Genomic DNA, 144179 nt, shown 5'->3' on the forward strand with positions numbered 1-144179 from the left:
TGATTAAAATTTGAAATTTCAATGCAATAGTCCTAAAATTTCAGGAAAAAGATAAGAAGTGGGTGTTTGTTTGACCACCCTAATCACAATCAAATCATAATATTTTTTTATAAAATTTTAGATATAAGTAGGAGACTCATGTCCGAATGTGACACATAATGTTTTGTATTTTTTTTATAAAATATATAATTAATTATGATTTTTTTACTACATCTTTTTAAAAATATTAAAAATGCATATGTCTAACCACCATAACTTGGTCAAAAGTTTATGAAATTCAATTTTTCTTTTTTTAATCCTATAGTATATGAAGCATAGAATGTGACACATGTTTCAGATTAAAAAAATGTGATATCGTTTGAAAGTTATAGATATTTTTCAATCAGCCTATCAATCAGAACTTTAGTCAAAATATTGCTACTTTTTGGCCCCTCACGATTCTGCACATACCCTTAACATAAATTGTAAAGAATTTAATAAAATAAGAATATATTAAAATATAATAATATAATAATATCTTAATAATAATTTAACATTAATTATAATATAATAATACAACAATTTTTTAAGTGCAATTTTGAACAAATATGATATCTTTTGGCATATTTTTTTTAAGTTTATAATTACCTTGATCGAATCTTCTCATAAAATTTTATCCATCATGCAATCAATTAACTTTGTAACTATCTCAATCAATTCATCTCATCAAATCATCAAATTCTCCACTACTGATTGATATCATATAAAATAGTACTATAATAATATTTTTTAGAAATAATATAGTTTTAAAAGTCTTTTTTTCCTTGAATAGAAATATAATAATATTTTTTTAGAAATAATATAGTTTTAAAAGTCATATGATTTCATACATTTCCTCCCCTTTTTATATTTCTTTTTACACTGAGAGGTGTAATAGGCTCACAGACAAATGTAAGATTCTTCATCAATAAAAACAAAAGTCATTCAAGTTGACGTGTATTTGACCGTCAACCAATTTGTCAATTTCTACATTTCCAAAACAAAATAAATTTAACAAAAAGAAAATTGCAAAATTACTTGCATTGTTTTAAAACTTGAATAAAAAAACATTGACAACCCAAAAAATAGAAATCATCACTTGCATTGATTTTCTCATTCTCTCATTTGTTAAAAAACAAAATGATACGATTGAAATCCCATAAAACAATAGAAACCTACCTGTTTGTAATGAAGGTAAAAAAGAAACAATCTGCAATAAAAATGGCAAGGGAAACAATCACCTACATATCTCCATTGAACACATGTAGGCACCAGCTATTCACTTTTAGCAGTGACAATTTGGTCTTTACTCCAAACAAAATCTCCATTTCATCAGCTTGGCTAATAATAGGTAAATTATCATAAGTTGTCTTTTGAAAAATATTGATTTTCAACAATCTATTTTCTTCATATTATGTAATCATGGAATTTTGCATGCATGTTTACCATTGCAGTTGCTATAACATTCTTAAATTAGTGTCCATACACACCTTAAAATCATGAGACCCAAAAAAAAGTTTGTAGTTCAATTTTGTTTTATCTCCAAAGCACATGAATCTTCATACTAGAGCATGCAAGATCTACATGAATTTGATTTCTAAATATTTTGCATGACCAGTGAAATTGTTTTTAATAAATCTAGATATAGATATAAATTTCATAAATTTATTATGAAACTCTATAAGTGCTCCAATTCTTATAAAATCTAGATATGAATATAAATTTAATAAATTTTAGAGATTATTTTATTGGCATGTTGGTGAAGTTGAATTATGTGTATAATTTACTTTTATTTTTATTTGTTTTGTTCATTCGATGCTAAATGTGTTTTGCAGCGTTGTATCATGCATTTCATCTTTAGGTTTAAAATTTGGTGTGTATATCAAACCAATAATGATAGCATAATTTTATTTTATTGTTTTAGATTTGAATTTTCCTTTTTAGTTTTGCTTTCTTTAGTCATTCACTTTTTGATTCAAGAAAGAATCAAAAGGAAAGTAAGAAAAATATTTTTAGAAACCATGTCTTTTGCATTTCATACATGCATAATAAATGTTTGGGAGGTTTTTGCATTATTCTCATGATGATTATGTGAATCTGAAATCCTTTGTGCATTGAAAAGTCATATACATTTAGGATACATGTTGATTCCTTCTGGTCTTCATATTGTTCTATACAAATAGGAACCAAGCGTGGTTCTCTTTCTCTTTGGCACAATCAAAAATTATATTGGGCGATCTTCTATAATGAAAGGGTGTTTCAAAGTTCTAATTGTAGGATGGCTTACCATGTTTGGAGTAGAATTTATTTACAAACATTTGAACCAAGCTATCCATCTTCTTAGGGAAGAAGGGTTTATGCGCCTTTATATAGTGATTTTTGATTAATATTTAATAAATTGTTAGTGATAATATATATTTGTTATCTTCTTACAATTTTTAATGTAAATCCATTTTAATTTATTCTTATGAATTTTATAATTGATTAAAAGGTCATATATTTAGAAAAAAATACAATAAAAAGGTGCCTTTAAATGTAGATTTAGAATATGAAATTATTTTAATGGAAATGAAAGATTAGAAATTTTTTTCAAATTATATAGTTACACCATAATGAATATTTATTTATTAAATATTTTAAAATGTAAATGATAGATTTAACTCAATTTTTCTCATTGAAAAATTAGAATATAGTTTCCTTTTAGAATATAAATGATTTGCATGCAAAAAACTAAAAACTAAAATAGAAAGTTCTTTTTGAATTTAGATTTTAGTCTTTTAACTTATATTAAATTATAATTAAAGTGATTGTTGATTTAAAAATGAAATACAAAAAAGTTACTTTTAAGTCAATATTTAATTGAATTTATTAGTTGCATGCAAAAAAAAAAAAGAAAAAAGAAGAAGTTTTTTTTAAATCTAGATTTAAAATATAATTTTTTAAATTAGAAGTTTTTTAAAAATTTATATTTAAAAATATTTTTTTTCCATTTAAAAATAATAATAATAGGAAGCTTCTTTTTAATTTATATTTTAGTGTTTAACTTATTTTAAAATTATAATTAGTAATTTTTTATTCATTTTTAAATCAAAACTATAACTATCATATTTTTAATTATTTAAAAATAGATAATATTATTTTATAAATTTTAAAATTAAAATTTATTTTAATTATATAATAATATTTACGTTTGGAAAATATTGTAGTGATTTCTTTGTTTTTTTATTATATGATTATTCACTCAAATACATCCTAACTTAACATAAAAATGCAAAAGTATACAAACCTATTAAATTTTAATTAGAAGATGCATTTCACTTATTAAAAATATTAAATAAGAACCTCCCTTATGTAAAATATTAAGGTTCATTTTATGTATAGATTTTAGTTCTTAGTTTATTATAATATTAAAATGGTTCAATTATTTTCAAATTAATAAAATAAAACTAAATGAACCTTAAACCACATTATCGGGGCAGTCTATTATGATTATATTAAGATCAATATCAAACATTAATGCTAAACCAAATTAAATGTCAACTATAAAACTAACAAATTTGTAAACCAAATTGAACGCTAACACTAAATCAAAACAAATTTTAAGTCTAACACTAAATCCAAGTGAAACCTAACCCTAAACCAAAGTGAATCCAAACCATAAATCGAATCAAACTCTAACTCTAAAACTCAAGCAATTATTAGAAACCTAACCTTAATTTAAAATTCAACCCTAACCTTAAATAAAATTCAACCTAACCTTATTTGTAAAAAATATTGTATCCTAATCCTATAGGAAATTCAAACCCTAACCCAAAATAAAATTCAACCTAACCTAATTGTAAACAGAATTGTACCCTTACCCTAACTCTAACCCTTATCAAATCAAATTTAACACTCTAGCACAAAACCAATTTGAATCTTAGCCCTATACCAAATTGTACCCTAATCCTAAAATTATACCAAATGAAACACTAACCCTCAACATACTTAGCCAAATTATACCCTAAACCAAATTCAAATTTAACTTTGAACCAAATTTCCCCCATATCCTAAAACCTTAACTCTAAACAAATTTAACTCTAGCCCAAACATTAAATAAAATTGAATGTTGACTATAAACGTAATCAAACCTTAAGTTAAATTGAATCATAAACCTATATCGAAGTCAACCCTAACCTTATGTTAAATTCAACCCAAATATTTAACAAAATTATAATCCTGATCCTAACACTAAACCAAATTAAACCCTACCACTAAACTAACTTGTAACCATATCTCACAAAAATCAACCCCAACCATGTCTCTAATTGAACTTTCACCATAACCCTATTTAACCACTTTTGATTGGAATGATATTACTAATAACTTTCTACAGAGGTAATTAATTTTTCTTTAAAAGAATTTTTTTTAATTGAGTACACATTAGTTAGTTATTTATTATACTATTCAATTAATGGTAATTGCTTTAAAAATAGATTATTAACTAATTTTGTTGAAATTTAAAATTATACTTTCTAATTAAATTGGGACATGCATAGAGATATTATCTTTAATTTTAGATAATTTGATAAAATATAATTTCAATTCAATTTTAAATTTTAAGTTTGATGGCTATTGTCAATAACTTTCTATAAATGAAAATTCCTTTTCTTTAAAACAAAATAAATTAATGCTAATTAAGGTTAGAGTTAAGATCCAAGGTTGGATTTTAATTAAGGTTACCTTGCTAGTATTAGGGTTAATAATATTAGGGTCATATTTAACCTATTAGAATTATAATATATAGAGAGCTTAAATTAGAATTAGGGTTCGTGTTAAGGTTAGGATAGATAAAACTAGAGTTGTCGCCTCAGTCATAATGTTATATCCCCGATCCTAGCACTACCTCAAACCCTCATTATTTTAAAGTCTTGTATGTGTTGGGTTAGGATTATAGTTCGAGTTAAATTAGGGTTAGGGTTTATGTTAGAGATATGATTTAATTAGGGTTTTGATTAAGGTTATGGTTAGTGTTGAGTTAGTGCTAGGGTTCTAGGATAAATATTGAGGTTAAGGTCATGGTTGTGGTTGGGGTTGGGGTTTAATTAGGGTTAGGATCATAGTTTATTAGGGCTAGGATTAATACTCTAGGAGAAATCTTATGTTAGGGTCAAGTTTAGGCTTGGGGTTGATGTGATGGTTCATTTAGAGTTAAGGTTAAAGTTAGGGTTCAATTAGGGTTATGGTTATCAATACATTTGTTAAAAATTTTATAATCAATGCCTTACATCATTAGGTTAGGGTTAGGTTTAGTGTTAAAGTTATAAAATAAACTTTGGTATTAAGGTTATGATTAGCATTAAGGTTGCACTAGGGTTTAGGTTCAAGTTCAATTAAGATTAAAACTAGAATAGGGATTGTCATTACAATTAGGGGTAATGTTAGGGTTAAGGTTACATTAGAATAGGGTTAAATGGGATTAGGCATCAATTAGGACTATAGAAGAAATCTTTGACTTAGGGTTAGGGTTATATTATGAATAAGTTTCAATAGCATTAGGGTTAATATTAAATTAGGGTTACGATTAAGGTTAGGATTCAATTAGGATTAAGGTTAATGTTAGATTAGGATTCAATAGGGGAAAAATATTTTATTTATGATAAGGTTTGAATTAGGGTTATGGTTGGGGTTTAATTTGGGTTATAGCTAAAATTAGGGTTAAATTAGGGTTAGTATTAATTTCAAGCTAGGGTTTAAACAATGTTCTTATTAGGGTTAGATTTAATGTTGGGCTAAGGTTAAAGTAAGAGTTAGAATAAGAATTAGAGATAGGATTTGGATTATGGTTAAATTATGATGAGATTTCAATGGGTTAGGGCTAAGATTAAGGTTAGTGTTCAACTTGAATTGTGGATTAATAAGTGTTAAAGTTATGATTCATTTAAATTAGGATTAACATTCAATTAATATTATCAATAGAATTTATTTATGGTTAGGGTTTAATTAGTGTTAGAGTTAGGGCTATGATTCAATGAAGTTAGGATTTAGTTAGGGTTATGGTAAAATTATGGTTACGATTCAAAAAGAGTTTATGTTATAGTTCAATTACGGTTAAGGTTAGAATTAGAATTAAAAATAAGAGCTTCAATTATGGTTAGGATTCAATTAGGGTTTTAAGAGAAATCTTCAAGTTAGAGTTTTAGGATTAAGGTTTAATTATGATTATGGTTTGAATATTATTAGGGTTAATATTAGGGTAGTAAGGCGAGAGTTAGGGTTAATGTTAGATTAGGGTTTAGTAAGAGTTAGGGCTAGGGCTCAATTAGGGTAGGGTAAAATTACAGTTATATGAAAAATATGTGAGTTAGGGTTAATATATGGTTAGGGTTTAAATAGAGTTAGTGTCTAGATTCAATTGCTAGGGTTAGATTTAATATTAGATAAGGGTTAAGGTTAGGGTTAGACTTAGAATTGGATATATGATTAGGGTTAGGTTTCAATATATATCACATATATTAAAATTAATGTTTATATATAAGTAGATCATAATAAATCAAATGTTAAATATTTATATTTTGAATTTTCCTTCAAGTAGACTAAGTGATTTATTAAACCATTTAATGTCAATTTTAATACAATCAACTCTTTACTATTATTTATGAATGCTAAATATTTTTAATTTTGATCTCTCTTGATGTACTTTACTTGGATTTTTTAAAATACATATATTCTAGTTAAATAGTAGACATACAATAAGAAAAAAACATAAATTTACATAAAATAATAATTAATATTTTTTAAAATTTATATAATAGAAATTACAATTTAAAACAACTAATTAAAAAATCATAAAACCATAAAAATATTATAATAGCTAGTTTAGCCTCGGTCTTGCCCATTTAAGGATTCATGCAATCTAATTAAAAAAATAAAAATCGAATTAACTCCTTTTCTCCTATTTCTTTGATTAAATGAAATAATAAAAGGAAACAAATTAGATTGCGCAATTAAAATAAAAAAAATCCTGACCGTTCAAACTTTAACACCAGCGAAAGTAATTAGTAAAAATAAAATTCAACTTTATTATTTTCCTGGATTACTTATTGTTTTTTTACCTATTTGTTCGTAACCACCGTAGATTTATGCATTTTTCTACATCCCCATATTCTGAATGATTAAATATGAAAGGAAAAAAAAAGTTTCAAGTGTTTATCTTTATCAGAGCTTAAATGCATGGTTGTAAGAAATAAACAGTTTTAATTTACAGCTGAGATTGGCTACTCGTGAGAGTTTTGAGGCATTGGACTTGGCAGTCAAGCTGAAAGAAGAAATCTGAATTCGCTCATCGATTAAAATGGAACAATATGTCAAGCCCCTTAAGAAAGGGCCTGGTGGAAGGCGCTTTGTGGTACGTGTTCTTCAATTCTGTAATTTTCTTGGAGGCAAACGAACAGTAATTTATATGTATATTGCTTTTAATTTGATCGGTAAAGGGTTCCAAGAAACATTGATCGGAGAGTGTAAAGTGTGGGAGACTAGTCCAGAATAAAAAGGGCACTAGCCTGTAATGAGTTTTTTTGGTTGGGGTATGATAGATTTCCTTTTAAGTTATCATACGAAATTGTAAACAAAAAAAATTGTAGTCAGATTTCCTTTTCGAATAAAGAAGGAAGCCCGTACCAAAGGATAGAAACTCTGCAACAAACAAGATAGAAAAGCAGTGCAAAACAGGGGATCCATCAGAGATATTAATTGCGGAAATGCTGCCATACAAAGACTTCTATGCTGCAGAGGAAAATATGACAAAAAGAACCAACATGGTATGGAAACTTGCCGAGCGATGCTTCCAAATCCAAGAAACCCTTACTCATGAAAATCCAGGAGGTAAAACTTATTTTCTAGTACTCTAAAAATAACATTATATATTCCGGCAAGTTTTGAATTGTTTTTCTTTTTCAGGCATGAGATATGATGTTTCCAATTTTCCATGCGTTAATATTTTATGCTACTATGCTAGGGAAATTCCTTCCATTATGAGGTAAGATATCAAAGATGCTGTTCCTTCGAAATTTTACCAAGTCAAGAAGCTATCTCTAAGGGTTTGTTTAACGCTTAAGTTTTGGTGATAATGACATCAGATCCTACATTGACAGCTTCTTGTCTTACATATTCGTTAGTTTTTTGAATGTAAGTTTTCTTACAGGTGCTTTTTCGCAGGGGCTATGGAGACTTGTTCTAAATTATGGAAAAGAGTTAGGTTATCCTGTGACAAAGCAAGAAATTTTGGATGAGGTAAGAATAACATCCCTAAACTTAACCAATGACTTTTGTGAAGCTGTTAAATGTTTTTATTTTTCATTATCTCATACACATTATTGTTATTCAAATGTTGATTTCAGCTTGTGTTTCAGATCGTTTCTGCATTGGTTTCTCTTGAATGGCCTAGGAGTATCTTTACTTGTTTTATTTTTGAAAAAACAAAAAGTAGAATCTATTCATTCATAAAGAAATCACCAACATTAACAATAACAGTCTTGATGCTTTCCAACAGGCAGCAGAGCATGGATTTGGGTTCTTAGCAAAAATCAAGCAGCTAGAACAGGATTCTACTTTTCTTAGAACCTATATCAAAACATAATTGATAGTAGCTAGTTAATCTGCTAAATAAACTGGCTAATAGGAGGCTAATAGGAGTATTCAGGTCAAAGAACTGCTAGGCAAATTGTGCATAGAGTTCACTGTAAAACATGTGTCGTTTGGGGCATATCCCCTTGGAAAAGGAAATCACATTGCCTAATGAGACTACTCAGGTCAAAGAAACAGCCTAGTAGGACTATTCAGGTCAAAGAAACTGCTAGTCAGACTGTCTATAAAATTCATAATAAATATGTGTCATTGTGGGGCATACCCTCTTGCAAAAAGAAATTGCATCTAAAACATAAAACATAAATTTACTTGGAAGCAAAATTCAGTGGTTAAAGGACGATGCCTTAACTATTCTGTATACTTATCTCCAATATTTCTAACCAACATCCTTAACTAGCCATTGGCTTTAGTTAGGAACCTTGTCCTTGGTGTATGGATTGGTAACCGGCCATTATGAAGATTGTGAATGTTTTCCACCACATTTGGACCCTGGATGCAATGGTGCAGCTGTTCCACATAATTTGCGACATTCAATTTGAAATTGTCCAAATTAGAAGCAGGCTTGAGAGGTTGAGAGTTAAGATACAAAGCCCCTTTCTTGCCAGTGCCCTTAATAGACATAGCCTTAATTGGCTATGTATTATTGAAAGACCGGTTCCCTAAAATTGTCAATTTCTATCCTTATAATAATTTTTTTTTGGTGCAGCCTTGGAACAGTTAGTGTCCACCTCTGTAGGTACAATAGATAGAGGATCAACAAAAACAAAATGGGGTTTAAACCATAGAAGCAAATGTCTTTCTCAGCAATAAATCAGTGAACAAAATGATCAGTTATATTCATTTCACAGGATATTATCAGAAAATAAGGGGAATTTATCAGGAACCCAGAAACACAGAAAAGAAGAAGAGAAAAAACTGATGTTTTTGTACTTTTAAAGCCATCCTAATTGCGTAGAGAATGAAAGAGTGAAAGTAAACAAGATTCTACACCATGAATATTGAAATATGGATTTTCCTCACTAATTTCGAGATTGCTGATTATAATGCACACTGCAGAGTATAATACTACATTTTTTGACTTTAAAGTTCGAACCTTAGAATCAATTACACACTACAAACTACAAATGTCAAATGGCAGAGTAGCACAAAGTACACAGAGCCAATGAAGCTAGCTGGCTATGAAGAATGATCAACTATGGGTCTGCACTTCCTGATGTTTTGCAGTTCCTTGAACAATATCAAATACAGCAATCCCGACTTCTTGTTTTGAGATATCCTGCATGAGATTCTCGATCTTTGTGGTTCCAACAAGCGAGAGTATTGGTCCAAAGAGAAGATCCTGTTTTTCAGCCCTCTCTTCATTTTCCTTGGTCAACATGTTTTCCTAGAAAGAGACCAAAGAGGCCTTGAGAATTTTAGGATCCTCGGTGATGTTGCCTACAACTGTTTCAATCTTTGAGATGTAGTTTCTCTGTCTTCTCATTTTATAGGCAACGTGGAAGAATCTCGTATTTCTCTTGCCTGCCTCAAGTGATTTGATCTTGGATTTCTGTTTCAGAAGATCTCCCCACATTTATAAATTTCATCCAATTGGGTGTCTACATTGGATCAAGACTACATTGTTAAGGACAGTTGGAATTTCTTCCATTCTGCTCTCCAACCTAGCCATTTTTTGGAACAGATTTTGGGAGTCATTGTGTTAGTTTTCATGATCAGATTATCCACAATAAACAGAAAACTAAAGTTGCACAGTAAAGCATACAAATAGAGAATCACACAACGCAAAACTACCCTGGGAAAACCTCCCTCTAGGAGGGAAAACCCAGCAACAACAGATCCTCAGATCTGATTATGTTATATTGAATTGTAAGTACAATAACAACCCAGCTAGGGCACAATTGGAGCAGACTTATCTGAGACTTAAGTTCTGATCTGAACTTGATGAATTTCCAGAATGATAAAGAGCAGACCCCTAGTTCATGTTCACAGTCTGCAGGAGCAGATTTAGGCAAATATCTTCTACACAAACATGTTAGCCCAGCATGAGGAGAGATTCACTAGGCTTGAGAGTGATTTGCTTGCCTAGAAACCCAATATGTCACATGAAATCAGGTTCGCCATGCATGAAAATGACTTTGCAGTCCTCTAGGAAGAATTCGCTGTCTTCTAGGGTGAATTCGTTGACTACTGAAGTGCAGATCAGAATTCGCATATAGCAGAAGATGATTGCATGAATGCCAAATATATCTTTAAGCCTTGTAAGTGGCTGGTATATATATGGGGTTCATCCTTTTACTTATCTCTAAGTCGGCCTATTAATCCTTGGGTGCTAAAACCATTTTACATATTACAATGATGTGGATAGGTCCACACGTTTGGAGTGTAGACTTAACTTCGCACATTTCAATATAGGGTCGGCCCTATAATGGAAGCATGAGTTTCTTTTATGTTTGGCGTGTAGGATATAGAGGGGCCAGCCCTATTTGTTTTACACATAAATACAATACAATAGATAGGGCCCTGCCCTATAAGGATTCGGATGATGCCTTAAGGCAATCCAAATCCTATTTATTTTCTTAACCTAGTTACAAAATCAACACATTGTAGTGCCATTCTTAAGTCTTAGTTTAAAAGCTTTTAGCTTTCTGCCAAAGAGATACATGTTAGTACCTAAGTAAGCATGTTGATCTTTCCAAAAAGTAGAGATGCCCTGTTCAAAACCAGTGTTCTCCAATCATCTTTCAAATCTGAAGGGAACTCTTCTGGAGAAATTATCAGCCATATGGGCCACTGATTAGATCCAACTTTAGTGAGGACCTCAGATTTGAAGACTATCTTATCGTCTTTCTATGAAGCAAAGGATGAGAATCTATCAATCCCTCTAGGATTTGATCTCCTCTTTCTTGCGTTGGTCCAGGTGAACCAACCCTTCCAAGCACTGATATCCCAAGGATCAGAATCCTTGAGAAGATATGAAACCGACATTGTCACTCGGGTTTTGGGAGCCTCTGTGCTTTTATAATAGGAGTTAGATAAATATATGAAAATATTCTAATGCTTTGCAAACTTTTTATAATTTTCTTCCCTTGTTTCATATGTGTTGTTGCACCCTTGGGATGGAATATTAAGCATGTTTAGTTCTAGAAAGATTTTATCTTTGATATGTGTTTGTGTAGACACCTAAAAATGGTCAACGCTTGCGAGGTCATACTTTAACATTTGGGCATTGCCTCATTTTAGGTTTTTGCGTCACATTAACATTTCTCCTATGTCACGCACTTGGTTTTTATCATTTGCGAGCATCGAGTCATTCTTCTACATTCTTCATTTATCTCGCTCTCGAATTTGGTCTTGTCGACAACACTATCCAATCATGATTTTGATCGATTTCATCCTATCACATCAATGTGCGTGCTAATTTGTTATCACTTTGGACATCGTCAATCCTAATTAGGGTTTTGTCCTCTTATTAATCTTATCATCAATCTTATCATTTTGGACATCGTCAATCCTAATTAGGGTTTTGTCCTCTTATCGATTTGTCATCAATCTTTATCATTTTCAATCTTGTCATTTTGCGATCAATTTGTCATCGGTCGTTGTCATGTTCGATCTTGTCATTTTGCGATCAATTCGTCATTGATCGTGGTCATTTTCAATCCTGTCATTTTGCAATCTATTTATCATCATCTCTTGTCATCTTGTTCGATCTTGTCATTTTGCAATCGATTTGTCATCGATCGTTGTCTGTCTCAAATATGTCAATTTGGATCAATTTGTCATTGTTCCTCGTCAATTGGCGCATTTATCAATCAAATCATTTATCACATTGGTCATTTATCAATTCAAAATCATGATCGATATCAATTATCTTCAATCAAGACCTAATTGTCATCCTCGCATTGCTAATTCACCTTCTAGGGTTTTGTGATTTAGTCATTTAACCTTGCTTATCATTTTCTTCCTTTAGGATTAATAAATTACTTATTTATCCTAAGTCTTCTCATTACAATTAAATCTTCATTTAATTGGCTAATTATTCCTCTTTGTGAATTAATTAATAAATGAAAGATTATTAATTAATTTACCTAATTTCAAATTCCTAATTTCCATCAATTTTCTAATTTCTTAATTTTCTAATTCCTAATTTCATTTTCCTCCTATTTCTCTCCTAAATTCATGGAAATGACATGTCAATTTGTCATAAATTTGTCATAATTGACAATCAATCAATTTTGACATAGAAGTTGTCATAATTTGTCATAAATTATCAATCAACAAATTTTGCATAGAAAGTGCATAATTTGTCATAATTTGTCATAATTGACATAATTGATTTGCAATTTCCATTTGAATTGAATCATGCTAATATTGTCATCTCTCCAATTCTTCTATAAATTGGATGAATTTCTTCAATCAAACCCCTAAATTTGGTAATTGGTAATTGATAATCAGGGTATCAAATCTAAGCTTCTAGTACTCTTGGTCAAGAATCCCGTCTACTTGCTTTCAATTGTGTGTGCACTTGTAGGTGAGATCCACAACTATTTGGAGAGGAAAGAAGAACAATGGAGCCGCATGGAAGGAGCATTCAAATCGTCATCTGGTTTGCATAATATTTAGTTTTGTATGCTTCGTTTTCATGTCTCTATTGAATGTGTCTTAGGATAGATTCATTGCAATGAATGCACTTGTGATTGATGATTATGTTTATCTTTGTTTTGTGATGATTTCCTATTTCCTAACGTACATTAATTGGTGAACCTGACGTGAAAAACTAACCTTCTAACCTCTTTATGGTGTTTTGAGTGCTCTCAAGTTGATTTGCAGGCCAAAAAACCCAAAAACAAGGTCGTGCAGGGTATTCTGGAGACTCCTGCGCCTGTGTGAAGCAACCTGCGCCTGTGTTGAGCATTCTGCGCTTGTATAGGTGACATTCTGCGCTTGTGTCCTGCATTCTGCGCCTGTGTCATGGGTTCTGCGCCTGTGTAAAGTCCAGAACAGAGGTAAAAAATGCAGTGTTTACTTGAAATTTGTTGTGTTTTTGCATTCTGTTTTCTGTGCTTTGGATTTTGGTACTAATTATCTGTGCAGAATCTTGGCATACGCATGGCAAAGACAATAAATCAAACTACTAACACGCTTTGTGCAGATTCGAAAGTCAAAGAATAAGCGTATCAAACTCCTAACTTGGGTTTTTGCAGGTTGCCTTGGAGAAACAATCAAACTTTGTGTTTGCATTTAATTTTTAGGCACCTAGTGATTTCTAAATAGGTTGGAATGAACATTTGTTTGCTTTGATTGTTGAGTATGACATTGGAGTAGGAGAGTATGCTCTCATCCTTCTTAGGGTGATCAGAAATCCAGATCTTCGATACCATGCTTGTGTTGTTGATTGTGTGTCACATTTAGAGGGCCTGCCTTCCCGACCACTTTGCTTTTACAAGCAAGTGATAATCGTGAGAAGGGAACGACCCAAAGTGAGTACGGCTAGAATTCCTTGGCATTCTAACTCACTATAAAAAAATACCCGATGAGCGAAAGCTTTGAAGGAAGTGCTACGTGGGAATTGCAGTTACTTGGGAAGTGATGACCCTTGAACTCTTTCTCATATCAACATCTAAGTAGGGCCTCTTGGTCTAAATCGTGCTTGCGCGACTACATTTGTTTGGTATCTTGATGGGCTTAATGTCTCAATCACGCTTGCGTGACATCAAGGAGTAACGCTTAACAGAAATCCTTACTAAACACCTTGTTTTTAGAGGCCAAAAACCCTTCTAGTTGCTTGAGAAGGACAAGTTCGGATACTTGGAAGAGATACTAAGTTCGCCATGGGGAGATTTCCATGGGGACTGATGTTTGGCTGCCCTGAGAAGTGAGTGCCGTGGAGGGGAGCCCGTGGGGTCAAGCATCTATGTATTCTCCTTGAATCCCATAATGAGTCTACCTCTCAAGTACCTAATGTCTTTGCCTACCATAAGAAATGTGGAAATGAGCATGATTGTCTTGAGTCTAAGTTGCAATATCTTGTCTTCTTTGCTTGTCAAAAGTTGAATTGTATCTCATTTCAAGAACAAAACAAATTGATCCAACATAAGATTAAACACAAGAGACATTCATCCAACAAAAGTTCAACAAGATTCAAAACTCATCTTCAAACATGGTTAGCAAACATTGTTCAAAATCTTGTCTCAACATTCATGTCACTTACATTTAGGTTCATCCTAGGTTGCATTTTGCAAAGTTCATTGTCAAGTACCAAGGTTAGGTTTCACCTAAGTCATACTCCTTTGCATATCAATAAGGGTCATCCATTTGCATGTGTTCTCTTGCATTAGGGTAATACCATTGTCATACTTTGCATACCCTAAGTCTCTTCATTAAGTTCTAGGTCATTATCATATCATATTAAGGTCATTTGCATAGCAATTGTCCCTTTGCATATAGTGCCAAAACTAGGTTTTGTCATACTTGAGTAATGCAAATCTTTGATAAACCCTAAGTTATTGTTAGGAAGTCTAGACCTTGTCAAACTTTTGTCTTTTTGTCATCAATATCATTTGGTCAAACCTAGCTTAGTATCCAAGCATATTAGGGGAGACATTGTCATTTTGTCCTTTTGTCACTTGGTCCTTTTGTCCTTTGAGGTCTAGACATCATTTCAATTTCCTAAGGGTCTCTTTTAGATTTGCATTCCAAAGAGTTTGTCAAAATCTTGAAAAAACAACCAAAAACATAGATTGCATTTTCATCTATTCAAGTTTGCATTTAGTTGCATAGCATATATTATCCTTGAAAAATTCCAAAAATATTGCATTTGCATAGTGACATGTCTATTGAAACAAGGTTTCAAGCACCAATGATGCAACAAAGTTTGACATATCAACCGACAATGCAATCACAATTCTATCCAACCCAACAACAAAGCAACATTGATCAAACTTTTTATGATGAAACAAGTCTCCAAATACAAAAACTAGAGGAGAAACTAGCTCAAGAAGAGGAGATATTGGAACAAAGAGTGAAAAACATTGAGAAGAATAGATCACAAATGTCCAAAATGTTTCGAAAACTTCCAGGTCGAAATCCAAATATTGAGCCAATTGATGTAAGGTCTCTTATCGAACGATCAAACATACCAGCTCTTCTCTCCCAAATAGAGATGATGAAACAATTTCAAGAAAAGAGCCAACAACATTATGTGCCTCCACAACAAGAACAAGAAGGTGTTTACTATCAATCAGATTTTCAACCATCACAACCAATTGTCCAACATATGCAACCAACACAACCAATGGTCCAATTTCAACAATATGTCCAACCAGCTATACAATGTCAACAAATGGTTCACCCAATGGTGGAATATCAATGTCAAGAATCACCACCAAAAATAAAAAAACAAAGCTTGCAACATGCACCAAGCCAAATTTTGAACATGTCAAACCAATTTGATCAACATCTAGTTCAACATCAAAACATGACATCAAATCAGAACCAAATTCTTTCTAAACAAGTTCAAATTCCAAATACAACCATGTCAAAACCTCGAAAGAAAGGTGGCTTTATTGCAATGATCTTAAAGAAATTACCAAGTGAGTTCTTTGAAGAAGATCAAGATAATACAATTATGTTTAGCAATGCCTCATCCCCCCACAAACAAATTGACTCTCCAGTGGCATCTATCCCTACACCTTTAGAAGTTTCACAAGAACCTTCTATATTGTCCTCATCAAATAATACACCCAAGGATGAAATTACCCAAGGGCTATCCATAATTGATTGCCAAAATAATCCAATTCATGATGCACATCCTTGTCATGTTTCAGAAATACAAGACCCAATGCCACCATGCACTTTATTGCCATTACTTGTTTTAGAGGACCCCATTCGAAGTCCCTCTTCCTCATGTTCAAGCATTGATTCCTTGCCAGAATCCATCACAAATGTTCAAAGTGCATTTCCTTCATGCCAAACCATTGATCCCTTGTCAGAATCCCCCATGCATATCCAAAGTCTAACCCCATGTCAAGAGGATAATTTAGAACATGAAGAAACATGTCTTAAAACAGATCAAGATCAAGTTCCTGAAACCTTATCATCCCATCCAATTGTTGACCAGGACCCCATCTTCCCTGACACTCACGATGATTCCCCTATTCTTGTCCATCCTATCCAAAGTCCTACTGACACTCCATTCCCTGAGCAAGATCAAGATATCCCAGTTCATCCAATCCCAAATGATCCCCTTCCATTTCATGAACACAATGTCCTTTCAAATCCCATTGACATTCCACTTCCTAAGAAAGGTCAAGATATCCCTTCCATCCTTTCCGATGATCCCATTAAAATTCAAGAGCAAAGCACCTTTAAAGAGGAATCCAATGATCTTCCTCCTTGTCAAGATCAAAGTATCCTTCCAAATTCATATCCAACACAAGACCCTATCATTCCTTTAGATCCTTCACAAGATCCACTTGTTCCTTCATCTCCTTGTCATAATGCTCCATATACACTCCAAGATCTCATTCCTTTTGATGATCCCATTATTTCTCCCATTCCATCTCTTGAAGAGCCTGTCATTGAACCATGTCCACTACAAAATCCTAGTCCCTCTCATGATCCTAATCCCCCTCATGATTCTAACATGTCAGTGCAAGATGTTCATGAACCCTCGACATGCATAATGGGTTCTTCCACTTCGGTGCAATCCGATCCATTTCAAGATCTCATTATTTCTCTCATATCATATCCACCTCATAATGGACTCGCGTCTTCTTCCCAAAGAAAAGAGCATCCTACAAGTCAAGATATTCATAAAGGCAAAGGAGTAGACCTTCACAAGCAAGAATCCCTTCATGTTAAAGAAGATATTAAGGGTCATGTCTACACAACTCACTCTCAAGACGTTGGTATTCCTCCATCAAAATCCAAACATATCCCTTCCCTATCACACCTTCCATCCATTCTAGGTCCCTATATCCCTCCATCTCCTATGCAACATCAGCAAAGGCACACATCCTTGAGTAAATTCCATCCATCCAAAAGAAGTCCATTTCATTCATATCCATCCATGCATTCCTTTCCCCCTCCAAGCAATTTGGATGCCAAGTATAAAAGTCATAAGTCTAGCAATCCACATGTATTCAAGGATCAACATGTCCAATATAATCGACATGTCAAAACAAAGAACAAAATGATCTATAAAGAAAAAGAAATATCCAAAAGGCCACAAAGGCCTACAGAGCAAAATCAAAAACAAAAGTCAAAATATATATGGGTTCCTAAATCCCTTGTGCAAGCAATGCACTCCAAGGAACCACAAAAGCATGAAAAAACAAAAACCATGTGGATCCCTAAGCGGCTCCTTGAAGCACAAAAGCCTAAAGAAACATCCAAATTGGCATCTACAATTGCTATTCCTCCATCCAAACATTCCAAGTCTATTCCTCCATCACCTTCTTCATCCATTTTGGGCCCTTATGTCCCAAAATCCCCAGCTATTCCTCCATCCAAATCTCAATATCCAAAATACGTCTTTCCTCCATCAGTCCATCACCCCTCCAGGTGTGTGCCAATGTCGATCTTGCCTTCATTTCCATCCATTGAAGCCCAATTCTTCCAATACCCTACCTATTATCCAATGCATGTTTTCCATCCTTCCATCCCTTTGATCCAATCCTTTGCATAAATCCTTGCCTTGGTTTCATCTCATTTTCCATGTCCTTATCCTACCAACGTCTTTGAGCATACTTTTAAAGGTCATAGTCCATTTATTTCAAGGCTACTATCCAAACAATAAGACGCTTGAGTCCTTCTTCCATCCCCTATCATGTGTCCAACTTCTATTGAAAAAATCAAAATCAAAAAAAAAAAAAAGTGAAAAAAAAAGACAAAAGAAAAAAAAGTAAAGAAAAATAATTCGTCCACTGGTGAAAACCTGGCAAATAGGCGCCTTGGGCAAGTACCGTGATGAAAACCTGGCAAACAAGCATCATGCGTAATCTATGAACTTCTTGCACACCACACTTGGGGGTAGGTTTCCTCCTTCATATCCTATTGCCCTTCATTATCCTATCGAACCCTTGTCATACTCCTTCATATCCTATTGCCCTTCATTATCCTATCGAACCCCTGTCATACTCCTTCATATCCTATTGCCCTGCATTATCCTATCGAACCCCTGTCATTACCCTTCATATCCTATTATCCCTCATGTCCAGATTCCCTTTCCTCCTTTGATCTTGACAAGGCTGACGATCGTCATGAGCGTCACGCATCTTATTTGCAGCTTTTAGTCTATCATAGCTTTTGGTCATTTATCCATTTGCTTATTATAACTTTTCATCCATATTTCCTGTCTTATTGCAACTTTCTGCCACTATCCCGTATCCTATCCCGACCTTCAGTCCATGTCCCTTATCCATTCTTGGTCTTGCTTATCCTATCCATATCTTATCACTATCCATACACTCTTTCTGTCCCTTGATCTTGATCTGACATAAGGACGTGAAATGCAAAACATAGTTTCAAAAGCCTCTTGACATGTCCCTCATGCCATGTTCCTACTTTACATTGTCATATCCAATCTTTTGTCCCATCATGCAATAGCTCTTGAAAATTGCATCTGTATTGTCTCCATACTACAAGGCCTTTATCTTCCCTCTATCCACCATCATTTCAGCAAGCCTATTTATTCACCTATCATATTCCTTGCCTTGCTAGACACTGGGGGCAAAATCTTAAAAAAATCAAATAAAGACCTGAAAAAATTCAAAAAAAAAATTGAAAAATGTCCTGAAGAAATATCTAAAAACTGAAAAAACTCCCTAAAAAAAATCGACTAAAGTCCTGAAAAAAGTATCTAAAAATTAAAAAAAATGACAATCTCTAAAAAAAAAATGAAAAAAAATCATAAAAAGTCATGAAAAAATGAACAAAAACATTTCAAAAATTGTAAAAAATCCAAAAACACGCATTTTGTCAATAAAGGATCTCTTTTTGTGCATAGACAGATCATTGAGTATACATCCAATGACTCGCAATCCAACATTGTGCTTTACTGAAATCACGCATTAGCAGATGAACTTTTTCACTCAAACCAGACATTCAAACTGATCCGAGTTGTCATATCAATCAACCTCAATATCGTTCGTCCTTGGCACATTATCATGGGTCTTATACAGGGTGTGGTATACTCAAAACCAGACTGTGTCCTGTCTTAGACGGGGTACCGCATTCCCTGAAACCAGACAACATGATCATCCTACCAACGCTTTCAACTTTTGACAATGAAGATCAAGATGTTTGTTTGATTTGTTGGAATTTGTGCATCTTATCTTTTTACTGATTTATTTTTGGCTTCGATCATGTTCCTATGTTGCTCGATGATGTCACTGAGTGATTTAGAGTGACCGGGATGGTTCATGATCCTTTTCTTTTTTTGATTGTGATTGTTGCTTGTCTATGATGTGTCTGTCTTTTGCAAAAAAGGGTTGCATTTCAGCTCTGGCCTTCAATGCCATGATGCTACGCATCCATTTTGCTACATAAAAATAAAGGTTCTCACCTACAAAGTGCATTACTGAAAGCAAGTTTTTCTTCATCTCTAATTGTCCTCTGTTTCATTTTCTTCTTACTAACACTTCTTCCGTCTGGTCGGATAGTCAGTTCGGTCTAGTGCTCCGATATCCAAACATACATATTGCATCCTGCATCCATTTGGTTAGTACACTTGCATTACATCAAGCATCACATCAAGCATTTTATCCATTTCATATTATAAATGCATCAAAAATACAAAAAAATGCATCCATATATGTTCCACAATGGTACATCAACAGTGCATAAGTCATCCATACATGGAAAATAACATATGTCATAACATATTGCATCCCATCATATCGATGCATATCATATGTCATCATAATATCGGAGTACAAAATCGGACTGTCTGTCCTAAGTATGGCCCACAGGCTGACTACAAAATGTCAAACTACATAATGTCTACTGTCTATCTAAGGAGTACGTGCCTCTGTCACTGGGTGCTCCCTCTATCCTCCTCATCCCTGCCATATCCCCAGTCCTGCTAAGGTATCTCTCTCTGTGCTCCTGAGTCTATGTCGTAGCATGAAGCAATCCGGTCGGTTCTCCCGTGTGATCAACGGATATTGTCGACTTTGTATCACAATTGGGGCAAATTTTGTCAGTTTTAGGGTTTGCTCCTACGGGTTGCATTTCCTCATTTTCATGTCCAAATCAGGGTGTTTTTCATCTAATCTGACCTATCCTACCCTTATCCCCCCTTTTTCCGATCATTTGCATGTCATTTTGACCAAAACTAGGGTTTTCAGTGCACAATTGCGCCTGTGTTAGAGAACCTGCGCCTGTGTCAGGTAACTTGCGCTTGTGTCTTCCTACACAAGCGCAGAAGACATGACACAAGCGCAGAATTAGACTACACAAGCGCAGAAGTCCTCTTTTGCATCCCCTGTGGGCCTCGCAATGTCCCGCAAGCAATCAAAAGTCATGAAATTGAAAACATGGGTTTTTGAGATCCATACCGCGGCTCTTGCGTCGTCCGGTCGTCTGAATGTGCGTACACGTTCTCCAAGGTGATCCGCCATTGGAATGTTTGCCATCTCTCTGCAAGTGACTTGTCCAGAGCAACAAATCCTCCTTTTTAGCTAGTGCAAATGAGCAATTTTCCACCTCTTGGTCTCATTTATAGCTCTTTGTCATTGCATAGATGGACGTGCATCTTCTCCATCTTATGTTGTTCGCGGTCTTTTGCATCTTCAAGTGCTTCCCCTTCATGCGTCCGATCTCCGATTGTCAGTCCATTCGATCCTATCATTTTTATCGATCAATTGGCCTCTTTCCTGCATGTTTCCGGCCAATTCCTCGAGGGGGCATGCATATATCATTGTTATTGTCTGGGGCATTTTCATATGTCATTGTCAGCATCCGGGGCATTTTCATTATTGTTCTTTGAAACAATGCTTAAAATCGCATTGTCTCAAAGAGGGGCAAAATGTAGACACCTAAAAATGGTCAGCGCTTGCGAGGTCATACTTTAACATTTGCGCATTGCCTCATTTTAGGTTTTTGCATCACATTAACATTTCTCCTATGTCATGCACTTGGTTTTTATCATTTGCGAGCATCGAGTCATTCTTCTACATTCTTCATTTATCTCGCTCTCAAATTTGGTCTTGTCGACAACACTATCCAATCATGATTTTGATCGATTTCATCCTATCGCATCAATGTGCGTGCTAATTTGTTATCATTTTGGACATCGTCAATCCTAATTAGGGTTTTGTCCTCTTATTAATCTTATCATTTTGGACATCGTCAATCCTAATTAGGGTTTTGTCCTCTTATCGATTTGTCATCAATCTTTATCATTTTCAATCTTGTCATTTTGCGATCAATTTGTCATCGGTTGTTGTCATGTTCGATCTTGTCATTTTGTGATCAATTCGTCATTGATCATGGTCATTTTCAATCCTGTCATTTTGCAATCTATTTATCATCATCTCTTGTCATCTTGTTCGATCTTGTCATTTTGCAATCGATTTGTCATCGATCGTTGTCTGTCTCAAATATGTCAATTTGGATCAATTTGTCATTGTTCCTCGTCAATTGGCGCATTTATCAATCAAATCATTTATCACATTGGTCATTTATCAATTCAAAATCATGATCGATATCAATTATCTTCAATCAAGACCTAATTGTCATCCTCGCATTGCTAATTCACCTTCTAGGGTTTTGTGATTTAGTCATTTAACCTTGCTTATCATTTTCTTCCTTTAGGATTAATAAATTACTTATTTATCCTAAGTCTTCTCATTACAATTAAATCTTCATTTAATTGGCTAATTATTCGTCTTTGTGAATTAATTAATAAATGAAAGATTATTAATTAATTTATCTAATTTCAAATTCCTAATTTCCATCAATTTCCTAATTTCTTAATTTTCTAATTCCTAATTTCATTTTCCTCCTATTTCTCTCCTAAATTCATGGAAATGACATGTCAATTTGTCATAAATTTGTCATAATTGACAATCAATCAATTTTGACATAGAAGTTGTCATAATTTGTCATAAATTATCAATCAACAAATTTTGCATAGAAAGTGCATAATTTGTCATAATTTGTCATAATTGACATAATTGATTTGCAATTTCCATTTGAATTGAATCATGCTAATATTGTCATCTCTCCAATTCTTCTATAAATTGGACGAATTTCTTCAATCAAACCCCTAAATTTGGTAATTGGTAATTGATAATCAGGCTATCAAATCTAAGCTTCTAGTACTCTTGGTCAAGAATCCCGTCTACTTGCTTTCAATTGTGTGTGCACTTGTAGGTGAGATCCACAACTATTTGGAGAGGAAAGAAGAACAATGGAGCCGCATGGAAGGAGCATTCAAATCGTCATCTGGTTTGCATAATATTTAGTTTTGTATGCTTCGTTTTCATGTCTCTATTGAATGTGTCTTAGGATAGATTCATTGCAATGAATGCACTTGTGATTGATGATTATGTTTATCTTTGTTTTGTGATGATTTCCTATTTCCTAACGTACAGTTTGTATGCAATTCTAGCTCCATTTATGGTTTGTAGGTGTGCTATTTGTCCTTGTAGATTGTAACTTTGTTGCTTAATGGAGTAGGTACCAGTCTAAGAGGTGAAAGGCCAAATACATTCGAATCATAAGTTATCTCTTGCTCTCATTATCCTAGAAGTAGAGTGAAGTCCCATCATGTTTGTATGATCTAGTTTTGCAATTCATAGCGTATCCTATGCTATCCTAAAGCTGACAAATCGTTTGTGGTTCACACAAGTATGTTGTCTTTCTTGCAATTGTGCATGTGAAGTTGTGGATTCACATGCTAGCGAACTGTTGTTATCTTTGGGTTCATATTTAAGAAAGTTCTCATCTGCCCTTCTAGATATCTTAGAGATCTAGCTGTAGCTAACACTGATGTGAAACTTAGTGACATATATTGGAGTTCATGGTGCATTGGGGAAGGTTGTGAGGGCCTTAGTTTATTCCTTCATTTCTCTTTAATTGACACATCTTAAAGACTTCAGAGAACACCCCACTTGGCCTAGCAGAGCCTAAGGTAGGAGGAATTACCCATACTTATCACTTGGCCTATTGTTGTCCCTGCCCAATCATAAGCCACAAGCTATAGTTCTTCATTACGGGATTGGGGTTTCACAACTTTTAGAGCCAATAGATATATTCTTTTGGAATTCCAGAACTTCAATATTGATGATCAAAGATTCATCAAGAGTTAGCATGCATTGGTTCAAATATTTCTTAGGTTGATTGATCTTGCATTTGCCTCTTTCAATGTGAACAACATCAATTTCTTTCTTCAATATTGAGGGCCGAAGACTTGGGACCATGTTTTTGTATTGGGGTAACTCAGAGAGAAGAAACTAAAAGAAAAAGAATAGTAGAAGCTGTGAGCTTAAAATGACAGCACTAGAATCAAGAGAATCAGTAAACCATAGAAGAGCTTATTTCTTCCACTTGGAAATAACCTACTTTTTTTTTTTAATAACTTAGGTTAGACACCTAGGGGCTGCAAAAAAATAGCGTCCATGCATAGATTCTAGCAATCTATGGTTCACCAGGGTTTAGTCAATTTATAGAGGCTTATTTCTCCCACTATTAACAATATAATCCTATTACATTCTCCACTAACTATTTCAAAGTGGATGACCTTCAGGTCAACGGATGTATGTTACTACAAGGATCTTTGTTTTTTTTCTTCATCTTGGACCAATTTTGTTCACAAGTAGTACTCTCGTTATCAATAATTGGATTGTCGGTACCTCCTTTCAGATCTTCAAGGATTGAATCTGGTTTGCACAAATAGAACTTTTCTCAACATGTTAGATCATGCGAAGGCTAACTTCTTCTCAACATTTGGAAAAGAATAACCAACCTTAAGTGAGGGGTAGGAGGGGGCTGATAAGGAATCCATCTGTGAACTTCTCATAAAGCTATCACTAATGGTCTTATTTGAATATTTTGTGGATTTACAATATTTGCCTCAAAGTCATTATGCTATGTTGTGTGAGGAGTAATGACATTGTGATGAGTTTTGTCTCCCACCCACCAATTGTGCTTATTGGAATTCTCTTTAGAATTAAAAATCTTTCTTTCACATTGGGAGGTGAGATGCCCTACGTCAAAGCACCTCGTGCATCTAAAATTATGTTTTTCTTGATCGACCGATTGCTTCCAAGATCTTTCGCCAACCACCAAAATAATTTCTTCTGGAAGTTTCTTTGTGAAATTCATCTCCAGTGCATCTTAAATTATGTTTTCCATGATCGACGGATTTCTGCCTAGATCTTTCACCAACCATCAAAATAATTTATTTTGGGAGTTTCTTTGTGAAATCCATCTCCACGAAGATTCAAGTGAAAGTAGCGCATGTCTTATTTGTAATCTTAGAAGCCAAACAAACAAACTTGCCCGCAGTTTGCAATTTTTGTCAACGCATAAAACCCACAAATTTGTAGAGGTAGGTAAGGGAGTCTGATCCAAATGGGACCAAAAGTATAAGAGTAAACCATGGTCTAACATGAAGTAGATTAGCATTCATGTAGATGGGTTTATTTAGCTCTTCTTGTAGAATAACGAACTGCCTAGAGATAGAATGTACTTGGGTTTATGACAATTTGAGAGTGGCCAAGAAAGGTTGTCTCAAAGTATAATTAAGTTGTAATAGGCCTAGCTTGTAAGTGTAGATACAAATCATAGGTGAATACAAGAGTTGGAAAGTGGCATCCTTGTGGTTGATCCTCATAAGAATAACAATGTCTTTAAATCATTGTATATGTTCCTTAGTGGGTTGAGAACTATCATGTCTAGACCTTGGGATAATGTTTTTAGCATTTCTCAAAATATCATGGGCAACCCCTCCTATGTTAATAAGTGCTACGAGTTATCTAGGGTGCAACTATGTTCAAGGTATTAAAATTGATAGTTAGACTCACCTGATTTGCAAATAACATTAACATTAGTGAGAATCGTGTGGGAGAATTATTCTTGGACTTTTAACTTTCCTAGGCATGCCTTTATCTTGATGGAGGCTCTCTATGGTGCTCAAGGAAAACAAAGTCAATCTCCAAATACAATTCATATATGCATGAGAATGTATGTGTATGTTTTTTCCTAGCTTGGCCCTCCTAGTGTGAAGATTGCTGATGCATCTTTCACCATGCCAATGTGTAGGGAGTTGGTTAAAGCTCACTTTAGAAGTATTTGACACCCCCAAGGTTGGGGAATTCTTAGTTGAGGTCTTGTTTGGGTTTACCATAATTCATTAATTGGCTACTCCACAAGGTAATAAAGGTTAATATTAGGGCATGGTTTTCCAAGGAGATAATAGCTCTTACAACTAAAGTATCCTTTGTAGTAGAATGAAATAGAAATCAAATTGTCTTAATTGGTTTGAGAAAACACTTCCTCACAAATTTTGAAACAACGACAATGAGGTTTGGTGGTTGGAAATGAACAGATGCACCTTCCTTGCATTCATCACCACTTGTTTTAGCCACTTAACCTTTCTAATGTCTTTAAGTGCATTGTTCATAGCATGCATACAACAAGGAATCAAATTGATGTGCTTGTTTGTAGATTGTATAAATCCACTTGCTTCCATATGAATAAATCTTGCATTAATTAACAGGTGCACTTTTTTTGAGGTTTTACTTCCATAGATTTTCTCAAGATCTAAAATTGAAATTCATATCTTTGAGTTTTTGTGTGATCTTGATTGCCATCAACAAGTAAGGTCCATCATGAAACAAGAATGTTGATGAGTGGGTGGTGTCTAATGTGTTGGTATGTGAAGTCCAAATTGGATTTTCATCTAGATGTGGTTGAGTCATCTTGGATTATACATGCATTTGTGTGAGTCATACTTACTATATTTAGTAAGTTGTCTTCAATTCGGACTCTGCAACTCTGTTGTTATTTGCTTCTCAAAGTCATGTTTTGATGTACAATTTTGAGATTGTTGTAACTCTGTAATTCCCGAGAATCAATACAAAAGACATTTTGGTCGTGGATTTTTACTAGTGTATTTTACCAAGTTTTTCCATGTAAAATATGTGTGTTATGTGCTATTGTTCTTCTCTACAATTTTTGCACTTGTAATTTTTTCTTACAATTGATATCGGAGCTTACGCTATTTTTTGTAGAAGTTGTTTGTTTTGAGAAGTGATCAATGGTAGGACATAGTGTTACTAGATTTGAGGTGCATAAGTTCAATGGTTCTAATTTTGCTCCATGGAAGCTTAAGATTCAAGCTTTGCTGGTGAAGGATGGATGTGACCAAGCGCTTAAAGGAGTAGCATCAAAACCTATAAATATGAGCACATCAGAATGGAATACCATGGCTAGAGCATGTTCAATCTAGTTATCTCTAGCAGATTTAGTTTTGTTCAATGTTGTAGAGAAGAAATCTTCTCATGACTTGTGGAATAAGCTTGCAAAGTTGTATGAGATGAAGTCATTGGCAAACAAAATTCTGCCACGAAGGCAGTTGTATAATTTGAGAATGCGAGACAATTCATTTGTCACATACCGTCTCAATGATTTCAACACACTGACAAGCAAGTTGGCTTCAATGGGTGTGAAAATTGATGAAAAAGATAAGACAACAATCAAGGAGAATCCTAGTACACCAACTTTTGAGGCAAATATTGCAGAAGTTCAAACACCATTGGAAGATGGAGAGGTATTAACTGCTAATTTGAAAGGCTCTTTACTTCATATTTGGATTCTTGATTTTGGTGCCTCCTTTCATATGACACCACATAGAGAATGGTTTTCTAGTTATCGGTCTTGTGCTGGTGGTATGGTTTACATGGGAAATGACAAACCATGCGAAGCTGTTTGTGAAGGAGAGGTAAGAATCAAGATGTTTGGTGGAGTAGTTATAACTATTCATCATGTAAGGCATGCTACTTGGTTTAAAGAAAAATTTGCTTTCACTTGGAGTGTTTGATGAACAAGGTTATCGATTCAGTGGTAAAAATAGTTGTCTCAAGGTAACAAAAGGAGTTTTGGTGGTGCTAAAGGGAGATAAAGCTGACAATCTCTATAGGTTGGTTGGACAAACTGACATTGGAGAGGTTGTTGTGCTATCTGATGTAGAGATGGACTCATTATCTACCTAGTATCAAAGGCTAGGCCATAATGAGTGAACGAGGTCTCAAGGTATTGCTAGATAGAAACCCTCTCCTTGGTGCAAAATCTAAAGCTTTGAGTTTTTGTGAAACTTGTTTGTTTGGGAAACAAAATAGACTAAGTTTTTCTAGAAGTACTTCCAGAAGCAAATATGTAGTAGATTTAATTCATTCAGACACTTGGGAAGCTCCTGTAACATCTATTGGAAGTTCATCATATTTTGTTTCATTTATAGATGATTATTCCCGTAAGGTGTGGATTAATCTTCTCAACAAGAAATCTGAAGTGTTTTCTTGTTTTAAAAGGTTTAGGGCTCTGGTATAGAATTAGAAAGGTAAGACAATAAAATGTCTTAGAACTGATAACAGAGGTGAGTTTTGTTTAGTAGAATTTAACCAGTTTTGCAGTGAGCATGAAATTGCAAGGCAATTGATGGTTGCTAGGACACCACAACAAAATGGTGTTGCTGAACACATGAACCATACAATCATGGAGCGAGCTAGATGCATGTTGAGTATTGCTGGTTTGGAGTAGAAATTTTGGGGTGAGGCTGTAAATATAGCTTGTTTCTTGATCAATAGACCTCCCACTACTTCTCTTGATAACATAAATCATGAAGAGATATGGAAAGGTAAACTAGTTGATTATTCATTTCTCTGTGATTTTGGACAAGAAGTCCACAAAACATATTTTTCTTGGCTATATAGAAGGTACAAAGGGGTACAGGTTGTGGGGTATTGTTGCTTGCAAGATTATTGTTAGTTGAGACGTTTATTTTAATGAAAAGTCAATGCAAAGAGGTGAAGAACAACAAGGTACATAAGTCATTTTAGTAGAGGTGGAAAAACATGATGATCATCTATATGTGCTTGATGAAGAGCAACTAGATAAAGATCAACTAGAAGAATATAACTAGTTGAGCCACACAGTGGATCATCACTTGTTTTAAGGAGATCCAATAGAGTAATCAAAGCACCTGTAGGGTACTCTCTTACTTGTAATTCTACTTATGCATTACTAACTGATGTTGGTGAACCTAGTTCATATCAGGAGGTTATGAAGCTGGATGTGCAAGCAAATGGAGAGTTGCTATGGAAGAGGAGATGTAAGCTCTTCATAAGAACATTACATGGGCGCTTGTGCCATTGCTTTTTGGGGGAGAAAAACTATTGGGATCAAGTAGGTCTTCAAGTTGAAGAGGGATATAAAAGACAATTTGGAGAGATATAAAGCTCAGTTGGTGGCCAAGGGGTATGCATAGAATTTTGGAATTGATTTAAAATTTTTCACTTGTTGTATGGTTGAGTATTGTTAGAGTTGTTTTAGCACTTGTTGTTAGTCTTGATTTGGAGTTAGAACAATTAGATGTTAAAACAACCTTCCTATATGGTGATCTCTCCGAGAAGATTTATTTGCAACAACTAGAAGGTTTTGAAGAAAGAGGCAAGGAGAATCTTGTTTGTAGGTTGAGAAAATCATTGTATGGTTTGAAATAGGCACCAAGGTGTTGGTACAACTGGTTTGATTCCTTCATGATGAGTTTGGGTTTTAGTAGATGTGAGTTTGATCATTATGCCTATGTTCAAAGGTATGATGATGATAGTTTTATTATTCTACTATTGTATGTTGATGATATGTTGGTAGTAGGCCCTAGCATGTATAAAATCATTCATTTGAAAACTCATCTTGTTGGGGAGTTTGAGATGGAGGACTTAGGCAATACATATCATATTATTGGAATGAGGATACATAGAGACATAAATAACAAGAAATTATGGTTGTCACAAAAAACTTATGTGGAGAAGGTTCTACAATGCTTAAATATGCAAAATGCACAACCTGTTAGTGCTCCATTTCCTATTCATATTAAATTGTCTTCACAACAGTGCCCTAGCACAAAAGAAGAGAGACATAAATGTCTCCTGTATCGTACTCATCAGCAATAGGAAGTCTTATGTTCGCCATGATGTGCACCGGACCAAACATTGCACAAGCAGTGGGAGTTGTCAATAGGTACATGGCGAATCCTGGTATTGATCATTGGACAACTATGAAGTGGATTCTCAGATATTTGAGAGGCACTTAAAATGCTACTATCTGTTAAAGTGGGACTAGTCTTCAAGTTTGGGTATGTGGATGCATATTTTGCTGGAGATAGAAATTAGAGAAAGTCTCCAACAGGTTATGTTTTCTCTTTAGTTGGAGGTACTATTAGTTGGGTGTCAAAGTTGTAGACAGTGGTGGTATTGTCTACTATTGAGGAAAAATATATGGCAACAACACGGGCTAGCAAGGATACAATTTGGCTTCATAGACTTTTGGGTGAATTGCAAGTGAAGCAAGATAACATGGTGTTGCATTGTGACAGTCAAAGTGCTTTACACTTTGCACCACTTATGTTGACACTATATGTCAAAGGCCCATTTAACAATTGAACTACTTGTGTTTGTGGGTGGGTTTTGGCTACCCTTAGTTGATTCCTCCTTAATGTGATCACCCATATCAAGATCATCATTAGCACTAAATGAATCCATTTTGATTTGAAAATGGATACAACAAAAAATAACAAAACAAAAAAAGGAGATTCTTAAAAACATCTTGACATAAAAAACTTTAGTGATAGATTTTTCTCGCAATAAGCAATAAAAAATAGTGGTGTTTGGATGCCAAAAATAATAAGAAACGGTAGGCAAGTTTGAGTTCAAGTTAAAAAAACTAGATTTGAAGGTTTAAACAAGTCACTATTAGTAAGTTTGTAAGGTTTGGAGGTTTGAAAAACTTCAACATGTGATATATGTTAGTTTTGTAATAGCAACATTAAAGATTTGGGAAAAAATTGGAACTTGAAAGCATTTGCAACTATTTGAACTAAAAAGAGACTATAAATGAAAAAAAATATAAAAACACAAGGATATGTTACATGCCTTTTTGTCCTTGTTTTCCTCTTCCCTTCTTAATCCTTTGTTTTCCTTCACCTCTCCTTTTTATTTTTATTTTTTCAATTTATTGAACCCTCTTCTTGTTTGCAAAACCTAAAAACTAAAATGTCAAATAGAAGTAATCAAATGGTAGTGTCCCAGAACAAATAGAGGTAATTTTTTTTTTTTTTTGGTTTTGTGTGTGTATGCATGTATGCATGTATATATATGGATGTACATAAATACACACACAGGGATTTGGGGATGGGGTGAGGAAATTTTATCTTTGTCCCTGTCACTAAAATGCTTTAAAACCTTAGAGGACTAGATACTATCATTTTCCCTGATGAAAGAGAATTATTAACAATACTATTAAAATTTTTTCTATGAATTTGTTTGTTGTGTACATGACATATTCACCATGGTATTATATGGTCCCTTATCTTTCATTGGCTATGTCTAAGCCACGACTATGCTATGCTTGTGCTATAAAATTTTAGGATATAGATGTATACATATTGTTACAAAGCCACAAAGACCAAAGAACCCACGTGAAGGTTAAAATGGTTGATCTTCCATGTGGCCCTTTTTGGGATGAAGGCTACAACACCAACATTTCGTAGTGCCAATATATTGTGGGTGGCTTGTAGCTTCTTGTGTTTTGGTTTGTAGGTTTTTAGCCTTGTTAAAGCTAATGATGAATACCATACAAGTTTCAATGCACATGTTGATATTGCATTTTCTGATTTGACTAGATTGTCTTACACCACTAGAAAAGCATGTGTTGCATTCGGTGGGGATGTGTTGATGCTTGGATATACTATGAACCTTGGATGCGCGTTCTAGACTCTAGACCATTAGAAAGGAGCTAGGATTTCTATAGGCTATGAAAATGGGCTTGTAGTGTCACTAGAGTTGCATTTGACTAATCCACTTGCTTGGTCATGAAGCAACTCTTGTTGGGTTTAGGTATCTGTAACTAAGGAAATAGATTCTTAGCTAGAGTAAGTTGCTATTTAACCTTGAATTGTAAATCAACTTTTAGAGACATTCAATGCTACTGAAAATGAGAAACGATAAACGCAACGACACTGACAATGTGATGAGAAACAACATATTTAGAGGTTATGTATAAGAAATACACACACACATATACAAAATTTTATTTCACATAAATAAAATTGCATGAACTTAACGTTTGTAAAATACAAAACATAATAAAAATAAAGACCAAGAATATTATTGATCACTTTTAAATAATTTAAAAATGATTTTCAATTCAAGAAATAAAATACAATTATCATAATTGTTTGCAATTACATAAATATAATATATTGAAAGATATCATCAAAGGCTTGATGTTGAAGGAATGCTTCTGCTTGCTTCACCTCTCTTTGATCCAACTGAAAGTAAACTTTCGTCTACATCATCTTCAAGTACTTCTATTGAATTTCATCCTTTTCATCAGCATTAAGCTACCATAGTTCCACATGTTATGAGTCTCAATCTATTATCAGTGGAAGCTTGAGATAAAAGACAAAGATTTGAAAGTACATATACAAGATCTTTGGCCTTTTTGCTACCTAGCTTATTACACTTCATAGAATGGATGAATGCATACTCACTCCAATTTTTTCACATGAAAAAGCACTAGTGACTTCTATATGAAAAATAAAAGTAAATACTATTATCAATTTTAAATAAATTAATAATAAAATAAATTTGTTATTCAACTGTTATATGACTAAACATGCAAAAATTTACCTAAGATAACCCATGAATTGCAATATTTTTTAGTAATGGTGTTCTTTGTTCCATAATTCTCCTAGAATACTTTGGTCTATATATTCAATCAATCAAACGAAACACCTTTATGGGCAAAATTATCAACTCCATTATATCTTGACATTTCTTCCTTGATTTTAGTACAATCCTCTCTATTTGGAATAAACTCTATCCATATAAGTTTTCCATCTCATGAAAACCTCATCATCCAACCATGGTTTTCTGTCAACACATTGTGGAATAAGTAAAAATCCAATAGAATGAAGAGGATTGTGAAGCATTATCCATTTTTTCAAAATACATTGCCAAATAATATCACGTGTCTCTTGATCAAATGATGGTGTAATAGATAATATATCTTTTAGTCTCTCCCTTATCTAATCTAGCTTCTCAAAGACATCTCCCATGCATGGTTTATCGTTATCAAAAAGATGGACTTAAAAATAGGGGTTATTTTTTTTTTAGATCACCTGCTTGTTGCTAGAATAAAAATGACCCACTACCAATTATAAGATAAGCAATTTCGTCACATGCTTGGCTACTACTACTTTGTCTATTTCTCCATCTCTCCCATTTAGTGGACACCACCATTTGCCTTAATGCTTGTTTTACCTTCAGAATTCGTTCAACTTTGATAAAATTGGAAGCAAATCATGTTTTGCACATCTAAGTAGTTGCAAAGGAGCATATTTTCTCTATATAAGATGTGACATAGAGTGATTTACAATAAATTGTTGTATTTTTTTTTCAGATTTGCCATTACCTCACTAATCCAAGGAAGCTTAATATAAAAATCTTTAAGAAGTAGGTTCATGCATTAAACTGTACACGTTGTCCCAAAAATGTTTGGAAATTTATCTTCGACCCTCCCTCTTGCCAAAACATTGTTTGAAGTATTATCTGTTATAATTTGCACAACATTATTTCCATACATGTTCAATTGCTTCTTGGAAAGGACCTATGAAATGTGTTGCATCATTCACATGATCTTATTTATCATGTGATTTGATAAACATTGTACCCTTGGGTGAAAAACAAGAATATTAATTAATGGTCTATTTGCAATATCGGTCCAACCATCTGAAACTATAGAAACACTTGTATGTGACCAACTACCTTTGATGTCATGTAGCCTTTCTTTAATGCGTTTCTTCTCATAATCTAAAACAACAGTGTGAAGTTTTCATAACTTGAAGGCACATATATTTTAGGTGCATTATTGACCATCCACATAGTCTCTTTCCATAAAGGAGACTTAGCTATGTTAAATGGCATTCTGTAACTAAAGAAAAGTCTCCCAATAGTAACATCTACATTTTTTTATGTGAATAACATCAAACATTTTCCCAATTTGAGATCTATAAATAAAGGTAGAAGAAGTACTTGAAAAATGTGGCATTCCTAGTTGAAAATCTTTTGATTGTTCCTCAGTAAATTTTAAAGGCTAAAAAATTAAAATCTTTGATCAATTCTACGCTTTCTCCTTTTGAAATTTTATCACAAACAACTATTTGTTTTTTCTTTCGAACCCCTAACAAACGATACAAAACTCATGCAATTGAAGTAGCCTTGTTTTTTTTGAAATGTGGTCAAGTCCATTGCTTACTTACACAACTGCCATAGTTTGTTGCTGAATAATTTTTAGTTATTGTGACAATCTTCCACAACCTCTACTCAAATTCCCTCTTTTTGCTTTGTTGTATTCTATGTGGTTTGTAGATTGATTCTATAAATCAAACATAGAAGGATTTGAAGAAACATCATCCATTTTCCCTCAAATGCTATTTGCAAAGTATAAAAAATCAATTCATGTTTTAAAATTTGCTTTCTAGCAATAAAAAATGATTGATATGCTAATGGATGGAAGAAATAAACATACCTAATTTGCAACACCAATTCTTGGCTCTCTTCGTCTTGAAAATATTTCAATCAATTCGTGAATAATAATCTTCATTTCAATGTTTTAATAACAAAACTAAGAAAATTGTATATAGATATAATTATACTTCAAATAAATTGAACTATATATATGAAAAAATTACTTATAGTTATCTAAATAAATTTAGAAGAAACCAAAAATATAAAATGTATTTTTATATTTTAAATTTAAATATATTTTTTAATAAAAAATCTAAAATAGTAATGTAAAAATTTCATTTCTTATTTATTAAATAATGTATTTCATATTTTTTTAATAATATATTATATTTTTTATTAAAACATAATTAAATCAAATCAAATTTTATTTTAAAAGTTTAATGCTTAAAAGGAAAAAACTAATTTTAAAAATATAATAATATCATTAAAATTTAATCATTGAATAAATTTATAAATACATATTACTTTTATTAAAAAACATATCTAAATAATTAAAGATTTTTATAAAACACAAAACTACTTTAAAAATATTGTCAATGCAATCTAACTAATTATAAAAATTAAATATTGCCAAACTCACTATAGATATTCTCAAAAACTAATTACTGCGAGATACACAAATTATTGAGATATTTCATAAGATATTTTGCATGCAAATTGTAGCTATATTTATATTGAGATATTTTACACGCAAACCATAAGATATGGAGGTTACACTATGATTTGCAAATGATATTTTTATTAAGGTAGTGCATGTGTTTACCTTTTGTTTGTTGGCAAATACATGATGCAATGTTAATCCATGAGTTTTATTCGATTTCACATGCCCCCAAAATTGACAAACTATTAATAAAACCAATAAAAAAAAATTAGTTTACTTTGACAATCTGCACTAGTACATAGGTAAAGTGAATGATCAATATAATACAATTGGTTTACTCTGACAATCTCCATTGGTACATAGGGAAAGTGAATGATCAATAAAAAATAATTAGTTTACTCTTCGTTGGTATGGTGGTAAAGTGATCTTAGTTGAAGATTAGTAAAAAAAACAGTTTTCTTTGACAATCTGTACTATTACATGGTAAAGTGAAAGATCACTAATAGGTCAACACTCGAGAAACCCTCTCGCATGCAGAGTGGACAACGCTATGATTGGAAATGATAAAGTAGAATGCTCACAATTTATTTGATTGGAAACATCTCGAAACATATTTGCTTGATAAAAACGGGTGTCGGCCAAGGGAAACGTTGTTTTGGTTGTTGAAATGCGGAACAACATTCTGTTGTCATTTTTTTGGAGACAAAGATCATATCTAGTAAGTAGACTAGCTTGCTTTTTTATAGTGGATGGAGAATTGGCAAATTTATCTTCCTAAGAACAATCATCTAGTCCTTCATCCACTGTAAAAAAGCAAAATAGTCTAATTACTAGATATGATCATTGTTGCCAGAAATGTGACAAGAGAACATCATTTCACATTTCAATGACCAAAATGTTTCTTCTCATTGGCGATCATTTCCAGCAAGCAAATCCATTTTGAGGGCATTCTAAGTCGAAGCTGCGAACCTTCTACTTTATTGTTTCAAGTAAGATGACTTTTTATAGTTTCTCGTCAACACTCTTTACCTACGTAAGAGTGTAGATTGTTAGAGTAAACTAATTTTACTCCTTTCATTAAGATTACTTTACTTGCATATAAATGGAGAGTACACCTATTGATGTTTACTAATATTTCACTTTACTTGCATACTAGTGGAGATTTTTAAAGTAAACTAATTGCATTTTACTGATCTTTCACTTTACCTATGTACTAGTGTAGATTGTGAGAGTAAACTAATTGTTTTTTACTGATCCTACTGACAATTTGTCATTTTTTGGGGCATGTGAAATTGAATAAAACTCATGGATTAACCTTGCATCACTCATGAATAAAACTCATGGATTAAACTTGTCCGTAATATTGTTAGGGATTATAGACCGGATATTTCACTTATTCAAGAAACTAAAATGTTGAAAGATAAGGTGGAGAAAATTAAGTACTCTAAATTTTGCGGATCTCAAGGGAGCAACTCTGATGGGGCTTCTGGGGGAGTTGCTACTTTCTGGAATACTAAGTTTATTCATGGCATTCCTATCTATCACGATAGTAACAATGTAGCTACTTTGTTTAAACATTCAAGGGATGGGTTCTCTTGGATCCTATCCAATGTGCATGCTTCCAATAATAAAGTTTGTCGGAGGAAATTATGGCTAAAGCTCTCTTCTTTTCGTAGCCGTTATCCCAATACTGCCTGGCTGATAATGGGGGATTTTAATACCTCTCTCACGGAAGCTGAGAATTTTAGGGGATCCTAGATACAGATTGACAACAAACTGGACTTAGCTGACTTCATCAATGGTCAAGGTCTGGTTGACTTGTATTTATCTCGAGCTTCTTTCACTTGGTCCAATCGTCGTGTTGGAGCTAACCTTATTCAAGTTAGGCTTGATAGGGCCTTGATTTCTGTTGAGTGGATCAATCATTATATCTGTTCTCTGAATTCTATGGTTAGAATTGGATCTGACCACTTTCGTATATGTCTGATGGCTGAGCCTAAAAATGGTCTAAGAAGGAGGTTTTTGTTTAGATTTGAGAAAATGTGGCTCTCCCACCCAAACCTTTCTAGTAGCGTGAAGGATTGGTGGAATGTTCAAGTGGATGATTCTACTATGTTTCAGGTTGCTAAAAAGTTAAGGCATGCCAAGGAGAGGGTTAAAAAGTGGAATAGAGAAGTCTTTGGGGACATCTTTGTTCATAAATCTGCTATTTAGGAGGAGTTGGTCCTAATCCAGGATAAAGTCCAAAATGAAGGATATTTGAATGATAATTTTGCTAAGTGAGGTTCTGTCCACAATATTATAGCTTGGGATGACACCATTTTAATGGGTAGCTCTTTTTTTGGAGAAGCTAGAGTCATCCAATCGATTCTCAACATCTCTATGAAAAAGCCTCTGGACAGATGGTTAATAGAACTAAAAGTTATATCTATTTTACCAACACCCCTAAGCAGCGCCAAATGAAGATTGCTAACATTCTCGGCACAATAAATATCTTTCTAATATTCATTCTTTGCTAACATTCTCGACACAATAAATATCTTTCTAATTTTCATTCTTTGCAGGATTTTATGAGTTCTTCTCATATCCCTGTTGGAACTCATATTTGGAACAATATCCTCAAGGCTAGGGATGTGGCTAGCTGGGGAGCCTATTGGAAGTTGGGGAATGGAAGAAAAATCTAGTTTTGGGATGATTGTTGGATCCGGAATCACTCACTTGCTTCTGATCCTACTTTGGGATCTTTAAGGGATCTTTGTGCGGCTTCTCTTGGCACTATGGTGGCTGACTATTGGAAGGAGGGTAAGTAGGTTAATCTTCTTGTTATTAATCCTTCTTTCGCCCATTTGCAAATTTACCTAAATTCTTTTGGCTTGGAGGAATTTGTGGAAGATGAACTAATTTGGAAATTTAATCCTAATGGGAAGTTTTATGTGGCTTCCGTGAATGTCTGTAATGAACACCATGTGTCCCGGTGTTCTAAAGTTTGGATTAAGGACCTTTCTCCTAAGGTCAATATGATTTTTTGGCTCTTCTTTCTTAATAAAATCTTAATTATTGACAATCTTGTTAAGAGAGGCTTTTCTATCCCAAATAGATGCTACTTGTGCTTGTAGAGGCTGAATTTGTGGACCATTTGTTTTTACATTGCTCTTACATCTTTGAGATTTGGAGTTTGGTGCTTCTGAAATGGGATCTTTGCTAGACTTTATTGGGAGCTGTTAAGTAGTTCGTTCACCAATGGAACCCGCCCTCAAGAAATCCCTTCATAAAGAAGCTTTGGTTTTTTGTGTTTCCTCACATGGCGTGGGGTTTATGGAAAGAACGTAGTAATCGTGTCTTCATGGATATCCATCTCCCTTCTGATCTTGTCTTGAAGAAAATTTCTAGAGCCATCTCTGATAGCCTCTTGGTTGTTAACCCCAATGTCCTCTCTCACAGTGATATCCTTGAGGAGTATGAAGCCAATGTTGTCAAGGACTGGGATTTTGGTCACCATATGGTTACACCTAAGGTCAACCCCAGGGACAACATTAGTTGGAACTTCCCACCCCAAGGATGGGTTAAAATCAATTTCGATGGTGCGGCTAGAGGGAACCTTGGTCAAGCTGGCTGTGGTGGGGTGATACGAGATCACTACGACAACTTCATTTCTGCTATTGCTCTCCCTCTGGGTAAACAGACTAATAATGTTGTTGAAGCCATAGGAGCTTGTTACAGTTTAAAACTTACGAAACAAAATAATTGTAAGCTTGTTTGAGTCGAGGGGGACTCAAAGAACATTATCAAGTACCTAAAGGGCAATTCAACTCTGGCTTGGAATGTTTATATTTGGATGAAAAAAGATAAATATATTATTAAAACCTTTGATAAATGCATGTTTGTCCATGTTTACAAACAAGCCAATGTGATTGCTAACTTCCTTGCCAATAGGGGAGTGACGTGTAAAGCCCACCTTTGTTGGACCCATGGTGACAGGTTGGACTCGGAATTTGCGATGCATCTGCTCTACAAGCGAAGTTAGGGGAGTAAATTTAATGATTACTAGTGCCATAATGACTTTGAGTGTTTCGAGAATTGCTAATACCTTCAGTTTTGAGACAGGTGGCCAGAGAGAACATAAGAATTGATGCGAATTTATTTTGCATGCTTTGTGGGAGATTTCATACATTTTCTGGAGGTTTGCTTTTAACTCTGGAAATTTGTCGCAGAGTATTACAGAGAGCTCGATAAAATGGGTGGTGCGAGAAAAAGAATTGAGCCGCCTAGTTGTGTGCAACTTAAGAATGAAAAGAAGCTATGACGTATTCTAAATTAAGGTGGGCTCACTCCATACATTGACAGGCTTCAAGGGCGAAATCAAGATGTTACGAATATTTTGCTAAAAACTAGAAGGATGGAACGATTGTTCTTCATGGTCGGAGGGTCTTGGTTGATGAAGCCCTTATTGCACAGGTCACTCGGTTATCTATGGATGGCATGAAGTATTACAAAGATAGGGTGTACATGGAGGAAGCTGTGCAAAATTTCCCCAAGGAGGAGGAGGAGGAGCAAGCTAAAATCGTTAAGAAGACGACCAACTACTATAATATTGTGGTCATTAAGTCTTTCTGGCAGAAGCTTCTCAAGGTAATTATGAATTACCTTACTTTGGATGGTCAGTATACTAGTGTGTATGACCACCACTTTGTTATTCTGAATCATTTCCGCCATGGTGTGAAAATGTCTTTCCCTTTCTACCTCATGTCTTCTCTTAGGGCTAATTTCAGTGACCATCGTAAGAACCTTGCTAAGTTTCCCATCGTGCATGAAGGCATGCTAGTTCTTATTGATGCCCATTTTCATGCTCTTCCTCCCCCTGATGATTTTATCCACATTTCTTCTGAGAATGATGAGACTAGTGAGGGAGAGTATGATAATGATGCCTCTGGGTCTGGGTCTGATCAGACTCCCCCTGCCCTGAAAAAAGCTAAAATGGAAATTCCTTTGAGCTCTAAACCCAAGATGAGGAAGGGTTCCAAAGGTCATAAGAACATCGTTATGCCCTCCTCTACTTCGGCTGAGAATGGCTCCCCCTCTTCTAGTGAGAAGGCAGATGATGCTAAGAACCCTGATAACCCTTATGTCTCGACCTATGCTCCGTCCTATAAGGAGACTGGTAATGTGGGTGTGGCTGGTATTGCAGACCTTCATCCCAAAAGTGATGAGCTAAATGATAAGAGGGAGGATTATGAAAATGTGTTGAGGATGGCTCGTGATCATGCAATTGACACCTTTAGTTTGTTCAAGTGGTTGTTTCATGAACTTAAAGAGATCCGAATTAACCAAAGAGCCTTGGGAAGCAAAATGGATTCTTTCCCCGCTGGTTCATTCTTGGGGCAATTGGCACTACAGTGACCTAGTTTACAACAACAATGGCAAAAAATAGAAGAGTCTTAAAAAACAACAGCCTGCTCCCACACTCCAAACTTGGAGCAAAGAGAAACCTGAGAAGGGAGCTCCTTGTTTTTCTCCAAAAGCACACAAAAACGAGCACATATCAAACACTTCTTAAATTTTATGACAAAATCATCATTAAGATACTATCCAAAAGTGTTTGCGATGAGTCGAAAAACTTCCTCATCCTAAAATTCCGAAGGAAGCTTTGGCAATTGGACCCACACAAGAAACTTACTAGTATCTTCCTTCAAAGGATTAAATCTAGGGGTCCAATGATTAAGGACAAGTCCATTGTGCCTCATAGACCAAGGTCTGTCTAAAAGGGTCCTGGAGCAATCATTTGGATTTGAAAAGGAGAACAAGAAGAAATTGTTAAGCATAGCAACAACCTCAACTTTACCTCCTAGGTTCCACCTCTGACCCATCCATCTTCTCACGACATCCACATTGGGATGATTCGTGCAAAATTTCCCAACAAGAGAGTTACTGAACGAAGACTCCATCCTGCAAGCAAGCAAGTCAAGGATATCGATTTCCATCCCATCCTCCATGGTCTGTGTAGGAACAAAAGACTCAAGGGAAGTAAACATCTCTTCAACCTTAACATCCACACCCGACTGAGGGGTAACAAGATCAGACCCTTCAACTATATCTTGTGTAGGAGCAACTGTCTCCAAGCACAACACAACAGGGGCAATAGTCACACCACCAACAACAAGAGTGGAAATGCTAGGGGAATCCATCACACCAATATTGAAAGAAGGCGCAATGTTAGAGGAGGCCTCGGGTAGGATAAGACAACTCACACCCAACAAAACATTATCATTTTGCAAGGAAGGAACACCAATCCTAGAAGCATTGGGAGTCCTTCCAAGGGCAAGAGGGGAGACCTTGACACCCACCACAGGGTCTTTGGGTTCAGGAAGAAGAAAGCCCCTCCGAAGTATGAGCCCAATGCCACCCCCATCAAAACAAGCTGCAATAGGTTTAGAACCCAAAACATAACGATTCAGCTGGACCCTCTGTTTTTCCTCTTGCCAAAGAGAAAAGAGGGAAACGTCTTCATCATCCTCAATGTCTTCCAGCACAGTATCAAGGAGGAGCTCCTCCTCCACACCCTTAACGGGATCACTAAACCCACAAGCCTCAGCAACCATGCCATCATCAGAGCAACCACCGATAGTGTTGCAGAGGGCAGCCGCTCCACAAGCAGGTTGAGAAACAAGTGCAAAAGCCAAAGGGTCATCCACATCCTTCCCATCATTGTCATATGCACCTTCCTCTCCATCGCAGGTCGAAGGGCACCCACCTACCGATGCTGCTGCAGTTAGGGTTTTCGCCGCCCTAGCCTTCGTTGCGCGCATCTCCATCTACTCTTCTTAATCACTACCTTTGTGAATAAAATAAGTTTTGTTATTTTAAGCATTAATTTTTTAAAAATAAGTTTGGTTTTATTTAATCATGTTTTAATAAAAAATATAATATATTCTATAGTTGCTTCTTGTTTTGATTTTGTGCCCTTTTTTTACATGATCAACATTTCAGATTACATTGTTTGATCAATCATCAAGTTGCTAAGAGAATGCAAGGATATGAAAGATTGTAAATTGCATTCTCTTAGCATCCCGATGATGGATCACAGAGTGTGATCCCGAACATTGATTCAAAACAAGGGCACACAATCAAAACTAGAAGCAACTATAGAATATTAATATGGATTGTGGAAATTTGATTACTTTAATATAATATATTATTAAATAATTTATTTAATATAGATGTTTTATAAATAACAATGAATTTAAATAATTTTTAGAAGATTTAAATTTCTATATTATTATTTTAGATTTTTTATTATAAGTCATATTTAAATTGAAAATATAAAAAATATGTTTTATATTTTTTGTTTCTTCTAAATTTATTAAGATAACTTAAGTAATTTTTTTTATATATAGTTGAAGATGTTTTAAATATAACTATATCATATATAGTTTTTTTGATTTTGTTATAAAACGGTTGAAATGAAGATTATAATTACAAATTGAGTGAAAGATTTTTAAGAAGAATTGGCATTGCAAATCAAGTATGTTTATTTCTTTAGAACATGAATTGATTTTTAATACTTGTAAATAGGTATTTGAGGAAAATGGATTGTGCTTCTTCAAATCCTTTTATGTTTGAATTATAAAGTCAATCACCACATAAAATATAACAAAACAAATAGAGTATTTGAGCAGAGGTTGTGGAAGATTGTCACAATAACTAGAAATTATTCAACAATAAATTATGGAAGTTCTGGAAGTAGGCAATGGACTTGCCCATATTGCAAGAAAAACAAGGTTGGTTTAGTTGATCGAGTTTGATATAATTTATAGGGGGTTGAAAAGAATGGACAAATAGTTGTTTGTGATAAAATTACAAAAGGAGAAAGATGTAATTTGATTAGAGAGTTTAATTTTTTAGAGTCTTAAAACCTACTGAGGAACAATCAAAAGATTCTCAACCAAGGGTGCCACTCTTTTCAAGTACTCCTTCTACATCTATTTATGGATATGAAATTAGGGAAATGTTTGATTCTATTGGCAAATATAATCTAGATGTTGCTATTGGGAAACTTTTCTTCATTGTGGAATGCCATTCAACATAGCTAGGTCTCTTTTATGGAAAGAGGCTATGAGGATGGCCAATAATCTGCCTAAAGGATATGTATCTCTAAGTAACGAGAAAATTTGCACTATTATTTTAGAGGATAAGAAGACACACATTGAATAAAGACTACAAGACATTAGAGGTGGTTGGTCATATATAGGCATTTCTATAGTTTCATATGGTTGGATCGTATTGCACATAGACCACGAATTAATATTTTTGTTTCTTCACCTAAGGGTACAATGTTTATCAAATCAGATGATACTTCAAATCATGTTTTTTAAGAAGCAATTGAATAGGTAGGGAGAAATAATGTTGTGCAAATTATAACTGATAATGCTTCAAACAATGTCTTGTAGGAGGGAGGATTGAAGATGAAATTCCAAAATTTTTTTGGACACCATATGTGGTTTATCACATGAGCTTGCTTCTTAAAGATTTGAGTATTAAGCTTCCTTAGATTAGTGAGGTAGTTGCAAATATTTAAAAAATACATTTATTGTAAATCACTCTATCACATGCTATTTCTAGAAAAAATGTCCCTTTGCAACTACTTAGACGTGTATAAACACAATTTGCTTCAAATTTTATAATGGTTGACCGTGTAGTGCCCCGCCCAATGGGCGAAGGCAAAACTTGATAGAATAACACTTTTTTTTTGAAACAACAATGACAAACTAAACTTGCACTACAATATGCATACAAGTGTCACATGGAACACCAAGGCACAATGGGGATGACGACTATAATAACCTCACCATTGCCTATGCAAGGTGCTACTAGCGAAAGGTAAGATGGTCATAGGATAAATCCACCATGATAGAAAATACCAAATAGAAGTAACATCACCTAATGGATGAGGAGGTACAAAATTACAATCCCATTCTCTCATTGCCCACACAATGATAGGATGAGGAAATAATCAACCTCTAATCCATATCAAAGTATACATTAAAACATCCGACATACTAAAAAACTAACACTACTAAAGGTTGTTTAGGAGCCAACACAATTCAATTAGATAAAGACATAATCGATTTTGGGATAGGGAGAAGGAAGAGGACATTGACACCTCTAGTCCACTCATACACCTTATCTCATTCCCCACAAGAAGGAAAACTCAGCTGAAGGAAGCCTAAAAGTTTGATGTTTGAAGGACAATGGGGGTTTCCAGGGTCAACATTCCCAAGACTGAACAAGGAATTGTAGTGGCTTGATGTCCGATGTTCGACAAACCTGGGACCTTTGACATTTAATGCCCAAAAGGTTCTTAAATATACATTTACATAGCAATCAACCAACTAAAGATCATAAGAAAATGTAGCGGCTTGATGTCTGATGTTTGACAAACCTGGGACCTTTGACATTTAATGCCCAAAAGGTTCTTAAATATACATTTACATAGCAATCAACCAACTAAAGATCATAAGAAAATACATGAGAAGTTGATCCACTGAGCATCTTGGTCTACTATTCTTTGGACCCCAATAGTGGCATACAAACCACCGGAGCATATGGAATCAAAAGATCCACTTTATGATAGGAGATAGTCACATTGACCACAAGAACACTCATACCTAACATATAGGAAGAGGGTTTACACACACCATACATAAGTATACACACTTATGTACAAATCCTCATTGGGCATGGACACCAATGGCAAGTACAAGTACAAATCAACAACATCAAAGGACAAGTACAAATCCTCATTGGGCATGGACACCAATGGCACAACAAAACACTCACATTGGGAACACTCACCGATGGAGGAACATAATAAACCATTAGTGGACATAATCATCAATGACACAACCAATCACTCACACATGTAAGAAACATGGGGAGAAGGCACAGGGACATCCAAGCATGAAGACGAAAAGTGGAAAAATTGAGCTCTAGTGACTCCCCACCCAAGAGAGAGAAAGGAAGTCACTAGGATGATTTTTCACTTGGGAGAACTTTACATTCAAAAGAGGGGCTTGAATCCACTAGATCCAAATCCAAAAGAAACAAGGATGTGAATTCCCGGTGGATTGCAAGGGTTGAAGTGTGATTTACCCTCTTTTGTAAATCAGAAAGTTGACTTGTTGACAATGTGGAAAAGAGAGAAATTGAGTGAAATGAGGAGCTATCGGTTCAGGATAGCGCTGTCACTTTGGATTTGAGCTAATTAGACTGATACATATCTGCCCTACAAACTTGCAGAAAAGTCATTGGGACCATGGCGACAATGTACATGGTCCTCCACAAAATTCGTGGAACGAAAAGGGTTCTCCCATCTCTGCAAATGAAGCCCAAACCTGCAATTACAACTGCATACCTCCCAACCTACACATAGAAAAGAGGGGAAGAAGGGTTGTGGATAGGGGTTTGCCTCAGTCAAACCCCGGTTGAGGAATCAACCTTGAAAGAAAGTAATTGCAAATGCTGAAATGTAAATGATGGAAGTGTATACCTTGTAGATCTGCAATTTGTTGATGATGGTTGCTTTGCTTCTTGACTGTAATCACAAGTTTTGCATGAAATGACATGTAACATGACAAAACCCTAGCACACACATGCTTGCAAATGAATGTTGTAATGTTGCTTCAATGAATGAATGAAGAAGACTTGAATGCTTGAATGGTTGATGAAGACCTTGAAGTCCCGTATCGTATCCTTATGCCTATCATCCTTCTCATCTGTTCTTGTTCTTAAATGAGGGAATTGAATCTCCTTTTATACATGCCTAGAGGATTAATTTCAATCATCAAAGGTTGACAAAGAGGAATTGCAAACCCCGAAGATCAAATTGTGCATAGGAAATCGGGCAAACCCAACATAGGGCCACCCTAAGAGGTGGGGACATGGGTTGTGCTAGGGGGACAGGGGCTGTCCTAGGGGGACAAGGGCACCTTTCCCTATGGAGGATAGGGGCGCCACGCCCCTGCCTTGCCTTATTTTAGGGCCCAGATATGGTCTAATGCAGAAATAGGGCCTAGACAGGGAGGGTCAAGGTGCAGAAAGGGGTCTTGGTCAGAAAGGAAGGTGTCATCGCCAAAGTGAGGACTTCAAACATGGTTAAAATTGCTAGGGTGCAATTTTATGACACTACAGAAGAGTACACAACATTCAAGAAAGAAATAACGGACTCAACACCAAGGAAATGAACAATACATCTTTTGGGCACTATGACTAGATGCTAGATAGCTAGTTAGGAATGTCATCACAAAGCACAAGCTTAGCTACCATGTAGACCCTTTGATATGGAAAAGGACATTTGATCATACAAGTATCATAGCTTCAAGAGTAGACTTGTCTTCCCAATCACATCCTTAGGCTTTACTAGCACTTAAGGCATGTGTTGGGCAACCATTATCTTGATTAGTTCATTATCCATGTTTTATTACTTTTCACTTGATTAAATGACTCCCACATGCAATAACCACTTACAACTATTGGTCCAGGGTCACGTTGGGAGCCACTCCCATAATCCTCTCTAGTACCTACATCCTAGGCTCATCACATTCACCAATGAATGTGGCACAAAATCAAAACAATGCAACTTTCACAAATTTTTACAAGTTTTTCAGAACACATCTACGAGTCAATTTTCACAAAAAGGAAATAATTATATGAAACATGATCCAAATTGATCCAAATAAAAAATTCATATCAGAATTCTATCCTTCCACAAAATAATCCATCCAAATTTTACACTTGTAGTGTCACAAATTGTACTAGTGCATTTATTACACTTTGACATTGAGCCCGGTGCATTTATGATGGAATTCATGACCGAGATTTTATCGTTCCGATATCATGGATCCTAAAGATGAAGTAGCACTAGCCACCCTGAGATGATTTTGGAACTAATTGAATTGGATGATAGTGCGACATGCAAACGTCCCACGAATATTCTAAATCAGAATCAACATATTCGACATCAAACTTTTGGTGATGCATGTCCCTTGGCTTATGTATGCTCGAAACTATCACTCTCGCCCATGGAGAGCAACAAAAATCTTAATTCTCCCTCAATTTGCAATGACATTCACTCTTGTCTCTCTTGCTCTCATTCCCTTAGCAAAGCTTTATCAAAATAGACACTCAATATTGCAATTGCTTAGTCTTCTCTCAAAGTATACTCACACTGTTATCTCAAGAGAGGGGTCCTGGCTACAAAATACTTTTTCTTCTCTCTTATCTATTATAGCTTGATATCATCTTATTGATCAATTCTATGAATGCGTTTATCATTTCATCCAAATCTATTTATCTAGCTATTCGTGGAGGTGGAAACACCAAAGCAAGGGTTTGACTGAGACAAGCCCCTAGAGAGGCCCAACATTTTCCCCTTGTTTGAGTGTGTGTATGTGGCAAATAGGTTCAAAGTATGGAGTTGAGATTGAAGTGAATTTGTGTGGTTCTTTGTCCTCAGGCTGTATAGACGACAATGCGACGTGCAGACGTCCGTGCGACGCGTTGATGTCTTAAAACTGAGACTATGCCAGATTCACGGTAACACTTGCATTTTGTTAGTTTCCATTCTATACAATCAAAATATCTATTTTTGTACATTAGTATAATTTTATTTGTTTGATTATTATCATATCTCCCTAGCTCACCAAAGTGCTAGTTTAGTGAGGTAGTGAAGGAAGGCTTGCTCCTTGAGATCCTACCATCTTGAGGGTAGCGAATCTCGTCCTCTACATTTTGGTGAACCAGATGTGAATGCTTTATCTCAGATCTCTTTCTCTTAGAGGTTGATGCATTCAATAAGGTATTGTCGAAATATGATTTTGATATGTTGGATGATGACTTGGATGATTTACTAGAGGCATGCCCTTTTGGTCATAAAGTCATTGAGCATGACTTGTGTGTAGACTCTTTTTCGAATAACGAAAAGTTCACAAATGCTATCGTAGTCTCTACTAATCAAAAGCCTAAGAGACTAGCTATTTACGTGATTGTGGCTAGTCCATCTTTGAAGAAAGTCACATCTATATACGATAAACCTTTTGAAAGTAATTCTCTAGATTTATGTACAAAATTTAATTACTCTCAGAACACTTCTTATAACGTTGTTGCACATACCTATAGTACATGAGTAAATAAGTAAAATATTAGCCAACCTACTACTTCTTTACCTTTTCAATTGAAACTTCCTCAAGCACCTAAACCCATAGCCAAGCAACTAGTAATTATGATCTAGTTGAGCAACTTTGTGTTACTCTCGCTAAGATCTCACCATGAAATTTGCTTCATACTACTCCAGGGTATCAAGGTATGCTTCAAGAGGCTCTTCAAAAGATTATGTTACCTTCTTCTGATAAATTGGTAGATGTGAGTGCATTGATGGATCATATTCACATGGATACCCAAAATGTTATGTTTTATCCACATGAACTTCTATCTCTGGAAGTGAGGAATTTAGCAAACCCATTGATGATAATCATTTATGTTAATGGTGTTGGTATTAGGTGGACTCTATCTGATAAATTGGTAGACGTGAGTGCATTGATGGATCATATTCACATGGATACCCAAAATGTTACGTTTTATCCACATGAAGTTTTATCTCTGAAAGTGAGGAATTTAGTAGACCCATTGATGAGAATCATTTATGTTAATGGTGTTGGTATTAGGTGGACTCTTGTTGATACCGATTCAGTGTTCAATGTTTGTAGTTTGGACTTATTACTTAAAATCAAAGTAGATCCAAATGCTCTTGTTGCATCCTCTTTGTTCATTTATGGTTTTGATAATATTGGTAAGACTACCTTAGGTACTATGAAAAGGCTTTGAAGATTAGACCAGTTACTATCCCAACTATGGTATATGTAATGCCGAGGCCTCTACCTTACAATCTTCTTCTAGGAAGGTCGTGGTTGCATGCCTTAGGAGTTGTCGCATTTACCCTTCATGGTTTTGTTAATTTTATCACTAATAATCAAGTAGTTACGATCAAGGCTAATCCTTGTTGATTGTAATTAGGGATGGCGGATTCCAATTGCCTTGGGCAACATTGAAATCCGCCCAAGGGGCCAGCCCCTTGTCCAACGTGTAGGGTTGGGCCCTATACCTCACAACATCTCACAAAAACCCCACGCTACTCCATGCCACATGCAAGTTAACGTGTCATTCATAAATAGGGCCAACCCTATTCTACAAGGCAATTCGATAAAAAGGGAAAATAATAAATAAAGTTAATTACAAAGTAAAACCGACCCAATGAAGACTTCTCTTTGCATATAAATAAATGTCAACCTCACATTCATTACTCATTCACAAGTTCTCTCTATGCGAAATGTACATCTGCTAAATGTGAAGGTTAAAGAAGCAATTACTTTCATACTTCGACATCCTAGAACAAGGCATCTATGTGTTCAGTGATTCATATTCAAAAGGCAGTGAACCATCATTAGTAGTCAGCGAACTTTAGTAGATGCATGACGAATTCCATTGAAGGCACAACAAACACTCTTGAAGGACTGTGAACTAGGTTAGAGGTGCAACGAACATCATCTAAGTGGCTGCAATCATCATCACTGTGACAACAAGCTAATCTTGAAGACAACTACCTGAATCTGCCATCCTTCTTATGACAACAACATCTGCATCTTCAAATACTTGAGATAAGTGTTGTAATAATTATATGACTATAATCCATAATTAGATCTGAGGATCTTTTCTGGCTGGGTTTTTCCTCCTAGGAGGTTTTCCCAAGGTAACTGTGTCTTGTTCTCATTTTTGTTCATTTCTATGTTAGCACTAAATCTGGAAAACTCTAAATCTCTCAACTAATCAAATTAGCTAGGAACCAAATTTTGATTTCTGAGTTTATATCAACCTGAAAGTATTAAAATTAACATGGTATCAGAGCCAAGTTGTACTAACCGTAATCAGATCTAGCATCTTGTAGCCTAGATCTTGCACTTTCTTGCTGTCGTAAAATTGATGACAGGCTCCAGGATCGAGGAGAGATTGAGAAGGTTTTGTGATCAAAGGTTTAGGATGGTCACATCTTGGTCCTGTATGCTTGAAGATCTGACTCTTCAGCGTCATTCAAGCTAAGTATTTTTTGAGTCATTGCATTCTTGATTGCAAGATATATTTATCCAAAAGATTGAAGTATTATCGTTTGGCTGAACTAGTTCTAGGTCGTATTGATTTTATGATTCTAATTGCCTTAGTTGGTAGACTTATCTAATATAGAACATTATTTAGATATCATCATGATCTTTGATTTGCATACTTTTTTTTGTTAGAACTTAGAAGGTATTCTAAATTTCTGTTTGAGTGTTGCAAGGTATTATAGATCGATTCTTCGTTAATGTTTTGATTGGAATCGAGAATGTCTTGGACTCATCATCCACAATTGTCATCTATATAACTATGATCTAAATACTTGTTATGTTCTCTGCATATGTAATTTAGATATTGTTATTATGTTAAATAATATGGATTGGTTCTATTATTGACTTTTGATCTAAAAGTTCTAAGTATTCTTGTGATGAATACTTATATGCATTCTAAGTGAGTTATGTTTTTTAATGATCTTCATTCATGACATTTTTTTGTTGACTTGAGGTCTACTTGACATGAACGACTTACGGAGATGTGTACAGTAATGAGGAGATAATGATTGTTTGCCTTGGCATCATTGATATAAGTATATCGACTGAGGTGTAGGAATTTTATGTTCTATTAATTATGGAGATAACTCTTAATGAACAGATCGAGATCACTTTGACTTAATATTTTGGCCTATGTGTAATTTTACTAATAGGTGTTCCTGATAGAAAAGTTTAGTTGAAAGATGATCTGCAATCATGTTCGTAGTATGCAAGGGTTAATGCTAGATGAAGAAACTTATTTCTCCTGTCTATTACACAACTTTGTAGTTCGTATAATATAGATCTTCTTCATGTGCTTTTTTGACGTATGGGATTCTTCTACTATCATAAACTACCTTGAGATCTATTTGGTTTTGATCAAGTATAAATTGTGCTTGGTGGTTAACAAAGAGTATTTTATTAATATCATTTTGCAGAATGATGTTGTTGTTAGATCAGTTTTATCAGTGCTCACTTGTTTTGATTTACTTCTGATTACTTCCTCTGGACTGAACTGCAAATAGATGAACTAATGGATATTATGGTTGCATTCAGTCTTGGTGTTTTCTATGTTCTTTTTCTGATTTGAGTGAAGTATTACCTTCATTTATTGTTACACCAATGTTATAAGTTGTTCTAGTAATTATGTGGTACAAAACATAGCTTTGAGATGTTCTCAACCTTCAAATCTGACCATTGATGTGAAGAATGAGATATACTATAAATGTTTTATGAAGAAGTTATGTGTGGCTCCTTGTTGTTTTAGAAGTGTATTAAAGATCCCTTTTGCTCTTGATGTTTTAGTGCAAACCTTTCTTGTTTAGTTTTGTAATACCAAAGGTAATGATCAACTATGGACCTTAATGGAATCTTGAGTTCTGATAATTGGAGATTCATCACTTCTCCTATAAGAGGTTGATGGGGCACGGTTGGATGATTTGTGAGGTTTGAGTATTCTTTATTGTGCTTACTCCGTCGTTTGTTCCAAGAGATTGAATTTATATCTTGTCTTACTAATATTGCATAATGTTGCTATTCATTGGCCTCTCGTGCTTGGTATGAAAGAATAGATAAATACTTGTTAAGCTTAGGATTTTGTAAAAATGATGCTGACTCTAACATCTACTTTAAGTTATCCAATGATTCTATTTCTATATGTGGATGATTTATTTCTTACTGGTAAAGATGAACTTATCATTAGATGTAAGAAAGAAATAGCATCGGAATTTTATTTCCTAGGTCTAGAAGTATGGCAAAAATCTAACGAAATTTTTTTAAGTCAAGGAAAGTATACTATTGATATCTTGAAAGATTTAGAATGATGGATTGTAAACCTATGTCTACTTCTATGGAATCTAACTTAAAGAAGTTAAGTGTTTCTGCAGCTAATTCTTATTTTACAGATCCATCGGAGTACAACGAGTTGATTGGATCACTGATGTATCTAGTTAACACTAGACCTCACATACACTTTGCAGTGAATGCTCTCAGCCAGTTCATGAGCATGCCCAAAGATGTTCATCTTGTTGCAGCCAAGCACATCCTAAGATACTTGCGAGGCACAGTTGGTTATGGGCTGAAGTATCCACTTAACACTTCAATAACCTTGGAAGGTTATTTAGATGCAGATTGGGCTGTAAGTGTCAAAGACAGGAAAAACACTTCCAACATTTGTTTTAGCTTAGCATATGTAGTGATCTCTTGGGCTTGCAGAAAACAATCTTCAGTTGCACTAAGTACTGCTGAAGCTGAGTGTATTGCAGCAAGTGTAGCTTCTAGAGAAGTAGTGTGGCTTCGTAAGCTTCTTGCTGGGCTGTTTGGTCAGTCTTGGGATCCTTCAGTTATTCATTGTGATAATCAGAGTTGTATCTAGTGTTTCATGATAGGTCAAAACATGTGGAAACTCATTATCACTTCATTCGAGATATGGTGCAAAGAGGCGCCATTCAGCTGAAGTATGTCAACACTAATGAGCAGGTTGCAAATATTCTTACCAAGCCTCTGTCCAAAGGGAAGTTTGTGTACTTCAGGGACAAACTCGGTGTTTTGGAAAATGAAACCCTGATTGAGAGGGAATCTCAACCCCAGTGATACATTGTGTAGTATCAAACCACCCTCTACGAGCAATGTAAGGTGGTATTGTAATCTTCTCAGGGAGAAGAGTAATTGTTAACCATCCTCTGCAGGCAATGTAAGATGGTAGAAAAGATCCTCTCTACCCTCTGCGGGCAATGTAAGGTGGATCCAGTCTATGCTTGTGTGCAAGCTGAAAGATTATATTATTTAGTTCCATTGTATGCTTGTGTGCAAGATGAAAGACTACAATTATGATTATGTAATCCATTCTTTGCTTGTGTGCAAGATGGAAGATTATAGTTATGTTTCTCCTCCCTAATTAAGAGGGAGTGTTGATTGTAATTAGGGATGGTGGATTCCAATTGCCTTAGGCAACATTGAAATCCGCCCAAGGGGCCAACCCTTTCTCCAACGTGTAGGGTTGGGCTCTATACCTCACAACATCTCACAAAAACATTACGCTACTCCATGGCACATGCAAGTTAACATGTCATTCATAAATAGGGCCAACCCTATTCAACAAGGCAATTCGATAAAAAGGGAAAATAATAAATAAAGTTAATTACAAAGTAAAGTTGACCTAATGAAGACTTCGCTTCACATAAAAATAAATGTCAACCTCACATTCATTACTCATTCACAAGTTCTCTCTATGCGAAATGTACACCTGCTAAATGAGAAGGTTAAAGAAGCAATTACATTCATACTTCGACATCGTACAACAAGGCATCTATGTGTTTAGTGAATCTTATTCAGAAGGCAATGAACCATCATTAGTAGTCAGCAAACTTTAGTAGATGCACATCGAATTCCATTGAAGGCACAACAAACACTCTTGAAGGACTGTGAACTAGGTTAGAGGTGCACCGAACATCATCTAAGTGGTTGCAATCATCATCACTATGACAACAAGCTAATCTTGAAGACAACTACCTCAAGCTGCCATCCTTCTTATGACAACAACATCTGTATCTTCAAATACTTGAGATAAGTGTTGTAATAATTATATGACTATAATCCATAATCAAATCTTAGGATCTTTTCTGGCTAGGTTTTTCCTCCTAGGAGGTTTTCCCAGGGTAACTGTGTCTTGTTCTCATTTTTGTTCATTTCTATGTTAGCACTAAATCTGGAAAACTCTAAATCTTTCAACTAATCAAACTAGTTAGGAACTAAAATTTGATTTCTGAGTTTATATCAACCTGAAAGTATTAAAATTAACAATCCTGATGCTATGCACTTATGTCAAATGGCAGTAATAAATTAGACTATGATTACTTCGTCTTTTCATAACTATGTTCTATCACTATCATCTAATGCAATGACTTCTGCTTTTGTGGCATTCACTAAAAGGGATGGCCAAAAGAAGGAGGTCATATCTAAAGAAGAATCACCTAAAGGGCAGGATCCTCTAAAGGTAGAAATTCCCGAGTCTACTCTTGTTCAAATGACTTCTATTTCATCTCCCATAAATCATCTTTCCCATCTAAAGTGAATACATTCTTGGGTGATGACTAGGGATCTTTGGACTTTATTGATTCTCATTTAGTGAATACAAAGTTAATCTAGTCCACGTAAAGATCCCTAAGATCTCATTTGCCTTGGCGATGCAGGATGGTTATGCATCTATAAATTCAGGTGATACTTTTCATGTTGATCACGTTTATGGTTTTCATCCTCCAACCTCTAGAGAGCTACATTGCATTTATGGTTTGAGGTTCAATCTTGTTTCTAAATATGGTTATGATGGTTGAGTTTGTGGACCTAATGAGCACGGTATTTGAGTTTCTTTGGAGCCTGAACTCTGTCATCATAATATAAGACTTGGATACCGTCATGCATCTCGCAAGACAAAACCATGGTTGAATGTCAACATGATTTCTATTGAGCCTCTTCCTCTTGAGTTGGTCCATCCTAAGTACATTAATTTCACATCAACATCTAGTGAAATTCCTATGGATGTTTTCTCTTCGAAGGAAGTGCTTGGGGAATTCATGGGTATTTATTTTGATTTACCTCCTTATCACCATAAATGTCAATTCCCTTATTGTTTGAATAGCTAGGAATATTTTTATGAATCTATTATGGGTGTGTATGAGAAGGATTTATTATCTTTTGGTGGAGAAAATACATCTATGACTCATCTTGAACATCGTAGTACCATTTTTGAGGGTGTTGGCCTGTGGTCATTGATGTGGGTTGGTCTGGAATTTATGTTTTGGGTTTGGTTTGGTAGTTTGCTTAAGTATAAATTTATTTCTTTATTATGCTATGTATGTATGCTTACTTCATGCAGCTTTGAGATCCGGTATCTACTTTACCAAAAGGTATATTGGGTTCAGTCACATTTGGATGTGATGAAAGACATAATCTACAAGGCGAATTCAGATCTGGTCCTATTCAAACATATTGGAGGTTTGTTATAAAAAGTATCTTTGGATCAAGATTGAAGTTGACATCTCATCAAGAGTTTTTGTTGTTGCAAGTTAGAGATATGGTTGTTGAAAAATAACTATTGTGTGCATATTATATATGCAAAAAGGTTTTGTGGATGTGAATATTGTTATGTAGTGTATGTATAGTGGATGCAAAAAGTAGTTTATGCACTTCAAAAGAACTATAATTCATGCATATGTTAGATGCAACTCTAATAGTTCATTTTTTTATATTTCGGTAGTGAGCTCCCACTAGGCAGTCAGCCCCCACCGATAGTGAGCCACACATTTTTTATTGTGTAACTAGCTACATGTGGCGTCATACTTGAGAGATCACTCTCTCTGCGTTTTTTTCCCATATTGGGTTTTCCACGTACAAATCCGATGTTATGTTTTAATTTTATTTAGTGCATATAAATTAAGTAATTGGTTAGTTAGAAGTTTTAATAAGTTCAAGGGAATATTGACTCACCCTTCCCCTCTCAGTATTTTGGATATTCAACTATTGGTATCAAAGCCAAGTCCTTTGGAAGAGTCTAACCCACTTAAAGGAGATATAGAAAGATGAACTAATGGACTTAAGCAAAAATCTTAGGAATGCCCTAGAGAATCTTGAGGCAGTAGAAAATGAAAACAAAGATCTGAAAGAAAATATCCAGTTGGCAAACAAATGCATTAAGAAGTTGAGATAGGAGATTCAAAAGTTTAAATAAGGCATAAAGAAGTCAATGAAGAGCTTAAGCAAGCAAATAACACTATTACAAATTTGAAAGTCAAACATGGAGACAATGAAAAGACCAAGGAATATTTGAACAAAATGGTGAAATGTAAATAAGAAGAATGCGAAAATATAAAACAAGAAGTAGCATCTCTAAAAGTAGATCTAGAAAAAGGAAATAAACAAGAGAGAAAACCTGAATCAAGTAAGTCTAATAAGATGACAGCTGCGAAGAAGCCCTTAGAAACCAAAAATGATGCAAAAAGTGAATCCGGTGAATGTTCACAATCAAAAGAGGATCTACTCCAAACAAAAGCAATAGATTCCAAAAAATCCACCAAGGAAGATAAAGGTAAGTCACCGATCGAGGAACAGGTAAGTAAGAAGAACACCTTCTTTAATGGCTCTTGTTATAAATGCAATAAAATAGTTCATAAGGCAGTAGAATGTAGGAGTAGCATGAGTCAAAATTTTAAGTTATTCTCTAGTAGATGTTATGCATGCAATAAATATGATCACAAAGCTAATCAATGGAGAAATCTAGTCATAAATCAAAATAGATACAATCACTTTAAATGTAGATGTTATAATGCAATATTTTTGGACACAAAGCTAACCATTGTAGGTCAAGACAAGATCTGGTAAATATCAGATGCTACAACTGCAACAAATTTGGACACATGGCAAGACAATACAAAAGGAGTGAAGTTCAAGCCCCAAATAAATCGACAAAGAAGATCAATTTAGAAGATGTGAAAGCAGAGATGAAGAGCTGGAGAAAGAAAGAGTTTGTAGATGCACCTAGGTCCAGTTCAGACACTTCATTTGGAAACTGAAGGACATGAGGCTTTGGCCTAAAGGGGGTTAATCAAAGAAATATCTTCCTCCCTTGCCAAAGAAAGTCAGGCTACGGTACTAGCATAGTAGAGTGTGTGAATGCCTGACTAAGTATATCATCACATAAGTCCAACATATCATTACAAAATTCGAGGAAAGTGGATGACATCTCACAAGTATTTAATGTGAGGCAATGGATGAAAGAATAAAAGGAGAACTCTTCGACAAATCTCATTTCACCGTGAATTCAAGAAGCATTGTGAGTGTTGAAACAAATTAGAATATCTAGGGTTTTCTAGTGATTCAATTAGAGTGAAAATTCGTTGAATCTGTCATGGCCAATCCAGTTATTGTTGATGCTACAATTGAGCCTCATCCAGAGTTTGAGAATACTCTGTACAAGGTAATGGAAGTCAATCTGGCTGGTGCTTTCTCGAACATACCTATTGGGGTTGTACTAGCTGAAGACATCTGATCTTTCATTCATGTCAAGCTTGACAAGTTTAGTCATCATGGGAAAATGTTAGATTTATGGACAAAGAAAATGATTGAAAAAGATGGTCAGGTAAAGCAAGGATCCTGGATCCTTGTTTCCCTCTCTTCCCGGAAGAGAGACACTACACCCTATGAATGTCAAACTCCCTTCACCCCAAGACTACTCTACCCTCCCAAGGGTGAGTTTGGTCTTGACTCCCATAAAAAAATACATATGTAAGCATTCTACAATGCAATAACTCATCCAATACTCAAAATAACACAACACTCAAGTTGCAAACACAAGATTTTAAAAACATGTAGATTTTCACCTAAGGGTGCCAATGCACCAACCTTAACTCCTGCAATGGAATAAGATGAGAGATTTGATGAATAGCCTCCAACCCAAGCCAACGAGATCCACCAACTACAAGCTTCCTTACTAAAGTTTCTTCTTCAAAATTCAATTTCTTCAACTACTTTTGATCTCCAAGAGTGGAGAGTTGGTGATAAAAATTCGAAGTCTGAATTTTTCTCCTAAGTAGACTCTCTCCTCACACTTTCCAACTTCCTTGGAAGAGGATGGTGAGAGCTTATAGGTTGGTCTTCCCAACCTTCTTACAAGGTTTCTAAAAGAGAAAACTGAAAAGGTAAGTGTAAGGTGGGGAAGTGCATCCAACACAAGAATGGAAGGTTGTCTTACCAAGACTCTATCTTCTAAAAGCTTATTTCCATCCATCAAGAAAATGTCAATTTTGAAGTGACTTGGCAATCACATGTGAGTGGTCCTATGCCCAAAAATGTCCCTTACTCATAGGTATATCAAGTGGGCGTTCAAAAATGACCTAACCTCAACTATAGGAGTTAGTTTGACCCCCCAAAAATCTAGCTAAAGTTTACCTATGAGTCAAACTTGATTTGACCATTCTAAGGGCTCCCTAACCAAGTTCCTTTTGGGAAAATTAAATGGGTTTTTGAAAAATGCATAGATTTTCACATTTCCCTCTCAAAGACATGTCACATGCCAACTCACAACACATCACAAATGTCAAGTGACACCATAAAATACAACACATCAACATACACTTGGACCTGTCTTTTCAAGGTGAAAATCAATTAAAATTAAACAAATTGAACACACACACATGCATTCACTTATACAAAAATAAACACTTTACAAATGAGGTATTGTCTCTCAAAATAGACAAACCTTGGCTTCACAATCACACATAGGTTTTGCTCTAGTTCTCCCGTATATTTCCATGGTCACATGGATTAATATCGTTTACATCTCAATCCACACATCAGTAGGTCCAAAACAATATGTATACATATATAAAAGAAAACACTTTAAAACACAAAGCATCCAATTCCACATCATATCACAGATTAATCTCCTAATCAAAGAACAATAAAGATAGAATCAAATTACCTTTCCTAACAATCCATATGTAACTGTTTACTAAATTGCAACATCATTGAATTCATATAAAGCAATCATCCACTAGGCATGCATACATGATTTATCATAACATAAACATAAGTACTGAAATCAAACATAATATGAGATATATCATATCCAATGTTATCAAATCATCTATCAAATAGTCTCAAAATCCATAGTGCATCAAAGTAATGTATCGAATAATAAGTCCATAGTGAAAAATAAAGAAGTTCTATGACAAGCTCGAGGTAGGGCCTCACAAAGGATAATTTCATGATTAGGAAATCTTGTTCATTTGAATTTATCATTTCCCTATACCTACTAGAAGACGGTGAGTCCTTTTGGTAGCTTGTGCAGTCTTTGTATCTTGCCCTCCAGCAGTGCACTTCAGTAATGCAAGTATTTTGTATCTTGCCCTAAGATTGTACATCTCAATAATGAAAGTCCCTTGTGTCTTGGCCTTGAGCCTAAATATTGTATTCTGTTATTTATATCGTGAGTGTGATTGTCACTATGATTTTTTCCTTCTTGGGTTTTCCATGTAAATCTGGTGTTTTTGTATGCATTGTGCTTTATAGTTTCATGTTCCATAATTGAATAGATAAGTTAATTGTGATACAAAGACTGCACACAAGAACACCAGATCTACATGGAAAACCCAAGAAGGGAAAAATCGTAGTGACAATCACACTCACAATATAAATAACAAAATACAATACTTAGGCTCAGGGTCAAGACACAAGGGTGTAGTGTCTCAAACATACCTATTGGGGTTGTACTAGCTGAAGACATCTGATCTTTCATTCATGTCAAGATTGACAAGTTTAAATATTGTAAATATTGTATTCTGTTATTTATATTGTGAGTGTGATTGTCACTACGATTTTTCCCTTCTTGAGTTTTCCATGTAAATCTGGTGTTCTTGTGTGCAGTCTTTGTATCACAATTAACTTATCTATTCAATTATGGAACATGAAACTATAAAGCACAATGCACACAAGAACACCAGATTTACATGGAAAACCCAAGAAGGGAAAAATCATAGTGACAATCACACTCACAATATAAATAACAAAATATAATATTTAGGCTCAAGGCCAAGACACAAAGGGTGTAGTGTCTCGAACATACCTATTGGGGTTGTACTAGCTGAAGACATATGATTTTTCGTTCATGTCAAGCTTGACAAGTTTAAATATTGTAAATATTGTATTCTGTTAGTTATATTGTGAGTGTGATTGTCACTACGATTTTTCCCTTCTTGGGTTTTCCATGTAAATCTGGTGTTCTTGTGTGTAGTCTTTGTATCACAATTAACTTATCTATTCAATTATGGAACATGAAATTATAAAGCACAATGCATACAAGAACACTAGATTTACATGGAAAACCCAAGAAGGGAAAAATTGTAGTGACAATCACACTTACAATATAAATAACATAATACAATATTTAGGCTCAAAACTTCAAAACCTAGTGAAGGGATAACTGGTTTACAACTGAGAGGGGGGGCGAATAAGTAGTTAAATAAATCTGCAATACTTCAAAAATCACTTCAAAAACCAATACCGATAACTACTTAAATAGTCTCTTAATCTGATTTACCAAAATATTCACTTAAGTGTTCATCAACATGTAAATAAGTAATGATATCAAATGCACTCATAAACAATTCATCCACCATATGAACACATAGAGTTTTCACATGGAAACCTAAATGGGAAAAACCACAGTGGGAATAAGCACCACAAAATGTTTGCACTCTTTAGGAATGTGCTCGGTTAAAGGCCTAGCTCGATTAGGAGTTTTACAATATGTCTGGTTAAGAGACAGACCCTATTAGGAGTCACCTGGTGAAGGGATTTCAACCTTAGCTCTGTTAGGAGCTCTACCTTGTTAGGAGTAACCTTGTTAGAGGATTTTAAACTTAAACTAATGAGCCACCCAGTGAAGGGATTTACAAATAAGATCTATTAAAGTCTACCCAGTTAAGGGATTTAAATTGTTGTAACTGTTAGGGAACAACAAGGGTAAATGATATGATTATAACACTTCCTTGCTTGTTGGCACAGATCCTTTTCAGCTCAATTCTTCTTGTCACATGCAGACTCTTCATACTGGTTCAACACACTCTTCTCCTCAAACAACTGACACAAAAACTCTTCTCAAACTAGACCTAAATACACTTTTCAACTAGGTCGGTTACATAACCCTAGCACCATTCAAAATACATAAAAATAACATCAAGCACGACAAAATAATCTGCCAAAATACATTACAGATCATTACAACAAATTTCTAGACAATTTACACCGATGAATGATCACCACACATCGATTTGATAAGCAATCAAACTCTTGTCACATTTTGCTAAGCACTTTGTTGTTTCCCAAGAAATTTGATGCTTGTACACGCTCAATCACCTTCTTATCACTTCACATAGATTCTGACACATCATCACTAGGTTATGGACATGATAAGATTCACCGCCAAACCATAAATCATTACGGTCAAAGCTCTGTCACTAGTATACATTCTTCTTCACAGAGTTTATGACAGTCAATCATAATTTACTCAATACATTAGATCTACTGATGCGGTTTCAATTACAAACTCATTCCAATGTCAAAAACATATTTTCCAAACCGCAACACCTAACTCCTCGCCAATCATCCATACCAGTCTCTTGATTATCACACTGTTCTTGCTAACCTGTTAACCTTGTGGTCAACCAGTTCCACTACCGGTTAGGCATCACTAATAGGTCTAGATGACTTGGATGACTAAACCAACATGGTTGCCATCAATGACAACACAAACAAATTCAACAATCAACTTATAACAATCATCATCATCAACAACAATTATGTTCAATGGCAATAATCTCCCCCTTTGGCATTGATAGCAACACCAAAATATCAAAAGTTCATCATGCAAAACAAATGCAAAACTGTTAGTGTTCTAGTTATGACTGCTGCACTTGTTCTTCACTGTTCTTCTCCTCCTTTTCTTTATTTCTCCATCTATTACTGTTCTTCTCTCTCTGTTGCTTTTCTTCTTCTCCTTTGAGAACAATGCCAAAAGTGCAAAGTGTCATATCTTTTGCTGCAAATGATTCCTTCATCTCCGTGGCTCTTGTTTGTCTTCATCATCTCTGTTGCTCCCCCTGAGGAGTAGCCCTCTTGTCATCAATCCACAGTGAAAAATATTCAATAAGTTCACCAGGTTGATGCTTCAAAAGCATCTTCATTGACCTTAGGTAGGGGTATAACCCCTAACTTGCCTCTGAGATATTCAAAGGTAGCCTCAGGCAGTGACTTAGTGAAAATGTCTGCTAGCTACTCCTTACTAGACACATGTTCCATTCTGACTTTCTTTTCCTAAACCCTTTCTCTCAGAAAATTATACTTCAATTCAATGTGCTTAGTCCTAGCATGCAATACTAGATTCTTAGAAATGTTTATAGCACTTGTGTTATCACAATATATGACTACCGGTTCTATCATAGTCTCCTTGAATCCTTCCAGTACATGTCTCATCCATATTGCTTGTGTACAGTTCATGGATGCAACCACATATTCAACTTTTGTTGTACACTGAGAAATACAACTCTGTTTCTTACTAGTCCAAGATACTAGTCTTCCTCCTAGAAAGAATGCACCATCGATTGTGCTCTTCCGGTCATCTACATTTCCTGCCCAATCAACATCTATGAATACCTGCAAAGAGAAATTCCCTTTGTATGGATACCATAATCCATAATCAATAGTCCATCTAAGATATCTTAAAATTCTTTTCACTACCACCATGTGAGTCTCTTTAGGGCTCTTCTAAAATCTTGCCACTATACCAACTGCATGAGCAATATTCGGTCTGCTATGAACAACATAATGAAGTTTACTAATCATAGATCTATACTAAGTTTCATCTACTAGATCTGAATCATCTTCCTTTGATAATTTGCAACCTGTAACCATAGGGGTTCCAACCAGTTTACAATCTTCCATTCCAAAGGTCTTCAATACTTCCTGCACATAATTATATTGACTGATAAAGATACCACCTTTCATCTGCTGAACCTGCAAACACATGAACAACTTGATCTCACCTATTAGAGACATCTCAAATTCCTTCTTCATTTCATCTACAAAATTTAAACTCATATCATCTTCTCCTCCAAATATGATGTCATCAACAAATACTTTTGCAATCAATAATTTGTCTCCATCTGTCTTCAAGTAGATATTGTTGTCTTCACTGGTTCTGTGAAACCCAATCTTTATCAGGTGTGAATGAAGTCTCTCATACCATGCCCTTGGAGCTTGCTTTAGCCCATATAATGCTTTATGCAGTTTGCATACCATATCCTTGTCTTCTGTGAATGCAAACCCATCCGGTTTTTCAATGTAAACCTCTTCTTCCAAAATTCCATTAAAAAATGTAGACTTCACATCCATCTGATAAACATTGAATCCTTTGAAAGCTGCAAATGCCAGTAGCATTCTAACTCCTTAAAATCTAGCAACCGGTGCAAAGGTTTCTCCATAATCTTCACCTTCTTCTTGTGCATACCCTTTGTAAACTAGTCTTGCCGTGTTTCTAACCACTTCATCATCTTCATTTAGTTTGTTTCTAAACACCCACTTAGTGCCAATTACTTTTTTATCTGCTGGTTTGGGAACAAGTGACCAAGTGTTGTTCTTCTCTATTTGATCAAGCTCTTCCTCCAGAGCTTTTATCCAATCATCATCTTTAAGAGCTTCTCTTACAGTCTTCGATTCAATTGTGGAAATTAGACAAGCACTCTCTTTATTTTTTCTCCTTGTTTGTACTCCAGCATTCTTGTCACCAATTATCTAATCCATAGAGTGATCCAGCTTCACATATATAGGTATAATTGGTTCCGGTATGGAAGTCTCTTCTTGTTCTTCTTCTTCATCTTCTACCAGTTGAGCAGTGTCTTCTACACTATTATGTTTTGTCTCATTCCGAATTTCTAGTTCAATGATCACAATCTTCTGTTCATCAATTGCATCAGACTTCCTGGTATCATCAAATTTATCAGAATATTCATCAACTTTCACATTAATGCTTTCCACAATCTTTTTAGTTCTCTTGTTGAAACACTTGAATGCTTTGTTCTTGGTTGAGTAACCAAGAAATGTTCCTTCATCACTCTTAGGCTGAAATTTACTAGTATAATCATCTCTCTTTATGTAATACCTACTACCAAAGACTTTGAAATAACTAACATTAGGAGTATGACCATGCCATAATTCACAGGTGTTTTATCATTACCTTTCTTAACCAATACCCGATTCATTGTGTAAACTGCAGCACTGATAGCCTCTCTCTAAAAGATCTTAGGTACATATCCTTGTATCAACATTGTTCTAGCTACCTCAACAATGGTCTGATTCCTCCTTTTTGCAATTCAATTATGCTATGGTGCCCTCGTTGCAGACAGTTGTCTCTTTATTCCATTCTCATCACAATATTTCATAAATTTTGTTGATGTGAATTCTCCACCTTGGTCAGATCTCAAGCACTTTAGATTCTTACTGGTTTCTTTCTCCACTAAGGCTTTGAATGCCTTAAACTTGCTAAAAGCTTCTAACTTCTCCTTAAAAAATGTAACCCACATCATTCTTGAGTAATCATTAGTAAATATCATGAAATACCTGTCACCTTGAAAACTCCTAGTCCTCATAGGACCACACAAGTCAATGTGCACCAAATCTAAAATATTCTTAGAAGAAAATGGTTTTCTCTTAAAAGTAGTCATCTTACCCAACTGACACCCTTCACAAATCACAATGTCTGGTTTGACTAGTTGTGACATACCTCTAACCATATTTGACTTGCTGACCTTAACCACATTATCAAAATTCACATGACAAAATCTTCTATGCCATAACCAACTGTCCTCAACTTTAGCAACCAAACAACTATTAACATTAGTATTCAGATGGAATAAGTTACCTTTAGTCTGTTTACCGGTAGCAATCAGCTCTCCTTTGCATCCTAAAATCTCGCAAACTCCATTCTTAAACTCAAGATGATAACCTTTATCATTCAACTATCCAACACTAAACAAGTTATATTTTAATCCTTCAACTCAATATACATCATCAATATTACTTTTACCATTTAGAGAAATAGAACCTTTACCTTTTACCAAGCATAACGAATTATTAGCAAATCTTACTACTCCACCATCAAATTCTTCAAGAGAAATGAACCCATTCTCTTGTCATCGGTCATGTGATGTGAGCAACCGCTATCAATAACCCATTCATCACTGCTATCAATATGAGATACTAAGGCCTTTTTATTACAGAGATCTTCCTTTACAGCTACAAAAACAATCTCCTCATTATCTTCATCCTTAGATTCTTCATCAGTCACGACTTCATCAACTGCAACATAGCACTATTTTTTACCTTTTCCTTTATATCTTTTGAACTTTTCCTTTTGATCACTGTTAGGATAGTTTGTAGCAATATGTCCTACTTTGTTATATGAGAAACACTTGAGAGGAAACTTGCCTTTGTACTTACCGATGCTTCTAGGAAGCCTTTTTGCCAGTAAAGCTTCAAATTCCATCAGGTTGCTTTCATCATCCATTGGTTCATTACCACCACCATGATGACTTGACCTATACACATCCTTTCCTTTTCTTACCGGTGCATTAGATACAAATGCTTTGAAAGAAGATTCCTCCTTAGGTACACTATTATCAAAGCTATTCAACTCAAAAATAGTACACTTTCCTATCAAATAATGAATTGTAACTTTATCTTTGTTGACTAACCTTAATTCCTGGATAATAGATACTCTAATGGCATAAGCAGGCAGTAAGGTTCTAAGCATTTTACTGACCATTGTATTAGTTAGATGATTGAATTGGTGCATTTAGACATTGGAAAATCCCTCTGAAGTATTGGATCTTCCTTGTGATCTCATTCCCATACACTTCCTTTGTAACCCAGGCCTAATTTGATCAACTAGGTCTGTGACCCAAGTAGGTGCCTAGGAGTGCTGGAGCAAGTCGGAGATCTGATTCTTTGGAGTTTGGAAGAGGTTCAAAAAGGGTATTTGAAACTAAAATTTGTTTGGGGCCTTGTTTGGCACTTTTTGGAGTAAAGACCAAAAAGGTAGGAAAATAGGGCTACTAGCCTGGTAGGTGTTATTAGGGATAAAAGAGCAAAGTCATTACTCTTGTGAAGCAAGAAAGTTGTGAAAGGTCTTTTCAGGACCTAAGAACATTGGAAAGGTGTGTTACAACCCTTGTGAGGGGTAGAAGCTCAAATTTGGTTTTGGTGTGAGTTGAAGCCTTTAAAGGCTTGAGATTGGAAGAGTGAAAGGTGAGTGTGAGTGCGGGTTTGCCACCCTATTGCTATTGTCCTCTGCATCAAGTGGTATCAGAGATCTAGAAGAACCTTGGGAAGATTTTAAACCATGGGAGATAGGACAAAGGGACAAAATGAATAGGAGATACCCTCTAGAATCACCAATGTAGAATTGGCTAGGATAGTAAGAGAGAAAATACCTAAGAACAGAAAGATGGAATCGGAAATAGCAAAGTTGAAGAAGGATCAGGCTAGAAAAGAAGTTGCCTCAGACTCTGAGGAAGAAGAAGGAGAAGAACAAGGAGAGAATCCAGTTGTGCCTGCAGATCAAAGGCAACTCATTGAAGCCCTTAAGAGAGTAGGTGGAAGAGACACTAAGGCGAAATTGCCCATGTTTCATGGGAAGATGAATCTAGGGGAGTGCATGGATTGGATTGAGGCCTTAGAAAACTATTTTGAATATGAGGAGGTGGTAGATAACCAAAGAGTAAAGGTGGCTAAGTCAAAATTGAAGGGTCCTGCCCTTAGTTGGTGGAATGTCCTACAAAGGGAAAGAGTGGTGGAAGGTAAGAACCCCATCACTTCATGGAAGAAGATTGTGTCAGAAGTTAAGAAGCAATTTGTCCCTGAGGATTATGAAATAATCCTACATAAGAAACTACAAAACTTGAGGCAAAAGGATTTAGATGTTAGTGCTTACACCAAGGAGTTCCACATAATGACACTTAAAGAAAATATACTAGAGAGTGAGACACAAAGGCTAGCAAGGTACATGAATGGCTTTAAGTTCAACATTCAAGATGAACTAAGTTTGTTTAATCCCGAATCAGTGCATAAGTGTTATCAAATGACACTTAGAATTGAGGAGAAGCAAAAGAGGAGAGGAGAACACCATAATAGAGGAAGGGGTACAAATTGTAGAGGTAAGGGCAGATTCAATGGTAGAGGATCATATCCTAAACCCCAAGGAGAAACAAGGAGTCAGGAACATGCAGAAGAATCAAGGAACAAAGGTAGTTTTAGAGGAAGAAGAGCAAGTGGAAGAGGACCTAATGTTTTCACCGATAGGTGTTTCTCTTGTAACCAGGTTGGTCATCAATCCTTTAGGTTTCCAGAGAAGTAAGGAAATGGTAGGCAAGGGGGTGAAAGAAGAGCACATTTGATTTAAGAGGAAGATAGTCAAAGTATGACCTTCTACCACACATCAACTTCAAGAACTGTAGACCCGGAGCAAGGAGATCTCTTGATGATCAAAAGGACTCTCTTGAAGGAGCCAATCAACAAGGAACCACCTCAGAGGAAATCTCTTTTTAGAACCACCTGCAAGGTACAAGGTAAGGTTTGTAGAGTCATTGTAGATTCCGATTCTACAGATAATATAGTTTCTGTTGAAATGGTCACCAAGCTTAACCTGCAAAGAATACCTCATCCCTACCCCTTTAAAGTATCTTGGTTAAACAAAAGACAACAAGTGTTGATTAGTGAACAAGTTTGGGTAGACTTCTCAATTGGTGAATACAAGGATAGAGTGTTGTGTGATGTGGTAGAAATGGATTGTTTTCATTTTTTACTTGGTAGGCCTTGGCAATATGATGTAGATGCTTAGCATGAAGGTAGGAATAATGTCTATACCATCACCAAAAATGGAGAGAACTTCAGCATGACCCCTCTCCCGGATGATAGTAAGGATAAGCATATTGTGACTAGTGTCATGCTTGTAGATGAGAAGGAATTCATGAAAGATTTGAAGGAGAAGGATACCCCTTGCTTTGCAATAGTTGTCAAGCCTAGGGATGAACCTAAGAAGCAACCTAAGAGCCAAGAGGCAAAGAGGAAAGTAGGTCCTAAGGAGGTTCAAGATCTGCTAGATAAGTATAAGGGAATACTTGCAAACAGTACCACAAATACCTTACCTCCTCAAAGAGAAATTAGTCATTGCATTGACCTTATACCAAGTGCTACATTGCCTAACAAGGCAACCTATAAACTGACCCCTGAACAAAATGCAGAAGTTACAAGACAAATCAGAGAATTGTCAGAGAAAGGGTTCATTAGAAAGAGTATAAGTCCATGTGTAGTCCCGGTAGTGCTAGCTCCTAAGAATGAAGGAACATGGAAGTTGTGTACAAACTCTAGGGATATTAACAGGATAACAATAAGATATAGGTTCCTAATGCAGAGAATAGAGGATTTGATGGATTGTCTAGGAGGGGCCAAGTGCTACTCCAAAATAGACTTGAAAAGTAGTTATCACCAAATTAGGATCAGAGATGGAGACCAATGGAAGACATCATTTAAAACCAATGGAGACTTATTTGAATGGATGGTAATGCCATTTGGGCTTTCCAATGCCCCTTGTACATTTATGAGGTTAATGAATGAGGCTCTTAAGCCCTTTATCAATCATTTTGTGGTAGTATACTTGGATGATATACTGATTTTTAGTAAAGATAGAAATGAACATCTGATGCACTTGGATTTGGTGTTGAAAAGGTTGCATGAGGAGTAGCTAAAGGTCAACTTGGACAAATGTGTTTTCTTGCAGGAAGAACTAGTGTTTCTTGGATTTATTGTTTCCAAAGGTAATCTGAGAATGGATCCATTTAAGGTGGAGGCAATCCTCAATTGGCCAACACCTAGGTCTATAAGTGAGGTAAAAAGTTTCCATGGCTTAGCAAGCTTTTATAAAAAGTTTATAAGAAATTTCTGTGGGGTTAGTGCACCTATGATAGATACCATCAAGGGTGGAAGAAAGTGTCAATTTGCTTGAAATGATGAAGCTAATAAGTCTTTTGAGTTCTTGAAAACAAAGATTGAAAAGTAGCCCATCTTAATCCTCCCTGATTTTCATAAGGTCTTCACTATTGAATATGATTTATCTAAGAAGGCTATAGGAGGAGTTTTGAGTCATGAGGGTGGGGCCTGTGGCCTTTTCCAGTGAGAAGTTAAATGAAGCAAAACAAAAATATTCAACCTATGATCTAGAGATGTATGCTTTGGTGCAATCTCTTAGGAAGTGGAGGCATTATCTATTACCTATGGAATTTGTTGTATATACTGATAACCATGCTCTAATCTTTTTGAACATGTAGGAGAAACTCAATCACAAGGACATGAAGTGGATGGAGTACCTTTAAGCTTTCACATTCACTATCAAGCATATGAAAGGAGTGGCAAATAAAGTTGTAGATGCTCTTAGTAGGAGGAACTTGGTAATCCAAGAGATTCAATTGGAAAGCATGGGGATCACTGCTATGAAGGATATGCACCAAGAAGATGCAGATTTCAAGGAGGCTTATGAGGTTTGTCAAGCTATGAATGAAAGGTATCATACTTATTTTTCTGAGTATATGCTTCAAGAATGTTTACTTTTCAAGGGTAGTCAGCTTTGTATTCCTAATTGCTCAATGAGGGAGAATATTGTCAAGGAAAAGCATTGTGGGAGTTTATCTGGACATTTTGGACTTGATAAGACACTTGAGTTGGTTAGAAGGTTCTATTTTTGGCCAAGAATGCAATCAGATGTGAGGAAATTTGTTTCAGAGTGTGTTGTGTGTCAAAGGGCTAAAGGTACAAGTTCAAATGCAGGTCTCTATACTCCTTTACCAATCCCTACCAAACCTTGGTATTCGGTCAGTATGGATTTTGTCTTAGGCCTTCCTAGGACCTTATCAGGGTATGGCAGTGTATATGTTGTGGTGGACAGGTTTTTAAAGATGACACACTTTTTACCATGCAAGGTTACACATGATGCTTCTAATATTGTAGGTTTATTCTTTAAGGAAATTGTCAGACTTCATGGGTTACCCTTGAGCATTATCTCGAACAGGGATCCTAAGTTTTTAGGACATTTTTGGAGAGCTTTGTGGCATAAGTTAGGGACTAACTCGTTTTTCTCTTCTGCTTATCATCCTCAATTTGATGGGTAGACTGAGGTAATAAATAGGTCCCTTGGAAACTTGTTAAGGTGCTTGACCAAGGATCATGGAACTACTTGGGATACCATTCTTCCACATGCAGAATTTTCCTATAATGACTTTGTGAACATAAGTATAGGGTTAAGTCCTTTCCAAATTGTGTATGGCACACATCCCATGGGTGTTCTTGAACTTAGAGATGTGAAGAATCTTGATAGAAGAAGTGCTCAGGGAGATAACTTTGCTGAAGTCATGAAGGATATACACCAATAGGTAAGAGACAAACTGATTCACACCTCTGAGAAATACAAGCAAGCAACAGATCTAAAAAGAAGAGATGTTCGGTTTAACGTGGGAGATATGGTGATGATTCATCTCAACAAAGCAAGACTCCCTAAGGAGAAATACACCAAGCTGCTCATGAAGAAGATAGGTCCTTTCAAGATCCTCAGAAGATGTGGAAACAATGCATTCAAAATAGATCTACCCCCGGATGTAGGATTGTCACCTACATTCAATGTTTCTGATGTATATGCATATAGGGGTACCGTTGATGATGTTTTTGATGCATGTCAGTCTGATTCATCTACTGCAGACATGATGGAAGGACTTCCCACACAAATTAAACCTGAGATTGAATGTATTTTGGATCAAAGGGTCAACAAGCAAACAAGGAAGACTTATTTGGAATACTTAGTCAAATGGAGGAATCAACCTTTAGAAGATGCTACATGGATGACTTCTAAGGCCATTGAGAAGACAAGAACTAAAATTGCAGACCTTCCAACTCAAGGGACTTGATTTTCTTTGGCTTGGGGAGTATGGTGCAGGGCACCTCTACTTTTCACAGTGTTTTCATGGCTTAGGGGTGTCTAGTGATTGTCTTGTGTTGTAATAATGGGTTGAATCTCAAAGATCACCCTGGATGTAATAAGATGCCTTTGTGTGGTCAATAACCTCTTAGGTGCACATATAAACCTAGAGGTCTATTAGGCCATGTGGGCTTGAATTATGAAATTTTGTGTTTTATGGTTCTAGAATGTTGTCTTAGGTGTTTTGAAGGCTAATGATGACCTTGTATGTGTTTGACAAGGTTTATGTGTTTAGGGATTAAAAGTTACAAAAGTTGCACAATTGGTGTCAAGCAACTTTTCCAAAGTTGCCGGTTGGAATGTAACTTCTCTCCAACGGTCATAACCATTTAAAATTTAGTTGTGGTTGTTGAGAGGAGCCCTTATATGCTTGTACAACTGAAGAACAAAGGTTGCTGATAGTGGTGGATGGTTTGGAGAAGTTTGGTGGAGTGTTTGAAATAAACATATTTGATTTTGCCAGAACTGCATTACATTTCCATACTATCCATACAGAGAATTGAATGTTTTGTGAAATTTTGGATTGGTAGGAAAGAGCATTGAGTTACCTTTCAAATGAACCTGGTTTGACCTCTTGAAGCGGTGTTTGAAGGAACATATTGACAATTTACCCTTTGTAGGTCTGAAACCCTCTAATTTCCTAGGGTGTTGTATTGATGATGCCCTAACTTGCAATATAGCCATTGGTAGGATGGAAGTTAGGAGGGTGTATTATGAGATTCCAAAGGGGCGAGATCAGAGGAGTTGGTTTGGTATTTTTACCACCAAGCCCTAGTCTAAACTTTGTGAGGGTTTAGATTAGAACAGTTAAAGATTGATTGTTTGCAAGATGTATAACATTGGGGATATGAGTTAGATGATTGAATTGGTGCATTTAGACATTGGACAAGCCCTCTGACGTATTGGATCTTCCTTGTGATCCCATTCCCATACACTTTCTTTGTAACCCAGGCCTAATTTGATCAACTAGGTCTGTGATCCAAGTAGGTGCCTAGGAGTGCTAGAGTAGGTTGGAGATCTTATTCTTTGGAGTTTGGAAGAGGTTTAAAAAGAATATTTGAAACTAAAATTTGTTTAGGGCCTTGTTTGGCACTTTTTGGAGTAAAGACCAAAAAGGCAGGAAAATAGGGCTACTAGCCGGGTAGGTGTGATTAGGGATAAAAGAGCAAAGTCATTACTCTTGTGAAGCAAGAAATTTGTAAAAGGTTTTGTCAGGACCTAAGAACATTGGATAGGTGTGTTCCAACCCTTGTGTGGGGTAGAAGCTCAAAATTTGGTTTTGGTGTGAGTTGAAGCCTTTAAAGGCTTGAGATTGGAAGAGTGAAAGGTGAGTGTGAGTGGGGGGTTTGCCACCTTACTACTGTTGTCCTTTGCATTAGGGTCATCCGTAGAATAGCCTCTAATTGACAAGGGAATCATCAAACTCTACAAAGAGTATTCTGATAAGTCTAGCAATGATAGAAAACAATATTGGAACAAGAACAAGAATGTTTTAGGTGATGGGATCACTAATTCCAAGACAATGCAGATGATGGTGGCTGCAAAGTCACCACCTCTGTAGACATACACTAATCTCCCACAACAATCATATCCTAATCCTACTATTCACATCAATTCATCATCCCCACTCATGAACAACCACAAGACCAAACACAAAATGTGCAAGCGAATAAGACCAATACAATCAACTTATTTCGAGCTCCTTCACGTCAAGTGGGCAACAATGGTCCATGACATCAATTTATGCCTATGGATAAACCTTTAGATGTCATCTTCCAACATGTGGAGAAACATAACATGGTGGTATATGCTCAAACACAACCATTTGATGGATCCAAACCTAAGCCTAACTGGTACAAAGATAATGAGTATTGTGCCTATCATCACATTTATGGTCACGATATGAATAAGTGCATGAAACTTAAAATACTAGTTCATGACCTTATTGACTAGGGTAAGATTGTTGTTGATCCTACCACGAGAAAGTCACCCAATGTCAACCTAGGTATGTACAAGAATGCTCTTCCTAAACATTAGGGCGAAGCTAGCACATCTAACGCTGGCCAGGCTCATACTACCAATAACATTAATTACAATAATGTACCCTTCTATTACGGTCCTACAATAGGTTACATTACTTAGGTAGAAGATCATGTCAACATGATTCACGTCAACAGAGCTAATACCCAATGCATTGTAACTACTAGGAGAGCTCATATGTCAGTCCTGAGGGGTCCTATACCCAATGCTACCCCATCTGTGTGTATGTCTACATAATATAACATCCTCAAACATTTAGGGAAAACCCTTACACAGATCTCCATCCTAGATTTTCTAAAAGCCTCCCCAACTCATCAAGTGATTCTTACCCGCACGTTGCAAGAGGCTCATGTACCTAGCAATATCAATCCTATGTAATTCCAAGTCATGGTCACACATTTGTCTTTCACATAGAACCTCAGTTTCACACAATCTAATGCTATGATTCCTAATCTTGATCATATACATCCATTAAATATTGAAGCCATCATCAAACATTATAAGGTTAAACGGGTTCTGATTGATAATGATTTCTGCCCTAAACCTTTGTACATTAAAATTGTTTACTCAAGTGGGGCACACCGTCACATATATGCACAATCGATGCATCACTATCAAGGCTTATGATAATGCTGAGAGAAGTTGAGTAGGTATGATCAATCTTCCTATTCAGGTAGGACCGATAACATTGAGCACATTATGCCACGTTGTTGATCTTGATTTGCCATTAAACATCCTCCTCGATCACCCATCGATCCATGCCATGTAGGCCATCCCTTCCACTTACCATTAATGCCTTAAATTTCCATTTCAGGGATGTGAAATCACCATTTGCAGTGATGCTCAACCTTTCAAGTATTGTCATGCATTCACGGCTTCATCCCTGTATTCCCATCGTTGCTTTGACATCAACAATGGAGCTTCCAAAACCCCAACATCTTCCTCATATGTTGACCCAAATACCATACTTACTGCTGCCAAAGAGAGGACTTCCATCTCATCATATTTCTCTCAACTCAAGAAAAGTGATGTTGGTTGTGGCGAATATGCCATACAAAGGACTTTCACAGTAGGCACCCTACCTATAGATCCACATGCTCATGGTAAGCCTACCAAGGAGCAAAAGAAGAAAGAATTGGTAGTCCGACAATGTGGCTCCACCACATTTCAATCTTAGAGTGAACTTAACCACAAGGTCATAGAAGGAAATATTAACCAAATGCTCTTCAAAGATGTCTCTGTGGATAATGACGCTTGCCTCAATGAGTTCAAGGAGAAATATCCAACTGCTCATAAATGTGCTACTCAAAAATGGAATTATCAAGGTGGTGGACTTGGTTAAGACTAACAAGGAAACAAAAGGCCTATTGATCTAGCTTGTAACGTTCACCATCAAGGCTTGGTTTTGACCATCCCTCCCATGAAGCCTCAACTTCAGCTACCACTTTCGGAAACAACGAAAATATTTTAATCGATATCAAAGACATGCTTAAGGAGGTTGTCAAAGAAGTGTACGATGATATATATAGCTCCTCAACGTTCGACACCTCCCATCTCTTTGACACATCCATCATCCTAATTGACCTTCCTTCTTTGCCACCCTGAACTCATTGATTAGGGCCAAACTCTTGCACACCTAGACACGTTCTAAAATGATACAATACTCCTACAATTTCAGGGGCAACTAAGTGTGCATCGTATTATCATCCTGAGCAAAACACAGTCTACAAGTTGGACCCTCAAGGTTATTTTGGGGAAGGAGGAATCCTTAACTACAAAAATGAAAAAGCGTCAAAAGATCAATAGTCTTGTGGTGAAAACCTTTCTAAGGCACCTACTAACCACAAAATAGTAAAAATAAAGGGTGCATCTTCTAGTGAAAATGTCTTTGAGGTGCTAGAAGATGAGGATTCTCTTCTTCCCTTCATTAATGATCATGTTTCTAAAAGATCATCAATCCTCATTGATCAGAGCAAAGAGATTAAATTGGGCACAACAGAATAATCATGCATCACTCATGTCGCTGCCTCTTTATTTGAAGACGAATTCAGGTGTTGTTTGAGATCCTTCATAGGTGGCCCATTAACATTGCATGGTCTTATGTAGACATGCTTGGTCTTGATCCCCAATTAGTAGTTCATCACTTGGTAGATGATCTGAATGTTAAACTAGTCAAACAAAAATTGCGTAAGATGCATCCCTGAATAGCATTATTTGTCAAAGTAGAGTTGGAAAATCTCTTGGAGGTTAAGTTCATCTGACCTATCAACTATTCAAAATGGATCTCTAACATGGTGCCTGTCTCTAAGCTTGATGGTGCCATCATAGTGTGTACAAATTTCAAAGATTTGATGAAAGCATGTCCGGAAGATGACTTTCCACTTCCCAACATCAACCTCCTTGTCAATTTAACAATAGGACATGGAATGCTTTCCCTCATGGATCGATTCTCAAGATATAACCAAATAAAAATAGTAGAAGAAGATCAACATAAGATCACATTCACTACCCCATGGGGAACCTTCTGGTACCAGGTCATGCCTTTTGGTCTCAAGAATACAAGTGCCACATACCAACGCGCCATGACAGTTATTTTTCATGCTCATGCAAAAGATACTAGAAGACTATGTGGATGACATACCGGGTAAGTCAAAGACACGAGCTTAACATTCAACTATCCTAGAATAAATCTTTGAGTGCCTGGCTAAATCTAAGTTGTGCCTCAATTCTAAAAAGGTGTGTTTTTGGAGTTACATTAGGCAAACTCCTAGGATTCATAGTTTCTAGGCATGACATTGAAGTTGATGCTAAAAAGGTCAAAGCCATATTAGAGATGCCTCCTCCAATAACATTGAGAAATTTGTGCAACTTGCAAGGAAAGTCACAATCTATCTTCCGCTTCATTGCCCAACTTTCAGATAAGTGTCATCCTTTTACTTACGTTCTTAGAAAAGGTGTTGAGTTCAAGTGGGATGCCTAATGCCAACAACCATTTGATAAAATAAAGGAATATCTGGCCCATCCCCTAGTTATAATGCCACCCATTCCAGGTTGTCCTTTTCTCTTATATATCTTTGTCACTCCAACAGTTGTGGGGGAACTTCTTGCCCACCATGATGATCAGGGAAGAGAAAGAGCGATCTACTACATCAGTCGAACCTTGGTTAGATATGAGCTAAACTATTCTCCCATGGAAAAAGCATGTCTTGTTGTTATCTTTGCTTGCAAAACCTTTGACACTACATGTTGAGTCATACAGTCAAGCTCATCTGCAAACTTTATCCCTTGAAGTATTTTCTATCCAAGACAACCCTCATTGGCTGTATGGCTAACTAGGTCACATTACTCAATGAATTCAACATCCAGTATGTAGATAGAAAGACAATCAAAGGACATGTCATTGTTGATCAAATGGCTAAAATACCCTTGGTTGATGCTTATCCACTAGTCAAAGAGTTCTCGAATGAGTATGTATACACAATCACAACACAACTTGCTTGGAAGATTTATTTTGATGGTTGACATACACAGAAAGGAGTGGGGACATGTTTCTTGTTGGTTACTCCTCAAGGAGAGTTGATTCCTAAGTCCTTCCAACTATCCTTCCCATGTACCAACAACATTTATGAGTATGGACTCTTTACTCATCTCAAAATAGATATCACAAATATCCTGATCTATGGGGACTCCCAGTTAGTCATCCAGTAGGTAAATGATGAGTACCAAACTAAAGATGATAAATTCTACCATATAAGTGACTGGTTGATGATCTTAAATAGAACTTCCAACATATTTGACCAGATTCCTTGAGCTCAAAACAAAGCAGCCAGATTCCTTGAGCTCAGATTAAAGCAGCAGATGCAATGGCTTCTATCAGGTCCCTTCACATTAAATCAGATAGTCCAAGATATGAGTTTTTAGTTCAACAACTTCTCTAGCTGACATTTGAGACATCACACATAGATATGGTATGTAATATTATTGGACCCCAATCACCCTGGTACCATGACATACATGCATACCTCAAAGATGATACCCTTCCACCCAACATATCTCGTAATGAATGTTGAAACGTCATCTGTCAATGTACCCAATTTACCCTTGTAGGAGACAATCTATATTGTTGTGGCTACCATGAAATCCTCGCTAGATGTCTAGATTCAGATGAAGCTAATCTTGCGATGAAAGAAGTGTAAGTTAGAACTCGTGGTGCTCATATGAGCGGATACGTTCTTGTCAAACAACTTTTAAGAGTGGGATACTACTGGCCCACCATGGAACATGATTGTTGTGAATTTTAAAGAGATGTGTGCCTTGTCAGTGACACAAAGACCTGATTAATGCTGCAACAGAAGATTTGCAACCGATAACAACACCATGGTCTTTTTCCACATGGGGCCTAGACCTTGTTGGTAAGATTCACCCTCCTGTAGATGGACACAAGTTTATCATTGCAACTACTAAGTACTTCATGAAGTGGGTCAAAGCCATTTCCCTTACCCTCACCACTAGTGTCCAAGTGTCCAAATTTATCTTGTACCATATCATTTGCTGCTATAGGATTCCCTCACCATCATTACTAACAATGGCCCCATTCAAAAATCAACTCATGCATGATCTCTATTCCACATTCCATATTAAGCATCATTGGTCTACCTCATATTACCCTCAAGGGAACGACCAAGCCAAGGCAACTAATAAAACATTACTCTATATCCTCAAAAAGGTTGTTAATGAAACTAGTCGTGACTAGAACCTCCATCTCAATCGCAACAACATCCGCACTCCCACTGGAGCCACCACATATTCCCTTGTCTATGGTGCAAAATTTGTCTTACCAATTAAGGTTGAATTACCATTGCTACGTATATCCTTGAAAGAGTTTGTTTTTGATGAAGACTAGAGTGACAAGACTAGCTTAGCTAGTTCTCCTTGATGAACAACATCGGAAAGAATATGCTCATCTACAAATCTATCAAATCAGATTAAAAAGAATATCAGAAAAGGGTTCACAACCATGAGTTGGAAGTAAGTGATCTAGTCCTTTGAGAAAATCCATGGAATCAATAGGACCGAGAGATGAAAGGAAAATTTGAAGCCAATTGACTTAGTCCATATGTGGTTACAACAAAATATGATTCAGAGGCCTATCAGTTATCAACTTCAGAAGGAGAGCCTCTCAATAATCCCCTCAACATCTTGCATCTGAAAAGATTCTATGCCTAATTCGTCACAATGTACCTCATGTTCAAAATCAGAAAAATACAAAAAAAAAGCAAAAAATGCAAAAATAGTAAAGAAAAATAAATTCATCAAATGTTGAAAACTTGGAAAAAAAGCACCTTGGACATGAACATATGGTGAAAATCTGGCAATAGGTGTTGTATGTAATGGGGTAGTCCCCTTATCCTTTAATCCTCGCATCCACCATTCCATGGCGCGATATCCATTGTTACCCGCTCCCATCTGCACCTCCATCGCATCCACCTCTTTTCCATGCGGTATCCCATGGTACCTGCATGCCCTCACCTCCATCTACTTCACCTCGTGCTTCACTTGTCCATAGTCCTTATAAATACCCTTCCGCGCTTGGTCTTTTGTGCATATGTGTCATCTTGTATATTCCTCCAGGTCTTCTTTGGTTGCTTTGTTAGTTTTATATAGGTGTGCCTTGTATATAGGTGTCATTGTACATATTGGGCATGTTGGTCCCGTCCTTCGAGATCATATCTGGTCAGCTCATTCTTCAACAATTATCCTTTAGCATCTTTGTCATTGCAATTCTATCAGGTTCCTTTTGTTAATCAATCTCACTGATCCATCATCTCATCATCAGTCTGCGTAGGATGTATCCTTCCTCTATTCAAACAACATCATCAATCCTCATCTGTTGGTCATCCTTGACAAAAGATATTTGAGACACTTTGATTATTTTTTATTGTTGTTTATCTTTTTGAGCTCCTTTTTTTTGTTTCCTCTTGGTCACCGCGATCTTTTATATTATGGTGCACTAAGAGTAACACAACTAAGGATGTGATCTTGTTGCTTTTGATTTTTTCTTGGCATGTCTTTTGGATGTGTTCCTTGTTGTACCCTCATGAGGTCTCGACTATCTCATGTTACACTGGGGCATGCCATCTGCTTGTGGTTATTCTAGCACTATTTCCTGTAGGGTCTCTATAACTCTATGTGGTGCTAGATTAGCCTGCATGTTTGTTTATATGAGTCAATCCATGCATTCGCTGTGAAATTCCACCTTGGTTCTTCATAGCTTGGTGAATCACATACAATGCTAAATCAAAATAAGTACTCACTACTTGACATCCATTTTCATGGGTGCTCATGCTCTATGATGCTCCATCTGCATATTTTCACTGCATTTGCACTTTCTCTTCTTCCCGTATGATTCTTGTCTTCCATCTTGTCCACTAGGGCATTGCCTCTTTCGAGACATCACCCAGGTCCCATTTCTTGTGCACGCTCTTGAGGGGGCTCCCCTTCCCTTTTCCTCTTTCCCTCATCCCCCATCCATCGTTAGTGCAGTCTGGGGCATTTTTCTGCTTCACTCCCTTTTCTTCAAGTAGTAGATGTCTTATTGTCTTCGTATCAACACTAAATTAACGCCACCGCAAAGGCCAAAATGTAGAAACTTAAATTTGATTGATTATTTTAATCAAATGGAATCTCCAAAGTCGCTTGAACTAGTTAAGCAATTCATATTTTTCAGTTAAAATCAAGCATTCCTTTTAGCTAAATTAATTAAATAAAGCCATGCCCGATAGCCAAATTCATTAATTAATTAACCCATCCCTTTTCTTCTAATTCTTGGATTAATTAATCAAATTAATTATTTCCCCTTTTCTATCCCCTTATTTGATTTTAATTAATTCAAGTATTCCATTTTGCTCACATGTCTCCTAACCTAAACTACCCTTCTAACCCAACCCCTAGCCTAATCCATTGGTTCTAACCAACCTTATCCTCCAAACCAACCCTATCCTATCCTATCCTATCCTATCCTAACCTCCCCTCACATGTGTGTACACACTCATAACTCCCTAATTTGCTTAATATTAGGAAATTGAAACCAATTTTGAGTGACCTCCTCCCAAAATGGACATGTGTCTGTTAGGACATATGTCAAGCCCCTTCTTGACATTTTTCTCTCTTGGGGATGCATGTCCTCCCTTGTTGAGCTACTTGTCCTCATTCTACATGGCACCCTTAGGATTGCCACTTGTCCTCCTTGACGAAAAGTGTTGCATTTTCACACCTTCTCCTTCCACTTTCTATCTAAGCCCCCCTCTTTTTAAAGAAATTCATCCACTCTCATTATACATAATTTCATGTTGTTGGTGTTGGAAATAAGCCAAACCCGGATCGACGATGGACTAGTCCAAGAGGGGCCAGTAGCTTAGTGGTAGAGCACTCCAACAACTTATGGAAGGTTCTAGGTTCGAGTCCTAGTTGGTCCATGTCTACACATGGTATCAAAGCCAGGTCCATGCTACGAGCCCCAAGCACACGAGAGGTGTGGCTTAAGGGAGGTGTTGGTGTGGGAAATAAGCCACACCCGAACCGATGATGGACTAGTTGAAGAGGGGCCAATAGCTTAGTGGTAGAGCACTCCAACAATTTATGGAAGGTCCTAGGTTCGAGTCCTAGCTGGTCCATGTCTCAACATGTGTAACTAGGAATTCGAACAAAGCATTTGAAGCCTAACATTAGCCAACCACGAAAGCTAACAAGCTATGAAAAACGCTCCCAATCCAATCAATGAAAGCATGAAGAGAAGATTCATAAGAAATTAAATGAAAACCATAACATAGAATCTCCTCCATGTGATTCCATTGTCCTTTCACCTTCAAATGTGATTTTGTGTATTTCACCTACAAATGCAAAGTGTGATTGGAAGCAAGATTGTGAGATGAAAATGACACCGTAAGGGGTACTCGAAGCATGGTTGTTAAAATGATTGGAAAAAAAGAAGCTCAATTTATAGACCAAAATTGAGGCAAATCATGAAATTAGAATGATTGATTCGAAAAAGGGAAATTGATTTGAAATTGACATAACTGAATGACAAAATTTATTACAAATTGATTGACAAGTTTCGACGTGTAAATATGACAAATTGAGAGCAAATTATGGTCATCAATTATGACTCAATTATGCACAAATTTTGCTTCATGACTTATGACATGATTGAGGAAAAATAGCTTCCAATTTATATGACAAATTAGCCACGAAAATAGCTTGACAAATCATGACAAAGGGAAGCATGAAAAAAGGAGAAATTAGTGGGAAAAGTTAGGATTGAAAATTATTGGGATTTAAATTTAAAAAATTAGCAAATTAGGTGAAAAAGGGGAAATTAAAGAATTAGGAAAATTAGGAATAAGAATTAGATGACATTAATAAATAAATTCTCATTTATTAATTAATTCATAAAAGACTAATTAGCCAAATAAATGAAGTATTTAATTGTGACATGAAAGACTTAGGAAAAATGAATAAATTCACTTAACCTAAAAGAGAAATGTTAATAGGATTACATGAATAAATCATTAAACCCTAGGAGAAATTAGGTCATGACAAAATTAAGGCAAATAAATGATAAAGATTAAAATCGAAGGGAGAAAATGAAAAAGGTTTGATAATGACAAGAAACCAATATTGATTGATTGAAGAAGATCAATGACAAATTGATCAAGATTGACAAATTGACCAAATTGATAGATGACAAATGATAAAGGAGCAATAACTAATCGATCCAAAATTGATGAGAAATTGATGATTGATTGAGATCGCTGACAAATCAATCAAAGATTGATAAAATGGCAATTTGATGAAGGTTGACTTGATACTTAGATTAACAAAGAATGATGACAAATTGGTCGCAAATTGACAAGATTGATTGATATTTGACAATTGAAAGAGGGTCCAAAATGATCTAAAATGATTGAAGATGATTAAAAATGATTGAAACTAGGACAAAACCCTAATTTGAAACAAATTAGGATTGACGATGTTCAATTGACATGATAAGATGATCGCGACCAATGATTGCAATTCGAGGATGACATTGAAAAGACCTAATTGCAAATGTGAAAAACACAATTGAAGGGGAAAGAAGTGCAGAAGAATGACAAGATGTCGACAAATGATAAAGATCAAGTACGTGACATAGAAGAAATGTTAATAGTATGCAAAAACCCTAAAATAAGGTCACACAGAGATGTTAAAGTATGACACCACAAGCGTTGGCATTTTTAGATACCTACATTTCTTGACTATTATTTGAAACAACACTCATAATCACATTGTCTCAAAGAGGGGCAAAATGAGTGTTGTTTCAAAGAATAGTCAAGAAATATGCCCTAGACTATGACAAGGATATATTTATTCCCCCTAGAGGAAGTGGTCGGAAAAATCCAAAAAAGAGGCCTATTGATCGACAACGACAACATGAAACCACTAGTCCAAACAGACTGAAAATCAAAGATCGAATGCACACGATACAAGTGTTACAAGGCACAAAATACTATGACTAATACATCTAGGGAAAGGTGCATGTCCATCTACATAGTAAAAAAGGCTATAGAAGGAGAGGGGAGGGGTGAAAATGGGTCATTTTCACTCTCTAATGAGGCAAATTTGAGCTCTGGACTAAGGAGATTGCATAAGGATACAAGCATGACAAGACCAAGGACATAAAGAGTTGTACCCTCAGGACATGAAATAGATCAAGAGGACAGAGAGAGCTCAGTGTGATAGAGACACACATGCTCATTATGATTGAGATATCTTTTGCTATTATGTTCTTAGCTTGTAGGCCATACTAGGACAAGCAATTCGATTTTATACTCTGACACTTTTGATATATATATGATATGATATGCACTTCTTCTATCTATATGATGCCATGTACGGATGCATTATGCACATTTCATATGATGCAATGAATGAAATATGTGTTTATGATTCTGGATATCTCTTTATGAGATGGAATGGATAATGATGTCATGCAAATGCTTCATTTCATTTTTTTTCGTGGAAATTAATGAATGATAATGATGTACATATGATGCGTTTGTTTTTGTAATGCAATAAATGATTATGATGTGCAAATGTACTAACCAACAAATGCAAGATGCAAATTGTTTTTGGCATATCAAAGTACTAAACCAAATGAACTGCAAGGACATACATAAGAAATGTTAGTAAGAGAAAATCAGATGAAGAAGAGTTCGGTGTGAAGGAAAAAAATTGCTTTCTCAAATGCACAATAGTAGGTGAAAACCTTTATTTGATATGGCAAAATGGATGCGGTGCACCATGGAAATGAAGGCCAGGGTGATAATGAAATCCGTTTGCGTAAAACTGACACTTCACAGACAAGGAATGAATCAAGACATCCTAAGACATTAAGTGTGTCAAAGGTTGAGGTATGTGTGGCGTTCACAAAGTGAACGTTCTTATCACAGACACCAAAGACATATTTGCCCCAGAATGCTATAAAACACTCCACAAATAGAAGACAAAATCGAAAATGACCATGAACCATCCCTGCCATTCTAAATCATTCAATGACATCATCGAGTAGCATAGGAACACGATCAAAGATAAATCCATGAAAAATAAGATGCCCAAATTCAAACAAGTCAAACAAACATCCTGATCTTCATTGTCAAAAGTGATAATCATTGTATTTAAAGGACAATCATGTTGTCAGGTTTTACGAAATGCAGTACCCCGTCTAATATAGGACGTAGTCTGGTTTCGAGTATGCCACACCCTATATAAGACCTATGATAATGGACTAAAGACTAGTGATGTTGATGTTATTGGATTGATAGAACAACTTGATTAGTTTGAATGCTTGGTTTGATTGAACAGTTCATTTGTTGATGCGTGATATGTTTAAGCACAATGTTTAGTGTGTTTCTGTTTGACATCTACTCAAATGTTTGTCTATGTACAAAGGGGACAGTTTATTGGTGAAATAAAAAGTGATTGTTTTTGGATTTTTTTATGTTTTCTAATTTTTAGGGTTTTTGAAATTTTTAATTTTTTGTGCTTTTTTTTAAGGACATTTTACGATGTTTTTGATATTTTCAGGACATTTTTCAATTTTTTTTTTAATTTCAAGTTGTTTTACAATTTTTTTGTGTTTATTTCAAAACATTTTTCAAGTATTTTGTGTTTATTTCAGGACATTATTTGATTTTTTTGAATTTTTCGGGATTTTATTTGATTTTTATGATTTTTCCCCCAGTGTCTAGCAAGGCAAGGAATGTGACGAATGGATAAAAAGAGCTTGCTGAAATGTTGGTGGATAGAAATAAGATAAAGGCCATATATGATGAAGATAGAGCAGATTCAATTTCCAAGGGCTTTCATGCGATGGGATAAGGTGACTAGATATGATTATGTAAAGCAATGGCATGGCATGAGGGACATGTCAAGAGGGTTTTGAAACCATGTTTTGCTTTTTATGTCCTTATGTTAGATAAAAGATCAAGGGCAAAAAAGAGTGTATGGATGGTTGTAGGATATAAATAGGATAAGCAAGATAAAAAAAAAATGGATAAGAGACATGAACAGGATAAGGATGTGATAGGCTAAGGGATAATGACAAAAGGTTGCAATAAGCCAAGGAATATGGATGAAAGGTTATAATAAGCCAATGGATAAAGACCAAAAGCTGTGATAAACTGAAAGATGCAAATAGGATGGATGACACTCATGAAAGACCTCAACCTTGTCAATATGAAAGGTGGAAAAGGGAATATGGATAGGAGGGACAATAGGATAATGGAGGAGCATGACAGGGTATGATAGGATAATGAAGGGTGAAAGGATAATGAAGGCCAATATGATATGATAGGATAGTATAAATGAAACCTACCCCCAAGTATGGTATGTAAGAAGTTCATATATTACAAATGACGCATGTTTGCCAGGTTTTCATCATGGTACTTGTCCAAGGCACCTGTTTGCCAGGTTTTCACTAGAGGACGAATTATTTTTCTTTTCTTTTTTTTTCTCTTGTTTTTTTCTATTTTAACCTTTTTTTAGTAGAAAATGGACACATGATAGGGGATGGAAGGATTCAAGCATCTTTTTGTTTGGGTAGTAGCTTTGAAAAAAATGAACCATGACCATTAAAAGTATTCTCAAAGACAATGGCGGGATAATGACCTAGAAATGAGATGGGACTAAGGATTTAGGTCAAGGATTGGATCAGAGGGATGGAAGGATGGAAAATATGCACTGGATAATGGATAGAATATTGGAAGAATTGTGCTTGAGTGGATGAAAATGTTGGCAAGATCAACATTGACATGTACCTTGAGCGGTGGTGGAGTAATAGAGGAAAAGTGGATTTTGGATATTGGGATTTTGATGGAGGAAAAACTATGAATTTTGGGACATAAGAACCCAAAATGGATAAAGGAGGAGTAGATTTGAAAGGTTTGGATGGAGGAATAGAAATTTTGGATGTCAATTTGGATTTTTCTTTAGACTGTTGTGCTTCAAGAAGTTGCTTAGGAATCCACATGCTTTTTTATTTTTCATTCTTTTGTGGTTCCTTGGATTGCATTGCTTCTATAAGGGATTTAGGAACCCATATATACTTTGACTTTTTCTTTTTGAGAAATAGGCCTTTATGGCCTTTTGAATTTTTCTTTTTCTTTTTGGAACATATTTTTCTTTGTTTTGACATGTCTATTAGATGGGACATGTTGATCCTTGAATGCATGTGGATTTTTGGATTTATAACTTTTATGCTTGGCATCCAAATTAATTGGAGTGGGAAACAAATGTGTGGACAAATAGGAGTGATATGGAGGTCTTTTGGATGGGTGGAAGGTTCTCAAAGATGTGTGCCTTTTCTGACCTTGAATATGGGACGAAGGGATATAAGGACCCAAAATGGATGGAGGGGATGAAGGGGATGAAGGGGTAGGTATATGTTTGGATTTCAGAAGGATGCGAGGTTTAGAAGGGATACCAACATCTTGAGAAATGTCACTGAGGTCATGATCATTAAGATTTTCTTTAACATTGAGGGGATCTTTCTTGTGAAGGTCTACCCCTTTGCCTTTATAAACATTTTGACCTATAGGATACTCCTTTATTTGGGAAGAAGATGCAAGTTCATTATGAGGTGGATGTGATATGATGGGAATGATTGGATCGTGAAGTGGATCAGACTGGACTGAAGTGGATTTATGAACATCTTGCACCAACATATTAGGATCATGAGGGGGATTAGGATCAATGATAGGTTCTTCATGAGATGAAGTGAGAGGAATAATGGGATCATCAAAGGGAATCAAATCTTGGAGTGTATATGTTGGATTAGGACATGAATATGGAGGAACAAGGGTATCTTGTGGAGGATCTAAAGGAATGATAGGATCTTTTAGTCAACATGAATCTGGAAGGATACTTTGATATTAACAAGGAGGAAGATCTTTGGATTTCTCTTTAAAGGTGCTATGCTTTTGACTTTCAATGGGATTATTAGGAAGAATGGAAGGGAATATCTTGATCTTTCTCGAGGAGTTGAATTCCAATAGGAATTGAAAAGGTGTGGTTTTCTTGGATAGGAATAGGGGGATCATCAAAGGGAATGACATCTTGGTCAAATTTAGTATGCAATGGAAAATTTTAAGGGTGTTGATCTTGATTCGTTTCAAGACTTATTTCTTCATGCTCTGAATCATCCTCTTGACATAGGGTTAGACTTTGGACATGCACGAGGGGTTTTGGCAAGGAATAAATGCTTTGACATGAGAGGGATGGACTTTGTATGGGACTCTCTAAAAGGGAAGCATCTAGTGGCATTGAATCTTGCATTTTCAAATAGTATAAGGGATTTGTATAAACAAAAAAGTTAGAGTGTATTTTTGGTTGCAGACAACCCTTGGGAGGATGCATTATTAGGTGTATCATTGGGAGGAGATGGTGGAAATTGCTCTTGTGAAACTTCAAGATCTGATGGAACGAGAGGAGTGAACGCCACTTGACAATCAATTTCTTGATGGAGAGATGAACCATTGCTAGACATGGGTTGAATTTGTTGCTGGTATTGGACAAGTGGAATTTTCGTCTTTTGTTTTGAAATGCTATTTTGGACTTGATTTGTTTGAACTTTTTGTGGGACACAAATTTCTTGCTCAAGACTTGAGGCCAGGTCTCTTATAATGCGTGGGAAGTATTTTCAAGGATTGATTAAGATTTCTTGGTCCAAAAATTTGACAAATTCAGGATTGTTCATTACCTCAATAACTTCAAAATTTGTGTATGATTCGTCATTTGAATCTACCTCTTCTTAGAAATCTGGTATTGATTTAACTCGAATATAACCATAATCTGGATGAAAGATGCATTGACCATCTACCAAGGGTCTTTGTGGGTAGGGACCTTGACTCCATAAAACCCACATGCAATAATAGATCCTCACGTAAAACCTACATGCAACAACAAATCAACACTTGAAACCTGCATGCAACAATAAATTAGTACCTAAAACCTACATGCAACAACATATTAGCACCAAAAACTTGCATGCAAGAACAAATCCACACATAAAACATGTATGCAAACATAAGACTCACAAAATTGTCAGATTTACGTGTTCACGTAAGGTTCACCAGGAAATGTCCATAGGAAATCGGGAAAAGACATCAAAAGCATAAACGTTAGGCAACCACAAACCTATTTTGTAATGAAATCCAATCCTAATACATTCAATAGAAGAATGGAAAACAAAACATCAAAAGCGCAAACCATAAAAAAGCACAGATGTCTCCTTCGTTGAACTCCATTGTCCTTTCACCTTCAAATGTGATTTTGTGGATTTCACCTACAAATGCAAAGTTGATTGGAAGCAAGATTGTGAGATGAAAATGACAACGTAAGGGTACTCGAAGCGTGGTTGTTAAAATGATTGAAAAAAAGAAGCTCAATTTATAGACCAAAATTGAGGCAAATCATGAAATTAGAATTATTGATTCGAAAAAGGGAAATTGATTTGTAATTGGCATAATTGAATGACAAAATTTATGACAAGTTTCCATGCGAAAATATGACAAATTGAGAGCAAATTATGGTCATAAATTATGACACAATCCTGCACAAAATTTGCTTCATGACTTATGACATGATTGAGGAAAAATAGCTTCCAAATTATATGACAAATTAGCTACGAAAATAGCTTGACAAATCATGACAAAGGGAAGCATATAAAGAGGAGAAATTAGTGGAAAAAGTTAGGAGGGAAAATTAGTGGGATTTTAAATTTGAAAAATTAGAAAATTAGGTAGAAAAGGGGAAATTAGAGAATTAGGAAAATTAGGAATAGGAATTAGATGACATTTATTAATTAATGCATAAAAGACGAATTAGCCAATTAAATGAAGTATTTAATTGTGACATGAAAGACTTAGGAAAAATGAATAAATTCACTTAACCTAAAAGAGAAATGTTAATAGGGTTACATGAATAAATCATTGAACCCTAGGAGAAATTAGGTCATGACAAAATTGAAGCCAATAAATGATAAAGATTGCAATAGAAGGGACAAAATGAAAAAGGTTTGATAATGACAAGAAACCGATATTGATTGATTGATGAAGATCAATGACAAACTGATCAAGATTAACAAAAGGACCAAATTGATTGATGACAAATGATAAAGAATCAATAACTAATCGATCAAAAAATAATGATTGATTGAGATCAATGACAAATTGATCAAAGATTGATAAAATGTCAATTTGATGAAGGTTGACTCAATACTGAGATTGACAAAGACTGATGACAAATCGATCGCAAATTGACAAGATTGATTGATAATTGACAACTGAAAGAGGATCCAAAATGATAAAAAATGATTGAAGATGATTAAAAATTGATTGAAATTGATTGAAACTAGGACAAGGATTGACGATGTTCAATTGACATGATAAGATGATCATGACCAATTATTGCAATTTGAGGATGACATTGACAAAGACCTATTTGCAAATGCGAAAAATGCAATCGAAGGGGAAAGAAGTTTAGAAGAATGACAAGATGTTGAGAAATGATAAAGATCGAGTGCACGACATAGAAGAAATGTTAATAAGATGTAAAAACCCTAAAATAAGGTCACGTGAACATTTTAAAGTATGACACCACAAGCGTTGACCATTTTTAGATGTCGACATTTCATAATGCAACATTTCATCCATGTTTTTTATCTATCATACCATTATCATGCTGAATTTCATACTCATATCCCATCATCTCATACTCATATATTGAATCAAATTCACATAATCTTGCATGATGGAGCACAATCAAGCACATGCTACATCATTGAGCACACATTTGATTGGAGAACAATCAAATTAAGAGGACATTGGTTTGCTTTTAATTGTTGTTATTGCTTTCTAATCTCCTTTTTAACAACATTCTCAATCTTGAGGTGTTTGAGTGAATTTTGTGTTAGCTTAGATTGTTTAGCTTAGGTTTTCAATCATTTGTGCTTGCACACAATTTTCATCACACAATTTTATTAAAAAAATTAGATGATTCAATTTGATTAATTATTAGCATAAGTTGGTGATAATTTGAAAAATGTAAATCTTTCTATATAAAAATGAATAAACAATGAATCTTTTGTTGTAAAATTCATATGTACTTTTATTATTATGTTATTTAGTATATATGTTGTACCTTGAAGGCTAAATAAATCATACAAGAAAGTGGTATTAATATTGTGTTAAGCTTGGTAGAGAAAAGGGGAGGGATACCCATATTGGAACCTTTTTCTAGACTTCTATGGGACAATATAGAGTTGCTCAATCTAATTGATTTGAAACCATCTAATGGAGTATACACTTGGAATAATAGAAGGTGTGGAACTAATGCTATTTATGAGCGATTGGATATTATCTCCTACTTTTGCATAGGGAATATTTGGACCATTAGCTTTAAGATTCTGGATTAGAGAGGCTTTGATCATTGGCCAATCAAACTTTCAGTGACATCTTTTAGAATACCTAAGAATCCTTCATTCAAGTTTCAACTCATGTGACTTTGTGATTACTTGCTTCAAGGTTTTATGGATGTCTGGTGGTGACAAGGTAGTCCTTATGGTGCAACAATGTATTCTTTTATTAAAAAAATGCAATTTTTGAAATACAAGCTCAAAAGGTGGAATAGGTAATGCTTTGGCAATCTTCATGTCACTAAAAGAGCAATTCATGAGCATCTTGTTGGTTTTACTCGTCAAAATTGTGATCATGGTTTAACAGAGGATTTAAGTAGGGCAAAGTCTTAGACTGTAAAGGAACATGAGGGGTGGAAGCTTTGAGAAGATTTTTTTTGGAAATAAAATGAACGAGCTAATTGGCTCTAAGAAAATGACAAAAATATGACTTTCTTTCATCACTCTATTAAACTCACATGAATGGGAGTTATATTTCCTCTCTAGTTAATTTTGAAGGAGTTCAGTTGACATCCCTGCAAGTGATGTCTTGTGCAGCTACACACTTCTATTCAACTTTGTTTACTGAAGATTCTCATCTTGCTAGCGATGGGGAGACTTTGATTATGGATTGTATTATGTTTTTAGTCACTAATGTGATGAATGATGCTCTAGTTCGATTAGTCACTTTATCAAAATTGGTGGAGTTTATTTTTGGAATGACTAAAGGCAAAGCTCCTAATGGTTTTCCAAACTATTTTTTCTTAAGAGTTTTGGGGTGTTATTTAATCTAATCTTTTGGGAGTGGTTTAGGAGTCAAAAAGTAGTAAACAAATGATTTGTACCTTGAATTCTACTTTTTTGGTTCTTATTCCACTAAAATAAAGGGGCTAATAGTTTGGATTACTTTCAATCTATTTCTCTTTGTAATGTGCTGTATAAAATTATTATTAAATTGATTGCAAAAAGGTGAAAGACTTGCCTTTAGTAATCTTGGAAGAGCAAGGGGGATTTGTAGCTAGAAGACAAATTCTAGATGGGGTGGTGATTGCTACAAAGGTTATTCACTTTGTGGAAGGGGCTAATAGTTTGAATTACTTTCGGTCCATTGCTCTTTGTAATGTGTTGTATAAAATTATTATTAAATTGATTGCAAAAATGTGCAAGACTTGCCTTACTTCAATAAACTTGGAAAAGCAAAAGGGATTTGTAGCTAGAAGACAAATTCTAGATGGGGTGGTGATTGCTACAAAGGTTATTCACTCTGTGGAAGTGTCCAAGGAAAAGGACATTTTCATCAAGATGGACATTGAAAAAGCTTATGATAGAGTTAAATGACAATTCTTGCATAAAATTCTTCTAGCTTTTGGTTTTAGTACTGAATGGGTGAATTGGAATAAATTGTGTTACTTCCACATCTTTCTCAGATATTATCAATAATGAGCCTTCTGAGTTATTTGGGGCTTCTCAGGGTCTCCGCCAAGGAGATCCTTTATCTACCTATTTGTTTATTATCATGGTCGAGGGATTTGATACATTCACTAAATCTTAGGTGGCCCAAGGTTTGATTCAAGGCTCAAATTAGGGTGATGGATTTCCAAATCAACCCCACTTGCAATTTGTGGATGGTAATGATTTAATGGGTACAACCCACATACAAGAAGCAAATAATTTCAAAAAACCTTTGGATATTTATTAAGTCATTTTAGGACAAAAGTCACTAAGCACAAATCTTATACCTATTTTTTTAATACTCCCGAGCCTGTTTAGATATGAGTTGATGATATTTTGCGATTTCAAATTGTTTCTCTTCCTTTTGCTTCTCTTGGTATTTAGCTGGTTGTGGGTAGGTATCTTAGGGGGTAATGACACAAATTGTTAGATAAGTTACATGAGAGGATCAATCACCGAAGTCAATGATGGCTCTCGACTTTAGGAAGGGTGACTCTTCAAAAGTTTCTAATCCAAGCTCTCCCTATTTACAAGCGTTGTTTTTACATGGCTCCTTTGTATTTATTAAGGAATTTGATTCTCTTTCTTAGCAATTCCTTTGGAGTGTCACATGCATTTATTAATTCTAAGCCACATATCTAATGGGTGTGAATATTGAATAATTTGGCCATATAAATTCAATTGGATCCAAATTTTATTAGCTGTCAGAGAACTTGAGGTCTTCTCATCAATTAATATAATTCAATGGCACAATAATTTTTTGTCTTTTGGTTCAGTGTTATTGAAGGCATCATCTTAATTTATCATTGGTGCATATTGGGGTCCATTTTAATTATTGGTGGTGATTTTATTATTGGCAGTAACATGGAGCAAGTCACAATTTTTGGTGGCATCGATCTTTCATTGGACCGAGTTTAATTGGTTTCTTTGGTCTTCTTTGCATCGATTGGAGAATTCATATCGTGTGGTGCAGGAAACCCCACCACCTCACCACCACTCATTGGGTGATCATGTCCTATTTTTTCTCATGTTCTTACTTTGAAATATGGTTTTGTTTCTTCTTAAAGGGAGAAAAATGGTTTGCAAGCTTTGGATCATATTTTTATTTTAGTCACTTATCATTCTTGTAGGTGTTTCTTTCCCTCCTATGGAGGGATATTTATTAGATTCTCATAATGGATGTAGTTCTTGGGGGTATTGATGTTAAGGCCTCCACACATCACGTGTCCTTCAATTGTATAAATCTTGCATATCTCTTTTTTGGAGAGGAGTTTTATCCCATTGGGTTTCCTCCTTTTCTTCATTTGTAGGAGATTAGCTACATGATTAGTTGTGCATGGGTACCTAACATGGCCTAGTCATCATGACCCATATATTGCATCTTTATAATTAATCTTGCACAATAATTTTTCTCCCTAAGTTGCACTCAAGGGGGTTGTTTGTGTGAATAAAGACATTCCCTAACTAGTTATTGGTTAGCACCTATTCACACATGTTAATTTTACTTAGTATAACTTAGTTGTCACATGAAACAATCATTTAATGTTGTTTATTTTAGTTATCTTAGGTGTCATTCTAGATATAGAATGATTTAATATCATGCATGTAATTTTGTCAAAAGGTAGTTGTAACTACTTTATCCTCACTTGCCTATATAAGCACTCTCATTGTAACATATCAATTCAAATCAATACATATTTACTCGTGATATTTCATCTATCTCACTCTTTATGTGGAATTCATTGTAGTCGAGATCCTAGCTTGGGAGCTTTTCTCTAACATGGATGATTAGTTGTTGGATCTTGATAACTTGGTGAGAGCAATGTGTGAGTATGAATCACTGGAGTTCTCTATTGGGTTGTACTTGGATGCATCTCTGACAAATAAAAAAAAAAGATCAAGGTTATGATCATGTATTTGATAACTTTTGATATAAAACATTAAGTGATATTGAAGATAAATTGCCCAAGAATCTATAAGAAGTATTGACAAAGAAGAGAAAGGATGCAATGTTGAAGAAATCAAACATTCAAGGACACAAGTGTTAGATATAGTAACTAGTCCATTGTATAAGGAAAAAAGAATATAAGTTAAACATGCCCTCAACACAAGATTCAAGATGGAAGAAAGAGTGAATTTGATCATGGGAGGTGATTCATAAGACAAAAAAGAATGACTAAATAGATGAAAGATGAAGCTAAGGAAGAAGTAAAAAATATAAAGAGTAGTTTTCCTTCTCCTTCAGAGAGGATAAACATAGGATCTAGTATAGGAGAAATAAGAACCAACATGACAAATCTGGGAAAGAAGACAAAGGAGCAAAAGGTTGAAGTTGTTGGTCTAGAGACTGATCCTAGTAATCAAGTAGAAGAAGGATGGGATTTAGAGAATGTGGTAATGGAGATTCTAGAAGACACTAGGAAGGAAGACACAAATGAAGGTCTAGAGAAGTAGAAGACAGAAAAAAGAACTGAAGAAAAGGTAGAAGAAAAGACAAAAGAGAAGGAGAAACCTATGAAAGACAAGGAGATGGAGAAGAAATTGAAGGTCAGAAGGATGTTAGTGGGAGAATCTTTCGGACTCTCCAGAGATTCTAGAATAGAATTGTTGCAACTGCAAACCAAATTTGAACCTACCATTACATCAAAGATTTTTCACATGTCTATGACACATGGGAAGTTAGATTTTGGATAAGTTGTCACCCCTTCATATGTTGCATCTGGGTGATGTTCTCCACCACACAAGAAGGAAGAATTATTTTGCATCTAAGGTGAAATGTACTGAGATGACCGATGAGATGGTAAAGTTTCTCCATGACAAACCTAGGGAGGTAACGATTCATGAGACTCTTAGTGAGTTCCTGAACAAGTGTGCAGATGGACACACTCGACTGCAAGAAAGCATAAGTGATTTTGAAAATAATGTAGATAGTATTTTGGAAATATATAAATTTTTGTTATTAGTGGCTTGAGTCGACCTAAGAAATTCATAATCAAATAAACAATTTTGAAGCTTGAATTGTATAGTTGTCCATGTCAATGGAGTTGAAGAGAGATGGAGATGGTAAAGGGAGAGTTCAACTAGAGAATATGCACATCAAATTTAACTTATTGATTAATGAAAAGGAGCATACCAAGAAGGATTTTTACTAGTTGAGAGATATTGTAGATATGCACCTCATAGTATGGTCAAGGTTCTTGAAGACTCTCATAAACTAAACAAGATAGTGAAGGCTCCAACAAGTTGTGCAAATAATCTTCTTTTGAAGATGGAAAGTCAACATAATACTTTGGTCTCTACAAGAGTTGATTGAAATAATCTTTGGGCTCTACTAAAGTTCATTAATAAAAGTATAATACCCCCAACCTAGTAATGTACTTAGATTATTTTCATTAGTTTTTGGTAAGACAATTTTAATTTTGTTAGTGACATAGTTTTGGTTTCTGATTTTGAGTAAGTGTTGTAGTTAGGGAGATTGTATATAGTCAGTTGATTTTTTGCTATAAGACACAATTTGTCTTTGATGTCAAAGGGGGAGTGATATTGGAATTGGTACAAGTGTTGCCATTATTGACAAAATGGGATATTGTTGTAAATATGAGTTCTTGTTGTCATTGATGTCAAACTTGTTGATCTAGATGTGTAACTTAGTAGCGTTTTTTGGTTTGGATGTGGTCTAGTTTAATACAGTAATAATGGGTTAGCTTTGTGATTATGTATATCTATTGAATCTATTTGTGGTTGCTTCAAAAGACTTATAAAGATGTATCTTGAAGTTTTTAGATCTTTGGTGTTGATTTCTAGGCTTTATAACTAATGTTCATGCATGCATGACTATTTCAATGTCAGTGTATATGAATGTGTTGCATTCATATGTTGACTAGTACTTTTGGTGATGTGGCTTAATTATTCAATGTTGTGGATATTTGGTGATGTCATCTTGGGCATCTTCTTGTGTCTTTCATGGTCTGCATCATAATCGGTGTTAGTTGAATTGGTATACTTTAACTACTTTATCTTTTACTCTTGACCTATAATGTTTTAGTTTGTGTGATTTCTTGTAGATCTATGGGCAATGATTTAGGATGGTTAGGAAGGTGTGCCGACATGGTGTGATGCCTCACTCTTCTCTTTTCACCTTTCACAATACATTGGAGATTGGTTTTGGGCTAACTATTTTGTATTTGCACATTACATCTAATTAGGCTGACCTAATTGATATTGTTGAGATTGTAGATGATTTATAAAGGGTGGAATCATTGTGGAAAGTGATAGATAAGTTGCGTGAGTTGTGTGAAGCAAATGTGAAGTATTATAGAGGTCTAGAAGTATAACAAAGCAATAATGAAGATAATTTTTTATGTGTTTTGAACAGTGAACTATGATCAACATTTCAATGGATATGGTTATTTACAAATCAATCCTATTGATGTTACTCTATCAAAAAAAATAATCTTGCCCTGAAAAAGTTATCTTCAGTGTTTGCAAGTTCTTATTGTAACTTTCCCTAAGGTTGTGCACCTTAGTCTTGCAAGTCATCTTAGGGGTAGTGAGCTCCTTGGCCGTTGGCCTAAACATTGTATCTTGTTTATCCTATAGTGAGATAGTTCTCATGGTGGTTTTTTCTAGTTTGGGTTTCTACGTTAAAATCTTGGTGTTCATATGTGGTTGCTCTTGTGGTTTCAACTGTTTAATTTCATGCACATGGTAGATGGAATGAATGTTAAGTAGAAGAGTTAAATTTAATTAAGTTTTTGTGTATATTGATTCATCCCACCGACCCCCCTCCCCCGCTTTGAGCCTCTAGTAGTGTTCAATAGATAATTTCATCTAAATATAAGTTATGCTGAAGTTTAATACCAAATTGAATCCTTGATTCTATATTGAAACTATATCAATATAATACAAAAAAGTTAATGGAACTTCTATAATCAATATTTTAGAAAGGACTTTTACTCCTATCAAAAGTCAATCGTTTCAAAATTAGCATTGAAAGGGGCTAAAGCACAATGTTGTGTCACACTTGAGGCCAACTGAATAAGTTCAGCCGAACCTATTTGGCTGCCACGTGGCAACAAATGGCATCCCCATGGCACCTAAATGGCACAAAAAGTTCGTCTAAACTAATTTATTATATATTTTGACTTTTTCTTAGCTCCCGCCATTTAATAGCTAGGGGATTTAGAGGTTCGGTTGAATCACAAAGAGAACTAAGTGTGCCAAGTCTCCCATATTCCAGGGATGTACAAATTTCTTCCCCCTTTTTTTGTCTTTTGTTTTTCTGGTTTATCAATATTTTGAAAACCCTTACTATTAAACCATAAAAAATTATAATCAATACACATACACATGCATACATAGATGTACATATATGTGTGTGTATGTGTGTTTATGTATGTGCATGTATGTGTATGTGTGTATGTATGTGGTATGTATGCATGTGTAGGCATATGTGTGTATGTATATGTGTTTGTATGTATGTGTGTGTATATTGTGTGTATGTGTATGTGTGCACGTGTGTGTGTGTATATATGTGTGTTTATATATGTGAGTGTGTATGTATGTGTATGCATGTGTGTTTATATATGTGAGTGTGTATGTAAGTATGTGTATGTGTATGCATGTGTGTGTATGTGTATGTGTACATGTATGTATGTGTTTGTACATGTATACATGTGCATGTATATATATGTGTGTGCATATGTCTATGTATGTATGTGTATGTGTGTATGTATGCATGTGTAGGTGTGTGTGTATATGTGTGTATGTATGTGTGTATGTATGCGTGTGTAGGTGTGTGTGTGTGTGTGTGTGTGTGTGTGTGTGTGTGTGTGTGTGTGTATGTAATGCCCCGCCAAGAAACCCTAAAGGATTCAACTAAAACTCTCGAAAAGAGTGCAAATTTTTTTTAAAAACATTAAAGAACTTAAAGATACATTAAATTAAATATTGCAATAACATTTGTACAAGCAGAAGACTTAACTTAAACACCTAAAGGGTTTCCAACGAAGATTACTCGATTAATCCAATGAACATTAAGGTTTATTAATCCAATTAACAATGAGAATCATTAAACCTACTCATGATAAACTGATTACCACAAGGACATAGAAATTAAATTCCATAAGAGATTTAACTAGCATGATTGAATATATACATCTGACATTAGCTACATTACATCATTAAGCTACATCCATCATAATCCATATTACTGCATCTAATTGATAACTTCATACATGCAATAATATTAATATCATCTAAATAACATTATACATTTTAACCATAATGCCATTCATATATCCAAAATAAAAAGAAACCAGATGAACACATACACCATACAACACCAATTGATATCGGAGTTCACCCCTAATGAGATACATCTTCGGGTTTGCTTCAAGTGCAAGACCATTATATTAAATAAAAGATGAAAAATACATAAGATTTGCATCAATTACATCCTGCCATCAAGGCGTATAAAAGCAAATAATACATATGACCACATAGGGTCCAAGATCCAAGAACAAGAAAGAGGATCCATCTGAAACATGATATGGAGTAAATACAAGAGAACAATTGGAGCACCGACGAAACTAAATCCTCGCAATCCATCATAAGCGCTGCATGATCTAACATGAATATCAGGTACTCACAAAAAACATAAACAAATAGATATGACTCCCACAAAAGTGCTCCAAGCAAGATCAATAAAAACTGCACACTAGTGAACATAAGGGAAGAGTGTCATCACATAGCTTGGTATGGTTATCCTGACAAGCCTCCATAGGTTTCAACCCCCATCCACTGGGTTACCCTGATAACCTCTCCTGAACCTCCAGCCCCATCCAAGTCTCATGTGGACCCAAACAATCGTTTCGTGAAGACAAGGTTGTTGGTTTGCCATTCCAGGCCTTCTCACTGCATCCTAAGTCTGTACTAGCACTCAACCCATGAGTGAGGCACAATTATCTTACTTAGTGTTTTCATCTACCAAACCCCCTAATAATTTATTAAGTTATCATTTATTTAGACAAAATTTTGATGGGTTACACTGCTTACCACTTTGGGCACGACCCCCACTCGAAAGCCACTCTCCCATAGGACACTTAACCACAAATCAGATGAACTCCCAAACCCAAGGTATACACAAAAAATAGTATACATAGTTCAAAGCAATAGAAAACCACTTGGTCAAACAAGCCCTTGCACATAGATAACTAACTGACGATTATCTGAATAGAGACATGACCAGTTACGAATCAACCACATGAAAACATCCAATACTCGTAATCAAGGACTTGCAATTTTTCAAAAATAAATGCGAATACAGGAAATAAACTCGCATCTTCGCTAATCTATAATGATGTTATTTTTCCATTTCGTTTAAAATACAATTTGGCCAAAGTTTTCCAATCCATCTAAATTTTCAAAACACAACATTTAAAAAAAACACCATTTCATAATAAATTAAACTCCAAAATTACAATGATATAATTTTGCCTATTTTTCAATACATATAAAAATATAATTTAATCAATATTTCTCTAAAATGAAAATATCATTAAATTTCCAACTATATCTATTCATCTCCAATTTCCCCTGAATAATATATCATTTAATTTTCAATTTTCCCAAATAAATTATTACTTAATTTCCAAAAAATTCCAAATAATATATTATTTAATTTTCTGAATTTCCAAATAATATATTATTTAATTTACCAAATTTCCAAATAATATATTATTTAATTTTCCAAATTTCCAAATGATATATTATTTAATCCACTAATAAAAAATTATATAAATAAATATATTCCTCCATGCATATTAAAAAAAATATACAAAACTATAGATATATATATATATATATATATATATATATATATATATATATATATATATATATATTTGTTTAATACAAAGTGACCCCATCACATGGGCCACATGAGCTTGCTTTCCCAAGGGGAAGGCTACTGGGAGACCATGTTGTGGTCTCCCCACAACCCTGGCTGCGTGGAGACCACGACATGGCCTCCATAGTCGTGACCTCTCCCCATGGCTTTGGGAAGCTATGGCTCCCCAGCCACGGATTGAGGAGCCTGGCTCGCCCAATACCCCCCAACATAATTTTTTTTTTTGTATTTATAAAAAAAACTTTAAAACAATCCCCCCCTCCAATATGCTTACAGACTCAGGAATTTTCTCAGAAATATTTCTATGAAATTAATTTTTAAAAACATTTAAAAAAAATAAACTTACTTTATAACTTCATAACGTTATAAAGCTAAAATTTATAAAAAGGACCCAACTTCTAAAAACAAACATACAATTCTGGACATAAACTAGTCTATATATTTTTTTACCAAAATACACAGAATGCTCAAATTGGCAAAATTTTGCTAGCATAACCCCACCCAGGGGTAAAATTATCAAATTTGAACCACTAATTTGACAAAGAATAAACCGATTTTGCAATTAAAACACTAAGATGAGAGAATCAAAGTGAAATATTGGGTTTTCAACACATAAAGAAATTCACAAAATTGATTTTGAAGTTTATTCTTTTTACAAACAAGAAATTAGATTAGTGGGTAAACTAAAACTGATTTAAACTCATACCAATTTCACATTCCCAAGCTAAATGAATGTTTCAAATAAATTTTTACATCAATTCTTTTCACACAGAGAGGTTTCTTCAATCAAATGATTTTTTTAAAACAAAACATAATTATTAAAGAAAGCAAGAATCCAACCTTAATAGCTATCCAGGAAGAAATCTCAGAAGAGCCCAACTTACAATCTGGAAGAATTTCTTCAAACAAAGATGCCCCCAATTTTTTTTCAATCCAAACAAAAAAAAAACTCCTAATCTCATGATAAATATAGATTAAAAGGAATTTTTGACCTAAAAATCTATTTTAGGTTGAAATTATTTTTGACCAATTAAACCATTTCCACAAAGTTAATATTCAAAAATGCTTTTCTCTTCCTCATTTACTTTTCTCAAATAATTTAAAACTTAAAAAGTCTATTTCAAAACTCAATGAGGGTAAAAGATTTTATTATTTAACTTTTCCAATTCTATTTAACCGTTTTACAAAAAGCATATACATAGCTAATTTTCACAATTTATATAAAAAATGCATATACTTATTTAATTCACCATCTCAAAAATAACCATTAATCAAACTTGCTAGAAATATGAGTTAAACAATTTGATTTATTGATTGATCACACAAAAAGGGGTCCTATTTAATTTAATCCCTTTTATTTACGGATGCGCAATAAACATAATTAACTAATTAATCACTTAAGATTTAATAGTTAATTTCACAGACACAAACACACATCTCAAGAACACCAGATAAACTAATGACCTGCATAACAGACATAGGTAACTAATGGATGACTAACAAAACTCACTATTGAGCATGACTAGGGTAATTGTAGGGCCTTACAACTATCTCCTCCAATCAATAAGGCATGCTCAGACCTGTGAAGCCAGCTGGAGACGATACCTCATACCTACATGGTACTTGTACCTACAATATCTTGCATCAACGAGCCTCACATGCATATAAATACAAACATAGTAGACACACCGGTGAAGGAGAATCGTGACGTTCCCCGTCTCACCGAAATGAGTGAAGGAAAATCATCTCCTCGCACCCCATACATTTACAAATATGAAACATGTATATTACGCATCGCATGCATAAAATAAATGTGTTAGTTCATGTCAGTATTCCAATATAATAACATTTAACCATCAGTAAGGAAGTAATGTGTAACATCATACACTGAAACTTAAATCAAGGCATAACGTATCATAGCATAATGTTTGAATAAAATATTGCAATAAAATGTATCCACTAATATCCATTGACTTTTCAACTGAAGTCAAAGCACGAGTCTAAGAAGTCAACCAAGGTCAAATTGGGTTTAAAAGACTCTGATTAGGCAAGGGTACTCCAATATATGTGTGTATGTGTGTATGTATTTGTGTGTGTGTGCATATGTATGTATGGATGTGTGTGTGTGTGTATGCTTGTGTATGTGCATGTGTATGTGTATGTGTATGTGTGTGTGATACGTATGTATCTATGTGTGTGTAGCATTTAGTTTTAATGTTTCTTTTAAGCAATTTGAATCATTTTATAATGAATTAGTATATTGCATGATCTTTCTAGTAGTTTAAATTAGATTAAATTTAAATTAGTTTGATTTAGTTTAAATTAGAATCATATCATTTTAAAATTAGTTTGAATAAATTTAAAATAGTTTGAACTAGTTTAAATTAGTTTAATTAGTTTAAAAATAATTTGCTTTACAACTACATGTAGATATTTTCCACATGGTTGATCATTCTGAGGGTAGTGTTCACCACGAGAGTGACCAAACTTCTAGTCAGTTTGGTCAAATACTCTTTGATAGTAGTGATGCTAGGGCTTGGCTATATGCTGAAACCATTGAGACTCTACAATGTGCCCTACATCAACTTGAGAATACATTACTAAACACCTTTGTCCTGCCAAACAGGGATAGGGCACTTATAATTAGAGATGAGTTAATAAATATCATTGACACTATTTGATCATATAATCCATATGATGATATTAGTATTGATGCTTTCTATAGTTCTCTCTCACGTAGTGTGGTTGGTAGGGTGAGATGGAAAACCATCTCAAAGGATGTTTCTACAACACATGTGCATACCATGTTCCCTCATTATGCGTGGAAAGATAGAGTCAAGGGTTATTTGATCACTAGATGTACTACTCCACTTGTGGCCCCATTCATCTATCCTGGATGGTTGGAAGCTCCTCATAGATAGCCACAAAAGGATGAGTTGCCACTTTATTTCTGCAAACAATTGTTTGCAGAGTTTCATTTGCACTACAATGTAGATTATATAGATTTTCCATCACATGATAGGTAGGAGAGAGGCATGCTTTACAATAGGTTTAGATCACTTGATTCACCAGTGCTCGGTTAATAAGTGGGCATTAGTTGGCCAAATATTTTGGTCCTTTCAAAACATTTGGAACTAGCACAGCCAGTATATGCAGCAGTTGATGATGTTAGATAAGACATATTATCCAACATTGTAGATGTCATCTGATCATGTTGGGGGATATTTGTTGTGTTTACAGCCTACCATTCCTCAGGTTACTAATGCTACATCTAGCAGTTATGATTCTTACATCTGTGTCGACATATCATTTCCTGTTAATGTTGCATGATTTTCAGAGGTTGATCGTTTGTGTCACATGAGTGCATGTCTCTCCAGTGATTTATTGGATTCATATCTATTTATTTATTGAGTATGGGATCCCTCTCCACTTTGTATCGATACATGTGAGAGGACATCTTGGTACAAATGGTTCTAGTAGACATGGTTGCAGAGCTTCTTAGGGTGACATGATGAGAGAGGGGGTCTTTCGGTACATCCTACAACCCCTCCGTCACATATATCAGTTGACCCCACGCCTTCTCCTTAGCATAAACTGGTTGATTCTACACTCGAGCCTTGTTAGTGTATGTCACCGCCACATTGGACCCAAGTTTAAATATGCATGTTTAAGTTATTCTAAGTCTAGTCCATGTAGAAAATGATAATGAATGGTCCACTTAATTCATAATGAGTGGTCCACATGAATACTTAGCTGGTACAAACTATTTATTAATTGATAATGAATGGTCCACTTAATTGATAATGAGTAGTCCATGTACATGTACATGTATGTGAGTGTACCTATACATAATTCATTTCCAAAATAAGGTCTTAAGAGAGTCCATATGTTGTCTAAGAACCATGGTTTGATGGTAATTTGTAATGCTCAAGCTTGTATTAGCAAATAGTTTAAATGTAATCGATTCAAATTTCATGCAAACATTTCAACCATATTATTTTGTTGCTCATCATGCGATGCTACACAAAAGCAAATGGTTTAAATATTTATGCAAAATTTTAATTGATTGCAAAAGCAAATGGTTGAAATATTTACGCAAAATTTGAATTGATTACAAAAGCTAGTTGCTAGTACATGCTCATTACATTATCAAGAAACCATGAATCTTAGGCAACTTATGGACTTTCCTCACACCTTATTTCAAATGGATATGAATCATGTAGAACTCTTTGTTACATAAATTATGAACATAATTTACCTAACATAGATATAATTCAAATGATTATTTAGTACATGTGACATAATTTACCGAACATATCTATATCTAGATGATTATTTATACTTATGTGTGAGTACTTATACATGATTCATATATCCATTTTAATAAGGTGCATGAGGAGAGTTCATAAGTTGCATGCAAACAATGATTTATTGGTAATACATAATAAGCTTGTTCTAGTGAAGTTAGCATATGTAATCAATTCAAATTTTACATGTAAGCATTTCAATTGTTTAGTTTTGTTGGTCACATTGCCATATTACACGCAAGAAAATGGTTGAAATGTTTACACAAACTTTGAATTGGTTACAAAATCTAGTGACTAGTACATGGTTGAATTACATTACTAACGAACGATGACTCTCATAAACTTATGGATTTTTCCTCATGACTTATTTCAAATGGATATAAATCATGTATAATTATTCGCATGTACTAAATAATCATGTAGATATACATGTTGGGCAAATTATGAACATAATTTACATAAAATAGATATCTAAATGATTATTGAGTATGCGTGACATAATTTACCTAACATATATATCTAGATGATTCTTTATACTTACATGTGAATACTTAATACATGATTCATATATTGAAAATAAGATGTGAGGAGAGTTCATATGTTGCTTGAGAACCATGTTTTGTTGGTAATGTATTATGGGCTTACACGTACTAACATCTAGCTTTTGTAATTGATTCAAATTTTGTGTAAACATTTCAACTATTTGCTTTTATTGGTCATATCATGGTACACAAAAACAAATGATTGAAATATTTACACAAAATTTGTATTGATTACAAAAGTTAGTTGCATGTACATGCTCATTACACTACCAACAAACCATGTACATATCAAGCAGACAACTTATGGACTCTCCTTAGACCTTATTTTGGATATAAATTTCATGTATAAGTAAATTTACATGTACTAGAAATAATCATTTATCTATATATCTATGTTAGGTAAATTATGTCGCATGTACTAAATAATCATCTAGATGGGTAAGTGCACCAAGATGGTGTGCCAAAAAGTGGACACACCCCCAAAAAAATTGAAAAAACATATAACACGCACAAGCTATTCCAAATTTAAAAAACCCTGTATGCATTTAGGCTCATTTTATTGAGCCTAAATGGAGCAAAATCGCATATGGGATTTATGGTATACTAAATGTGTATGCAGTCTAGTTTTAAAAACCTTGTACGCATTTTACTGTCAATAATTTTTTTTAATTGCGGCCGCCTAGGTCATTTTCACCCATGGCCGCACAAAAGCATTTTGGAGGGTTTTAAAACACACCATACGCAAACGAGGTTTTCAAGAGAAAAAACATCCACAATGGAAGGGCAACCAAGAGGTATGATATTGAGGTTTCTTTCATCTATTTTATCCATTTGATAAATTATATTTAGCTTTTGAATGTAAATTCATTGTTTTTTATTATTTATTTTATTTTTTTGTTATGAGTGCATGTTTGATAAGAGGACTCCTAAGTCTGATAAGGCAACGTGAGAAAAGACGATAGATCCTAGATTGACAAATGAGGTAATCTACAATTCAATTGCAAAGAAATTATAGTTGAATGTATAGTTATGTTGATAATTGTGAACTATTTTCTACAAAAGGATTCTAACTTGGCTTTTGAATTGTGGTTGTGCAATCATCTACAAAGATGTGTACTGCATCAAAGAGGCTCGATTTTGATGATCCACCACAACTATAGGATCATATAGTGTTATCTGTGGTCATTGAAGGACCATTACATCTAGATATATTCTGCATTTTTATTGTATATCGATCTAGATATGGTATATGCCACATTTTTGTAAAGATTTTATTGACTTGGCATATATACCATTTTTGTATACACACACAATTATTATGCATTTTGATATATATAAATGTTGATATTCAATCCAATAAATGTGCATTGTGTTCATTATCAAGTGCATTTTGTTGATATTAATATTGATATTCGATACATACACAATTTGTTCATTGTGTTCATTATTGTGCATTTTGATATATATAAATGTTAATTTATAATTGATATAGTTAATTTTTGCTCAAACAAAGACATACAATTCATTATGTGAGCAATATATCCAAAGTGCTCAACAAAATAAGTTTGAATGACAAAAAAGAAGCTTACAAAATTGTAATAAAAGAACCTCCAACACTATCATTAAAATTTGTTTCTACCTAAAATAGTAGTTGCAAGCTATGTATTGGCAAAACCAGTGGCTTGCTAATCAATTACATCAGCTAAACAAATGCCTTTTGTTGAATTCTACCCCATATAAAAAACAATTGTCATCAAAGAATATGAAGCATTGCAACTGTGGAATATGATTTGATAAGATTTCTCAAATATCGAACTGCCCCTAGAAAACTGCATGTTTCAATCACAATGAAAGTCTTGGATCACTTCAAAATAGCTTCCACTTTTACTAAATTCCTAACAATACCTGGATTTTCGTCTAATAAATTTTGATCTTAGTTACTCCATAGACTTGGATAATCTTTGATCTCAAACTTAGACAACTATTCAATGTATTTGGTGACTCCCCTTTTATAAAGCTAAATGAATATTTGCTTATGTAATCAACAATATGAATATAAACAACAAAAATCTATTTTCTACAATAATGGGTTAAACTCTATTTTATTTACTCTATATATCTCTGTTGGGATTGTGTTGTCATTGATGTCAACCGGTAATGGTGTCATTGATGTCAACTAGTATAGCATGTTACCGATATAGCCTATCACCGGTAAGTATAAGATGTCAACCGATATACTGCAAGTGATTGTATGTATCAGTGAGTAAGTATTGGAGACCGGTATGGTATGAACACCGGTAAGTGATGGTTTGGCAGTGTATGGTTGCCAACCGGTATGCATGTGACCATTAAGAAAGCAAGGTGAGCAAATGGAGGAATGCAGTGCAACCGGTATGCAAGATGTCACATAACAGGACTCCCACCGGTCAAAGATGTTGTCACTTGATGAAGATCAGATTGACAGAGAAGTGTATTGCCTTTGTAAGTAAGGAAGGCATATGGGAATGCTACTGGGCCATATATCAAAGGAAAAATGTATCTACTCAAATTAGGAAGTTTCATCAGTGCCATATCGGAAGCATATTGGGCACAAATGATGACAACCATTCTCACCTATTATTGGCCAACAGGTGACAAAGATCTACTCCCACCGGTAAGTGATAATGATTTTCTTGTCTCATAACATGCATGGAATTCATCATAACCTTCTGGGATAAGACAAAGAAGTTAAAAGCAGGTGGATGAAGGCACACACCAGATGAACAAAGTGAAACATAATGATGCCTCAGGTGTGTGAAATATGAGATGTGCATCAGATTAGTAAGGGAAAATATGATGTGCTACCGAGATAGGAATAGGAAGAATAAGAAGTGATGAGTTTTCCTCCTTGGTAAACTGCTTGAGATGAGGTCCCAGCTAATGAAGGTGAAGGTTAGGATGAGCAGCTGCAGACATGGAGTTACTAGAATGTTGATATCAATAGAGATCCTTGTTGATGTTTGATGCATGTGTTGTCATGCCATCGGTGTGAAAAAACGCGTGTATTGGAGACTGTTGACAAGCCACTATCAACTGACAAGAGACCAAAGAAGCAAAGGTCAAAGGCTCCTATCAGATGGACATGTGTCTGAGTTTGGTGACTGGGCAAATGTGATCCCACCAGAAAAATAGAGAAGAGATGAGATGAAGTTTGACCAGTTAATATAGAACCGACAAGTCTAGTGAACCGGCAGGTGAACACCGATAGTGCATAATGGTTGGTGATTGAATCAGAACCGACATAATGGACCATGAACGGTGAACATAAAGTGAAAGATGAACGGTGAGTCGGTGAGATAGTTGGTGAGTAGGTCGACATTAAATTCAACTACATAAATCACGGGTCGAGGTAGAAGGATGCGGCTCGAGGCAGATCAGAGGGTTGACGTTTGTGTTGCAACGATCAATGCAAGACGTCTAGTTGTTGATCAAATTTGGAGAAGGAAACAAGGAGATAATTTAATGTGATTGACAGAAGTAGGTCGATAAACAAAGCCATGTTCGCTAAAAATAGAAGACGTGCACTGGAAGGCACGATAATGGCAGTAATGTGCAGGCTATCAATCCAGGAATGAAATCTAATTAGATTCGATATGATTTGATATAGATTGGGTTGGTGTAGAGAAACCCTAAGCATGCCATTTTTGAATCTATCGTTTGGCGGGAAAGCTCTGTTATAAATATGCTGATCAAAGATAGGGTCGAGTGATGATGTCGGCTAAGTGAGAAGGGTGTGCAAGAGAAGGATTGATCAGTTAGATTGTTTGATTGCTAAACACTGAAGTGACTGAGTGTAGAAGAGGTACAACTGATGACAAGGTTTAACAAGGGCTCAATTGGTAAGGTCTGAGTAACCAATAAGCTGCAAGAGTTCATCAAACAAGTGAACTGGTGGTGTTGGAACCGTAGGAAGGTAGTAGAGAGGAATGTAACACAGAGTCAACCGGTTCAGAGTAAGTGCTCGAGAAGATCTAGCAAGTCAGAGAACAAAGTAGGGTTAAATTGGTAAGTGGAGTAACTAGAAGCAGGTGCATGGTCTGACTGTTCATCTAATTGGTAGAGGTAGAACCAATGTGTTAGCAACGACAATGTGGAGATGAGAGCAGGCTGAGTGTGAGGAGAGAGAAGATAAGGCAGAGGTGGAGTAGAGAAGGAGTCAGTGAAGGTGAGCAAGAGAACCAATAGAGAACAGAGCATAGGTGAACCGGTGGAGAGACATATTGCGAGTTTACATAATCCATTTGTAACCAGATTATAATTATTGTATTTTTTAATGTAATTGATTGTAATCACTGAGTTGGAGCTCGGTGCAGGGGTTGGAGCTCCTTTGGGTTGGTTCCCATAAACAGTCAAGGGTTGGACCTCCTTTGGGTTGGTTCCCATAAACAGCCAGGGGTTGGTGCTCCTTGGGTTGGTGCCCTAAAAGTTGTAATCATTTTTTCATTGTGAGGATGGATTGGAATAGTAGAATCCAACAACATTTCTCACTGAGGTTTTTCCCATCTTGGGTTTTCCTCGTACAACCAGTGTTATGTGATGTGCATTTGTGTGTACTTGCATTGTGACATCCTTCCTTGTCTCATCAGTAGGTTTACTTAATCTTTGATTTATTTTTTATTAGAGTAAAAGCAGGTTTTGAAGGGGCCTTGAAACCCTTTACAAAAAGACCTTACAAGATAAGAGCATTAAGAAACCAAGAGGAACTTACGTAAGAAAAAATAGCATAATAACTAGAAAAAACCAGCTAAAAGCCCCAAAAAACCAGCAAAAGCTAGCCACACCAGAGACTACAGAAAAGGAACTAATTGATATTTTTCAGGGCATTAGCCAAGTTACTACTAATCCCATACAGGTCTTTGATATTATCCCTAAGATTGGGGATATCCTTGGCGGACGCAGCAGCAACTTTCTTGACACTCACTCTAGTCCTCTTTGCAGCTCCACCCGGTGTTGCTTCTCCGCTTCCAATCTCGATCGCATCTTCATCAATGTTGAGGTCCACCACTAGTTTGGGAGAGCTGGAGTTGTCGAGGACGTTAGCAATATCCTCTATGTTCTTTGTGAATGCAGACAAGAAATTCGGGACCATACCCAACAGGTTTTTCATCGCCACTTTCCCTTCTTCCAAGTAGTCAATCTGAGTTGCCATTTTTTTAACTTTTTCCTCCATATCCTTCCTCCATTGCTTCTGATTCCTGTCATCTTCCTGCCTTATCTTATCCTTCTATTTCCTATTTTTTTCTAGGTTCTTCAAAAGTTCATATGTCCATCTATCATAACCCAATCTAGCCTCAATGAGTTTTTTAAGGTTATCCAGGAATAACCCTTCTCCGGCACTCTCCTTATCCTTACTCAAATTATTGTTAGCCATTTCCTTCTCAGGTTCCTTGTTCTTCTCCCTCTTAGAATCCATATATTTTTCCTCTTTATCCTTATCATCCTTATCCACCATAAGCTGGCTATTGTCGTGGCTTATGCTGGCACTGTGGATTGGATTTTCATTGTCGGATTCGTTCTCACCTTCTTCTTCCTCTGCACCCACCTCTTCATCTTTCCAACTTTCCTCACCCTCTGATTCGTCCATTTCCATTTCACTGCCCTCTTTTCTAGTTTCCTCTATAACATTCTTTTCATCACAGGCTTTCATCCCAGAGGTGCTCTTTCTTTTTTTGCTCGGAGTAGCCTCCCCCTTGCTGGATTCGCCTTCCTCCAACTTTCTCTTGCCTTTTCTAGGAGAAACAGACAACCTCTTATTTTCCTGTATGGCAAGGATTTTACAGTGCTCATAAATGAGCAAGATGAGCCCACTATGGATCACCGGGTTCGAGGGATTCTTGCTGTGTTTATTGAGCGACCTAGACAGGGATCTAAAGAGATAGTAGGGCAGGGAGACCCTTTTATCATGCCTAAAGTGGTTTAATAACACAAAGTGATAAGTGTGGGCCCTAGAAAAGCGACCCTCAATAGTTATGTATTCCATGATGGCATTCAAAACCCAGCCCCAATTTTTTTTGATATTGGATGCTTCATAATAACCTCTTGTGGCTTTTCCAATTTTAGCCCTTTCCTTTTCCTTACGCGGGAATATTTTTACCGCGTTATTGGAAACTTTAAGATCTCTAAAAAATTGAGCCCAAAGTGGGGCATACCTGTCACAGTCGCGATGAGGCCCGCGTCCAATTTGAACCTCACACCATGGATTTTAAAGGACCCATTACTCCAGTTTTCAGTTATTTTGGAGATGGCGAGATTGACCCTGCCTTTGTCGTAATCTACCAACTTCTCCATGAAACTTGTTAGGGACCCTTTTTCCAGCTTCACCCAAACTTTCGACATATCCTTCGATCTAGAAGTGTTGTCAGGTTCCTCCCTCCTTAAATCACCTCCCATATTCAAATTCAAACTTTATCCTTTGTTCTTCTTCAAGCTTAAAGCTTTCTTCCCGTTGTCTCTCAAATTTTTGAAAAAGATGACCGACAAAGTGTGCGGAGTGTTATTATATTTGATTGGGAATCTGCCACTTTGTCAAATAATCATTACCTTTCCATAAATGCATAAATTACTCATTTAAACTTTCATAATTATGCAGTCCTTCTCTCCTCATGAATCTATCCTTTCTAAGGAGCTCTTTAATATTCATATTAATATCTTCCCCATGCCAAATTGTTTGAGAATCAAAATTAACACCTAGGTTTGCCACGTAATCCACCACCATATTTTTCTCTCTGAAGACATGTTCTATTATTATGACTTTAAAGCTAGCAATAATTTCCCTAGCTTTCAAGATTATGTTTTCAATAGACCACGATGGCTCAGTTTCCTCCTTCAAGCACTTAATAATATTTAGTGAGTCTCCCTCCAACCATAATTTATCATGATTAAGGTTCTTAGCAATAATTAGAGTATTCAGAGTAGTTGAGGCTTCAGCATAATGACTGGTTTGACTTCCCAAAGGGCCAGCAACCACCACTAGACAACTTCTAGCAAAATTTCTAACAATGCCCCCATAACCATCTTTACGCGGATTCCCCTTAGAAACACCATCAAAGTTGGCCTTTAACCATCCCTGAGGTGGAAAACACCAAGCCAGACCTTCCCTGCCCTTCTCCTTGCTATATTTGGTAGTAGAGAGGTTCCACCTATCATTGAAGTCATCTTTAGCAATTGGACCATAATCAATGCCATTGATGCATTCAAAGATACTCCTGTAAATTTTATCCACCACCACTTCAGGGTTGGCACTTTTATCCCTAAAAATCCTGTTGTTGCGCTCTTTCCAAATGTTCCATATGACATTAGGGAAGGTAAGTTTCCAAAGCTCCACAATCTTTGGGTTGGAATTAGGACAGTACGATTGTTGCCAGGATTCCTCTAGAGAATTCAGAAAAACCCAACTCAACTTCCACCTGCTTAAAATAATTTTCCATATTTCCTGGCTGAAAGTGCACAGATGGAGAATATGGCAAGCCAACTCTTCTTCCCTACAACAAAGAGAGCACCTATTAGGAAAAACAAATCCTCTCTTTTGAAGGTTGTCTAGAGTTAGTACTTTGTTTTGGATAAAGATCCAAAAAAAGATATTAACTTTAGGAATTAACTTCTTATTCCACATTTTAGCCCAAATGGGAGTTTCTTCCAAAACTTTATTTTGAATAGCCACAGCCAAAGAGACAAAATACTTCCCATCCGGGGTTTCCCTCCATATCAAATTGTTCTCTTTGTTGTCCCTCAAAATTTTAGAAGAAAGCACAAATTCAAGAAACTTTAACCCCGGACAATGCTGGCTAAAATCAATCAATTTCCCATTTCTCTAGTAATCTCTGACCATACCCCCATGCCTATTTTTGAACCAATCTTTCCAATCATAAAGGATTGGAATTTCCTCCAGAGGTTTATCCGTAATCCATCTGTCTTCCCAAAATCTTATACTTCTGTCATTCCCCAATTTCCACATTCTTCCAGCTACAGCCCAACTTTTTGCCGATTGAACTGCATTCCAAATTGCAGAACCTTCAACAACAAATGATTTATCCAAAAATTCTTCCTCAGAAGGCTGCATATGAAGATATTTATTTCTCCAGATTAGATTCCACTCTCTTTCCTTCCCTTTCATTCTCCAGATTTGTTTTGCTAATAAGGCATTATTCATAGTGCTTATATTCCTTGAACCCAACCCCCCTGAGGCCTTGGGAGAACAGATTTTATTCCAGGCTATGAGGGGAATTCTATTCTTGTCTTCCACTCCCGACCAAAGAAATTTTTTTTGGATTCTTTCAATTGCCTTCGCAAACTTTCTAGGAATTTTAAACAAATTGCAAAACCTTCAACAACAAATGATTTATCCAAAAATTCTTCCTCAGAAGGTTGCATATGAAGATATTTATTTCTCCAGATTAGATTCCACTCTCTTTCCTTCCCTTTCATTCTCCAAATTTGTTTTGCTAATAAGGCATTATTCATAGTGCTTATATTCCTTAAACCCAACCCCCCTGAGGCCTTGGGAGAACAAATTTTATTCTAGGCTATGAGGGGAATTCTATTCTTGTCTTCCACTCCCGACCAAAGAAACTTTTTTTGGATTCTTTCAATTGCCTTCGCAAACTTTCTAGGAATTTTAAACAAATTGAGAGCATAAACATGCAGGTTTTGGAGGGTAGCTTTGAGCAGCATAACCTTGCCAGCTTGACTAAGGACTGCCCCTTTCCAACTTGCCAGTTTGGAGTTGAATATGTCAACCAACTTAATCCAGAAATTATCCGCAGGCTTAATACAAAGGGGGAGCCCCAAATAAGTGGAGGGAAGCTCAACTATTTTGCAACCAAGAATTCTTTCTATCCTTAATTGTCTTTGAACAAGAGTATTGATGAAGAACAAAGAACTCTTATCCCAATTAATTTTTTGACCAAAAGCAGATTCATAGATATTCATTACATTCTTCATATTTTTAGCTTCCCTAATAGAAGCTTCCCCCATAGTGATAGAGTCATCAATGAACTATTCATGAGAACAAGTAATATTGGAAGAGGAAGGTTTAAGTCCTTTGAGATTCCCTTCTTCCACATTTTTAGAAATAAATCTACCCAAACTTTTAGCTAAGATAGTGAACAAGATTGGGGAGATAGGATCCCCCTGTCTTAGACCTCTAGTGCTTTTGAAGAAACTAGAAGGAGATCTATTGACAATAATAGTAGAAGAGGGAGTTTCCATCAATTGAGAGCAGAGCTGTATGACTTTATCTCCAAATCCAAAGGCTTTCATAATCCTTAAAAGAAACTGCCAATTCACTCTATCATAAGCTTTAGCCATATCTAACTTAAGAAAAAAAACCCTGATTTTTAGCCGCCGTAAGAGAATGAATATTTTCATGAACTGAAATAATGGAATCCAGAATCTGTCTTCCAGGGACAAAACCATTTTGTTGGACAGAGATAATTCTGGGAAGAATATCCAGTAATCTTGAAGTAAGAACCTTAGACAAAATCTTGTAAACAAAATTACAGAGACTAATAGGTCTAAACTTATTAAGAGAATCATCCCCAGAGATCTTTGGAATAAGGACAATGAAGGTCGCCTTCAATTCCTTAAGAAGCCTTCTAGAACCAAAGAATTCTTTCACTCCTTTATAGATATCAATCTCCACAATATGCCAAAAGGATTGGAAAAAGAACATTGGAAAACCATCTGGTCCAGGAGACTTATCTCCCTGAAAAGAGAACACTGCCTTTTTTATTTCCTAACTAGAAGGAATACTGGACAAATATTTGTTGTCTTCCTCAGTCAAAGTAGAAGGAATAGCTTGAAGCAAGAGGTTTTGATTACTAATATCAAGGTTATCTACTTCGCCCAAAAGGTTGCTAAAATAGTCCAGAGCTTCCTTTCTTATATCATTATCATCCGTGACAATCCCCCTATTACAGGATAACCCGGATATCATGTTTACCGCCTTATGCTTAAGAGCAATTAGGTGAAAAAACCGGGTGTTTTTATCACCTTCCTTCAAATACAATGCTCTTGACCTTTGTCTCCAGAATGTCTCTTCATTAGAAATGATAGTGTGGTATTTAGACAACAAGCCATTTTCCACTGACCTCAACTCTTTTGAAAGCCCATCCTCTTGGGTTTTATCTTGAACTACTTTAATTTCATATTTGATTTGAATTTTACTTTTGAAGATATCCCTGAAAATCTCTTTGTTCCAGATTTTGATTTTAGCCTTTATAATATTGAGCTTTTTAGCTATTTTGAAGAGAGTCATTCCTTCAACCTCAGAACTCCACCAATCTACAACACAAGCTTCCAGAGACGGATGGGATAACCACACTTTTTCAAATCTAAAAGGGAAATTTCTCTTGACAGAAAAAGAATTGGCAGTAAAAGAAATAGGGTAATGATCAAAACCAATTTTGATAACAAACGCCAATGAACAACTATACTTAGATAACCACTCAGGAGTGATTAAGGTTCTGTCTAACTTAACTTGAATAAGATCAGTTCCAATTCTTCTATTAGTCTAGGTATAGTTAATCCCTTGGAGATCCACATCCATAAGAGCTTGATCATTAATGAAATCCATAAGATCTTGTTTTCCTTCAAGCTGCAAGTGGAGGCCTCCCATCTTATCTTCCTCTTTAAGCAGAGTATTGAAATCTCCCATAATTATCTAGCTTTTATCAACAAAATTAAGTCTATCTGCTGCAAGGCTTCTCCAATATTTAGCTCTCCTAGTTTTGGAATTAGGTGCATAGACATTAGTGATAACCCAGACAAAGTTATCCTTGATATGCTCAAACTGCACAGAGTTCCTATTGGTTTCAGAAATAATTTCCTTACCTGGGGATGGCGGATTCCTTTGTTCATCTTCTTTAGAACTTTCTTTTTGATTATTAGAACAGACACAAGCAGGTTTTTCATTGTTACTATTCATATCCTCCTTCACCTCATTTTCTCTATCAGTCACTTCGTTGACTGGATCACACTATGCTGAAGAGTTTTCCCTTTTCTCTTTAGTTTGCTATTTCTGCTTCACACTGCTATCATTCTTGTTGTTCTTACTCTTCTTAAGCGGGCAAGTCTTTGCCCAATGGCCCGATTTTTTGCAGTGAAAGCAAGCAAACGAGAGTGATTCATATTCGATCGCTTGGGTCCATTTTCCTAGTTTAGATATAATCTCAATAGATTGGGGCATGTCCATCATTTGATTAACATTAACACAGATGCGAGCAAAAACTAACCTTGATTTAGCTGTAGTCATAGGGTCGATCGAGAGAAGTTCTCCAAAAGAACTCGCAATCCCCTTGAAGACTTCCTCGTTCCAGAATTCCAGCGGAAGCCCAAGGAGGCACGTCCACACTGGCGCTGACACAAAAAAAGACTTGTCGAGAGATAGGTTTGGAGCCCATTTCTGTAGAGCCAAAGTTGACTTGCCAAACATCCATGGGCCTTCACATAGAGCTTTATTCATGCCTTCTTCAGAGTTGAAAACAAAGGAAAAAAAACCCCTAGGCAAAGTCGCCACATCGACTTGACCCTTGAGAACCCATTTTCTCCTTATTAAATTTCTAACAACATCAATGTTAGGCCTAAAACCAACAAATCTTCCAACTAATGTCATAGCTAAACCAGAGACAATTAGATCTACCAGCTTATCCATAATAGAAATGGCAAAAACCCCTATTACTGGATCAGAAATATTTTTAACTCCCGGTAGCCCTGTTTTGACCGATGGCTTCACTCCAAAAAACGAAGACCATATTTTTTCTTTACCTCTATCATGTGGGTCCCCAGTTTTGGAATCTTTGTTTTCCATTGATTTGGCTATCTCCTTGTCCTCTTCGGTACCTTGGGATGCCTGAAATCCAGCCTGATTGCTAGTTCCACTGCCAGAAAGACTGCCATCCCCAGGGAATCTGCCATTCTTAGATTTGAAATTTGGGATTCCCGCTCGCTGCTCCACTTGTCGCTCCGCACCGAAATTTGATTTGTTAACCGGTATTCACTATTAGGATTAAAAGGGCTTAAGTTTAGAAACCATTAATTCACCCCCCCTTTTAGTGGCATCTTGTGTCCAACAATCTCTACGATAAGTTTTTTTTAAAATCTTGTACTTTTGGTTTGCTGATTTTTTTCCCAAACAATTTTTGTTGCTATGATATAAAGCATTGCAATTGTGGAATATGATTTGATAAGATTTTTAAAATATTGAATTAACCTTACCAAACTCTTTGCCTCAATCACAATGAAATTCAATGGTAATGATCACATTTGATCTATGGTAATGATCTTTGGATGCTTTGATTCCTTTCCTTTATATATGTTAGTGTGAGCAGTGCAGGAGCACCCTCATGCTCGCAATGGTCAAATTTGTGTTTTTATCTTGTTTTGTGTTGTTTTATCTAAATAAGGTCATTTGGGACCATTAATGATCATTTGGAGTCATTTGTGAAAGTTGAGGTAATTTGGATAAAATATGTAAAAGCTGCTTAGTTGTCAAATTTGTCAAAGTTTGGGGTTGGATAATGGAAACCACTTGTGTGGTCATTAATAAGAATCTTCAACATGATCCAAGGGTTGGAAAATGTTGTATTGAAGTTTTGAATAAAGTAAGAATCAATTTGGAGACTATTTCTATGTGTTTTCTTGCAATATTACTGCTCTTTCAAACCATGTGAATTGTACGGATCAGATAAAGACCTAAGACTTGTTGGAAACGTTAGATATGTGAATCTATTTTCATTTGCAGTGGGTTTCATCAATTTTCACATAATACTTTAGGAGATATTGCAATTTCTTTAAATATTGTGTGAAAACCGTCAGATGCATGTTGCAAGATAGGCTAAATTTGATTTTGTTCGTCGTGGGCATTAACGAGTAACACAAGTGCATTCAGGTTGGCAGGTTTACGATAGGCATGCTCCTGTTGTACCTCCCAGCTCACAAAAACATCTAGAGCCATACCCTACCGTCGCGATCTCTCAAGTGCCCTAAGGCCAAAAAATTTTCAAACTTTGATGGACTGTTTCTCACAATCCATAACGTATAAGATTAATCTGTTTGAACCTATAGGGTTAGACGAGGCCCATCTACAATGACCTATCTCGGTCTTTTAAGACTCAGAGCCATTTTCACATGGTAGCATTTTTTAAGTTGGTGTGAAAATCATCAAATGCATGCAATGCAAGATCGCAAGATAGGCTAAATTTGATTTCGTTCATCATGGGCACAAATGAGCAACATGAGCGTGTTCAGGTGGGCAGGTTTATAGTAGGCACGCTCCTGTTGTACATCCCAGCTCGCTGGAACGTCCAGAGCCATACCCTATCGGTGTGATCTCTTAACTGTCCTAAGTCCAAAAAATCATCAAAATTTGACAGATTGTTTCTCATAATCCAGGATGCATATGATTGATTTGTTTGAATCCACAGGGTCATGTGAGGCTTGTCTACAATGACCTATCTCAGTTTTTAAAGACTTGGAACCATTTTCACAAGGTAGCATTTTTTCAATTGGTTCGAAAACCATTAGATGCATGCAATGCAAGGTTGCAAGATAGGCCAAATTTCATTCCGTTCATCATGGGCACGAATGAGCAACACAAGTGCATTCGGATGGGTAGGTTTACGGTAGGCATGGTCCTATTGTGCCTCTCAACTCACTGGAATGTCTAGAGCCATACCCTACCGGTGTGATCTCTCAAGTGCCCTAAGTCGAAAAAAGTGTCAAACTTTGATGGACTATTTCTCGCAATACATGATGCATACGATTGATCTGTTTGAACCTATAGGGTCATGTGAGGCCCATCTATAATGACCTATCTCGGTTTTTTAAGAGTTGGAGCCATTTTCACATGGTAGCATTTTTTTAGTTGGTGCAAAAATCGTCAGATGCATGCAATTCAAGGTTGCAAGATAGGCCAAATTTTGATTTCGTTTGTTGTAGGCACGAATGAGAAACACAAGCGTATCTAGGTGGGTAGGTTTACGGTAGGCATGGTCATGTTGTGCCTCCTATCTTGCTAGAATGTCCAGAGCCATACTCTACCAACACAATCTCTCAAGTGCCCTAAGTCCAAAAAATTGTCAAACTTTGATAGATTATTTCTCGCAATCTAGGATGCATACGATTGATCTATTTGAACCTATAAGGTCATGTGACAATCGTCTACAATGACCTATTTCATTTTTTTAAGACTCAAAGCCATTTTCATATGGTAGCATTTTTTCAGATGGTGTGAAAACCATCAAATGTATGTAATGTAGGGTTGCAAGATAGGCTAAATTTGATTCCATTCATCATGGGCATGAATGAGCAGCACCAATGCTTTTGGGTGGAAATTTTTATGGTAGGCATGGTCCTATTGTGCCTCCCAACTTGCGGGAACATCCAAATCCATACCCTACCGACGTGATCTCTCAGGTGCCCTAAGTCCAAAAAATTGTCGAACTTTGACAGATTGTTTCTCTCAATCCAGGATGCATACAATTGATTTGTTTTAACCTATAAGATCATGTGGGGCCCATATACAATGATATATCTTAGTTTTTTAAGACTCGGAGCCATTTTCACATGGTAGCATTTTTTCAGTTGGTGTGAAAACCGTCAGATGCATGCAATGCAAGGTTGCGAGATAGGATATTTTTGATTCTATTTGTCATGGGCACGAATGAGCATCACCAACATGTCCGGGTGGGAAGGTTTATGATAAGAATGGTCTTGTTGTGCCTCCCAGCTCGCTGGAACGTCCAGAGCCATACCCTATTGACACGATCTCTCTAGTGCCCTAAGTCCAAAAAATTATCAAATTTTGATGGAATAATTCTCATAATCCAGGATGCATATGATTGATATGTTTGACCCTATAGGGTCATGTGAGGCTCATCTACAATGACCTATCTCATTTTTTTAAGACTCGGAGCAATTTTCACATGGTAGCATTTTTTCAATTGGTGCAAAAACTGTCAAATGCATGCAATGCAAGGTTGCAACATAGGATAAATTTGATTCCATTTGTTGTGGACACAAACGAGCAACACGAGCGCGTCCAGGTGGGCAAGTTTATGATAGGCATGCTTCTGTTGCACCTCCTTGCTCGCTGGAATGTCCAGAGCCATACCCAACCAATGCGATCTCTCAAGTGCCCTAAGTCCAAAAAATTGTCATCATAACTACCATTTGAATCTCATCTAACACTAAACCACCCTTAATGCACTTTTTGCAATAAAATTGCATTGATAACTTTCACTCAACTTGACTCCAAACCAAAAATAAGACCTCTATGACTTTAAAACATTATCAACACATTCAAATAGCCCAAACACCCTTCATACATGATGAAATACCCCATTTGGTGCCTTTTACACACTTCCACCCTGTGATGACAATTTTGACAATAATGAGAATTTTGACTACAAATTTGACTCATATATAGTCATACGCATGTACGTTAGGTATACTCGTGTACGGTAGGCATACACATGTACTCATAAATAGTTATACAAGATTTCAAGTATAATAAAAATACAAAATGCATCACAAAATTCCATTTATGCACAAATTTACATATATTCAAAAATTTGCCTCTAAATATGGACAAATCGGCTCTTGGCTATTTAAATATACAAAACAATTATTTATAAATCGACTCATGGGCATTTATATATAATTTGGCATTTAAATATGCAAAATCCAAATTATGGTCGTCTAAATATACAAAATTTGGTATTTAAATATTTACAAATCAACTCATGGCCATTTAAATAGACAAAATTTTGCCTCTAAATATGCACAAATTAGCTCATAGGCATTTATATATATATATATATATATATATATAATGAATATAGAACAATTCGTCAACAATATATACAAAATTCTCAAAATGATTCTACTCTGAACTGTAGAATCATTGTAATGCTCCAACAATTGAACACTTGTAGATGACCCAAAATCAATCAAGTGAGCCTTTTGGATCAGCTCTAACCCATATTGTTTCAAGTATTGCATCCTTGTCAGATTTATGAACTTTCCATAAATTCTTGTTATGAGGTCTACCATGATACTTAATCAATTGAATATTTGTTCCAACAACAAGGCTGGAGAAATGAAGAATATGTATGTTTGTTTCAAAGTCCTTGAACAACCAAACATCAATATTCTTGATAGAGTGTCTCCTAAGCCATGTGCCTGCCACAACAGTAGACCCTATTGGGTACTCAACACCCTCTCTGTCAATGATTGTGGTTGTCAATTTTATTTTAGGCTCAATACGACGACACCAAAAGTAATCCATTCCTTCTTCATTGTTCTCTTCTGCAACAACCGTGTACACATGACCTGCATTTTATAGAATGATAATTAATACTAACAATAATGTGTGATGTAACAAAATGAGCCAAAAAAATTCCTGCAAAAAAATTAACCAAAAAAATACCTGGTTCCACTAGGTTGGATACATGGTCGAAATCTACTGATGCTTCCATCTGATTCAATTGCAATGCTTTGGGAACTTGATATGTATCAATGGGAACCAACGGTCTACAAGACCATTTGTCAACTCACTCTTGCAATTCACATTCTTCCCACAAAAAATACATACATGAAGAGCAAAAACATACAGTCTGTCTAGTATAAATTTACTAGTGAACTTGCATTTGAACTTCTAAATCAGTGCATGTCACTCGATCCTGCAACTATACAACAATATTGATATTTTTCAATGTTAGATTCACTGATCAACCAAAAATATCTATGAACCATTGGCGTACCTGCATTACCTGGTCCCATTGTAGAGTTACACCATCGCACAATTGTTGTTGCATCTATCAACTCAACACCATCTTCGTACTTCAATTCTTCTCTAGATAGGAATCTTTTTACGCATGGTCCTACACCATCGTGATCTCCCTTTCCATGTCCAGCCTCAGTGGAATTCCAAAAATGTTGTACACCACTTTTCACATGCATCCTAGTCAACCAATAGAATATCCTTGCATTCTTGAATTGTGAGGTGCAATTATCTGACCATATTATGTGTTGATTGTATCGTATATTAATTTCCCTTAAATTATCTTAATTTTTTTTAAAGCATCCTTGCACAAACTCAAATGAGTGAGTATGATAATCACTTATGTGGAAGTGATACTCTCTTACACCTTTCTATCCTCTATTGTGCTATCATCTACATGCACGAATGCTATGTGTACAAAAATAGAAACTTGTATAGAATGGTAATACATAAATTGCACTTCATTTTGAGGTTATAGTGTATAATTTTCAGCAAAAACAATGATAGAGACAATGGTGCCAAAAGGAAATGTGTCCTTACATAACTTGAATTGCTCATCTAAACATCGAGCTCTATGTGTATGCATTATGTACTTATAAACTAGTTTGTCTTGAAACATTTTCATATATTCAGCTACACATATATCGTTTTCACTAACTCACATCTCTTCAATTCTTTTCCATCTTTAACCCCATATGTGACTATCTTGTATTTTCCAAAAGAAACTACTTTCTTACCAATTTCATGTGTGCTCTCCAAATGTGCACATCTTGGTAAATATTGCAAACCTCCACATGTAGCACAAGAAACTTTCAAACACACCATCTTATAATAAATGAAACCATCATGTCTTTTACATAGAACACTTGAAATAAATTCTCTTGGCGACTTAGGAGGTTCTTGTACATTGCATTCCTGCAAAACATCATTAGTGTGCAAACTACAACATATATGACGATAAATATCATAGTGCATGGAAAATTCAATATGCATCCTACAACAACAAGTGGTGCGTACATGATTAATCTTAACATAAAAAGGTTTTTCCATTTCTAAAAAACTTTGACTAATTCTCATTTGAGAAAACTTTTGAAGGAATCTTTCATAATTTTTTTTTGAGTCATGTCCAAATAGTGTTTGGCGTGTGGATCATGATTTCTAGATCCAATTCGCCTTCTAACAACATATCTTTGGTTGGGAAAAACCGTATTGTTGTCATGCCAAAAATTTTCAATTAATGTCCTTGTGCATCAACAACAACCTTGTCTTTGCATGGTAGTCTAACCGAGAATGCCGAAAGAGAGTTATTGTTAGGATCCTCTATTTTCTTCCACCTTTCTAATGCTTTATGTAATGTTGTTCTACTTATGTTTAATGACTTACTTATTTTTCTTATCAAATGATCTTTTTTTATTTTCTTTCTCATTATGGTTGATGTAATAACACATCGAGTAACATTAGAATGTTTAGTACACAATTTTGAACCAATATCTTGATATGCATCAAATATATTTCTCACAATAGTTCTTTCACTATTACTTTCAGATGATCTTAGGCCTAGAATTTTCATTCTCTCTAAAATTTAAATTTTTCATCATGTCAACAATTAATTGGCATCTCGCGGTTTGATTTGTTTTCAAAATAGTGTTGCCATATTCTTTTAACCATTCTTCTACAAGTTCGTACGTGTAATTTATTGAGCATTGGTTTCAAAATATTCTCATTGATGTCAATTAGATACTTTGGTTTCCTATGAATAATTCTAGGAGGTGTTAACATTGTTTCATTAGGTACATTAGTTGATAAACTTATAAGGCACTGAGAGGGGGTGAATCAATGCAAACAAAAACTTAATAAATCTGATTACACCTCTTATCAACTTGAAAATCAATATGCATACGAGAAATAAGACCACATAAACTAACACCCAATAAAGCATGCAAACCATAACACAATGATTTTCATGTGGAAACCCAAATGGGAAAAACCACAGTGGGAATTAGTACCCAGAAAGATCAACTATCTGCAAAATATAGATCTGGCTAGTTAAGGTCATACAACACCTTGTTAGGAGTGACACTCGGTTAAGAGTGCTTTAGCTCAGTTAAGAGCTATTACAATAAGGCCTATTAGGACCCAAACCTGTTAGGGGCTACCTTGCTAGAGGATTTGCAAAACACAAGCTAATGTGTCATTTGGTTAGAGGAGTTTAAACTTTGGACCCGTTAGGATCCTACCTCACCTGGTTAGGATTGATCTTGTGAAAGGATTTTCTTGTTGCAAATGTTAGGGAACAACAAGTTTGTTTGATTTGTTGTTAGCACCTCTGTGCCTGATTAGATCTGCTTCAAATTTGCTCCTACCACCGAATAAACATCATAACCTAACTCCTTTCACCGCGTGATCAAATTCACACTCTTGATCTCATAATCTCTCTTGAAATCATTTCACATTCATCTACTTATAAAAACACTATTAAGTCGTCTTAATAACTATGGAACAATTTCCTAGGTACATTGAACCTAGTCATCTTGCACAACACACTTCTCTTATATTGATAAAACATCACATAACCCAAAAACATAACAAAAAGACTACCGGTGACCGATCAAACGGTCTCTACTTTACCAGTTCAGTGTTCTTCATGATTGTCACTATTCTACTAATCATAACTTGCTCCAAACTCTGAATCTGCTGATGCGGTTGCAATCATAGACTCATATCAATTTCATAAACATGTGTTCCAAACCACAACACTTAATTCTTCGCTAATCATCCTTACCGGTCTAATGATCAATGCTCTGTTCTTGTTTACCGGTTCAGATTACCTTGCAGTCAACTAGTTAGGCTCTATCGGTTGGTCTAAATGACTTAGATGACTAACAAAACATGGTTGCCATCAATGACAACACAAATCAAGTCATCAATCAACCTATTACAACAAAATCTTCATCATCAAGACAACAATCTCTGCCATGTCAACTTAACAACTTAACCGGTTCATCTTCACATCTCATCATCTCATCATCATCAGTTATGTGCATGAGTTACATTCATCACATCAAATTGAGTTGGTGTATGTAAATCATTTGATTGATTATTAATTGTGGTCTCTTCTTCAATTGCATTAGTTTCATTCAGTGAATCAAATGTTGTTGGTGCATCTTCATCATTTGTTTGATTATTGATTGTGATTTCTTCTTCAATTGCATTAGGTTCATTCGGTAAATCAAATATTGTCGGTGCATGTTCATCATTGTTTTATTATTGATTGTGATTTCTCCTTCAATTGCATTTTGTTCATTTGGTACATCTAATTGAGATTTTGTAGATGACATACCTTGTCTCATTGTTCTTAGTTCACGCAATTTCTTCATACGCTGCCTTTGTCTTTTCTTTTTAGCCTCTTATTGTTCGGTTGTTCCTCGATTGTTCTTTCCCATCATTGATAACAATTGTCCTAAATAGAATCATTTTGCACATATATGTTACAAAAAATCTTACAATCAATGACCATAAAAATGAGTATTATCATTATTTTTAATAATCAAAACTATTAAACAATCACAATAACATTGACCAAACTAATTAGAACAACAATTCAATCATTTGAAATCATGCAAAATAAATTTTTTACTTACTTTGACATATAAAATTGTCATAGAATCATATTATCAGTTGCAATGGGGCCTTCAACAACTTCAAAAAATATTTTTGTGGCTATTGAGGCCATTGAGAAAATAAAAATATGTGTAAGAAACACGTATGAGTTATGTTTAGTTAACTCGTCCATGTATTTAGTCCCTAAAAATACCCCAATAAGCCAACGTTCATATTTCTGATAACCTGTATGTGCTTCTTGTGTTAAAAACCTATATGCATTACTTATAGTAAATAAAGGGTGAAGAGAGAGAGAGGGAGAGAGAGAGAGAGAGAGAGAGAGAGAGAGAGAGAGAGTTGGGGAGGGAGCGAGAGGGAGAGAGAGAGAGGATGGGAAAGGAAGGGAGGTAGAGAGAGAGAGAGAGAGAGATGGGAAAGGAAGGGAGATAGAGGGGGAGGGAGAGAGAAAGAGTGGGGAGAGAGAGAGAGAGAGAGAGAGAGAGAGAGAGAGAGAGAGATTGTATGGTTGTAAGGGGTTGTATGGTGTAGTAAGGGATCTTATGGTGTCGTTAGTGGTCATGTGAGGTCCTAAGGGGTTGTATGGTGTGCTAAGGGCCTAGGTGATCTGAACTTACTTTTGTAAGTAGTATTGACATTGCTTTTTATATTGTAATAATGGTTCATCTTTCCCCCTCGGGACACCATATGACCCCTTAGGACACCATACGACCCCTTAAGACACCGTATGACCCCTTAGGACACAATACAACCCCTTAAGATATCATATGGTCCTACTTGGGATCGTATGGTGTGCTAAGGGGTCATATGGTGTTATTAGGGGTCATGTGGGGTCCTAAGGGGTCTTATGGTGTGCTAAGGGCCTGGGTGATCTAAACTTATTTTTGTAAGCAGTATTGGCATTGCTTTTTATATTGTAATAATGGTTCATCTTGCCCCCTTAGGACATCATATGACCCCCTAGGACATGATATGACCCCGTAGAATATCATTTGGTCCTAAGGGGTTACGTTGCATGCTAAGGGGTCATATGGTGTCTTTAGGGGTCTTGTGGAGTCCTAATGGGGCCACACGTGTTAGAACATGATATGACCCCTTAGGACATCGTATGGTACTAAGGGATCATGTGGTCTGCTAAGAGGTCTTATGGTGTCATTAGGGGTCATGTGGGGTCCTAAAGGGGCCACACGTGTGTTACAACACCATATAACCCCTTAGGACACCATATGACCGCTTAGGACATGACATACTTGTAAGGGGTCAGTGGTGTGCTAAGGGGTCACATGATGTCGTTAGGGGTCATGCAATGTCCTAATTGGGCCACACATGTGTTACAACACCATGTCACCCCTTAGGACACCATACGACCCCTTAAGATATCATATGGTCCAAAGGGGCCATGTGGCATGCTAAGGGGTCATATGGTGTCTTTAGGGGTCTTGTGGGGTCCTAATGGGGCTACACATGTGTTAGAACACCATATAATCCTTTAGGACACCATACCACCCCTTAGGACATCATATGGTCCTAAGGGGTCATGTGGTGTGCTAAGGAGTCGTATGGTGTTGTTAATGGTCTTTGGTGTCCTAATGGGCCCACACATGTGTTAGAACACCATATGACCCCTTAGGACACCATACCACCCCTTAGGATATCATATGGTCCTAAAGGGTCATGTGGTGTGCTAAGGGGTCATATGGTGTCGTTAAGGGTCTTGTGGGGTCCTAATTGGGGCGCACATGTGTTATAACACCATATGACTCATTAGGACACCATACGACCCCTTAGGACATGATAGTGGTCATGTGGTGCGCTAAGGGGTCATATGGTGTCATTAGGGGTCATGTGGAGTCCTAATGGTGCCACACGTGTTAGGACACCATATGACCCCTTAGGACATCATATGCTCCTAAGGGGTCACGTGGTATGTTAAGGGGTCACATGATGCCGTTAGGGGCACATGGGTCCTAATTGGGCCACACATGTGTTACAACACCTTATGACCCCTTAGAATATCATACATGGTCCTAAGGGGTCATATGGTGTTCTTGGGGGTCATGTCGGGTCCTAATGGGGCCACACATGTGTTAGAACATCATATGACCCCTTAGGACATCATATAGTCTTAAGGGGTCATATGGTGTTCTAAGGGACCTTATATGATGGGATTAGGGGTTATGTGGGGTCCTAAGGGGGAGAGAGAAGGAGAGATAGATAGATTTAAAGATGGTGGGAATGCAATGTGCTAAGATATTGAGAGACAATATATATACACACACACATACACATATTATATACATATACATACATATTATATATGTATATATACATACATATATATATACATATTATACATATACATATACATATATATGTATATTATATACATACATATGTATTTCTATATATTAGAATGTTTTTATGTTGACAAAACTCGTACGTGCTTTTGTTTCTATGAACCCTGTACGCGCTATTAGTTTAAAAAACCTATACACGTTTAGCACGTTTAGTCTTGTGAATAGGCTTGGATGACAAGGCTAAGGGTTGGGAGTTCGATTCCCCTCCATTTTCCTCCTTTTTGTTGTGTTTTGTTTTATCAAATTGGTTTCTCGACTTTGTCATCATCAGGTTTACACCTCATCAACTAGGTATTTCTAAAATTGCCACCATATTTTCACTCATCTTTTGAGCTTTCTAACCATATAATTTTTTAAAAATTTGAACAACAATAACATATTAATCTTGAATTTCTTTTACCAATGTCTTCATAGTTCTCAGAGACATATGTCTACCATTTTTTTGATAAATTTTGATCTAACTATCCAAATCTACATAACTTTATATACTATTTTTTTTTTGCTCGGTAAAACTTTATATACTATTGTAGTGCACTTGATTCTTCACACTTTAATTTTTTTTTTTGCATTTTTTGATTATTTTGGTGCAAGTTATGCTTTGCACATGAACAAGTACTTGATTTTCAGGATGTGCTTGATTTGAAAAATCATAAAAAAAATACTCAACAAAAAATTACAAAAAAATATGCAACTTCTAGTTCTCACTCTTAACTATCTTTCTACCAAAAGATTTGTCAAAATAGTAAATCTAACTATGACTTTTTTGATGTGCACGTCAAAGACTATGTTTTGTTTTTAAAAAAAAATTAAGATCTATTTTTCATGCGTGAAGGATTTGACCCCTTTAATCTTATCCAATTTTGAAAAAAATTAGTAGTTTGGAAACTATATTCAAAGTACTATATCCTTTATTCTTTGAGTATCTTCATATTTTGAGTGGATGTCTCTCAAATTTCTCCTCCAAGTTCAAGTATAGCTGATTTTAGAAAAAAAAGGTGTCCACTTATACCCCCCTTTTTGCACACCATCTTGGTGCACTTACCCAAATACCTATGTTAGGTACAAATTATGTTACACATCCTAAATAATCATCTAAATATTTATGTTAGGTAAATTATGTTAAATAAGAAGTCTTGTGCATAAACTTCTTCTAGCCAATTCTCAAACACTGCAAACAAGAAGACACAATGGTTGTTACAATGCGATTGTCCAAAATTTTATGTCAAGGCAGTTTATCCTAATGATAGACTAAGTCAATTATGGGAAAGAACATGCATTGAAATAAACAGAAATGAGATTCTTTAAATCATACTGACAAACCCAACATCAATTATCCTCACAAAAAATGGCTCAAACTTAACATGCATAACAATTTGGGCGAACTTAAAAATAACTCAAGCAAACTGTTAGCCATTGGAAGTCCTTTATTCCCATTTTACTCCATGCAAATTATGTTTTATCTCCTTTCGCTAATAGGATAGGTTGATTCTTATTAAAGAAGTAAAAAAAAAATTAAATAAGATTTAAAGTATAAATCACAACCTTATATAATAAAATGATAATAAAAGATGAATTGATTTTAAAATTACTATTCCATTAGTTAATAAGAAGAGAAAATAGGTCATGACACATAGCCTCATTTATTTTATTTTCTCCTTTTAAATCTCCACATTTTTATTAAAATAGGTAATCATGGTGCGAATAGGTTAGATCTAGTAGTTTTGAGCCTTGTCAACTCATTAATGGTATTCTAGGTCATTTAGGAGGCTAGGTAGGGTTTATAGTATAAATTGGTAGGAGTTTTGTAGTTTGTGGATCAAGGATAATTTATGCTTTATGGATTGTGGTGAAGAACTTGTACCATTAAGTCATGATTATGAAATATAGATGAGAGTGTCAAGGATCAAAGTTTGAGGATACCTCAAAATAGGTACTTTTGAAAGGGGGAGGTTGAAAGTCCAATTTGATAGAGGTAACTTAGTGTAAAAGGTTGGGTAGTCAAGATTGAGGTTGATAAAGAAATAGTACTATAGTATATGATCTGGCACTTCATTTTAAAAGGTTTAGAATCTTTGAACGTAGAGGAGTAGGAGGTTGTGGCTAGGGAATCTTGAAAACCCAAACATTATTTTCCCTCTTTAATCTTGATTTTGCTAACACTCTTATTGTAGGGGGTAAATCATATCACTAACACTCTTAGGTTTTATCTTGCCTATATTTAGCGGCACGTGGAGAGACTTATCTCCTATTCATGTTAAGCCTTCTCCATCATGCATTGTGTTGACCTACCAATTACCAAGTAAGACAAACTAGGAGGATATTATTTGGACACATGTATAATTTACCCTACTACTTTTATCTATATTTTATCATTTTTTATAGAATTGTATTTAGAGTTGTATTTAATCTTATATATTCATATATCATAGAAACTAGTCATGAAATATTTTTCTGCTACCTTGTAGGTTGTTCATGGATTGTATAAGATTGGACCTTGTAAGGTCCATTATTTTATATAAGCCCAATGACAATATTCTTTTATGTCTAAATATTTAGTTTACATGCACTATTGTGAGTGCTATATATTTTTAGATGTGTGACAAATATAGGATTCACATGGACTTGAAATTAGGACTAAAATAAAATGGTCAAATTTTCATATTTATATAATTTACCATTTAATTTTAGGTTCTTTTCCCTCTACTATTCATCTATTCATTACAAATGTTCTTATGAAGTTTTTTCCTATTCGTTGTCTCTCTATGTTATCCCTATTGTTAGATATCCCTATTCATTCACCTTATCCCTATTATAATTTTATATATTAATATATAAAGTTGCATTTATACATTACCCATGTTTATTTGACCCTTTATATGTCCTAGTTAAGAGTAGAGTAATAGGGTTGACCCCATGGTCTTATACTATAACAATTTAATTTTACAATTTAAATTTAATGATCTACAAATTAGTTCCCTCCAAGGCCAAGTAAGTATAATTTTGAGTGATTTATTACAATATCCTTATTTTATAGGCATTTAATACATTCACTTCAAGATAATAAAATATTTATTTTGTTGACAAATGTTGGCATGTTGGCATAACCAATGGAGATGATGGTGTACCGGTAAATAATAATATATTGATGGACTGTTGGTGACGATATAATTGTGATATGATTAGTTATTTGTGTTGTCATTGATGGCAACCATGTTTGTCCATGTTTGTTCATGTTTTATTATGTTTGATATGTCATCTAAGTCTATTGGTTTACCCTAAATGGTAATGGATTGAATTGGAAAGAAAAATTGCTAAGTTGACAGTGAACCGATAAGCAGGAACAGAGGAGGAGACGGTTGCAGTAGAGATTCGTCTTGAGTTAGGTGTTGCGATTTGGAATGAATGCTTATGACATCATAATGAGTCTATGACATGAACCACATCATGTTTGGAGAACCGAAAGTCATGTTTGTAATTGATTGTTGTATATTCAGTGTAGGGTTAAGGAATCGGTAACAAGATCTTTGACCAATGATGGTTTTTAGGTTTGGCGATGATTCTTTTCATGTTCTTAACTTAGTGGTGACATGGCAGAATCCATGTTAATGGATAACATATTGTTTGAATGCGATCAAGGAGCGAATTTCTTGGGAAACATCGAAGTGCTTAGCAGAATGAGATAAGGGCTTGACAACTTATCAGATCGATGTGCGGTGATGTGTTATGATCATTCAACAACTGCAATTGTCTTGAAATGTGTTGTAATGATTTGTAATGATCTAATATGATCTATGATGCAAATTCAGTGTAAGTTAGGGTTATGTAACCAACCTAATTGTCAAGGTTATTTAGGTCAAGTTTTAGAAGGTTTATTGTTTTGGTGATCAGAGAAGTGTGTGTGTGTCGAACCGGATTGAGATGCCTACATGAGAGAAGCATATTGGACCTGACAAGGATCTGAACAAGAAAGTAGAGAAGTGCTAAGACCATATCATTTGCCTATTGTTTCCTAACAGTTGCAACAATACTAAAATCCCTTAACCAGGTAGGTCCTAACGAGCCCGATCTTGTAAATCCCTTCACCGGGTGACTTATTAATTTGGGTTTAAATCCTCTTGTAAGGTTACTCCTAACAGGGATAAGTTGTATATCCCTTGTTCGGGTGACTCCTAACAGGGTATTCTCTTAACCGGGCATTGTTGTAAAGCTCCTAACCGGGCTAGGCTCCTAATAGGCTGCATTCCAAAAGAGTGCAATTTTTGTGGGTACCAATTCCCACCGTTGTTTTTCCCATTTGGGTTTCCACACGAAAAATATTTGTATTCATGTTGTGGATGGATTGTTGAGTTATTTATTGGACGTCTTTACTATATTTTATTAATGATGAACACTTAAGCTGCTACCAGTAATGATTTGATAAATCTGATTTAGAGACTGTTTGATCTGCTACCGGTATTGGTTATGAACTATTTTGAGAAGTATTTTGTAGATTGGTGAAATATGGTAGTTTATTGTTATTACTGATTCACCCCCCGCTCTCAGTAATAACCAGATCCTCACAATAACAATTGGTATCAGAGCACTAGGTCCTCTTTGTGTAGAAGCTTAACCGCTTGAGGAAAAGATCCGAGGAAGATGATAAAGGAGGAGGGTCCAAAATTCACTAAGGACAACTACAGAATATGGAATGATAGAATGAAGATATTTATCAAAGGTATGGGTGTTCAGTCCTGGCAGCATGTTGTTACAAAGTATATACCTCCTAACGGTCCTTTGACAACAAATCATCTTAAGGAGCAGTAAGAGAACATTCAAGCACTAGAAGCCATTGTAAGTACACTGTCTGATACTGAATATATTGGTGTCCATGGTTTAGAAATTTATTTTGAAGTTTGGGAGAAGTTAGAATTAATCTATGGTGGTGATAAGCATGTTCAAAAGGCTAAAGAAGACAGTCTTAGAGGAAAGTTTGATGATATGAGAATGATGGAAGGATAAAATATCACTCAGTATGGACAGAGGATAAAAGAAGTTTTCGGTGGAATCAAGAGTGTTGGTGGTGCTATAGAAGAAGACACGGTAGTGAGTAAGATGCTTAGAACCCTATTGCATGCCTATGCCAGGGTATATGCACGAAGTTGTGGTACCAAAAAGGTGCCACACTTCAAAAAAAAAAAGAAATGGCCATAAGGCGTGCACCTTGTGACCTTTGCAAACTTAAAAAAAACCCAAGTCCACATTTTGGATGCATTTTGCATTCCCAAACCCACGTTTTGGCGATTTGGGGTGCCATTTTCTTGCGCTCACCCTTTGTAGAAGCTTGATATTGGGCACTAAGTTGTCCATCTCTCATAAAAATGCCACCACGCATTGAAGAGTTCGAAGAGGTATGTATTTTTGTTTTCTTATTGTCATTTTTTTATTAATTTGAAGATTAAACTAGGTTTATTGATTTAAATTTATTTTTATTATCAGGAAATAAGATTAGACAAGAAAATGTTGAAAACACTCAAATCGCCTCCTCATGAAGACCATATTGAAGAAGAAGCACATCAAGAACCTCCTACAATCCCTAGATATCCCATAGGTACACAAGAAAACTTATTAGGTCAAATAGAAAATAGCCAAAAAGAGCTTGAAGGTTTAATCACAAGGCTAAAAGATCCCATTGGAACAAACTCCCATAGGACAAACCTTGCCAGTTCTTTGCAATCTATTGTATCTCACATACAATCTGTGAGTGGGAAAATAAATTTTTGGTCCAGTAAGAAGGAAGAACAAAAGCAATTTTATGTTGACAAATTATCATATGCGGCAGTGAAGAAAAATAAAATTAATAAATTTGACTTGTGTGCTATTTTTATGGACCTCCGAACGAATCAACCTTTACACCCTGGATGTAGGAGATTCCCTATTCATTGGTGTCATCATGAAGGGATTAAGAACAATTTTTGGGATAGGTGGTGGATGGTATTTGATCAGCCCCTATGCAATAATCATGAGGTACCCCAATACTTTTTGAGAAAATTGTACTATGAGTTTGTCCTTAATGAGATCCCAAACTATTTTGATTTTCTATATTTCCAAGGTAGAGGTGGGGGTTCCTCACATGATAGAGAGGGTGCACAGCGTGACCCAAATCTCCCACCAAGACCCTTGGCCAGACCTATGGTGGAGCATGTTATTATTCCTTCCATTGTGAAGGAGAGTATTGAGGTCGAAACTCTAGACTCCATTAGCTCACTCACTCAAACCCTTATACAGTATGCTAGACCTCTAGTAGAGGGTGATGCAAGTGATGATGGTGATTCTTCTAGGCATCGAGTTCGAGTTCATTTTTGTCGATCTTGTGGTTCTCTTTGCACTTATGATCCTAATAGTTCTGAGAATGCACGTGCATGAGCGAAGTTTGCTACAGAGAACATTGTCATGACAAAATCCTTGCTGAACGAAACATTTGGCATTGATACCCACGTGAATTTCATTACAAGTTCATTTCATTCTTTTTATTAAATCTTATATGAAAATTTGAAAATATGTCTAAATTAGTAAATTATTATGATAAAAAATCAAGGTCAAAGTGTTCACAATACTAGCAACATTCCTGTAGCACCCTTTTTCACGACTTCGTCGACTCCACAAGTATACAACGAATGAAGAAATATAATTATTATATGTAGATAGTTGAACCTTATGTGAATTATTTTCTAATTACTCATTTTGGATGTCAAATAGTTTGATGCTAGAGCTTCAACATCAACACCTCGCATTGTATTTCATAGACAATCTTTCACCTAGGTAAGCAATTTATCTTTAATGTTGTTATTAAATAATATAGATAGTTTTGGCGATTAATCAATATACTTTATTTAATTTTCAGATGTTGACATCAGAGACTCCTCTTGTTGTCCACGTGTCAATGGAGCGCGGTGTTGCTGCAGTAGTAGCAAGTTCAACTAATTTGACAGAAGTATGAGACATATTTGTAAATTTAGTAAATTTAGCATTACATTCGTTATCTTAATAATATGTTATTGAAAATTTTAACGACACTTGTATTTAGTTTAATTTATATTGTGACGCTTACAAGAGGGGCTTGTCACTCCAGATCATGAACATGCACCTATTGTGGATGAACACCATGATTATTTGTATGTTGTAAGTGACTATTCTATTATATCATTCTAAAATTCAATTTTTGTATATGCTAACATCATTCTTTTCATTTTATCGAGTGGAGTTACAAAAAAGTCTAGAGAGGAGATCGAGTGGACGTAATCGAAAGACACCTGCATCATACACATCTCCATCCCCTCGACAGACAAAGATATCTCGTGATCTGTTTCCTTCCCCTAGAGGGAAATGAATAGAATAGGGTCCTATGTTGTATGCCTATATAGCAAATTTGAACATATGTTTTGTATTATGGATATGTGACATTCTATGTCCATATGGCTTTTGGCAAGCTCCTATTTGACTTTATTGGATACCATGTTGTATGCCTATATGGCAATTTTGAACTTATGTTTTGTATTACGAATATGTGACATTCTATGTCCATATGGCTTTTGGCAAGCCCCTATTTGACTTTATTGGATATCATGTTGTATGCCTTTATAGCAATTTTGAACATATGTTTTGTTTTATGAATACGTGAAATTCTATGTCCATATGGCTTTTGGCAAGCCTATTTGTTTGTATTAGATATATTTGATAGTTTTAACGGTATACAATGTTGTATGTATTTGTAGCTTTTTGGTTAATGCAAATCATTTATCATGGTTATCCATAATTGCAGTACAAATGATTAAATGAATAATTGCACAAAGTTTATTGTTAATTAAGCTTTGAACCTAAATATGTGTTTGTAATCCAAGACACAAGCTTATGGAGATCAACACAAATTCAATAATTATAGTCGAAATAAGACTTTATAAAGGAAGCATGGAAAGAATCAAAATTAGACAATGTAAGACACCATTGTACCAATACCCATTCTAAAAAAATTGCATAGCCCATACACTTCTATTCATCTAATGCATGCACTTAAGTGATTTCACTGCTAGGGTGTGGTCCGCAACGATCGGGCGAGTTGGAGAGAAAACGAAGGCATTCCTAGTGTGAAAACGACCACCCCCACGTGTACGAGCTAACGGTTTAGTGCCGCAACGAGCAGATTGAAAGATGGGGCATTGTGCAACTTTTCATTGAACTCATATGATGCTTTTTGTCACAACTGAGAAAGTGTCGCCACGAGCAACTGGATCCGAGTCTACCTAAATTGAGAGAGGATTTTTTAGAGTGCCATAACACGACCCCGTAGGATCAGACGGCTCGTTCTTATTATTAACAGGCGTCGAGAAACACGATGCCTAAAACTTCACGAAATGATCCCATGTGATCTCTAATTGTCCAAAATGACATTATTTACATAAAATCACACAAAACAAGACAAAAACACAAATTTTAATATTACAATGCCTCGAGTAGTCGAAAATGCAAGTCATGTACATATGTCCAAATATGATTGATATTACATTTTTTTACATTTACATTTAATCCAATGAACCATCTGGATCTTCTCTACTCTTTATCGTGTCTAGTATGGCCTCATGGTCAGACTCACAAACCTTCCATAGGTTCTTGTTTAGTGGTCTACCCCCATATCAATCAAATGAACATTTTAAGCTACAAGGTTAGAATAATGAAGAATCTTCCTATGTGTCTCGAAGTCCTCGAACAACCACAAGTTAGACTTCTTCACTAGGTACCTTCTAAGCCATGTACCAGTAACAACTACTAATCCTGTGGGGTACTCAATATTTTCTCCATCTGGCCATCCAATTTCCTTTTTGCATCCACACAATGACACAGGTAATAATATGTTCCTTCTTTATTGTATTCAACTACATAAACATGCCCTGCAATGATAAAGTGAGAAGAATTTAGCAAACAACTAAGGTCAAATATTAAAGTACAAAAAATTGCAGGTGGATAATTTACCTAGTTGGACTAAATCTAACTGGTCAAAGTCAACTGATGCTTCCATCTATGTTAGTTGTAGTGAACTTGAAGTTCGATGTCTCAAGTGGGATTAGAGGCCTCATACACCATTCGTCCACCCACTCCTTTGACTCACACTCATTATAGGCACCATCTCTACATGAAGAACAATAACATGCGATCCGTCACATATGGGTAGTCCATGAAGCTGCATTAGAGATTTTGAAAGAGTGTAGCTCACTCAATCCTGTCAATGTACAACAATCTTGTAATTTTGCAATGTTCGTATCATCTACCAACCAAAAAAATCTGTGAACTGAAGACTTACCTTGATTACCTAGACCAATTGTACCATTGCACCACTGAACAATTGATTTTCCATCTTTCAAGTTTGCATTCCCTTTGTACTTTAACTCTTCTCGTGCTAAATCTCTTTTAATACATGCTCCTGCACCATCATGCTCCCCTTTTCCATGCCCAGTCTCAGAGAAATTCTACATATGTTGAATAGCAATCAACTTATGCATCCTACTCAACCAATAAAACATCTGAGTTCTTAAATTGTGATGCACAATTATCTGACCATATGATATGTTGATGGAATGATATGCCTCGGCTAGCCAAATCATTGTAGAATATTTGAAAACAACCTTGCACAAACTCTGTAGAGTGTGAGCGATCATCATTGATGTACAAATTATACTCCCTCAATATCTTCCTATCCTCTTCCATAATATCTTGTGCATGAATGAATGCTATATGCACAAATATAGCAACTTGTGTGGAGTTGTAATATTGTGATTGCACCTCATTCTGCAGTTGTAGTGTGTAGTTCTCTGCAAAGTCAACAATTGAAACGATTGTATGAAGTGGAAATGTGTCCTTGCATAACTTAAATTGTGAGTCCAACCAACGAGCTTGATGGTTATGCCTTGCATACTCATACACTATATTCTCATGAAAGATGCCCATAAACTGATACACTAGAATCTTCTCACTAACCAATTCACACCTTTTTGCTTCTTTTCCATCTTTTAGCATGTAGCCCACTGTCTTATATTTTTCAAATTCCCCTAATTCATTACCAATTTCTTGTCCAATATCCATATGTTGACAAATTTGTAAATGTCACAATCCACCACAATGAACACATGTGCCATCCAAGCAACACTTATTGTAATATACTTGACCATCTACTCTTTCACATAAGATGCTAGATATGAATTCCCTTGAAGATGTCGGTGGACCATTTATGTTGCAATCCTGCAAAACATTGTTAGCATGCAAATCTATACATATGTGTTGATAAACATCATAATGGTTAGAAAATTTGATATGTACTCTACAACAACAAGTTGTGCGTGTGTGATTTATTTTGACATAAAAAGGCTTTACCATTTCAAAGAATCTTTGAATAATTTTAATTTGAGGATACATACGTTGAAACTTGGCAAAAAAATGTGTTTGAGTCATATCCAAAAAATGTTTCAGATGTGGACCACGGATTTTACTACCAGTCCTCCTTCTTACAACATCTCTTTGATTTGGAGAGACCCTTGTGTTATTCTTCCAAAAATCTTCAATTAGTGATCTCAAGGCTTCAACAATTGCTTTATCTTTCCATGGTAATCTACCGGAAAATGCCCATAACTCATTATTATATGGATCCTCCACTCTTTGTCGCCTTCCCATAGCTCTCATTAGAGTTTGTCTACTTATCTTCAATTGTTTACTTGTCTTTATAATGAGGCAACATTTCTTAGTTTGAGTGCTTACAATTGTTGATGTAATGACACGTTGTGTGGCATTACTATCTTTTGTGCATGAGTTAGAACCAACAGTATCGTATGCATTCATTAGATTCTTCACAATAGATTTGTCGCTTGATTCAATCGATGTTCTTAGCCCAAGAATCTTCATTATGGGCCTAAATTTCAGATTTCTCATCATTTCAACAAATAGTTGACATCTTCCTATCTCATTTAAAGGCTCAAAAAATATTTTCCATATCCGGTTAGCATGTCTTTGACAAGTACACTTTAGAATCTTGTCAACCATTGGTTTCAAAACATTAGCATCAACATCAATCAAATACTTAGACTTTCTATACAAAACTCTAGGAGGTGTTCTCAAACTTTGAGTTACCTCATGATTAGGAATGTCAACAACATTAGGGATAGGTGGCATACCTTCAACCGGAGATGAAAATGATGACATACCTTGAAATTCAGGTGTACAAGATGGTGTAGCTCCAATACTTGATGTCAATTGTGAGGTACTTGCAATGTCAAATGTCATAGAGGGATTGCATTCAATATGAGATGTTGTAGACACCAACGGTGTGCCAATAAGAGATGGTGTGCCTTCAACTTGAGATATAAGAGATGGGGTGCCTTCAACTTGAATTGTGGTAGACATGCTCTCAACCTTGGGATTCAATTGTCTCATTGCAGGAAGGTTTTGCATCCATTGCCTTTGTGTGGCCAATTCTTTCTCTCTCTTAGATTGGATGGATATTTCATGTTCCTCTTCAATTGGCACCTCTTCATCTATGGTATTCAATTTCCTTTCTTCAAGAAGTTGCTTCATTCCTTCTCTTTTTTATGCATTCTTAGCTTCATGCTCTTCCAGTGTTATATTTTTTGGTCGTTTCCTCGGCATGATGATGATTTCTACATGTACATGCACATAAAAGAGAATAAAGTTAATTCATAGAGAGATTTCAAGAGGTGTAAGGGGCAGTCCTAATGGATATATGACTGTCCTAATTATGTTAGGACAGTCCTAATGCATCTATGACTGTCCTAATTATGCATATGTTAAAATGGATATATGAAATTGAAATTATTTCATGTATTCCTTTTTTAAATTATTTCATAAGATCTTAAAAAGGATGTATGTGTAGCGTCGTAAAATTGCGACACTTGCAATTTCGACTGCATTTGGGTCTTCATGATGGCAGCGCAATGTTGAACCTGAATGGAGACCCCGAAACCTATTTACGACATCAAAAACTGCATCTTTTTGCACCTTGGCCTGATCCTCCTTGCACCCTGCTGTCTCGGGAGGTGGGACCATGGTGCCTAGTGCCCTGGTCCTTTAGGACCATGGTGCCTAGCGCCTTGGTCCTTTAGGACCATGGCGCATAGCGCCCTAGTCCCTCAGGACCATGGCGCCCAGCACCCTGGTCCCTGGCCCTATTTTGGGCCCGGTCTCTTGTTGGGCATCGGGTCTTCAAGTTTGCAATTTGGAAAATAATGTTCCTAGGTCGGCCTAAGGTCGGAAAAATCAGTCTCCTAACCCTAATTGACAAGTATATAAACTACATTTCCCCTCCCAGAAGGGGGGGTGAGAAACATATGTGTGCAAGAGGCGGAAGTGATAGGCAAACATTCAAACATTCAAGCATTCCTTCAAGCAATTGAGCATTCTAGGTCTCCATTCAAGGCTAGGTGTTGCATTCAAGACAAGGATTCAACCATTGAAGAGGAGATCACCTACAACATACAACATACAACATCATTACACCTTTGCATGTAAGAATACAAACATTCTTACAACAAGGTATCAATACTTGATTACATTACAAACACTTACATTTACAACATTCTCATTTCTTGGTTACTTCCAAAACCGGGGTTTGACTTGAAGGCAAACCCCTAATCCCTAACCCCCCAATCGTCCTCTCTTTTCTGTGTGTAGGTTGCAGGTATGCGGCTGTAATTGAAGATCTGGAATCCTTGTGCAGAGACGAACAAATCCCCCTTCGTTTCGTGGATTTTTCGGAGGACCGTGTGCACTCCGAGCACCATCGTCCTGTCAACTTTCGCTCAAACTTGTAGGACAACATCATCTCGACATTTTACTGCTAATTTCAGGTCTGCAGCTTCATCCCGTGTCTCTATCTCTGTCTACAAGCGAATCTTTGTTACTTTCACATACACTCCTAGTTCAATCCTTCTATCTACATTCTTTACAAAAGAGGGTATCCTTGCTGTCTCAACCCTTGAAACTCATTTAGAATTCAATCTTGCATTGTGTGGGATTGGATCTTGTGAGTTTCAACCCCTCTTTTGAATGTAAAGTCTCTCCTAAGTGAAAACCGTCAATCCTAGTGACCTCCTTTCTCTCTCCTTGGAGTGGGGGAACACCTAGGGTTCGATTTTCTGCTTTACAGTATGAAATTGCAAATTTTGTTTTAAACCATAAACAAATAATTTTCTTATGCAACTTCCTTCAAATGCATTGTTAAATCTAATGTAAATCTAATAAGATTATAATCAATTTTGACTCACACTTTTATTCTAACATTTAAACAAAATAACACTTAATAAGTATTTGAATTCTAAAAACAAGAAAATATTACCTCAATTATTCAAATTTGATAAAAAAAACTATGTTCTTCCTCTTTGACGTTGCCAAATGAAAAAAAAGGTGGTGGAGAGCTGATGGAATGTATAAAATAACCTTGCATAAAATGTCAACACCATGCAAAAATCATTTTTTTGTCTGATCATGTGCAAAAAGAAGACAAAATGAGAGAATGTGGGCTTGGATCATGGGTGAAGGGTCCCATATAACCGCTTTTTAGTGCAGCTCAATTAGCTAGCGCCAAATATGGCGCTAGCCAAATGACTTCCATTGACATTTTTTAACCTTTGATAAATTTCTACTCTATACCCTATAATCTATACTCTATACCCTATAGTTTGATAGCCACAACCATAAAAATTAAACCATTTAAAACCTATAACAAATACCCTAGATCATATGATCCGATATGTTAAATCCTTGACCCTATACAATAACCATAGACCCTATAACCCGATATGCTAAACCATATGAGGTAAGGATGGAGGGTGAGATATGGAGGGAGGAGGGGAATATGGTGTCCTAAGGGGTCATAGGACACTATATGACCCGTTAGGACACCATATGACCCCTTAGGACACCATATGACCCATAACGACACTATATGGTGTTCTAAAGGGTCACATGATGTCCTAAGGGGCCATATTGTGTCCTATGACCCCTTAGGACACCATATGACCCATAACGACACTATACGACCCATAATGACACCATATGATCCTAAGGGGTCATAGGACACCATATGACCCCTTAGGACACAATGTGAACCCTAACACCACGTAAGGGGTTATATGGTGTCCTAAGGGGTCATAGGACACTAGATGACCCGTTACGACACCACATGACCCGTTAAGACACCATATGACCCGTTAAGACACCATATGACCCGTTAAGACACCATATGACCCATAATGACACTATATGGTGTTCTAAGGGGTCACATGGTGTCCTAAGGGGTCATCTGGTGTCCTATGACCCCTTAGGACACCATATGACCCCTTAGGACACAATATGGTGTCGTTATGGGTCGTATGGTGTCTTAAGGGGTCATATGGTGTCCTATGACTTAGGACACCATATGACCCCTTAGGACACCATACGACCCATAACGACACCATATTGTGTCCTAAGGGGACTTAGGACACCATATGACCCCTTAGGACACCATACGACCCATAACGACACCATATTGTGTCCTAAGGGGCCATATGGTGTCCTAAGGGATCATATGGTGTCTTATGACCCCTTAGGACACCATATGACCCCTTAGGTGTCGTTAGGGATCATATTGTGTCTTAATATGTCATATGATGTGTTATGACCCCTTAAGACACAATATGACCCCTTAGGACACCTTATGTTGTCATTATGGGTCGTATGGTGTCCTAAGGGATCATAAGACACCTAATGACCACTTAGGACACCATACGACCCATAATGACACCATATGGTGTCCTAAGTGGTCATAGGACACCATATGACCCCTTAGGACACAATATGAACCCTAACGACACATAAGGGGTTATATGGTGTCCTAAGGGGTCATACTATATGACCCGTTAGGACACCATATGACCCATAACGACACTATATGGTGTTCTAAGGGGTCACATGGTATCCTAAGGGGTCATCTGGTGTCCTATGACCCCTTAGGGCACCATATGACCCCTTAGGACACAATATGGTGTCGTTATGGGTCATATGGTGTCCTAAGGGGTCATAGGACACCATATGACCCCTTAGGACACCATATTGTCTCTTAAGGGGTCATATGGTGTCCTAAGGGGTCATATGGTGTCTTATGACCCCTTAGGACACCATATGACCCCTTAAGTGTCATTAGGGATCATATTGTGTCTTAACAGGTCATATGGTGTGTTATGACCCCTTAAGACACAGTATGACCCCTTAGGACACCTTATGTTGTCATTATGGGTCGTATGGTGTCTTAAGGGGTCATATGGTGTCGTAAGGGATTGTAAGACACCTAATGACTGTTTAGGACACCATACGACCCATAATGACACCATATGGTGTCCTAAGGGGTCATAGGACACCATATGACCCCTTAGGACACAATGTGAACCCTAACGACACGTAAGGAGTTATATGGTGTCCTAAGGGGTCATAGGACACTATATGACCCGTTAGGACAACATATGACCCCTTAGGACACTATATGACCCATAACGACACTATATGGTGTTATAAGGGGTCACATGGTGTCCTAAGGGGTCATCTGGTATCCTATGACCCCTTAGCACACCATATGACCCTTTAGGACACCATATGACCTCTTATCACACAATGACCTCTTATCACACAATATGGTGTCGTTATGGGTTGTATGGTGTCCTAAGGGGTCATATGGTGTCCTATGACCCCTTAGGACACCATATGACCCCTTAGGACACAATATGGTGTCGTTATGGATCATATGGTGTCCTAAGGGGTCATACGGTACCTATGACCCCTTTGAACACAATACGGTGTCATTATGGGTCATATGGTGTCTTAAGGGGTCATATGGTGTCCTATGACCCCTTAGGACACCATATGACCCCTTAGGTATCGTTAGAGATCATATTGTGTCTTAATGGTCATATGGTGTGTTATGACCCCTTAAGACACAATATGGCCCCTTAGGACACCTTATGTTGTCATTATGGGTCATATGGTGTCCTAAGGGGTCATATGGTGTCCTATGGGATCATAAGACACCTAATGACCACTTAGGACACCATACGACCCATAATGACACCATATGGTGTCCTAAGGGGTCATAGGACACCATATGACCCCTTAGGACACAATGTGAACCCTAACGACACGTAAAGGGTTATATGGTGTTCTAAGGGGTCATAGGACACTATATGACCCGCTAGGACACCATATGACCCCTTAGGACACCATATGACCAATAACGACACTGTATGGTGTTCTAAGGGGTCACATGGTGTCCTATGACCCCTTAGGACACAATATGGTGTCGTTATGGGTTGTATGGTGTCCTAAGGGGTCATATGGTGTCCTATGACCCCTTAGGACACAATATGGTGTCTTTATGGGTCGTATGGTTTCCTAAGGGGTCATATGGTGTCTTATGGGGTCATAGGACACCATATGACCCCTTAGGTGTCGTTAGGGATCATATTGTATCTTAATGGGTCATATGGTGTGTTATGACCCCTTAAGACACCATATGACCCCTTAGGACACCTTATGTTGTCATTATGGGTTGTATGGTGTCCTAAGGGGTCATATGGTGTCCTAAGGGATCATTGAACACCATAGGATCATACTGACACCATATGGTGTAGTAGGGGGTCATATGGTGTACTAAGGGGTCATAGGACACCATACGAACCATATTGACACCATATGGTGTACTAAGGGGCCATATGGTGTCCTAAGGGGTCATAGGACACCATATGACCCCTTAGGACATAATATGACCCCTAACGATACCTAAGGGGTCGTATGGTGTCCTAAGGGGTCATAGGACACCATATGACCCCTTAGGACATAATATGACCCCTAATGATACCTAAGGGGTCATATGGGGTCCTATGACCCATTAAGACACCATATGGTGTCGTTAGGGGTTGTATGGTGTCCTAAGGGGTCATATGGTGTCTTATGACCACTTATGACAACATATGGTGTCGTTATGGGTCCTATGGTAACCTAAGATGTCATATGGTGTCCTATGACCCCTTAGAAGTCGGTAGGGGTCATATTGTGTCCTAAGGGGTCATATGGTGTCCTATGACCCCTTAGGACCTAGAGAGAGGAGGGAGTGAGGAAGAAAATGAGGGAAAGAGGTGAGAGAGGGAATTAGATGGGTGTAAGGATGGAGAGGGAGATAGCTCGAGGGATAGGGGAATAAGGTAATTGTGAGAGCT

The 144179-nt window shown here is 35.8% G+C and overlaps 1 long non-coding RNA gene across 3 annotated transcripts; it reads left to right on the plus strand.

Annotated features, from left to right (window-relative positions):
• The first annotated feature begins 7214 nt into the window (after nucleotides 1–7214).
• On the plus strand, nucleotides 7215–95727 carry LOC131044356 (uncharacterized). 3 transcript variants are annotated; one of them, XR_009105645.2, is made up of 5 exons: nucleotides 7215–7405; nucleotides 7491–7881; nucleotides 7957–8035; nucleotides 8215–8289; nucleotides 95413–95727. It is a non-coding gene; the product is annotated as an uncharacterized LOC131044356 (long non-coding RNA). The 3 variants fall into 3 exon arrangements; XR_009105647.2 differs by having other exon boundaries at nucleotides 7221–7405; nucleotides 7641–7881; XR_009105646.2 differs by lacking the exon at nucleotides 7957–8035 and having other exon boundaries at nucleotides 7218–7405.
• Nucleotides 95728–144179: the final 48452 nt, after the last annotated feature.

This window comes from Cryptomeria japonica, chromosome 6 (genome assembly GCF_030272615.1).
Source record: "Cryptomeria japonica chromosome 6, Sugi_1.0, whole genome shotgun sequence".
Lineage (NCBI taxonomy): Eukaryota > Viridiplantae > Streptophyta > Pinopsida > Cupressales > Cupressaceae > Cryptomeria > Cryptomeria japonica.